The following is a 119,327-nucleotide window of genomic DNA, read 5'->3' as shown; positions in this document are numbered from 1 at the left end:
ACACACGCGTGTCCCCTTCACTGCAATGTCCTCATTCAAATTCACTCACTGAGCTGGAGCTTTTCTCCAAAACAGCTCACACCGATTTACCCATTTTACAGCAGGGTAGTTTTTACTCTATCAATACCTCGATCGAGGGGGGTGCGGTGGCGCAGTGGGTTGGACTGCAGTCCTACTCTCCGGTGGGTCTGGGGTTCGAGTCCCGCTTGGGGTGCCTTGTGATGGACTGGCGTCCCGTCCTGGGTGTGTCCCTTTCCCCCTCTGGCCTTACGCCCTGTGTTGCCGGGTAGGCTCCGGTTCCCCGTGACCCCCTAAGGGACAAGCGGTTCTGAAAATGTGTGTGTGTGTGTGTACCTCGATCGAGGGAACTGGAGTGAGATTCAAACCCAGGCATTTGCCACCACTACACCACCTGCACTGGACCACACCGCAGCACATGCCGCTTTTGGCTCGGCTCCGGGGCCCCGGCGGTGCTCCTGGGAATCCTGCCCTCGACCCGCCGGGGGTGGGGGGCATCGCCGCAGGGGACCCCGATGCAGAGCCACCTGGGAGGACGCTTGCGGGACCCGAGTGTTTTTAGCGGCGATTCAGAACTCGGGGTCTAATGAAGCGCAAAGGAACTTGGCTCGCTGAGTGAGACCAGTAAGCAGGGATCTCCGCAAACGCAGGGCAGCGATGGAGGGAGGGAGAGAGAGAGAGAGAGATAGAGAGAGAGAGAGAGAGAGAGAGACACAATCACCGCGGTACATTTTCGCCCTGATAGCAGCGATCTTTACAGAGATTTTCCCACAGAAGATATAGTTACATAATCCTGAAACAGAGCCTGCTGCTCGCATCACTAATACCTCCTTCTGTGGTCCACACCACAGCCGTGCGTGCGTGCGTGCGTGTGTCTGTGTGTTGTGTGATGCTCAGACACACAAACATTTTGCTGTAATTCCATCAACTATTGATACCTCAGAGTGCAGTATTGAAATCACAGACGAATGATGAGCTGCTGTGGCCAAGATCTCCGTACAGAGACTCAGAGACTCAGTGACTCGAAGATTCAGCGACTCCATCGTCCATCCAATAATCAAAGATCGATCACATCTGAACGGTAATAATTCATACAGCTTTTAGGGACCAGCTGTGACATCGCTGTGTGGGGATGGTAGTCGTGGAAATGGACATTAGGGTCAAGACCCCACGTGAGCTATGGTGAAACAGAAGGGACCACGGTTGAGCCCTAGAACAGGCTGGTCCCACACTCAGGGCCCCGACCAATGAGACCGCGCTCGGGGACCGGACCGCAGACTGTCCCGGACGCCACACGCTGGTCTTGATACCATTCCGGTCCAGACCCCAGAACCAATACGGAACCACATCTCCATACTGGTCCAGACCCGACGATGTTCTAGACCCTCTGTAACCGCAGTCCAACCAGCACAACATCCCATCTCCCGTCTCCACTGCAGTGACTGGCTTGTCTGTGTGCGTGTGTGTGTGTGCGTGGGTAGCTAAGATGGAAGTGTACCCTGTTAGTCGCTGGTGGTCCACTAATAGCTGTGATCACTGCCCCCCCCCCCCCCCCGACACACACACACACACATTTGTACACAATCCTTTTATACCCAGGAGCGACCTTGGGTGGTAATGTGTGCACAGTGGGGGTGGGGGACGAGGGTAGCCTCCGCTTGTCCTTCCTGCTCAGACCGGAGCTACTGGGAGACGCCTCCTCAAAGGGGACACAAACACACACACACACACACACACACACACACATACACACGGACACACACTGCCTCGGAGATGCTTGCACACGTACACAAAAACACACGTGGTCCTGCTCATATGCAGCCTTAAATACCGTGATACATACAAACAGAAAGTAAGACACACACACTGACAAACAAACACACACACACGCACACGCACACATTCATCATCACCTCCCACAACCCTGTTATTCATCTGAGGGAACAGGTAAAGGTCCTATTCACAGTTGCTACACAGGTATTATTAAATTGCAGAAGCACACACACAGACACACACACACACACACACACACAGACCTGCAGGCCCAGGGTGACCCGGCCGCTCGGCTCCGTCTCGTGGACCTACCTGGCAGGCAGGGCCCTGCTGATGCTGCTACAGCCGGTCCTGCTGCATCCTCCCGGCAGTGGCGGCGGCGGTGGCGGTGGAGGGAGACGCTGGTGGGCGGGACGGCGGTATGTGTGTGTGCGCGCGCGCTCTGCGACGGCCGCAGCCGGGCCTGCGAGCGGCTCACGGGTCGAGCGGCGACGAGCGAGCCCAGCCAGGCAGTGCGAGAGCAGCGAGAGAGAGAGAGAGGGGAGAGAGCTGAGCAGAGAGCGGTGCAGCGGCACACACACACACACACACACACACACACACACACACACACACGTTCACACACGCTGCCTCCCTCCCTCTCTCACTCCCTCTCTTGCTCTCGCTCTCGCACTCACACACACACACGCACAGCAGCAGAAGCACGGCTCTCTCCCTCTCCCGCACTCATATGGCTGCAAATGTTGTCGATTTGCCTGTTTTACCCTGATGCCCCCCCGCGCACACGCACACACACACACACACACACACACACACACACACACACACACACACACACCCCTGAGCTGTGACTGAAGCTGACAAGGTCAAATAAGGGGTCAGTTTTTTTTAACTACTGTGACTCCTCCCCATCACAGCCCTGCTCCCTCCTCGCGTCCCCTGCGTCGTTTCCCTTTGCGGGGTCTGAACTCCCGAAAAGCCACATAGGGACCCCCAGGGGACAGGAGGCGGCCGCCCCCCCTGCACGTCCCCGGCCAATCGGCAGGCCGGACGGTGGGGTGTCGCTGCGCACCGCCGTCCAATCGCGAGGGGAGATGAAGTGCAGAAGGGTATTAAGGAGATTACAGCGAGGGCCCTGCAGGAGGACGTCGCCGGGGCCCTTGGGTTCCGTACCGCTCCAAGCTCTGCCGTACCACGCTTTACCGCGGTCAGCGCCACTTTCGGCTGCACAGCCTGCTGCCGCTGCAAGGGAACTGCAGCCGCTCTCTCCTCGGCTCTGCTGCCTAGCAACCGCTGCGGCTCTTCCATCCAGCGGCGGCGCCCCCTCCCCTGGGATACTCTACCCGGTGACGCCGTTGAAAGAGTCGCCGCAGCGTCATCATCCAGCGGGGTCCAATCCGGGCCCTTCGCATCAACCGGAACTGGACGAGGCCCGAGATCTAACATTGGCCACACGGGTGGGCATTGGGTCCGACCCACTTGCCTTAGCCCACCGGACGAGTGCCGGCTGCCTTCCCGCGCTCTCTCGTAGTTTCATTGCGTTACAAAAATGATAATAATGAAAAACTCACGCGCGTCCGGTTCGCCGAGTTTCGACCTGTGGCTGTTAAGTGTCTGAAAGCGCAAAGTAAGTTCAGGCAATAAAAGTGTCTGGAGTTGCGGAAGCTTCCAGTCTGAATCCATCACTACCCGGCAACGGTTTGTTTACGTTTCTAGGCACTTTGCAGATTAGCCCGAGTCCATTTTTCAAACATGCATTTTTGTATCTCATAACAAACGTTCAAATCCTTAGACTGGAGTCATAGTTATTGTTCCCGTGGGTGTGTGTGTGCGTGATTGTGCGTGTGTGTGTCCTTAAACAATGTGTATTATTGGCTGCTCAGACCGAGTTTCTTCACGGGGGGTCGCGGGGATCAGAGCCGACCGGCCGCGCCAACCGGCACGGGACACGCGGGTGACGTCTGGGGGTCACTCGCGTGGCGCCGTTGTCCCCGGTCGGGTCCCACCTGTCGTGTCCTTGAGGAAAATGGCTTTAATTCAACGCGTATAATCTGTGCGAGTCACACTGGGTGTAAGAATCTAGCAAGGAGGTCAGAAAGCAAAGCCAGTAAACACTGATGCTCAGCAGCTGATCTGAAGTCTGTTGATGGGAACGCAGAAGGGCTTCTGGTCTCGACTCCCCTCCCCCACCCAGTGAAAGAAAGTGCAATGAAACATCTCCCGGTCATTCCAGTCGGGCCTTCCCATTGGTCCCAGCGCACTTGCCCAGCCTGACAGTCTTCATCCACCTTCCCCGCTGGACACCCCCCCTCCCAGCTCGCTTCTAACAGGCCCATCTGCCCAGTCCAACCATCGCAGCCTCCTCTCAGGAGCTACTAAAGTTCTTTTTGAGTGTCTGAGAACAGCTTCCTTGTCGTCTGACCTCTGACCTCTGGCCTCCTGCACCGCCCCTCCCCCGACACCCTGCGCACGCGTCGCAGCGCTCAGCCCCGGTCCGTTACATCATACTGCCGAGTCACAGCCGCATCTCCCCCCGCAGCAGCCGGGCTCACATGTCTGCGTCAGCAGCGCCACCCAGAGCCTGGAGCGCGCGATCGCCCACGAGGCGCGTTCCGCCGAGAGCCAGAGAGCGTTTCCGTGCGGCGTCAACACGTACCATGGAGCAAGGCGGGACCGCGAGCATGCTGAGCCGGCGCGCTTGGAGCCCGGTTGCCCGCGATCCGCTGCGGAGGCCTCGGCTCGTGAATATGCGTCGTCCGAGAGGTTACATAACGACGGGCATCGGATTAGACCGTGAGCTCGCGTACGGATGCAGCCGGCCTCGCAATCCAGGAGCATGAGCTTCCGAAAGTGTACGCCAAATAAAGAATCGTAAATACGGGATATAAGCCGGCAGCGGACAGCGTACTACGGTAAACACGGCGTGTTGTGCTGCATGTCTTCGGTCTCCGCAGGAAGTCCTCCCTGACTACCGGTTCATGGCTGAGAACAGCGGCGGTTCTTCACTCCCTTCAGGAGCCACTAGATGGAATCGATGTTCTGTCCTGCACGTTCTTTGGCCACCTGGGCCGGTCCATCACTTGGGGACGAGTCCTTGGGTTCTTCGCAGCGAGCAAAAGTTCCCTCCGACGCCCTCTTTATTATCATTACGTATTTAATTCGCCGCTGTCCTCTCCAAGTGTCCCCCAGCAATTTACCTATTTACACAGTAAAATCCTTTTTTACTGCACCAGTTCAGAGTAAGTCCTTTACTCAAGGCTAGTAAAAGAGCAGCAGGGCCAGAGTTCTAACCACTACGCCACCTGCTGCCTTAAAGTAGAATAAAATATTCACCAAACATTGAGCTATGTGTCCCTTATTTGGAGCGAAGTGTAGGGGATGTGAGAGTTCGCCGACGGGTCACGCTCATTACACCGACGTTCGCCGTACCACCAACGTACGGCTGTGCTTTGTCAATTTCCACATCTTTCTCTGAACGACTGAAGTGCTTCGTAAAAAATTCCAGCGTGTTTCTTTCCCGGTGTGCACAGCAATGCCATCATGAATTAAAAACAGCAAACACAAGGACGGCAGGGTTATTACTATGCTCTCAATATATTACTCCAACGTACCGTGTGGCCCGGTGCATTCGCAGCGTTCCTTCAAATCTTCATTCATATTCAACCTGTAATTACAGTCGGCAAAGTGTGGTGCATAACCTTCGGTAATTGTGAACGAAAGATGAAGGTGCCATGACTTTGTGGGGTTGAAATTTAATCCAATTCCATACGCACACAGAGAGATTCCAGAAGAAGACCCCTGGAATACCTCAGTGACCTTTCTCACCCACCTAGTCCACTGCCTCATCCACAGTTCACAGTCTCAAGGTCTCCCATCTCTTCTATCATTGTCGAGCTGGAGGAGACGCAAGTTTAAGGTGTGCAAACCGTGGCTGCAGCCCAACATTTCTGCCTACGGAGCTTTGAGACCCCCTGCGAGAAGACCCCGCCGACAGCCGTGCTCGCTTTGACACCTGTCCTCCTCCGCATTCCGTGCCCGCTGTATCACGATGAGACTTGCCTTCGTAACTGAAGTTCTATCAGCTTTCCTGCATTAAACTCCTTTCACCAGCAGCCTCTACCAGTTTCCCACCTAGTACCATGGTACATGATGTCCTGCGGTGCGGTCAACACAGCCTCGGGTGCTGAGCCGTGGCCAGGACTTAGTCGCATATGAACAATGAAGGCTGCAGCAGAGCGCACTGGAATTTGTCGTCATTTAGAAACTGATCGAAGAACAAGGAAACACCGGGTATCAAAAACATTTTGGCGGAACACAAAACCAAAAGAGCGGGAAGTGAGAACAGATCAGAAAAACCACAGAGAACTTGAGAGCAGATAGCAGGTTTCAGAGCGAACCCAAGCAAAGCTCGAGGGCCCTGCGGAGAGCAGCTGAGGAGCGACACCAACTGAGTCGTAGCCCGAGTCGTACACGGCGGGTCACTCCCCACCCACAGTCACTCGGTAGCTCTGCGCGGGAGTGCCGCAGGGCTCTCTGCTCGGACCCTTTTCGTTTTCATTTATACAACATTCCTGCTCTGTCTAGAGACATTTCAGGTTCTTGTATCACTTTCCTCCTACCACATGCTTACTGTGCCTACGTGCCCTGTCTTGCTAATGTCACGGTTCGAATTCTCTGCATTCCTCACAATCGGATCAAACAGACAGTACAATCCAAGTGCGTTTGGGGAGGACTAAAGCAGCACTGCGTTAAATTAATCTTGCTTCACTGCCTCGCATAACGTAACATTGAATTCTCCTTGTGCGTGATGAACGGCAGTTATTCCCACTGAATGGAGAACCTCTAAACATACAACTTTAAAGCAGGTTCTCTGAAAAGGGGCAGTAAATTGTGTGTCTGAAGCAAAGAACGGGAGCAGCAGAGATTTCTAGAAGAACATTTCCGAAACAATTTCCTAAGCCTCTCGGATAGACCTCAGGAACGGTGAGTGTTCCTTTCAATGGGATTAGGTGACAGACAGGCAACAGCTTGGAGGGGTATGGCACACATCAGGGCAGCAGGTGGCGTAGTGGTTAGAGCTGCTGTCTTCCGCGTGAAGGAGCAGGTTCAAATAACCACATCCTGCTCTTGAGCCCTTCGACAAAGACCTTACCCTGAGCAGACAGTAAAAATGACCCACCTCCACTGTAATCACGGTAAAAAGCTTTACACTGTAAGTCACCCGGGAAGAAAGCGAGAAGAATAAATATAAATGTCGAGTGATGCATTCATTGCTGAAGGCAGAACATACTGTTCACTTACAGAAAGTATTATTGTTACAAACATAAATGGAGAGACGCAGAGGTAGAAAACCAAACAAGGCGTAGAGTAACAGCTGGAATAAAAAGTAGATGCTTACTCTTGCGGGCATCCTTTCAACATCCTTCCACCTCCTAGCTGGCATCGACCCGTTGTCCGGACATCCACAGGTTTTTGGAGGTAGAACCACCATATGGAACCTCAGAGAGGCACCTTGGACCAGAAACAGGTACTCACAGTCTTTTTTCCCTCTTTTGGGCCTTTATCAGCAGAGAAAGTTTTATTTTAGATTTTCTTCCTTGTTTATTCCTGTGGCTTGTAGCTGACCCTGCCTCTTTACCATGGAGGCACTTTCCACAGAGGGTCTGCCGAGCGAAACAAATCGGGAGGCGCAAGCACGCGCTCAGGTGGCCGATGAGCCGTTCCAGCGTTGCGTAACCGTTGCTCAGCTGTTGTGCTGCTTTCCCCGCCAACCTGGAACAGGCTCCCGTGATTCCATGTGGGCCTCATCGGTGGCCAGTTATGTCACCGCAGCAAAGCAGAAACAGACCAGAAGAGGTAAAACATTTACATTTATTCGCTTAGCGGACACTTTTCTCCAAAGTGACTTACAACGCATGCTATGTAGCGTTATTAGCCCACACACCTTATTCACCAAGGTGACTTACACTACTAGGTATACCACTTACGATGGGTCACTCATCCATACACCAACGAAACACCCTCTCTCTGTGACACTCACACACTATGGGGGGAAACCTGAACAGCATGTCTTTGGACTGTGGGAGGAAACCAGAGCACCCAGAGGAAACCCACACAGACAGAACATGCAAACTCCACACAGACTGAGCAGGGATCGAACCCATGTTCTCACACACCACCCCAGCACTGTGAGACAGCAGCGCTACTCGCTGTGCCACCATGTCGCCCAAAACAGATGATGCAGAGTGATAGCAACACTGCCATTTTTAATGTTCAGTTATTAAATACCTCTAAGTACTCATTTCATGTTAATTTATTTTTATGTGACACCAAAGTGACTCTGAGTGCTGAAAAGTTCAGGATACAACACAAAAGACAACAAGGATAAAACACAGAATAGCAGCAGTTATAGTGACCTGTTAGGATAAACCAGTTGAGCTGGCAGTTGAGGAGAGGAAAACAAAAACTCCCACCACGAAGAAGCGGTGAAAAATAAACCTGTGGGGTCCAAGTACCAACTGCAGCCCACCCTCCCCTGGGCATTCTGCTGTGATGAGAGTGCTGTTATAGTCCAATCTTAGATGAAAAAGATCCCAGAAATTGTCTGAGAAGAGACAGAAGATATGTGTTTCTGTTCTGTAGGATCAGAGCTCGTGATAGGTCTGGGATTTCAGCATACCGCTAAATAGTGCAGCGTTAGACCGTGCTGTTGTCTCGAAAATGTCTCTGACAATGTGTGTTCTGTTGCTGGAGTGTGGCATCCCTTTAAGCCCCATTGAACAATCGTCAGAACTGAGCCAAATTTTAAGTGGCGGTGAGAGAACTCCTGGAGGTCCTTCGGGAGATGCGTGTGCAGTGGAGTTACAAGCATCTTCTGCTCTTCAGAAAATGTTCTTGGCATGAAATCTGATAGTGTTTGATACCAACCTCTGGCCTGACCAGGACACTCAATGGCCTTCAGCACGTTTTCCATTTTACCCTTTACCATTAATTGTGGTAAACAATGTTGGACACCCAAACACACAACGCTTGGAAGAGTTCATTCTCAGACCCGAAAGTCATGAGGAAAAAACAATGAATTGTCTACAAGAACCACGTCTGTCTCCAAGTCAGACAGAAGAGACTCAGACCCACTCCTTCAAACCTTCTCTAGTGACACCACCAAATGCTTTGTCACATGGGATGTTCTGCATGAATGTAAATCAATGTTCAGATACCAGTACACCTAATGGCATCAGGGTTAGGTAGATTTTTCTTTCTTTGTTCCAAATGGTAAGCTGTACACGGGAAGAGAGCGGAAAAACTCGTATAACTTACATTCCCTTTTGAGGACAGATGCCGCAGGTATAAGAGGGGAGGGGCATCCTTATGCAAATCAGCCCAGGCCACACCTCCAGGGAACCCAGCAGTTATGAACCTTCCTTCCTGCTATCAGTGAATCATTTATGATTTCATAAATTATTTATTGTACCATACTCACTACATGGTATCAGAAATCTCATTACATCACAAACTGAAAAGGTTTTTTTGATGGACTTTCCACTGGTTCATAGCTGTTTTTTGAGGTCAGACCTCAACCATGATGCGACGGGAGGCGTCGTCTTCTGGCCTTTTCTGAAGACACGACTTCAAAGACAGTCCCTTTGAGGTTATTGGTTTACGACGTCACGTTGTGTCTTTCAGGTCGAGAGAAACAAAACCCACATTGAATCATTTGGAGAAGCTGTAACCACAGCGGCAGATGTACTACAACCACTCCAAGCTGTTTCACACAGAGTCAGCGAGGTTTCAACAACCTGCCGGACTTCCTGGTCTATCAGGTGGCATGAGGATGACCGCTTGACACCAAAGAGATCCCAGAGAAGTGTTACTGACCGAAGTCTCTCCAAGCTTCCCTACAAGCTCACCTCCGTGTTGTCAGAATTTTCAGGCCCACTTGCGAAGCAACGACGCTACATAATCACAACCTTGGGACACCTCCCTGCGGAGGAGAGCAGAGACAGCTGCGCAGATGGGGGGTACGCGACCTCCGCCAGTTAAGCAAGTTTGCAGGGATGAAAACAAACAGCTGAGCTGAACGTCTGGCCGATGGCAGTCTTTGCCTAGAGGGCGCTCTTTAGCCAGTCAGCCAGTCAGCCAGCAGCAGAGGGAGTAGCGGGCGTGTCGGTGCTCTTCAGCACTGAACTGGGCGGCAGCAACGGGACGCGGGCAGTAAGAGGAGGAGGAGGACAAGTCCTTGCTAAACCTGAGCACTGCACACGCAAATTTGGCTGGAGAAGGAAAGAGACGTGTGGCGACGAGCACGGGCACATCGAGCGAGATAAGACAGCGATAGGCCAACGGCACAGTTTTGATCCCCAGGAACAGCTGTGGGCATTACCGCAGCTCAAGTAGAGTCGAACGCCGTGCTTCACAGCGCAATTACACTCGACAAACAGCGTTTGCCAACCTCCCGCCTTTTACACATAAAGGTAAAACTCATCTGAAGAAGACGCTGCCTGCGGGTTCACGCAGCACCGGCAGCAAAGTGCGCCAGTACAAAAACAACGCCTGGATGTGAGGTTGGCAACATCTTTGCACGTACAAACTACAAGAGAAGAACCACGGTATGCAAGTGGCAACTATTTTAGTGGGGAAGCGGCAGGTTCACGAGAGGGCCTTGCACCTCCTTCCCGTGTGTTGCAGCACGTATGCAAGTCCACACGCAGCAGCTCGGCAGCAGAGATCCCGCGTCTCGGTGACCCCGGCTTGCTGCAGTCGCAAGAACGAGAACGACGGGCCCTCGGTGGAACAGGCCACGGCTCTCCCGGGAAACACGACCACAAACTACATCATTTTTTAAATGTGGGGAAAGAAAATATAAACATTTAAAAATCAAGGGTATGATAGCGAACAATTTAGGCATTCAATTCTGTTTTTATTTCAGTTAAATTCAGTCAGCAGTCGCAGAGCGTAAACATGTAGAACAGTAAATATACAAAGTTAAAAAAAAAAAAAAAAAACAACTGGATTCAAGTGCTTCAAAACATGACATCATACTTTGCAGAGCTGTTCCATTCCACCGAAAGGAAAACGCATTTCAGCGGTTGACCCTTATGCAAGTAGGTGCTAACATTACTAATGATTTACATCAACTTAATAACAAAGCAGTAACATGGAAACAAAATCTATTTCAGACATGCACCCCTGTGTTCTCTGCCCGTGAACAGAGTAATACTTATTTTATCGACCCCAAAACAACCGTCCATATTGGAGGAAGTGTACATGGAGCCTTTGAGTGAAGGAGGACAAAAAGTGGCCTTCAGAGCTTCTCTAGGGACGTCTGTGACCGTGAGAAAAGTCACGGACCGCTGGCAGTCTCACGTGTGTGTAAAGGTGACACGCACCACTGAAATCATCGGGAGTGTGTTCAGCACGACCACTGAGGTGCCGACGATCATCCGCCACCTCGCAACAGTACTGGAATTTTACCTCACAGTAACATCTGGAGCCTGAAAAGACTTAAAAGGTTTAAACAGCCCCTCCAGTTAAAATCAAACTAAAATATATTCAAAAGAAAGTTTAATAAATGAACCTCGTGCACATTCCTACACTGCTTTCAGTGAGGTCACGTTACATCATCGTCTTACAATAAAGACCTTCGAAGAGTGTTAATAAAACTAAACTTGTTGACAGTGTTAGTAGCACAAGTCTAACTTAGTTGTGCTCAGTATCGACACTGGAAAAATATTACATCATTGCACATTTTTCGCAACTCTACAATGCTCTGTCAGTCAGCAGCAAATTCAGTCATCCTCACAGTTGTTTTTTTAAGGCTAAAGCTACATAATAGAGGCAGTACGACAAGCAAACGCTTCCCTGTGGTGCAAAAAAAGACAACAATAGTTGTCTAAAGAAAACAACTGAAACATTTAACACAATTGAATGTATGAATTTATAACATGTGGCTCCTCAGAGTAAGAGGTTAGAGCTGAAATGCAGGTGATGGACACTTGCGGAGTTGGTGTGTTAGGACACACCTGGGTCATCCTCACACTGTGCTCTTTAAAGGCTACGGGTAATGAGGTTGTTACTGTATCAGTTCGGGGCAAATATCTACAAGAAGAGGCTGTTTGCTAGTTTACCGCAGTCCTGATGCAGCAAGGCAGGAGGCTACTTTCCTAAGGAATTAAGCGGTTCATACATTTTGATCAATATCAGCACGGTTTTCAAAGACAGAGCCGCAGAGAACCAGATGGCGTGATAAGGCACTGGGGCGAGAAGTGAAGGGCCAGCGGGCCAACGCTGCAGCCGGTCGGTCTCCTTGCGGTCCCGCTGAGAAGGACGCCAAGGGTGGGAGGCAGTGTTGTCCAGGTCACGGAGGGGGGGTTGGGGGGTGTTGGCATTGCATCTCAGGCCCCCTGGGTTCCGGGATACCGGGAATAGAGTGCAGCGGTGGAAGCTCGAGGCTCCCGTTCCTTTGTGTTGTCTTTTTGTGCTACGAGCCGTAAACTGCTGCAAGCACGATGACTAAAATGATGACTGAAACTACCAGACATATAGCGAGAAAAATCTGTTTCTGTAAAACAGGAGGAGGAGAGAAGAAAGACGAGAAAGAAAGAAGAAATGAGGTCGGCTCCCGGGACCCTGTGCTGCACAGATGGGCAACTGAGAGGCAGCACTGAGGCTGATGTTGCCATGAGCCACCTTTCAACCTTTACTTCTTACTCAGTCACACTCCTTGGCTGCTACATCAACTTGGATAGCTTAGTAACTAAAGCAAAACTGGAATGCGTCTAAATAAGGGTGTACATGAGACATGGGACAGACATGCTTTATGTAAGAAAGCGTATTTAAAGTGGGTTCCAAACGGCTTGGCAGGATGAACGTGTGGAGTGTGAACTCTTTGGGGCGTGAGGTGTTAGTGACACAAATACAGGGCTGGTCGTCGCATCTTCTGCTTCTCCTTTTCAAACATAGGGCCAGAAAGTCAGCTCTGCGCAAGTACCTGCGAGCAACTTGCTGACCATTCCTTACAGACTTAAAACAAACTTCTTTGGGCAAAAGTTCACTGTGCATAAAGAGATGAGAGAATACACTGGCTCCTCATTCCGCAAACACAACTGGGGCCGGAAATCTGTCCTTAGTGATTTTTTTTTTTTAAACACTACTACTTTTAGTATTTTATTTTACCCCATAGTATTTTACTTGCTATCAATAAAAGCTCTATAGCACAGACGTCCTTGTTTATTCACAAATCTTGGATTTGGCGATAATGTATAGCTCTGGAGACTTTGAGCTAACCCTGAGTTACGTTTAAATGGGCGCAAATTTAAAATATCTGATGAGTCATCTCCGCAAACAAGGCGTCTCTACAAACCCCTATGCAACGCTAACCGTCGTATCATTTAATCCTATAAACACGTGCAATGCTCCTCATCTCGTTATTAATCAGAAACACAGAGGAATACCAGTCATGAACTGTAAACACTGCGGAAGCGATTTGAATTTCAGTGGCTCCTCGCTCCGATTCTGTTTTGCTGTTCTTTACTGCCACCTACTAGCTGGACAGGTAGACAAGGGTCACATTTACTACGCTAAGAGGGGAAATTTTAGGAAACAGTGAAGAAAAGCTCTTACAAATAAAATAGAAAATCTTTTAAAGTTCACTACACGACTGTTAGCAACTTGAGGAGCCAGTGTACACAACGAGAGTGACATAGAAAGCAGTGTATGATGGCGATGGTAGTTACCTAGCGCTGCAAGCGAGACGGGACTTAATAGAGGAGTCTATTTCAGTCCCACAGACAAACCGATGATTAGTGCAATGACAGCAAGCAGGACCAACACAGCGAGGGCAATTATTATGTATTTCTGCCAAAACACAAGACAGGCAACACTTACTGACATTTGTTAAAACATGTAAAACTTGTTAAAATTGTAAACTGCTAACAGTACACAGTTAAATGAGTTAAAAATCACTGGAATGTGGTTGGTAAGAGTTGTACACAGGCTCACAGTTAAGACTCCACTGTGGTGAAGTAACAGTTTCATTGCTTGATGAAGTAACAGGGTAATCAAGCAGCAAACGGGTGCGAAGCCAGCACACGCAAGCCTGGCTGAGCAGCTGCTCAAGTGTTGGGCTTTTGGCTCCGGGTCCGGCTGGGCCAGCTGGGGAATCTTACCCGGCGAGCCTTCTTCTGGTACCGTACGGCCTTCGTGGTCTGTTCTTTGGCCCGTTCCACGTAATCTACTGCGTTGGTCACGTTCTTTTCGATGTTGTTTATCATCTCGCCCTGGTCGGGGGTGCAGCAGGTTAGAAAAACAGAAGTGTAAATCCAGTGGTCTGACACTGGTATCCGCAGCCAAGTGCCGAAATGACTATCTCAGTAATCCTCGACCATGTTCCTGCGAGTGTCTGCTTCAGTTCACTGATCTGAAAGACCATGGCAGCTCTCAGTCCCTGGTGGAATTGATTTCAAGTCTAAACTGGTGCAGACACAAAAGTAATGGATGTTCCTCCGATTTACCGAGTCCATTAAAATGAGTCATCCGCTTCTAATTAATTAATCCAACTAAATTGCATTTATTTTATTATTCATCATAGGTTATTTTTCAGAGGAAAGAACAATTACAGGCAAACGACTCATCACTCTTCATTAAGCCAAACTCAGATTGTACCGTTTTGCTCGGCGTTATATTTTAACATTTTATGGGAATGAAGCCCTCGGTAGCACTTTTCTCAGAGTGCTTGTAGGCTGTCACAGTGAATACAAGCATCAACAGAGAAGCCCAATTGAGGGGAATTAACGTTTGCTGCGAGATGAGCAGGTGGTCACGGGAAGGCGAGAGCTGCGTGGAGAGCCAGGAGACCGGGTACCTGAGTCTCCACCAACATGGCCATGTCCGTGAACATCTCGTGCAGCTCCTTGATGCTGTTCTCCAGCCGGATGATGTCCTTGTGGCGCGACTCTATCTCGTTCAGGGCCTGCCTTGTGATCTGGGAGTCCGAGATGATCTGCAAAGGGGGAGGAGGGGCATCCGGGTGATGGGCTCCTAAACAACACTGACCACATTCACTTCCAAGTATTACAGGCCATCATATCACTGGCTGAACTTCTTTTACTAAATTAATTCTACTCCTACAGCAAGTAAAAGTATCAGACACTGACATGCTCATTCATCACCACCACCACCCTCATCATCACCATTTCTGTGGGCAGAACCTAATAGAGCGTTTCTAGATGGAGGCTGTCCCCACCAGATGCAGAGGACTTTTAAGAGAGTGGAGAGAATGAGGACAGATACAGTGATTCAGAGAATAATAATCCTGGAGTGAAGAAGCCTCAGAGAGGAGTGCGGGGACTCACATCTGACGTGAAGATGGATGGATTGCCGCTCTCCAGCATGTTCTCCAGCTCCTCGTTGGTGGTCACTCTCCCAGCTTCACAACAAAAAGAACAGGGCATTTCATTCAGGACCCGAGACCATACCAACAGTGCTGAATGATTCACATACAATAAATTTTAGAAAACTCAAAATGCACAATTGCACAGTTTGTTTCATTTGTCTGACACCTTTTCAACACTTTTACAGAATGACTGACACATTTGTACCACTGGATAATTCTTACTGTATCACTTCAGGGTAAGTACCCTGATACAGGGTACTACAGCAGGAGCAAGGGTTCAAACCCAGGTCCACAAATGGCAAGGAGATGACTCTCACCACTACGTTACCAGCTGCCCAGTCACAGCAGGTGGGAGGAAGGTAGCGCAACTTTAATCACACACTTGGCAATGATATCACAATGAGTAGAAAACCGACTGAAATCACTCATTTGAACTCTATCTGGCCCCACGAGCAAGTAAAAAAGCAACAATTTTCACTTTTAAGCTGACATTTCAATATCTGTGTGTGTGTGTGTGTGTGTGTGTGTGCGCGTGCGCAAGACAAGAGATTGCACATATCCATGGCTGTGATGAGTCAGCTAAGGACTTGAACAATGTCCCAGTTCCCAGGGGGTCTCCCACCCACACAATGGAATGTACCATCTCAACAAGGAAAGAGTGGATTTTCAAATTTCATTTCTGTACAACTAGATGTTGTTTGGTGTTTGGTCACCAGCAAATTTGCTGCACTGCATCCAGACTATACAGAGGACAGAAAACATCCAGTTTAGTAGTGTTTGTTACACAACATGTTTCTGTGCCTGTTATGTTAAAGTTAAATGCTACTGACTTTACTGGGGATTTATGACCTTCTTTATTCTGTACTGGAAATGACTCACAGTCATAATCCTCAATATTTCTGTGGATCTCAGTGTGAAAAGTGCATCTCGGCCTGTTAGACCCACGGAGGAGAAACAAGGCTGTTTACAGGTCCTGATTCTATAACTGCTGCCCACTGGGAGAAGCCCCTTCCTGTGCCTGGGGAAGGTGGATAATGGGATAACAAGCTAAACCCTCCCTACACAGTCTGAAAGTACCCAGAGCCCAGTGCAGAGAGAGACAGACAGATACAGACAGACAGGCACAGACACACACAGAAAAACCATATAGGGACTGATGGATGTGGGAAATGATAGCGGGGAAAAAAACAACAAAAAAACAAAAAACAAATCTCTGAGTTGTGGTAGGTAAGAGGAGAGGTGCTTTTCCATACTTTTTGCATGTCCATCTTGAGGTGAGCAGCATGGGCAATGTGCAATTTGGCATTTATAGCCTCTGCAACTGAGCACAGATCAGTTCAGTCCAGATTTGGACAAGGACAAAGACAGAGACAGTGACCTGGTCAGAACTGGTTAATGAAAGTAACCAGAACAAGCAATACTGCAACCCAGTGTCCACCCAATAGCAGTGACATTGCTGGGAGAACTGGGAGCCCCTGTAACTCGGCACTCCGAGGATGACTTCCTGCAAAAAGCAAGCTGCCACTTCCCGGTGGAATTTGTAGCCACATCATAACAAACTCAAAAACTGAAAGCAAAAAATTGTATACCTTACAAATTTACTTTAGTCGACTTCAGTTAGCATATAATGTAGTGGTTACAGCCAAGACCGTGAAAGGGAAAAGACCTACTATCAAATCTCCATTGTAATACTTTTCATTAAGGCACTAACCCTGAGTGGATACAGTAAAACTGACCCAAGTGTAAAACAAGCAAGTAACACTAAGTCACCTTGGAGAAGTGTCAGATGAATGAATAGAGTATGTTTTCTGCAAATGATAAATATCAGTTTGAATGTCGCAATCACACATTTAATAATGAGACATATATACTATTACAAAGCCGTGATGGACACCTCCTTCCAATCCCTCATAGAAACACTGAACGCTGTGCCTCTCCCACCGGTGTACGGCAACAGGAGACCAGAGTGACGGTCTCTGCCAGGAAGAGGCCGTGGGCAAACCCCTAGTCACATGACCACATCCTGCCGCTCCTGCATCATGGCAACACCGGCTCGCTTGACCACCGTTTCCTAGGAAACACTAACAAAGGCGACTCCTGTCTCTGCCTCAGGCTACTTTTCAGGTGTGTGCAGCATGCACGCCTACACAGACGCACACACTAACACACAAACGCACATTGCACCAAGACACGATGCCCAGGAGCAGCACCTGGCAGCCTTTTGCGCTCAAGGAAAACTCGAGTGACAGCGGATCTACATGTAAGCGCTTGTGCAACTTGCACCTGCCATCTGAGCTGCGAAACTTTCATCTGTGAAAAGTTCAGAAAAACACCAGTGAAATGATGCGGTTTGTGTCCAAGCAGACTGTCAGCAACACAAACTGTGAGGCACAGTGTCACTGAGAACATAAATTAACCAAGTGAAGTCAGGGGGACCAACTACGTGAAACATCCAATCAGTTGTAACAATATTTATCTGCAGGAGTCAGATCAGTCAATTGTTCAGCCTGCAAAACATTTATTGGTTACATCCTTTAGCAATATCTAATTTTTTGTTCACTAATTTCAATGAGTGTTGCAAAGCAGGAAAACCTGATGCTTCTGTGAGAAGTACTTTGCGGTTCCTCTTTTCCAGCAAAACTTCTCAGTTTTGTTGAGCATCAACAGCAGCAAGGTCAAGGCTGTAATACACCACATGGCAAGTGTCCACACATCTCAAGTTCAAGGTGCCTTGAAACAAGCTCCCTCCAAAAATCCCCCGACGCTAAGTTTAACACAAAACTGGCAAAGAGTCTCCCTGCTTACGTACATCCTGCATACAATCATCACCTTTGACTCCCAAAATAATCTTCTTGACCTGAACCAGGAAGCAGATTGGCTTCAGAGCAGGGAATTCCCCACGTTGAACTTCTTCTGTCTCGGACTCCATAGTGCCAAGTCAGAGCAGCATCTACTTCCTTAGTGCTCATCCTGTTCACTTACCCCACTTGTACCATTTCACATTTAACCACAGGAATGTACCACCTGAAATCAAGGACCTCACTTCAGGTGTCCCTCAGGGCCCTCTTCTGGGTCCTTAATATTTCTCTTCAGAGGGAGTACACTGCTTTCATCTCCATTCACACTCCATTTACTCCTTAATCTGATAACACTCCAACATTTCTGATAGGATAATTCCCCATCACGTAAGACTCAATATATCTAAGACAGAAAGGAAAACCTGAACTGGCACCAGAAGCAATTAAGAAACTTATCCGTAAGAGTTTGAAAAAGAAATAGCTGTATACAGAACGATTAAGACATGCAGATTGCCACTCGGGAATAAACAGAGCAACAGTAATACCTATGGTACTGAAATGTCTTTATTGTAATTTCAATGTAACCTGTTGCACTGTTAACAACTCTGAACCTCATTTGGGAACTCAGTAAAAGTCTGTGATCAGAGACTGACTTTAAGAACTGGAATCTTCAATATACTCACTTATCTCCAGCTGCCTCTGAATCCGTCCCTTACTCCTTTGGCGAAAGGATACTTGGGCCTCATTGTACTCTGTCATGACCTCCACGAACTTGCGGGACAAGACCGTATGCTGGGTGTACAGAAGACAGATCATATTTAGGATGGGAGAGAAAGAAAGAAAGAAAGAAAGAAAGAAAGAAAGAAAGAAAGAAAGAAAGAAAGAAAGAAAGAAAGAAAGAAAGGGCAAGGAGCCCATAACTGAAAGCCTGTTCATCCTGGACTTTGGCTTCTGTGTGGTGCAACAAACTCCTTCTGTAGTTCAGAACTGCTGAATCCCTCAAAAAATCCATCTCTTAGAGAACTACTTCTCTCCTGACAGCTCCATAAAGAGTCCAGCATCACCTGCTATGATTATCTATGTATTTGCTGTTTGAATGTCACTTCTGTAGGAGCTACTGGAGGGATGTGAACCAGCAACATGGTGGTGTCAAACATACAAGCTGTGTTCATAACCTTGTGTCTGTTTCTAAAGCTCTTTGTTTGCTGCTGATGCACTTTTGTGTATTCAGAGTTGTACATTAGTTCGGAAAAGTGCCTGGAAAATGCATAAACGTAAATACAATGGGGGGGGGGGCAAGGTATATTGAACAGGGACTCAAGAGCTCAGTGAACGAAGAAGATCAGTCTGTGTTCTCATACCTGCGTCTTCTGTATACGGTGGTCCACAGAGGTCCAGATGGCGTTCTCATCCTGTGGCAAGTTCTGCTGCATAGCTGGTGGGACACAGTAGGAGTAGTGTTACTGCTGGTAGAAGAGCTACCCTGGTACGACATATACAGGACACACACACACACACACACACACACACACAGAGAATCACACCACACACTCCCTGCTGGAGTGCTGACAACATGAGACCAAGTTGCTAACCAGAGAGACCAGTTACTCCAAGGTCAAAGCTGGAACATTTTGTATATTAAAATGTGCTGAATTTGCTGAGGCAAACCAAAATAAAAATACTGTTGTGTACATAAAACACATATGAACAACAATATGCAGTGAAATTTTTCTATTTCCCCCCCAAACATAACTCCTACAATTGCAAGCTGAAATACCATGATTTCATTAACATATGTGGGTTGAAGTGGTAATAGATCAGGACAAGCAAACTGCTTAAGACCCACAACACAGGCTGTACACAGGACACTATGTACACTGGAATTGAGGAGCTTGAAGAATTAAAACTGTTTAATGAAATGAATTAATAAATTTTACTAATAAACTGAAAGATTTCATGGAAGGGAAAGATTTAATTTCACATTTTACATTAATATTAACATTAGTGTAGTTCAGAGTGAATAAAAATAGTCTTACAAAGTATTTAACCTGATCACACCATTATCATAGGAGTAACAAGAGGGGTGGGTGGATGCCCCCCCCATTCATTGATATTGACACTGATTTATTTATTTATTTATTTATTGACACTGACTAACTTTTCTCTGAAGCGACTTACAATGTTACGAAACTTAGTTACTTACCCATTTATACAGCTTGGTAATTTTACTGGAACAATTCAGGGTAAATACCTTGTTCAAGGGTATTACAGCCCAAGGTGAGACTTGGAAACTGGAAATCTTCAGATTCATGAGCTGCAGCTCTAACCACGATGCTCTCAGCTGTCCCAAGACTAATTTGTTCCTTCAAAATCAATGTACTACTCATATATAACTTTTCTGATTCCCCTAACAACTGTCTGTGTTACTCCACTGTACCACACCCCAGTGTAAATTTAACGGCCATTCCGGTATAAGCTAGTGAAATACAAATGAAATCAATCAATTCAGCATGTGAATCTAGTCAGTGTTTGCCTACATACAATCAAGAAGTGTGTTTTGCATGCCCTTTCGCCGATTTGCAAGTGAAAGGAGCTATGGAGGGCGCCGAGGAGCCAAACCACTCCCTTTACCCCGTCAAACGGAGCAACTCTCTCTCTCACTCACTTTGGAGCTTGGCTCGCACTGCGTTGGCATTCTTCTTGATTTCGTTGGTTATTTGCTCAAGTTCCTCTTTTGTCTCTAGAAGAAAAAGCAGACGGAGGGTTGAACTGTCAAGGATGTGGTCAAAGTGCGTAAAATGCAAAACGACCAAGAAGCAGCCCATCCTTGAAATGAAAACACACACACACACACACACACACACACACACACACACACACACACACACTTAGCCCACCTAAACTTTGGTCTCCAAGAGCATCTCATTAAAGGAACGGACTACACCCCCGAAAAGCACTGGTGCACATTACAGCACGGCCCACTTGTGCAGTTTGTTAGCATGTGTTAAGAGTGCAAATTGTGAATGTGACAATCCAAACTGGCTATAAAATGTACGCAACTTAAAAGGTGACAGATGCAGGTGTCATCACAAAACTGACAGTTTGGCCTTTCTCTCCAAGAGGCAAAGCAACAACACTTCTCCACCCAGTAAAGAAGGACCGTTAGAACCACCATCCTCTACCGAACCAAATTTGTTCATAGTATTTATTAAGTAAAATGCTCTTTTATCATCATTATTTATCTGACTCCTTTCGGCAAAGTGGTGACTTACAACGTTGGGTTTGTTATAAAAAAAAAAAAAATGTTGCTGCAGTTATACAGCTGGGAAATTTTTACTATATCAGTTCAAGATAAATACCTTCATAAAGCGTAATAGTGTGAGACATAAACTGCTCCAGTAAAAATGACGCAGCTGTATAAATCAGTGTAGGTAGTTTAACACCGTAAGTCACTCTGGGGAAAGAGTCAGACACATGAGTAAATGTACCTGTATGAACAAAGTGGAACAAGCTAGAATGTACCATGTTTGAATGGTCCTTCCTTATTTGGACAGTCGCGACCCTGCACGCTTTCCTCAGGTAAACAACTCAGATGCGTATAGACCCTGAGTGCGAGTCTTTTCGGGACGTCTCTATTTCCGAGGTGGGGGGTGGTCTGGAGGGGTAACAACGCTGTTGACCTGCTCCTCTACATCAGCTGGTGCTGAATGGACCTAATCTGAGCAGGAGAAGCTGTGGCTATGTCACGGAGGCGAGAGAGAATCCCTTAGTGACTCACACACACAGTCATAGACAAAGGACAGACTTGCGCTCTCACGCAGATGTGCATCATAACCCCACCCAGACACCTGCAGATATGGCTGCTCCACAAAACACACCTACACATGCAATCTCAGGCAGCAACAAGAGCAATTCTCAGCTGCATTTCCTAATTGTGCCCTAGTATTTACCGTCTCCAGCACATCAGCGCATTTCCACTTCTCAAACAGGGCAGCCGCCATTCACACCGAACACGCAAAAAGACATTTACATATTTTTTCATTAAAAAAAAGGCAGCGGAAATTTACTGTGCTTGACTCCGAATATTTCAAAGCTTTCGTCTCTAGAGTGACTAAAAGAAAGAAAGAAAAAAAGCAAACAAAAAAAGGAAGTAAAGCATAAGCGTTACAATCAGCGAATGCTCCCAATACTTGTCCCAAAGAGGGTGGGCCGCAAGCCTCTCTTCCTCCCTGGTGCCCTGAGCTCCGCCCCAGGGTATCAGCTCAACGGAGGGGTGCCTGCACACGCTTCCTGCTTTCCATGTTTATTTGCATTATGACAGACGTGATGTTTCCTGATGCAGGACAATGCCGCAGAGGAAGCGGGGGCCGAGCGAACGGCTCCGGCTGTCTGCTCAAAGCCACGCTCAGTGACGCCACAGGCTATATTTAGTTCTTCTGCCAACTGGGAGGCTGACGAATGGCATGTGAAGAACACAACACCTGAGGCTTTGCATAGGCAGTCAAAGAGCTTTCAGCAGGCGGCGCTGAACTGGAAAACATACTCTGCTGGTGTGAGAGGAAACCTCAGGAGCCCTGGAGCTGTGGGCTGAACTATTGCTGTAAATCAGAAACATCACACTCATTTTTCCACAAATTAGAATCATGTCGTGGAACAGCAAGCAGGACGGGGTCTCCATTTAACCACATGCTGCTCTCAAAGTAACCGTTCACATTGCAGCCACTGAAAACGCAACCAGCTTGCCAAGGAAAGCCCCCCAGGACTCTGAGAGGACTTTTCCTGAAGGGGACCCCGCGGCAGTTCAGCGTCATCTACACGTGTCGGTGAAGAACGGGACTATCACCAATTCATTCAGGCAAGAGAGCAAGGCGCCTACTGCCTGGACCTCATGACTGCCAACACCCAAGACCAGGCTGCGGTCGGGAGTCTAAACTGTCCACCACTAACTGAAGGGTCACCAACAAGGGGCATGACCATTGGCTTCAGCGTCCTTGAACTGTAGCCCTCCCCTGACATACTGGTCTCTGTGTTAGACAAAGAAGACATGAGACACAGGAGGGGTGGGCAGTCACTGGCGCTTGGACCCCTCGACATTTATTTCATCTCCGTCTTCACAGCCGGGAGTTTTTTTGTTTTCCTCTCCTCTGTTGTCAGGTGCGTTATTCAGACAGTTTCCCACATCTGTCACCTTAGTAAACAGCGGCATGGCAGCACAGCGAGTAGCGCTGCTGTCTCACAGCGCCTGGGTGGTGCGAGAGGACGTGGGCTCGATCTCCACTCAGTCTGCGTGAAGTTTGCATGAGCTCCCCGTGTCTATGTGGGTTTCCGCCCACAGTCCAAATACATGAAGCTGAAGTGAACTGTGACACTAAATTGTCCGTAGCTTCAGCCGCTGGTTAGTCGGTCCTGGGTAAATGATCAGGAGGGGCACCTGACTGTGAAATCTGTGCTCCAACCACACCTCTAAATGCCACAGCACTTGGAAGTAAAACAGCCAAACCTGGCATCTCCTGATGAAACGTGCCGTAAAACTAAATAGTCGCGCTAGTTAGTGATTAGAAATGTGCAGTGAACCATTTCCCTTGTGTACCGAGCACTCCTTGGAACTTTGTTCGGCACTCTGCGTTACCCTGGTGAGAACTACTTTTTAAACTAGCGACAGCTGTTATTACATGACAAGACCATCCAGAGCGCTGGGAATCAGCTACGTCTAATTTATACAACGCGAAAGAGCTGCTGTGGAGCACGTTGTTTTCACACTGAAGTTAAACACTGAATACTTGAAACACGTTAAAAGAAGTCAGTAAACATAGCAACTTATGCATATGATTACCGACTTTGTACCAAATCTGTGTTACGTTATTATTATTTATCCATCAATCCCTTTTGTCCAACATGACTTACTGATTTCTACAGCAAGGTACTTACACTGATTTACCTATTTATAAAGCTGGGTAATTTTTATTTTATGAATTCAGGGTGACCACCTTAATCAAGGGTGCTGAAGTAGGAGCATTTGAACCCAGGGCCTTCGGATCACAAGACTGCATCACTAACCACTATGCTGCCTGCTGCCTCTCTGTCTACATCAAATTAACCGTTCTAGTTTGCAGTAATGAATGAAGCGACACCAGACTTAACTACTTTTCACGCAATTGTACCTACATGAATAAGGAGGTGGCTAAGACCGTAATGGATGACCGTTACATCGCCTTCATTTTCTTTACACATACTGTAAGGTACGCAGGAACGGACAAGAAGAGAGCCGTGTCTGTGTGTGCGGGTTCGAGGAGACATGGCGGGAGGGGGACACGGCAGGCTTACTCACTCTCCTCAGGATTGGGTGCTGACAGGATCATGCTGTGCTTCTTCTTGACCTCCTCCACCTGGGACGAGACCTTGTCGATGAGACCTCGGATCTCCTCCACCTGCACCACACCCCCCCCGGTCATGAGTCCGTCAGCGCGAGAAATTACACAGTGAAGCAGCACTAAACTGGGGAGCGACGCACAGCAGCACACGCACCTTGTGGAAGAACTCCTCCATATACGTGTCGCTCTCACACTGGACAGTGGCATTTTCTTCCACGTACGTGCTGCTCTGTAAAGACACACATGGCTCTGTAAGCAACAGGAAGCGCTGCACATGTACACCTGTCTAACTGACATTCGGGTTAAACCACTTCCATCACGTTCCCCCTACAAACATCAGTACTGATGGCACACAAATGGTCTCTATTAAAGACAGGACCGCTGCTTTAAACATGCAAACGTGTGCAAACACATCATTGTGAAAGATTCATTTAAGGAAGCGATTTAACAAGTCCTTTACTGTTACGAGCAACGGTGAAGAAAACCATCGGTTTCACATCGCTGTCGGTCAAGCACCTACATTGTGCAGCGAACTCCACCACCACGGAGACTTTGTTCTTTCTGTGTGCGTAGTGTGAAAAATTGTTTGTTTGACTGCAGTGTGAAAATATGTTCAAGTGAATAATATGTCCCAGTTCTTTTCTAGTACGTTTAGAAAATGTATGTTGTGTCTTGGCTTCATGCTCTGTGTGCCTGCATAATGCAATGGAAAAGGTTGGTAGGGAAATGAGACGCAAAGATAATTTTGTTGACCTTTAGGATGCGTCCCGACACACTTCTTAAACAGGGGGACAAATTCGGAGTATAGATCACGTTTGCGTTGGACGCAAGGGAAGTTTCCAAAGCCTTTCCACACCTTATGATGACCTGTGTATGAAGTTGCAAATAAGAGGAGGCAACGCAAACCGATCGGGGAGACACACAGCTGTCTGGGTCTCTTCCATCGGGCCGATGTTGTCGTGAAAAGTCTCTACGCGTCTGAGCGTTTTGTGCGGGTCGCCTGCGACTGATAGGTTCCGGAAAAGGAAAGAAAATTTCTTTCACGTATGACAGCGTCGAACAAACGTCGCTTCTCCCGAAGCACAAGAGTCTCGCTCCCCGTTTGCGCACATTTCCCCGAGAGGCTGCCGTCACCTCCCGATGGACGCTATAGTGCTGCCGAGCGCCGCCTCCGAGCGACCTGCCGCCCTGCGCTGGGCACGGCGATCGGCTCTTACCGGTGGTGCGAACCTGCGCTCGTGGATCTGTCGCGGTTAAAGTCACAGGCCCCTCAACTCCACACTGACGAGAGCGGGACAATGTGAAGCACACTCTGCTATACCGCCACCACCAAACATCGTTTACCTCACACTCGTCTCCAAGGTAACACGCTGGGTTTGTACACTAAGCTACTTACAGTGATTTACCCATGTATACAGCTGGGTCATTTTTTCAGGGTAAGTACATTGAACGGCAAGAGCAAGGACTCGAACCCAGATCCTTCAGGCGGAAGGTGACACCTTGAACAAATATTCACAATGCGTTACCCGCTGCCTGGTCCTTTAATCCATCTTCTGGGTACTTGGAAGCGGAAAAGACGACTCATAATCCTCACATTTTGATTCACACCAGTCCCAGGAAGGGTGTATTTTGCTGCTGTGTCAGGTCTAGTAATTAGTGGGGACAGCGGGTGACATTTTGGGTAAGGCTCTCGAAAACATAGTACCCTTTTACCATCACAATTACTTGGAACTGACCCAGAAACACTGCCCTGCTGTATAAGTGGGTAAATACTATACAGTATTTGATTATCCAACACCAGGCTGCCTTGGACTAAAGGTTCGTAATAATTGCGGCCATAAAGTTCATGTCAGTCGTCTCGGGTTACAGCAAAGTCTTTATTGTGTAAAATGTACTTGTGACCATCGGGCCACTTGTTCGAGTTGTCAGTTTCAACAATGGTCAAACTGGGCGTAAGGGAGTAGCGTGGGCTCTCGCTCTCGCTCTCTCTCTCTCTCTCTCTCTCTCACACACACACACACACACACACACACACACACACAGTGGCCAGAGGGTGTAAGCAACAGCTACACGTTGAGTTTCTACTTGCGCTGTGTGTGTGTGTGAAAAGAGCAGCATCCTCTTTTCACCTCTGGTGGGCACAAGGGGTCCAAAGTCAGAAGACCTTAATTTCTCCGTTTTGTCCCCAAAGTAGTGGAGTGGGCTCCCTGTTTTCCTCTCAATTGTTGCTGAATCCCCGAATCGCATCAGTCAACACGGGTCTCAAACCCATCTCTCCGAGAGCCACTTGTCTCCTGATCTCCTGACAGCTCCAATGAGTCCAACACCACCTGCTACGATGTTATGTATTTACTATTTCAATGTCACACCTACAGGAGCTACTGGAAGGATGTGAACCAGCAACATGGTGGTGTCAGACACACACACACACACACACACACACACACACACACACACTCGCTGAACCATCCGGAGTCGCCGGGAGACAAAGCCTAAGCTGGCAACACAGGGCATAAGGCTGGAGGGGAAGGGGACGCACCCAAGAAGGGACGTCAGTCTGTCGCAAGGCACTCCAAGCGGGACTCGAACCCCAGACCCAACGGAGAACAGGACCCGGCCCAACCCACTGCGCCCCCGCGCCCCCCTGCTGTGTCAGACAATTTGCGGCTACGTGTCCGGGTTGACTGGGGGGGGGGAGGCGTGAGCAACAGCCTCATCCGAAGTCATTTATGACAGAAGTGTTTAAAGCGGGTCTGAAGTGATTCCAAAGTTTTCTGTCGCAGTGTTTTCACAACATATATATTCCGTGACGTTACACTGAGTTCATATTCATTGTTGGAAAAGGGGGGAAAGGAGCAGCGCCGCGCGCGGATGGTGGATCATGATGATGCCGGTGATGAATTTAATTTACAGTACGCACACGCGCGCGCACACAAAGTAATAAATAACACACTTACGGCCGTGAGGTCTGCCAGCCGGTCCCTCATCTCTCCGCTGTGACTCCGAACAACTCCACTGGGCTTCGAACATGAGCCGAAGGTAGAAAAAAAAACCGGAGAAAAACCCTGACACAGGAAGCGGCGGCGCGAGCCGAGGGCGGCGGCGGCGGCAGCGGCAGCGGCAGCGGCAGCGGCAGCGGCAGCGGCAGCGGCAGCGGCAGCGGCAGCGGCAGCGGCAGCGGCAGCGGGGGGAGTCGGGGGGGGGGGGGGTCTCCGAACGGCGAACTTCCCCTCACTTCCCAACGAGCGAAAGCGCCCGAAAAGCCTCCCGTTACGCGTCAGGGATGAGAGCGCGAGGCTGACGGAGTCCGAGCTCGAGACGCCTCTTCCTGCTTCGAAACTCTCTTTCCTGCCGCAACTGAGGAAACGGATCCGTGAAGTTCGCGCAGGAGTCGCGCTGCTTCCAGGCGCCCCCTAGTGGCCGAGGCGGAGTATCGACAGAGAAGTATCGGGTGCGGTGCGGCGGAGCGCAGTACAAACAGTAGGAAAAAAAAAGAGTAAAAATCGCTATTATCTACACAGCAGCCAAACAGTGGAAAATACCAACAATCACTATTACTTACACAGTGTACTGGTGCTCTGTACAAAGTGGAAAAAGAAAACTATTATTTACTAAAAGAGTGACAATTAAAAAAAAAAAACGTTTACAGAACAGTCACATATAATATACTACTAGTAGTAGTAGTGCACTGGAGCTCAGCAACTGGCTCATGAACTGACAAACAAAGGTGGGAGGTCATTTCAATTTGTTTTGTTCATAACTCCAAAGTCACCAAGTCCCCTTGGATACGAGACGGGTTCTGCAAAATTCTTGGATACACACGTGTGTTGTAACAAACAAGAAGATTTCCACACTGAGATGCTCTGTCTTGAAAAATACTGCTGGTATTTCAATAACTTCAAGCAGCATTACACTTAAAGCTAGTTTAAAATTAGTCTTATTAAAGCCCAGTGAGGAACCGAGTTAGCCGTGTTTACAAGTACGACGGTTATTATTGTTACCGATCTCCAACACGCTGCAACACCAGTCACGAGCTGTAAACACACACAGTGGCGCTGAATTGACGAGGCAGAAGCACACCGACACTGCATGATGATATTCTCTCTTTACTGCCATTCATTGCTTCCGAGTAAGAAGTGCTCCCTCTGCAACTGGAAAAACGTAGAAAAGAGTAAACAAGTTTAAAAAACGTGTAGTAAGTTTTGTTGAAATATATAGTTTTGTTGAATCCTTAGAATTTTTTAAGAACTATGTGACCTTCTGTTCTGAGCTTGTGTGTACAAACGCATTAATACACCAAGAACAATTTAGAAAGCACTCCGTGCGGACCGGAGCTCAGTAAACTACTGTACTGGAAGTAAGGTCATAATTTGATTTATTCCTAACTCCAAAATCACAATCAAGGCAAATTTTGGATAATGGAAGTGTGAATAAAATACATTTCTGGGGGAAAAACACTTTACAGGAGAGAATCCGCGAAATAATGCAATGATGTCTCCAATCCTTGACAGTTATTTTGCATAAAAATGCCAAGATAAGGTTCGCTTCGTTTTGCATTTAAAAAGCAATTTTGTCTAAACTTTCGAGTTTCCAACAGAGTCTGTAACGCCTTGCCGCAGGTTGTTTTTCATACAAATACATTACAGTTATTTAAGTTATCTTATCGTCATTGATTTAGTAAGCATAGTAGTAGTTTGTATTTTAACGTTTCGTTTTGTCGCGGTTTCTGCAGAGGACAATAGGCCTATGTGATGTTGAGAAATTGGCGTTACATTCCACATCACAAACAACGCAGTTCGATTTGACTGGTTCAAAATCCAGATGTGACAAATTCAACCAATCATGTGTGATATTGATGCCTCTAAGTTGAGTTAAAAAACACGTTCCGGAGGCTCACGTTACAGTTCGTCCTGCCCTATCAGAAAGCTGAAAGGAGAGGCGTCCCCGTTATACACCGCGAGTTGCCGTGGCAACTGAAGCGGATGGGGAGCCCACGTGACGCCCGCGGGTGCGCGCTCGCACCGTTTGAAAAGCGTATCCGCCATTTTACTTTGGAACCTCGGAAGCAGTGGTGCATCGAAGCGCTGAGGTGAGTGATTGAGGGGGAAAAAGCCCATCCGTTCACGATTACAGACATGATTCCACTCCTTATTGTATTTTAGAGGAAAGCGACTGTTCTACCTAGACTTGGAGCTCCGGTTTCTGCCACTTTTACTCTCTTATTGGTGCCTGAGGCGCTGAATGGTCCCGTCGCGCGCGCTCTTGGCGCGCTTTTCGATGCGGCGATGAGACGGCAACTTTCACAATTCGTACCGCTTTTTTATCCAGCTGCTTTTCTACACTGGTAACCGCAGCATACAGCGCAGGGTCCATTTATTCTTTCCTCTGCGAGGCGGTGACGACGGTCGCCTGTCCGAGTCATAAATGTGCATGATTTTTGAGCGTTTCCTTGCTGCGTCTCTTTCTTTGTGCCCGTGGGAAGCGCGTGGCCGGCGCCCTTCCACCGCGTGGCGGTCGGGCCTCTAGTTCCGCTCTAGTTTTACAGTCTCTCGATCAATGAATAACGTTGGGACGAAAGTCACAGACAGTTCTGAGTTCTGCCCACACTCATTCATTGTCCTCAGCCCGGTAACGTGCTAGTTATCATCATGATCGAGCTGAGTGTTCCGAGACCGAGCGGTTATTAACGCGCGCGACACCACGTGACATGATTATTCACATTCATTGTCGCTCCGTACAGGAAACTTTGTCCAGGTGGTAAATCTGACTGTACTGTAGTACAGTCTACTTTTTCATTGTGAGTCACTCGACGGCCTCTTCACGCGCAGTGCCAGTCACTGGTTGTTGCGTTAATTGATTTCGCTGTTCGGGTTACGAACCCACAACCTACGGGTCGGCACGCGGTGGGGTGAGTGGAGTGGCGATAGTACCGTGTGTTATCCAACTCCAAGTAGCTCAGTGTCAGTGTTGCTCTATATAGTTAATAACAAAGATTTAAATACCTTATTTAATTCAGTGTCAGTGACTTGCTGGGGGTATTACAGCAGAAGCAGAGATTTATTTTGAACCCAGGACCCGATCTGGCGATTGCAAGCCAAGGTGCTGGTGTAACTACTACCCTCCCTAGTGGCCCGATATGACGTGCACGTTCACCTTGTGTTAATAAACTGTCTTGTGTTCGTCTTTTCTGCAGGTTACAGTGAATCATGGCAATGCAGGCAGAACCCCAGGTTCAGTTCAAAGTGAGTATTTCTTCCTTTGTGAGAGAACTTGTAAACTTCACTATCTGGTACACTTTATTTATTAGAAAAGTCCCTGACAACTTACATTTGCATTACATATATTCATTTAGCAGGCACTTTTCTCCAAAGCAACGTACATCTCGTAGGAAATATCAATATGTATGCACTACATTAGCAGAAAGACTTCAATGCAGATGCGCGATTCAAAGTAGTTACGTTTTCCACCATATGACCCAGTGTACATCACACGAGTGGCTGTATGAAACTATCCGAATATCAACGATTCCTTCCTAGTTTTTTAAATGTATATAAACATTTACATTACATTACACATTATCCGTAACTTGTTTCTCTGTTTCAGCTGGTTTTGGTGGGAGATGGTGGTACGGGTAAAACCACCTTTGTGAAGCGCCATTTGACTGGAGAATTTGAGAAGAAGTATGTAGGTAAGACAAGGAACCTCACATCTTTAACGTGATGTGCAGCTTAAACGAACGTGCATCAACAGTTTTTTTATTTTATTTATTTATTTATTTATTTATTTATTTATATATATGCAAAGACACAGGATTATGGAGACACAACCTGTCTGATACTTTGTTCAGATCTCAAGTAGTTGCCATAGGTTGACATTCAAATAGCAAATGCATAGATTATCATAGCACATGATTTTGGGCTTGTTTATGTAGCTGTCAAGATGTAGGTCTCAAAACATGGGTTTGAGACAGAGGGAGAGTGGAGTGCATGATCTCATATTAAACTCACAACTTGTATGTACACATGGCTTTCACAGTAGTAGTTTACCATGGTGGTGATACACAGTTGCATTGAAATAAAATAACTACCTGAAGTAGAGGTCATTAAATTGTTTTGGTCACACATGGTTCTGTTCCTGCAGCTACCCTGGGTGTCGAAGTCCACCCTCTTATGTTTCACACCAACAGAGGAGCGATCAAATTCAACGTGTGGGATACAGCTGGACAGGAGAAATTTGGTGGTCTCCGAGATGGGTATTACATACAAGGTACTGCTTACTGACCCGTTTCCGCATGTAACATCAAGGAAATAGACTCAAATAAGGCACCACTTTCACACTCATGTACTGTGGTATTGTGGATATGAAGCACTACTCAGATTGCATTTTTCGTAAAGGTAGATGTTTCTTGGATATTTATCTTGCTCTGGGCCTCCAGAAGGCCCATTTTTGATGGCTGTTTCAATACGGTAGCTGATCCTCCCTCATTTAATATCTGCGCTATACTTGCAAATTCCCCATTGCGCTGCTGAGTCTTTCCGAGTAACAGCAGTAATATTCCAGCTGCTTCAGTGACGCTGTCTGACTTAGGCTTGAAACACAAGAGTGAAGGTGAATAGTATTTTGTGGCCTGGAAATAAGTCAGATGTTCACTTGTTAATGAGGTCTTTCTGCAGTGAGGAAACTTGGCATGCAGAAAACTGCTCGTTTCAAATTTGAATATTTGTCTACATTTACAAGCCTGATCCCATTTGGGAAAGTGTTGTTCAGTTAATTTGTTTTTATTAGAATTTTTTTTTAAAACCTGCCTTTAGATATTTAAATTTTAAGCTGCAGAAGACACCTTTTGTACTTTGTGGCAGAGTTTGAGTAAACTTTAATTTCCTTGTCTGTGCTACTGCAAACTGTATGTAGATGTTGCCCCTGACCTTTGGCTTGTTTTTTTTCAGCCCAGTGTGCCATAATTATGTTTGACGTGACATCCAGGGTAACATACAAAAATGTTCCCAACTGGCACAGAGACTTGGTTCGAGTGTGTGAGAACATCCCCATAGTCCTGTGTGGTAACAAGGTAGACATCAAAGATAGGAAAGTCAAAGCAAAAGCCATCGTTTTCCACAGAAAGAAGAATCTTCAGGTATGCCGGCATTGCTATGTGTTAGCGGGACTGTGAAGGCATGTCACCATATACCCAGTATATCATTATCTCCATCTTCCCGCTCTCCTCCAGTCTCTTATTTGCATCATAATATGACATCTGTATTTGTTAGACCTTTTACACGTCTTAATGCATGTGTGTTATTTGGCAGTATGGTAATGGCCTTTCCGTGGGCGGCTCGGGTTATGTGACACTCATGAGCTCTACCCCATTGTGTCTTCCCTCAGTACTATGACATCTCTGCCAAGAGCAACTACAACTTTGAGAAGCCCTTCCTGTGGTTGGCAAGGAAGCTGATTGGTGACCCAAACCTCGAGTTTGTAGCCATGCCTGCCCTGGCTCCCCCAGAGGTAGTGATGGATCCCCAGCTGGCCAAGCAGTATGAGGAGGACCTGCAGGTAGGGCACTCATTTAGTTACACGGATTCACAGATTCCCAGTCGTTGCTACGCATGTGGTCAGTGGTTGCTATTCTGGGCCATCTCTCAGGGACCAGTGTCCCTGAAGTTTACTAACCTTGTTCTGAATATGAGTGAAAATTAAAACAAGTGTATGATGGGTGATCCTACTAGGGTGGAATGTGGTCTGTTAATCTTGGTTTGGGGTTGGCTTGTGTCATGTCTAGGTTTTTGGTGCACTATTGGTCTAGTGTTTTTTGGACAAAGTTGACAAATGCAACAAGGAAGGTACAAACATTATATATTCCATCTTATATGCAAATAAATCTGAAACTTTTGCTCCTGTACAAAATTGGTATCTCTAAAGTAAATGTGAAATGAAAATTTCGAAACATCCTGCTTTGGACCTGTGCACTTGGGATAGGCTACAGACCAAAGGGAGCGCTGTATTGGCGGGGGAAAAGGTTGAAAATGAATAGCAAAAATCTTTGGGTTATGTGGTTCGGCTTTGATAACCTTAATCCTTTCAAGAACTGTCAATATTTTGCAACGGAATAAGAATGCTATGCCGTGCTGGGCCATGTCTAGAATGACTGGGTTTTTTTAAAACTCTTCAGAAGTTCTCTCTCCTGTAAGATGAGTCCTTAACTGACTGCTGGTTGGTCTTTTTCACAACTTTGCTTCTGTGCCACAGTATTAAACTGATGGTCTGGCATCAAGTTTTAAGCTGCAGAAATTGACACAAGTTTTTCTATTTCATATCGACTGATTTGTGTGTTCTTCTGAGAAGGGTGTCAACATGGGTGTACCTGAGAATGCGTTCTCTGTTTTCTTAAACTTGCCTTGTTTGTGGCAGAATGCACTGCGGTGGAGATGGACGTCTTTTGTTCCTGAGGGGACACCACAATACAAATGGAGACTTTGGAAGTCTTACGCCTTGTCCTGCCGTTTCCCCTACAGGTGGCCCAGTCCACGGCCCTGCCAGACGACGAGGATGACCTGTGAGCTGGCAGCGGAGCGCCACGGGCCGCCTAGTTTTATAGGCAGCCGCGCGGGGGCCGTGGCCTAGTTCCAGCCCCCCTGGCAGGTTAGCGGAGCATTTTCGTGTGTTACACGAGATCCAGGACAGACAAACGGTGGGGGGAGGCGCTTTGCCAAGGCCTGCGCAGCTCAGAAACCCAATGTGTTCTGGGTTGCCTTACATACCTGGCTTTATTTGGTTTTTGTTTTTCAAACGTGACTGTCCATCCAGTATTTTCATTTAACCTTTCCCTCTGATTCTGATAATTTAAGCCTTCTGCCATAAACTGTACACAACTTGCTGTTGATTCCAATTTTATTTAGTCAATAAAGTTGTTTAAAACACTGGGCTCCTGCGCCTTCATTTATGATCTTGCATTTCTCCTGCAGTGAGTGAGCTCTCTAGTTGCTCTTGAATTTGGCAATGGCTGTAAAGAACCCAGTTCGTTCTACAAGACTGGGCCTCTGTGGAATATCTGCCTTTAAAGAAATCCGCAGTACCTCAGTATTGTATCTGTCTAAATGTGAAGTTCATTTCCAGAATCAGTAGTTTAAGTGCAGTTGGCAAAGATCTGGTTTGTCCCCAGCAGATACTGAGAAACCAACCTACCTTTTATATATTTATACACGGTAACACTATAACACAAGTAGCTGTCTGACAGTGGAAACTGAAAAAGAAATATCTACTGTAATCTTGATAACCAACAGCCCTCCTTATTAACTAGAGATCTTTGGGTCAAATGTCTCTGCTGCTCTGCCCTGTGTCTGTGTCTTTTGGTCTGGGGAGTCACCAGGGAGGAATGGAAGTGGTTGCATTTTCAGCTACTTTCATTTTTCCTTCCCCTTAAAAGCCAATTAACCAAACTGCCAAAATACAAAAAATTAAACAGCTTTTGAGGTTAAAAAGTAGAATGGGTGAAAGAAACAAAAGTCAACTCCACACTAGATTAACAGGAAACTGGTTGTAATCCGGGACTGGGCAACCTGCTTGGGGGTAGCTTCTATATGGAACATTTTATTTGCTATATAGTAAAATATCTATGTACTAATTTTGAAGTAATTTTACCTGCAGTGGTGCCATTAGTACACGCATAACAAAGCAATTTTTGGTGTTTACATTTTAGTGAGGCATAAAGTCCATTCACACTAAATATATCAGAATCATATATATATATATTATATGCTCCCACATGGGGTACCCTGGCCAAAAAGGTCAAGAAGCACAGCTACAAATCAACCACCATTTCAGGTATGTCACACACCTTTATTCTCCACATCTCTCTTCAAAAAGTCTCATCTGGCTGCACCTAGTGCTCATTTCATCCCAATGAGAGATGTCTAGGTGTGGGTCTCAGTGAAGGTGGGCAGTAGGCATGGCTAGGCTCCGCCCTGCCACAGCCAGAGGTCTGGAAGTGACCTGACTTCCTGAAGAACATCTCTTGCAAATATTCATCAGAGAGCTGCGGACATGGAGTCATGAAGCTGTTGCTAGAAGGCGGGCAATGCCTGCCGGGATGGTAGATCAAGAACCTGTTGGGTAAACAGCAACGGTGAAAAAACTACTGGGTTGAGAGAGGCCAACTGGACATTAGTATCGTGAGAGCTCAAGGTTTGGCAAAGAGGTACCAAGAGGACAAAAAAACTGGTTATAGAAGCAGAAGCCTGGATGTGGGAGGACTTTGGCTTTTGAGTGGAAAATGGCTTTTGGATGATCTCAGACAGGTTATGGAAAACTCTGGCGGCACAGGAAGGGAAAGCAGCCAATCACAGTCATCCATCAGTCTCAATCAAGTGATCATATACATACAGTCCTTCATGCCCCCCTGGACGTCTTCGTGATGTTCCCTCGGTAGGTAACGAAACGGTCAGAAGAAAATTGTCAGGCTTGTTGTTCTCTATGTCATCATCGCGCTAGGGCAGCAATCTCTGGATATTCGGAGGACCTCCTGGATCCTGCAGGCCCACCCTCCTTCCAGAAGGCAGCGCCACAAGCTTCTGAAGCATCGGGATCCGTGTCTCGAGTCAAGGTTCCTTCAGCAGCAGCTGGGACACGGGATGGATGAGGTTCCTCCAGAAACACCGGAAGTCCTGGGCATCGTTGGGTCTCGAGTTCTTCGACATCGTGTGGAGGGCTGGGACAGGAGCTCTGGACTGACTGGTGCTCCCACCCCGATGATGCGTCACCAGATGATGCGATCTAACTACCGAGGGGTTCCAGGGTCCTGGAGAGGAGGCAACGGCCAACCACGGAGCATCAGACTCAGGAGGGACAGCGTGGGTTTCGTTCTGGTCCAGGAACAGTGGACCAACTCACCGCTCTCACTGGAGGGTTGTGGGATTTGAAACACCTTGAGCTTTGTCCTCCTGGAGAACACTTACTGTCCCCGCAGTCCCCGAGCCGCAGGCCTGTGGCCGTTTTAATGCTTTCCGACAGGGAGAGACCCTCCACAAGGTGGCGCTCTGCCCCCGTTCGCACCGTAACGCGCCGAAAAGTGTGTAGAAGGACTAAGGGCTCCGTTCTGCTCTTCGACACATTTTGTTGTGAGAAAATGCTACGTGATTAATTAATCGAATAATTAATTCCAATATTTAATTTATAATGAATTAATTTCGATAATTAATTTCTATAGTTGAATAAATATATTAATGAAATATAAATATACAATGGGACATTTGGGCGGCACGGTGGTACACCGAGTAGCGTTGCTGAATCACAGCGCCTGGGTGGTGCGAGAGGATGTGGGTTCTATCCCCCCTCTGTCTGTGTGGAGTTCGCATGTTTCCTCCGGGTACTCCGGTTTCCTCCCACAGTCCAAACACGTGCTCTTCAGGTTCCCTCATAGTGTGTGAGTGACAGAGAGAGAGAGAGAGAGAGAGAGAGAGAGAGCGTGTGTGTGTTTCACTGATGTATGGATGAGTGACCCAGTGTAAGTAGTGTATCTAGCTAGCAGTGTAAGTTACCGCGGTGAATAAGGTGTGTGCGCTGATACATGTGTTACATCATACGTGTTATGAAGTGAGAGAAAAAAACTGTGTGAGTTAACTGGTTAATGGGCACAAAATTCTCAGTCTCTCCGTGAGATTTTGTGTTTTAAGTAGAAATTTAACAGGGCAAGACGAACGTTTCTCGTAAAGATACGTGATGTGAAGGTTGCTGGTTCAAACCCCGCTCTCACTGTAGTGCCCGTGATAAAGGTACTACCCTGGATTGCTCCAGATAAACTGTCTCCTTGTATGAATGGGCAAATCAGCGTGCTCAAAAGGTAAATGGATAAATGTGTAAAATGTACTCTTGGTCGAAGAGGAAATTGCCCTGGGTTAATACAGTAAAATTTACCCTGCTGCATTAATGACTAAAACACTGCAATGTGCCACATAAAAGCATCAACTTAGTTAAAATATAGTGAGCTTTATGTATTAACTTTGTATACTTTAATTATAATTTATAATTATGTATACAATTATGTATTATACATAATAATATACTGTAACAACCTTTAATAATAATAACAACAATAATAATAATACTATGATTGGAGCAGCAGGTGGCGTAGTAGTTAGAGGTGTCGCCTTGCAATGCTACGTCTTCGTTTCGAATCCCACCTTGTGCTGGTAGGTACCCTTGATCAAGGTACAGTACTTACCCTGAAACGGCACAGTGAAAGTGCCCCCGGTCGGCCGCTCTTTAAGTGCGTAAAGCGAAGTAACTTTGTTGCGAGTCCGTAAAGAAACAGCCGCAGTGGCACGTTGGTGTGTCACGCGCTGCTGTTACTTGTACACTAGTCGCGCGACGCGTCCAGCCCTTTGTTCTCGAACCCGCCACGGTGTGTGAGATCGTGTCCCTCAAAGCAGATGACATCATGATGTGAGTTCCCACACCCACCAGGACAGCGCGCGCGCCTCCCGCTCCTCCACACACAGCTCCTCAACTTCCTCCAGACCAGAGCGCATCCAGGAGCCCGGAGCTGTGGCCGCGAAGCACGGAGGCTCTCCGGGACCGGCTGCGGAGCAAGGGGTCGGGACCCGGCGGAGGACATGTGATGTGGCGCGGGGCGCCGCCGCAGCACCACGCGCTCGAAGCCCTTCGCCGCCACCGCCGCCGCCGCTCGTGAGCGCGTCACCGCGGGGGGTCCGCGAAGCGGGTGACCGGAGCGACTTGAAAGGGCAGCGCCGGCGTGGGACGGTCGGAGGGGGGAGTCGGCGCTCGCGATCTCCTCACACTGACTGGCATTGTCCAGACCAGAGATCGATCATATACTGTACTGTGTATTCCCCCACAACCGACCGGGGGGAGGGGGGCGAACATGGGCCGTGTGGACACCGCGCTCTGCTGCTTCTCCCTTTTAGCGGCTCTGCTCCAGGTATCCGTCTCTCGAACCCTGAACCGGTGTGCGCGGCGCCGAACGCAAACCCTCCAGGTGGGATTCGCACTCATTCCCGTGTTGTGTTGCAGGTCCGCGGCGCAGCGCTCCTTCCCTCGGAGCATCCAGGTGGGTGACCGCGGCGCTCCTGCTCTGTCTCCACAATATTCACATTCACATCCCTCCCGCAATCAGAACTTTCTCTATAATGACTGCTTTGTTTGAAGGACCCCCGACCCCCCACTCTGCTCCGTGTGCGTGTGTTCCTTCTCTTTACCGCACTATGAACACTTTTACTACAGTAAGGACATGGCTCCTCATTTCAGTGCAGACATTCAGCAAAATGCTGCGATGGCTGGAAGCGGATATTGGATATTACTAATATTGGATATTAATAATATTGGATGTTAATACCGCACAACTGTACTGTTTGTTTGCTCGCATAAAGGCTTTAGAATTTCCCCACGAAAGGGCTGGATTTCTGTGACCCACCCCCCCTTCGAACCCAGGAAATGTTGCTCTGAACTTTTGAGCCCGTGTCTTACTGTATACTGTCATTTACTGCAATATGTACTATGTTAAGGGGGGCTTTACCAACACACATTTGTGCTGTATTGTATAATAAGGTGTTGGGTTCGCTGACATGACACACGGAGAGTCGCTCATGTCGGCGTGTCGTCCCCAGGCCTCCAGGTGCTGTCCACAGCCTCGCACTACTGGCCCCTGGACGCCGTGGACGGGATCCACGGGCTCCTCGACGAGATCGGAAACAGAGCAGGTCATGTTAATGGAAGTAGTATAAGTATGTAAAGTGAGGAACGTTCTAGAACAGAAAAGTTACCCCTTCCTCCCTTGTCCCCACGTCCGTCCCAGCGCTCGCCTCGTACCCGGCGCAAAGGCCCGTCTGTTGTTCCGTATCAAACGTGTGTCTGTGTGTGTTACTCATAGTGCAGCAGCTTAGTGTTTCGCCCACTAGTGTATTTAGTCGCATCTCTCTTTTTCATTATTTAATTAATTAAGTGCTCCTGTTTATCGTTCACGTGGATCATGAGCCGAGTGTGAAATCACAGCTCCCGGCTGTCCCGCGTGGTCACGGCGCACTGCTCACGACTCTCTTGCGTTCGGGTTTCGACCACGCAAGGTGTTTCCTTCGCCACATCACGATCACTGGGCCGCGCATCTTGACCCCCCGGAGAGCCGTTCCTCCGATGCGACGCTCACTTTGGACTTTATTGAAAGGAAACGGAAGGAAGCGATAGCAGACAGCTGGGACTCGACGCAGCTGCAGCAGGCGATGTGTTGGGTTGCAGCCCGGATAAGCGGGGCAACTTCAGCCAAGTTCTCGACTCCCTTTATTCCCTTTAAAATCTTGAGTTTATAAAAAATGAATTTTAGTCTCGTGTATAAACGACAAATCAGTGCAGTGTTTATAGTGGCAGGAGCTTCTTCTTCACACTTTGTGTGCGTGACGTGAGACGCGTTAGCTGTGTGTTGGGAACGTTTGCACGTGTCTGAAAACATACATTCGTAACACTGGGCCGCGATACAGCAAAGTGAGACGCACCGGCTCCTCACTTTACAAACCCATAGTTGTGATTTTGTAAGAAACAAACATTTTCAGTTTTAATTGCACCGTCTTCGCTTACCTGCAGTAACTCGTGAAATGCCGTGTGGAGCGGAACGTGTGACCTGTATCTACGCTCCCGGCCGGGGGATCAACTCACCTCCGCAGTGTCGTCTACAGCTCGTATCTGGAGCTCCTGAGCGTCGGGGATCAGTAACAACACGAGGAACGTTACACACGTCCGTGGGACCAATTGGCCGGGAATAGCGGAGACGACGGGATTTTACTTGCAGTAGTCTTAATTTCGTTTTCCTTTCAATGTAGCTAAATGTTAAAAATTGACGTCCTTTTGTTTTTTAAGCTGTTTCTCTTTCTGAGAATTTTCCGAAATACGGGATGTCTGGTGAATTGAATTAATTGACCGTGACTCAGTGGTGACGGCGACTTCGAGGTTACGAACAACACGAATTGCGAACAGACTTCTACTCTGTGCTGTTTGTAAGTTGAGGAGCCAGCGGTACAAATGAGCTTTGCTGGAACGTGCGGTTCCCTCCGGACGAGCGCCGAGCCCATGACACCCCCCCCCCCCACCAACCCCCACTCTGTCCCCCGGCTGTCCGAGCAGCATGAGCGCTCGGTCCGGCCTCCGTGTCCGCCACCGTGTTGCCCTTCATTGTCATGTTTGTTCACGTGAATCACCTTCTCTCCCTGTTTGTCTCTTTGTTTTCCATGTGTCCATCCAGCGCTCAGAATCCACAACCACACTGTGCTTCCTCACTCCCATAACTCTTCCTCTGTGTATACCAATGACTCTGCCTACACTAACATTTCTGCAGCCGTAGGTGAGCAACGCCACCGGTCGAGTGCCCCGTTCGTCCCGTCCGCGGCTTCAAACACATTTGCTCGCATTGCCTGCTGCGCCGTGGGTGCGTTTTTGAGCCGTATCTTTACGCTTTCTTCAGGCCCCACTGTTCGCTGGCGCTGTGCTAAGTTAGTAGCCGTGAGGCGGCGTAGTCGTTAGAGCCGTTGCTGCTGTATTGAAAGCGCCCTGGTTTGAGTCCCCGCTCCTGCTGTGGCGCCCCTCATCAGCATATTTACCCTGAATCCATACGGTAGAAATGACCTTGCCGTGGAAAAGAGTAAATCAATGTAATTAGATTAGTGTACAAATGTAACGCTGTAAGTTTCTTTCGAGAAAGGTGTCAGATAAATGAGTTGTTATTATTAATATTAATAATAATAATAATAATACTACCAGGTTGGCACATTTCTCAGGGCTGTTTGGGCATGGTCCTCGATAGGGTTCAAACCCGTGACCTTTGAGCTGTCCGTCCGTTTCCGTCCAGCCTGGAGACGTCAACACGCCAAAGTGCCGTGACCCATAAACAGCAACGTTTGAGTTTCGCTCCCACTGAGCGACCTCGTCTGGGATCGAGATCCAGCTCGCGTTCTTGGCCAGAGAAGAAACCAAAGTCACGCCGCCGACAAACTGGCTCCCGGCTCTCGGCTCTCCGCTCGGAAGATTTGCCTCGAGCGCGACGTAATTAAAGTGCACTCGGTACTAATGGACGCTGTGTTGTGACGAGACAGCTTGTGTAAATACACACACGGAAAAATGTTCAACGAGGGGTCACCGCTCAGAACTAACTGCGCGCGTTGGGCCGATAAACTGGGGGCCGAGGTGCACGGCGATCAACGCCTAGAACGACGGTCAAATTTCAGGAAAGAACCTGTTTTCTCCCATCGAACCGGCATAGTTTCCGATAAACAAAGAGCTCGGTTGCCTAGCAACACAGTTACACCATTTACAAATAATGTTCCGGTAGTTCCGTAGTACCTGTTTTTGTAGAGGAACCGATGCGTTGCCACAGAGACGCCACGGTGTGACTCGGGAGCGTGTTTTGTGTCAGCGCCGGCTGGCCGGGTCCCCGAACGTTTGGTTCATGTGCGGTCCAGAGCGAAATAACTCACGAGAGCGGATCGGTGACCGCAACAGAGTGTCTTGGTTACGCTTTGCGAAAGCCTTTCATTTTAGACCCTCATTTAATTCGATCTCGGCCGGATCTGGACGGCTTTGCGTCGATTAGGCGAGCGCAGCGCTTGCCGGCCCGTGGCGTCACCGGGCGAAAAACTCAAACCAGGTGCGCCCTTGGGGTGGGGGGTTGGGGGGTTGGGGGGGGGGTCGCTGCGGTGCAGAGCTATGTACGCGTTCGCTCAGGCAAAGTAATATCCTTTGGCTTCTACCCCCGTCTGTAGACATTGTAGAAGGAATGGTCAACAAGGGGATCTATCTGAACGGAGACAACGGGGCCACGTTTCTCCACTTCGGGAACTACAGGAACTCGTGTATCAGCGACCCGACCCTCTGCGGCCCCGAAGGTGAGGCGCGTCGACGGGGGTCACGACCTCATCCGTTTCCATCTGTCCTCCGACTCATTATTATTATTGTTACTATTGTCTTCCGGCGCATAATCTGGGCCTCATCTGCCTCCTCTTTGCTACTTTGTTTGTGCAGTATGAGATTAATTATGAGGAAAGCATGTCTTTCTTCAGCGTGGAAATTCTCTCCAGCGGAAATGAATTTGATTTGCTCATATCCTCTGATTTCCCATCATTAGACGTGAGCCTCTCCTTGTGTGTGTGTGTCGCCACTGGAGCGAAGGCTTGTTTTCTCTCCTGTGTTTATGTCAATAACCGGCGTGGATTTGTCGCTGCAGAGCCGTGTGCGAGGACCTCGTGCTGCTTCTCATACTTACCGTGTGTGTTTACAGTTTCCTTCAGACACAAACACTCTTTATTTAATTTCATTTTAATTTCACGAGCGTATTTCTTGCTCGTGAAAATAATTTGCGTGTAAAATATGAAGTCGTTACTTTCGGCTGGGAACCAAATGGCTAGAAAAGCAAAACGTGACACTTTACTGCTTCGTTTAGTCCAAATCAAGTCTAAATGGACAGGCGGGAAAGGTGGGAAGTCGACGTCCCTTTAAAACGGACATTATCTAGGTGGGATCGAGTGTGCGGCGATCCATGAGCCCACTGGAATCTGCCACCCTGGGACAGTTAATATCCCGCGATGAGTGCCAGCTGATTCTCGGAAGACTTATTTGGGTCTCTCTCTTCTTCAACAGGAATCACCTTTTCCTTCTTCTGGAAGAACCAGGAGGCTCAGTCGCGATTCGCCATCTCCTCTGGCGGTAAAGTCATATCCAACGGCTTCTCGGTGTACGCCAACGCCTACGGCGGCTACGTCGAGTTCTACACCCGCGGAAACTCCCGGCGCTGGAAAGCAAACATCAAACTCCCAGGTATCCCCGCGCTGAGGTTCGGTAAGGACGGCACGGCGAAGTCCCGGCCTTCGCTCGGTCATTTCCATCTCCCCGCACGCGGAGGCACTTAACGCGCATTCCGGCATTCGGATATTTTCTAACATCACAGGCGAGCGAGAAATAGTTTGGCGCACATTCTCGGCTCGCGTCGTTACATTCCAAACCAAAAATATGCAATTATGCGCATAATTAATGAGCCGAATCCAGATCTTGGGAGGAAAGCCAGAGACGACGTGTCCCTCCAGGGCTTCGGGAGGGTTTGGACGCGGCACCGTCCCGCCATTCCTGAGCAGTCGGCCTCAGGGCTCTGTAGGGTGTCCTTGTTTCCCCCTGGGGGGTCCCACACCTCCCAGGTGACTCGCTTTTACCGCAGCGCTCTTTAACTCTCTGGGCCGTCTCCTTGGACACATTTATTGACAAGGGTCGTGGAGGGTTGCTGTTTAGAACCGGACGCATTTCACCTTTCGGTTGCAGCGTTGGCTTCACGCAGCCCCCAGTCGCCGGTTGATTTGCGGGCTGCTCAAAACGACCTGCGGGATTCTGGGATTTCGCACACGTCCGATGGGACTCCGGACAGGGCTATATGGACGGGCCGCTGCTCCTCCTAGCCTTTCGCTCTGTGTTTCTTCACGCCTGCGGCTCGTGCGTAGATGATGTTTATTGCGCCCAAGAGTTAAAGCTCAGACAAGCGTGGCGTGTTTCACCCGGACAGTGTGCAGAACGCTTCCACCCAGCCCTGAGTGCGGAAACCACAATCAAAGAGCACAATATTTGTGTGTGACTCACCACCTCCTCCCTAAAACATAGTGAAAACACTAAGAGGTATTGTTGTAATGTTGTTTGTGGAAGCCGGACGTTAGGCAGCGGGAGCGGCTGTGCCGTGGTTTGGTCGGGGAATACAGTTTTGGGTTTGCGCTGGCTCCGCCCACACAGTACACCTCTTCAGGTGTAAACATCTGGCTGCCTGCTTGGTGGTCCCACTCACAAGGGTCCAAAATCAGAATTCTCTTGATTCTCTGTGCTGTTCCGATGCGATGGAATGAGCTCCCTCTGTCCCTCAGAGCTGCTGAATCCCTTTCAACTTTCAAGGGTCTCCAACCCATCATTCTCAGAGCCGCTTCTCTCCTGATCTCCTGACAGCTCCATCAATGAGTCCAACACCATCTGCTGTGATTTTCTATGTATTTGCTATTTGAACGTCACTTCTGTAGGAGCTACTGGAGGGATGTGAACCAGCAACGTGGTGCTGTCACACACACAAGCTGTGCTTTAATAATCCCGCGTCTGTGTCGAAAGCTCTTTGTCTTGCTGATGCACTTTTGTTTACTTTGAGCTCTGTGTCATTTTGAGAAAAACGTCTGAAAGTCACCAAGAAATGTAACACAGACTACGAGACTCTGACGGTTCTCATTGGCCACAGAGTAGCCTTGGATGGTGCCTTGACCAGCGGTGACCTGTTTTCACGGTGTAGCGAAGGCGCAGTCGAGACGTTTCCCTCCCAGAGAGCGGAGGACAAACAGAGCGACCTGCGGGTTCACACTCTTGGGCTGCTTGCCTCAGTACATCACGGAACCCATGCTGAGGAGCCACCCGCTGAAGTCAGTCATGTTAGACGAGCCTCTCTGCTTTTATTGAAATGGAATGCGACGTGGAGCCAAACTCCACCACTGCAACTGGCATCTGTAAAGAATTAAAAACATACATTCGGCGAAGCTCCTCTGGCTTTAATGTAACCGGAGAAACTGTAGAAACATATTCGGCGAAGCTGCTCCGTGTCCTTCTTCTGCCGGAACCTTACCGGAGATGGCAGGCGGACCTACTCAAGCTTTTCCTTATTAGTGGTCTTGTAGGACCTCGTGGGATCTCACCGTAGATGTTCAAAGTCTTGCACTCAAGAAATTCCTCATCTCTCTTCTTGCAGGAGCTTCCTGCAGGTGTTCCGGCACTCGTTCCATCCGTACTTTAGCTCTCATCGCACGCTCTCTCAGCAGATGTACAAACACACTTTGTGTCAGAGACCAGGAAAGGTGGGCGGCCGCACAGATTGGGAGCCCAGAGCTTTATTTACCTTTCAGTGCCCTGGCCTGTCCTTCCGGCATCTTCCCTCTCACTTTGCTGACTAGAGCACCCTTTGAAAACTGTATTGAAATATGAAAAGATTCTTTATTCCTTTGTTGTGTCAATTCTGTGTCTGTTGCAATGCAATATGTCATCCGAGGCACCAGGTGATGGTCATCTTGTGACCTTGTAAGCACTTTGTCTTATTAATAATAATAATAATAATAATAATAATAATGAAATGTGGCTCTGCCATACTTCTTTGACGATAGGACCTTACTGGACCCACGTTCTCTTCACCTGGACCCTCCAGAATGGCCTCAACGTGTACATCAACGGGACATTCAACGTCAGCGATCCACAGGGTAGCGTCTCCAACAGCTATGGGGACACCTACACGGACCTGGTCGTCGGGACCGGGAACGACCACTCGTACAGACACTACGTGACGGGGGCTTTCGACGAGTTCGTCATCTGGGAAAGGGCCCTCTCCCCGGATGAAATCTGGCTGTACTACAAAGCTGCCACAGGTAGGGAGAACGACACGGCCAAAGTCGGACACGTCTCTACAGGCTTCTTCGGGGTCTTGGTCAATCCGCTTTTGATACCCTCCGATTTTTCGGCACATTTTTTGCGATGCTGTTCATTTCCGGTCCGGTGATATGCGCGTCTGCACCCCGGGGAGGGGAGGCTCGCACTGCAATTTCCTCCTGGCCCCGTGTCACATTCCATGCGTTGGTATCACATCTGACAATAAGACAATAAAATGCGTGGACCGACGCGCTGTCCGAACTCCGTAGCGCTCTGCGTTCAATAACGAAGACGCATCGCAGGAGGGACTTTCAGAACGCAACTTTGTGAGCTTCAGATGAGTTGACAGAGATGCTTCCAGAGATTCCACCCAATTGTGGTGGCTGGAACGGCTGGGGAAAAAAAAACAAACAAAAAAATCATCATAAAGAGCCTGTACATAAAGGGAAAACAGATTCCTCCTGTCTGTCATAATTCACGCTGAGCCACGGGGAGATGTTTTAATAGGCCCACTTGGCACTTGGCTTTGCGGTGCATCTGGATGAAACCATGTGATGCAGGAGAGCCTTTCCAATAAGGCCTGTAATTGCGAGGGGAAACGGCGGACCTCCCTCGTTCGCGCATGCCTCTTGGGCTCGTCGAGGCGCCGGTGGGGCAGTGGCAGGGGAGCGCCGTTCGGGAAGGAGACAGTGGGTCTCTCGTGCATACAGACCGAGTTTCTGCAATGTTTTTAATAACTTTTCAAGGCCTCTACATTCTTCAGTCCTTCATCCACCTCTTGGGCCTCACCGGACAAGAATGCGCCCATGAGCGCAAACCTAGGAGCATTTTCTGAAAGCAAAATAAACAAAAACTGTGAAATCTTTAGGGCCAGCAGATGGTTCAGACGTTAGAGCTGTCATCTTGCTAAGCCAAGGATGGAGGTTTGAATCCCACCTCCTACTGTAGTACCCTTGATCAAGGTCCTTACCCTGAACTGATAGAGTAAAAAAGACTGCAGTGAAATGGGAAAATTAGTGTAAGTAGCTTAGTGTACAAACTGAAGCTGCTTTGAACAAAAACTATAATGTAATCAATTTTTCATAAGAATAATAATGGTGGTGTACGAAAAGCATTAGAAAAGTAAATAATGGCTAAAAATCCCTCGTGGAGAATTTTCATTTAGTTCAAGAACCTCATTGAGGATTTCAGTATTCAGTTTCCCAGATGCACTGGTCTCCAGACACACTTCCCAAATGTCTCTTCTTCATGCTGAGGTTCATCATAGATGTTCAAAGTGTTTTTTTGTTTCAGCTCAGATTGACTGGTCTCACTTCATTTTTCCCTCCTGCTCTTCTTTGGGGGGATTAATTTTAACAAGATTGAGTCAAAACGAGAGTGTATGAGCTGCTTGGTCCTGAAGGGAGCCGAGCATCAACCAAGAGAAGGTCTCCAGCCTGCGATTGATGACAGTAACTGTCATCTCTTTTCCTTCTGACATTTAATCCACAGAGTTAAAAAAACATTTTTTTAAAAAATTTTTAGCAAACACGTGATGTTTTTGGATTAACATGTCTCTTAGTTTATTCCAAGAGACTTAAGTAATGGCACGTCATGTACACATAGTTTATACGTTTCTTCATCTGTAAACTTTTCCAAATGTTATGATTGCTTCTAAGATTTAAAGATTAGTCGTCTGATTTATTAATTTATTTTAAAGTGGTTACCGGTCACTTGTGCATTCTTTGTGTGGCTAAGCCCTTTAAGCCGACTTCTTTCCGACCGAATAAGGCAAGATGACCCGATGGCCGGGAGAGATTAAAAGGTCGTGTAATCCATACATGTGCAAATTGTTTGCAGAGTGTCCCGGCGGCCCTCGAGGGTCACGCGCAGACACATGGAGGAGGTAACGGATCCCATATTTCCACACGCCCTGTACGTCCCGGTAGCCCGATAGGGTGTTTAGTCAGGGAGAGGCTGTACGGCCCTGTTTCATCATACGTGTTGCACATCAATCATATTTCCTCTCAGGGATAAGCAATGTTCTCACACCGCAACCTGCCACTGCGCTGTTACTCGCCGGAGTATTTTACAGCGCTGTACTGTGTTATTCCTCGGCTGCCTGAAGGGGCCCGCAAACATCAAGAATGGATTTATCGTCATGATCACGATAAACAGGTTATCATAATACTGTATTTGTGAGGTTATTTCTAACAGTGAATAGGTTTTCTGCAGGCGCTAATGGGACAAATGACTGCGATAAAAACACGAGTTGCAATGAAATGATAAAGTACGATTTTAACTTTCGCCGGCGAAACCCATATATCGATACTTGTCGGCTGTAGAAAAGGTGGCGGACGAGGGAGAGTCTCGCGCTTTTTTCCTGCTCGGTCTGTTGAAAGTGCAGTCGTGGCGATTCGACGTCATTGCAATAACAGTGTCCGAGACGGGGGGTACATTGAGAAATGACCTAAATATAGGAAAGAGCCGCTCTGCTTCTTCTTATAAGGTCATTTGGCCTTTTGGTCCTGAGCGGTGCACCTTCTTATGAGGACGGCTCTCAGAAATTCACTTCGCTCATTAGGGAAACAGCGGAGTTAGGAGTTCGAACCCGCGATGTGATGATAGCGGGTTAATAAAGGCTCATGTCTTCATGCTTCCGGCTATGATACGGCAGCAGGAGAATTACTCCATTTTCGTAGTGGGCAGCAGGTGGCGTCATGGTTAGTGCCGTCAGTTTCCAGTCAGTCTATTGGCCAGCCCAGACTGTACCGCGGTGCAAAAGTGTGTAAACGTGAGGTTATCGCCATCCCTCTCTGTGCCCAGTGGAAGCCCTCGCTTTGGCACCTGCTGCCCTTTTTCCATGAAGCTGGTCATTTCGACCGAGTCGCCTCCAACGGTTACATAAGATCTTCCTTTGAAGGCCTGCGAAAAGAGACGTGACGAATTAGCTCTGAAACAACAAGCCTGACGGTCGCCGGAGAGCACAGCTCTGCCCGAAATGTGCCTTTCTCTATGGAATGATCACTTTGGGTGGAATCTTTTCATAATTAATCTTTGTTTTCTGTGTCTTATAGGTGACAAGGCGGCTTCGCTCACTACGCCCAGCGGCCTCGACTCCGCCACCTTTATCCTGGACTCCACGGTACATATCAGACCCCCGACGACGGGAGATTATAATCCCGGTCCTCTGAAGAAGTCACGTCTAGAGGGTGGTGCTGGGGTGTTCGGGGTAGGGGCCGAACGGCCCGCTGCACGTCCCCGTCCCCAGCAGTTAGACGATCCCCAGGGCTCTATGAGCGCACATCCCTAATGGAAACTCGTTGTCATCTGTCTGGTTAATTTGGCAGGCGAGCGCCGTCACTGACACTTTAGCGAGGCCTGTTGTTTCTTATTGTCCGGGACGGTCCAGAATGACGACGCCAGACACGTTGGGGTCCTAAGAGATACTGCAGATCTCCGAACGTGCTGGGAAAGCTCTGGTTTCAGCTCAGTGCCGCGCCTCCGCAACTGACCTTTGCAACTGACCCCAGATCAGTTTGACCCTTTAACTCTTCGTAGCCACATTTCCTCCCAGAGTTGAATAATCCCATTAATCTGTTGATTCCACACGGTGAGGTCACTGTACGTGGCACATAGGCAAGACTTCAAGGTACTTCTAGTAGGACGGACCGGCACATGTTGGGCACGTTTAGTCAAACGCTCAGTTGAGAAATCCCAGCCTGATTAATGCATCCAGGGAAAGTGGTTGAGGCTTAACTGTAAAATCCACCAGCTGGTGAAGTGATCCTCAGGGCCGTGGCCACGGTAAATACAAACAGGCCATTTTTGTGTTGGGAAGGCAGGCTACTGGTCACACACACACACACTCACACACAACACACACACCACGTCCACTCAAGCTCTGCTGGTCTTGGCAGACCTCCTGTAGCTTTTGTCCTTATGCGATGGGGCAGTTTTAATCGTTTTCAGCCTCTGTTTGTGTTGCCTCTCCAGGCTCCCACTGACGCCTACCACCCCATCATCACCAACATGACAGAGGAGATCAAGAACTTCCAGTACCCAGAGCCCATGCTGGGCTTGCTGGAGTCGCTGACCACCAGCCTGCCCAACAAGACCATCCCCCAGGAGACTGCCAGTAACCTCACCCAGGTAGAACACATACTGACGCTCCTGTGCTTTGCCGTCACTTTACTCCAGAAGAAAGTGTGCAGTTTTGCCCATTAACACGGTACACGCTGGCCTCATGTCTTCACGGTGGCTTTTTTGGGGTTTAATGAGTGTCTCGTGTCATCCCTGTGAAATAACTGGTCTTGTGTTCTCTGCTTTCCTTTCCAGGCCTTTCTGAAGAGCGTGGACGAAGTCCTGTCTTCACCAGGGTGGCCCGATGTGGTCGAGGTGGGCGGAGCCAAGGGCTGGCTGTGCATGTAGGAGGGGTTGGGCAGGTCACTGATTCAGGGATACTGGAGGACGGAGCCGTTAAAAAACACAAATATCCCATCTCAGCACGGAAAACGATGGGTGAATATGGTGGATGGGCACAGTAGCGGCAGGATGAGGAGGTGCCCTCCGGCTTAGTGATGCTCAGCCTTGGAGAAAATGTTTATAATAACTGACTTTGTTGATGCGCATCAGCAGGCCGTTGATGAACTTTGCTGATTTGGACAATCCGGCCGCCTGCCTTGTTTTCCTCCCCCTGCAGTCGACCACGATGGTCAGCGGCTTGATTGAGACGGTGGACAAAGTGATGGTTCATATGGCTTCCAACCTGGAGCCCAAATCAGACAGAGCCGTTGCTATCGACGGGAAATCGTCTGTAGCAGGTCAGCTGATCTTAACCCTTTCGCTGCACAAACGAGATCCGACTGTCAAGTTTTCGCTCTTCCACATCTGAATCATAGAGATTAATATATTGACGCGTAGAACGTGGCTCAAATTCATACGTTGAGCTCAGTGACCCATCAGGCGCCTTTGGCTTGTGGGGGCGGGGCTCAATCTGCTCCTCCAATCGGTGTTTCCCTCTCCTTGTTGGTGTCGCGTGATTGGCTGTGTCAGAAGGAGGGAAACTCGTTGAAGAGATTCAATATAACGTTTACAGCAGTGTATTGAGTCCTCCGTCCATGTGTGGACACTGTCCTCATAGCATTCGCCATCACCTACAAACAATGAGTCATAGAAAACATTATAATTTCTGCTCGCTCGTAATGTCAGTAACGGCCAAGGGCTCATGTGGGCGGTGGCGACTCGGCCCTGTTTTTATCTCTTCGTGGCGCTCGTTTCGAACGTTCCTCAGCAGTTCTGACGCTCACACATCTAACTGGGATTTGGTGGATTCTCCCCTTCAGAAGAAAGCGATAAAAAGTTAAAGGCAGTACAGACAAGGAATCTGAGTGGAAAACAAACTTCAGAGTGGTTTTTGCTGCTCCGACCAGCGACGAACAAACACGACTTTGAGCTCCTTCATCATTTCCTTTTCATTTCTTCTCATTTATCTGTGCTCTTCCGTGCCTTTTCCCCCCAGGGTCTTGGCAACGTCTGTGAGTCGCACTTTTCCGATGCTCGTGGCCCCCCGTGCTAACCTTCGTGTGCCTCCCCTCCCGTCCCCTCCCGTCCCCGCGCAGATTACTCCCTGATGAAGATCCCACAGAACGTGAACGTGGGCCACTACCGCTTCCCCACGCAGGGCAAGAACTACATCTCAGTGCCAGGGGAGGCCTTCTCCCACGAGGGTAAGGGCCTCCGTCCCACCACGCGCCCCGCACGCCCCTCGGAGCGCAGTGACGCTTCCTGTGACACTTCCTTTTCTATCTGCACATGTGGGGACCGAGGTCTTCGCTTCGCCCTCCTTCCATCCTGAGGTTTTGGGCCCCTCTTGGCAGAAAGCACTTCCTCACACTCACAGCACAGCAACCCATTAACCGAAATTTATTTACTTACCTGAAACTTCTCTCCAAAGCTACTTATAAAGCAGGGTAATTTTTACTGTACCCATTCAGGTGAAGTACGCTGATCAAGGGCACTGTAACAGGAGGTGGCATTCAAACCTGGGCCCTTTGAGTCCAAAGGAGACAGCACTTACCACAACACCCCCTGCTACCCCACATACTGGCCAGATGGTTCAGGGTGGGGGCCACGAAGTGGAGCGGATATTTCCTTTTTTGTGTGTCCCCCCCAGGTCTTTTTTACACCGGTTAACCACGGGGACCTCGGAGGACGAAGAGGCAGTGAAGCAATGAGGACAAAAACTCTGGAAACACAAAGTTGTGATGGAAAGTAACAGACGGAGAGAGTCAAATCTGCGGGTGGGGGTGGTGGGGTTGCCCAGCCCTGAGGAACGCTCTCAAACATGGAGGGGCCATTTATTTACCATTTATTTACCCTTCTCAGGAGCTCTCCTTGTTAAAGTTTGTTTTAAACGCAGAGCGCCAGTAATTACTGCTCTTCTTAAAACCGGCACCGTTCCCCCCCCCCCCCCCAGCGCTTGGGTCGGATCCCTTGGCCGCCACCCGGCCTGCAGAGTGGGCCTTTGTTGCGCCCACATTTGAATGGGCCGCTCTAATAACCCATTAAAAGGCCATTATCAGAGATGGAATATAAATGTTGCTGCTGCCAGAACGTGTCCAGTGTTAAACATGTCAGCGTGGGTGCGGGGAGCCGCTCATTACCGCGCCCTCACAACGTTTTCTAACACAATTACGTGCGCCAAGAACCCCGAGTTTGTTCTTTTTTTTTTTTTTTTTTTCTGGGTGCTTGAGTTGTACAGACGCAGAATGATTTATGGGACAGTTTCTTATAGCTGCGTGTTTTCAAAGGCAGAGGGTGTTTGATTCAGTATTGGCCCCTGGGAGGTCAAGGGATGGAAGTGTGTATCCACTGGTGTCTGCGTGTGTGTGAGTGTGTGTGTGTGTGTTTGTGTGTGTGTGTGTGTGTGTGTGTGTGTGTGTGTGTGTGTGTGTGTGAATTTTGGCGGTTGGAAATACAGTAGTTACTGCCAGTATCTTGCACTCGAAGGACCAGGGTTTGAATCCCAACTCCTGCTCTAATGCCCTTGATCAAGGGACTTTTCCTGAATTACTGCAGTAAAAATTACCCAGCTGTATAAACCGGTAAATCAGTGTAAGGATCTTAACACTGTAATTCATACTGGAGAAAAGAGTCAGCTAAAGGTACTGTCTGCCATGATGCCGGACGGTTCCGTTTCTGCGTGGTCGTGCTTCGTTACTTCAGGAAATGTCAGTTTGATGTCGGAAAGTCGTTTTCCTCCTACGGACGATTGTGCTGAAATGACAGGCTGATGTTAATCGCTACGTTTCTCAGTTTTAATGGACAATTATAATTTTCCTGTTTGATTCTGGGGACGTTTTGGAGACGAGTGGTGCTCGTATTTGGGGGCCTCCTTGCACCCGGGAGCGAGTAAACAGCTCGTCCATTAGTGTGTCTCTGGCAGCCCGGCGCAGCGGAGCAGTGCTAATGAAACTCGCATCTGACCCCACCCCCACCCCCACCCCCAGACCTGTGTTTGTTCATTCGTTGATGTCATGCCTCTGTCGCCCCCAGCAGCCCAGACCACCATCGTCGGCCTGTTCTACCACACGATGCACAACCACTACAAGGAGATCAGCCCGTTGAAGACCAGGTAAGCTGCTCCTAGTCTCAGAAACACCCTTGCATTCCCTGGGTTCACCCGAGTCTCCAGCCAGCTGACTTCTGGAGTCTCCAATCACCTGGACGATGCAAAATCCAGTTATATGAGATCTTTTCCTGGGCCAATATTTGCGTCAGGATGATCTTGAGATGATCATCTTTTCAAAGTGGACATGAAGGCGTCTCCTTGTCAGTGGCTCCCTTCGCCACATCTGTGCCCCAGGCCCCCGCGAAGCTCCAACTGGGCCGTCAGTCCCATTGTCCACGGGTACAGGATGTGCCCGAGGCTCTGCTATATCAGCCGGACTCTTATCTCCTCACATCCTGTCATTAGGCCTTTTCCCTCGGTGTGTGATGGAGTGATAGACGTGTCCGTAGGGGCCGTGCCTCATACACACCGACCCAGTGAATGGCTGTCCCACCGAGGAGCTCCTGGGAATTCCTGGAATGGAAGTCAACTGAATGGGGTTATTTGATTTTCAGCTCCACAGCTGTTTCTGAGGGTTTTCCTGCAGTTGTGCTGCTCTCCTTGGCTATTAATGTGTCCTGAGCTTTTTTAACAGCATTGACTTCGCACTAACCCGGTACTACTGCTCTGGTGTGAAGTCAGCCATTGAATACCTTTAAGTAAACCGAAGCTGTAAAGTAAGCTATTCAGTATCTTTCAGTGCCGGTAAGTGGGACAGCAGGTATTCTAGCAGTTCAGTTTTAATTCCCAGTCTGCAGTCCTGCTGTTGTACCCTTGGTCACATTCCTTACCCTAAACTACTCCAGTATAATACAGCTAACAGATGAAATACATTATGTCCTTTGAGTAAAAAAAAGAAATAATAATAATAATAATAATAATAACAACAGTCTTATACATGAAAAATCTGCATGTTCTGCGGCGTGGCAAGTAATGTATGTATGACATGTATATACTGTGTTTCTCTCCCCTGTAGTTTCCTGCACCAATGGTGTGCAGGCAGTGTCCTTCTCTGAAATTATGTTGTATGTTAAAAAATAAATCTAAATTTCTGTGTACGCTCAGGTCTGAGGTGTACAGCTGCATTCTGGGAGGGATTATGCCAGAGACCTATTTCACCTTCCATGAATTATAAATCTGCATGAAAGACATTTCGGACAGATCGTTTTTACTAGACTTACCCACATGGGTCCCCTGTGACCACATACAACCAGTGGTACTTGCGCCCCAGTCTTTTATTTTTCTCCTCTTCTTCACAGTGGGTTTTTTGTTTTCCTCACCTCAACTGCCCGCTGGATTATCCCAATAATGACCTGGAACTGCTGCTCTTCTGTGTTGTATATTGTCTTGTGTTTTCAGTTTTGTTCAGTAAGAAGAGTGCTCCACAGAAATAAATAGAATTGAACTGAAAATTGATCCTGGATTTGCACTACTCTCAGTTAAAGAGATGTCAGTTTGCTAGGGGATCTAGAGATGCCTACAATGCTCTTGAAGGTTCCTTGAGCCCGAAAGAAGGTGACAGTGTCTCAGAGCATCATCTCAGTGGCCTCAACACAGCCAGTTCCCATCATCAGCTACTCCTCTCTGCTGCTGGACAATGTGTGAGGTCTGGAGTAAAAATGTGACTCTAAGGTGTTCAAAGCAGCGCTGTAGAGTCGGAGTCGTGGAGTCGGAGTCATTAGTAATTATTGGGTTACTGGAGTTGGAGTCAGTAAAAATGTACCGACTCAGACTAAATGTGCTTTATATGCTAGTGTATAAGTCGATCCGGGGTATGCGTTGACCCCCAAGAATTAGACGTGTAGTATAGGTTTAGGCTTATATTCATCGGATAAGTCGGCCCCAAATATAGCGTGAACTTTTGGGCAGTGCTGTGGAGTCGGAATGGGAGTCGTGGAGTTGGAGTCGGAAGCAATTATTGGGTTACTGGAGTCGGAGTTGGAACGAAGGTTTGGTGTACCGTCCTCTTAAGTCTGGTGCTGATATGAGCGTTTTAATCCAGCGCCATTTTCCCAATGAGCCAAAGCAGCCAAAAAGCGCAGCACATTCTTCAGTGTGAGCCTAGATGATGGAGAGACCAACTTATCGCAGTCCCACTGCCACATGGTGACAGCAGGGTCACACAGGGGCCCAGCCCCCTGGGAATGGGTGTGGGGCGGGTATTGGTACACTGTCTGATCTCCTGCCATCCGCCTCCTCCCCAGGATCAACGAAGCAGCTGACTTTAAAGAGCACAAGATCCAGATCACCAGCTTCCTCATCTCGCTGAAGGTGGAACCGTTGCCAGCACTGTCCGTGAACCTCTCCGGGGCCCCCCTGATCAAGATCGTCCTCACGCACTTCCTGGTAAGACCCCTCCCAGGCACACCCTGCTGTGCGGGACCCTGCGTCCTGTGAAGTTATGCCAGCAGGACGTAGGATCCAGCCTCATTTGACCTTTGTGCTTTTTTCAGTGGCCATTTTCCTCCAGCGAAACTGGTCATATTTTTAACAAGGACCGAAGTCCTTATTTGTGCGCAGACGTTCTCTCTCATGGGCTCTTGCCAGCACAAAAAAGTCCTATTTTAAGACTAGATGGACATGCTTTTATAAAGCCTTAGCAAAACTTGTGGTTCACAGGAAAAGGAGCAATTGCAGCAGACTCTCAGTTCTTCACAGAGAAGGAATCGTTTCTTTGAATACATATTTTTCGACTTTGTCGTTGTGTCAGGGACTTGGCGAAGGTGCCTCGAGCTGCCAGTTTTCCATGAGAACGGCTATAAAATCCCAAAATAAAAGCGGATCGAGTTCGCTAATGAAGGAATATGGCGCTAGTTAGGCGTCTTGTTGAACGTTGCTCGAATAGCGACGAGTCACGACGATCCCTTCAATCGTCAATCAGTCCGTCACGCCCTTCGGTGTTAGAAGACTCGGTCGGCTTGATCTGATCCGCTCCGTTGTGGAGCCAGCCAGTTTGGCCTCCCCAGCATGTTTCTCAGCAGCATGGTTCACCTACCCCGCCGCAAACTGACCCCGCAGGGCACTCTGCTGCAAACCGCATCGGCTTTCAGATGATGCACGTCCTCTGGAAACATGCTGAAATCTGTATTTTTCTGCCACCTCCAGGATGGGTCAACATCAAAATGCTCCTTTTTCTCACATTTGCTAAAGACGTTTCTTGCTGGATGTGAGCAAAAACTGTGCCAGGCGCCCCGTATTGCATCGACAAATGTCACCCCCCAGACAGCGGGGTGTTTGCTTTGCAAGTATCTGGCTCGATTCCCGTCGAGTGATCGCTGTGTTTTCTCGGCGTCCCTCTGAGGCCAAGCCAGAGAATGTCTCTCATGTGTGGGGTGGCGGGGACCCGCTGTGTCTCTCTCTGCTCTGCTTCCATGGGACTGGACCTCTGGCCCCGAACCCTAACCCTCGAACCAAACAAAACGAAAAGGGAGATGCTCTGCACAGGAGTGTGAAAATCGAGGCCTTGTCCTTCTGCGAGGAGTCGCTGCAGTCAGTGGCGCCATGTTTCGGAAAGAGCGGTGGCTGCGGACGAGACCGACGTACTGCTGGCTTCGGCCCCGGCTCACGTGAATTTTTGAGGCGACGTTTCGGTGGCCGCGCCGAAGCCGTTGTTCGCTGTGAGTCGCGTTTGTCAAGGGTTGCACATTCGGGGCAGAAAGAGAAAGTCTCATGCTCGAGGGCTTTACATGGACGCCCATATGGCAGCTCGCCTGTGCGGCTGAGAAGAGCAACATAAAAAGAGGCTCCAGGGCTTTCGTGAGGGCGGAGAAGGGCAGAGCCGAGGTTTGCCGGAACACCGGCTATTTTCAGAAACCTGTGGGCCCAGAGGAGTATTTACTGCCTGGGAAGCAAAGTAACCTCCGGGGCCTTCGGGGGCCCTCTTACGGGCTTTTTGAGCTCCTCGTGACAGCTCGAGAAGCGGGTCCTTCTAACTTCACCACCCTCAGCACCCCTCTCCCCAGTCCAGGTTCACCGTGACTGGAATAGAGGTGATTTGTCGGTGGCTTCTTTGCTGCCTCAAAGGTCACGAGTCTGACGGCACAAATGAAGGCAGTACATTAAAGTTGAGGACGAAGCTGTGTGCTGCTGCAAGTCCAATTTGTCCCGCTGTCTCGTGCTCTCCCACCTTATCCATCCTGCCATGGTTACCGACAGTAAAATGGTCCCTTCCGTTAGGTATACCGCATCTTGGCATTGAGAGAGGATTGCGTGGTCTGTCTTCCTTAGACGAGGAAGAAGACGGACTGACTTCACAAGCTCTACTGATCGATATATCTTTGGTTTCCACCAAGCTCTGAAACTAAGCTTGAACCGTAAGAGTCGGTCCTCAGGTGAAGGTCCTTGTCTGTGGTCTATGTTGCTCCACGTCAAGGTTCGATCTCCTCGCTCTCTGTTCCGATCCATCCTGCCCCGTCAGTCTGACCCATCGCGGGTCTGCAAGGCTTCTTCTTGCGGCGCTACTCCTTGTTGCTGATCGGTCCCAGGCGCTCGCTGTGATTTATCGCTCCACGGGACAGGGTGGGGCCGGGGGCTTCGGCAAAGGCGACACGGCGACTCCCGGCTCCAAACACTGCGGCACGGGAGTAAAGTCGAGAAATGGAAAGAGTGATTTCACAGGGAAAGCCTGTGTTGCTTTGTGTCAAAAGAGAACAGATTAAAAAAAAGAGACAAGCTGGGAGTTACTTTATGGCCTAATAAAGCCTTCTGACAGTGCAGATTTCACAGCAGGGATGGATGGGAACACAGCTCCCTGGACCATCTCCTGAGGAATGGCATTTGCGCCACACAGTCCTCCCGACCCCTCACTGTACAAGTGCGGACGTGATGAAGGTTGCGGTTCTGCCGGCTTTTACACTCCCACACTCTTCTAATCCCACCACTATAAATCCTACATTAGTTGCCACCCCCATTTTTTCATTCCAAACGTGGCATCTGCGATTTTACCGCAATAATAACCTGCCTTTACTGTCAGGACTTTTTTTATAACTCCCAGAACACACCCAGATCCTGCGGGAGAAGCTCTGGCCCGTTCTGGGGAGCGAGCTGATCAATCGCAGATGGAAGTTTGGCTTTCGTTCCGCTCCCCTGGCCAGCCACCCCCCACTCCCACCCCGCTCCACCCACTAACACGTCTGCTATTATAAAGTCAACAATTAGCCACTCGAATATCACCCCTGTGCCACATTTGCCCTCAGGTCCCAGCCCTTTGCGCGCCGTTTGTGAACCCTGTGTCACATTGGAGAAGGGCGAGTGTGAAATTTCAACAGACCTCAGCCACAATTCCCTGCTATTCTTGGATGAGTGACAACCCACTTAATAAAAATATTGCGGAGATGCAGATGTTTGCTTTATGCAGAATGCGTGGAAGAAAAGACATTATTGGAGAATAAGAGACTTTGAAGAGGAGGATGAGGGAGAAGGTGTTAATTTTAGGTGACGCTTAGATACACGTCGTTCAACGAAGCTTCTCCTCACTGCACTGCAGGGCCATGATCAGCAAAGACCTGGAAGTCTCGAGTTGTTCTGGGCAACCAGGCAAGAGAAGTGATACTTTGGGCTCCTCTTGGTACAGTGTAGGGGAACAAAAAAGATCCTTGTGCAAAAATAAACTTTTAATGTCCCAAATGTTCTCACAATGTGAGACCCTTCTTCAGTATTGGAGGGATTCAGCACTTATGAGGGACACGGGGAGTTTGTTGCACCGTGTCAGGGACAGAACTGGGAACTGCTGGGCTTTTTAATATGGTCTCTGTTGAAAAAGTGTGATTTTGTACACGTAGGCAGTGTTGGTGTATATCAGCTCAGGTCCCTCTGGTGTTCAGACTCCAGGATCCTCCTTCTGCCCCAGAGATGACAAAACATTCATGGGGTGTGATTCGCTTTATTTTGCCCCTCATACCTCCCACACGTCCGGGCTGCAGGGGCGACTTTCGGGGGCCGGCCGGGGCTGCAGCTGCTCGGCTCGCCGTTCCTCGAACCCCATGACCTCACCGCAGGCCTATCAGCTGTGTCCAGATCAGCTCCGTCCCCTCCTCGTGCCTGGCTCCCTCTGAGTTGGATCTCAGCGGTGCTGGGCAGAGCCATTAGCTCATTATCTGGTGCTTCGGTGCAAGGGGTCTGCTCTGTTTTGGCCTGAACGTATCGCTCCGAAACCCGACTCCCTCCCTAAAAGGGGCCCCTGAAAGAGACGGGGGACGGTGCGGCTACAAGGAGGACCTGGGCGCTGCTCACTGAATGCATTACTGCACCTCCTCACTCCTGTCCCAGACACACGGCAATAAAACATTTCCTTTCGTAGCTAATTTTAACCACGGAGCAACTTCTTCTGGAGCGGTGCGTGTTTTCTCTCAGCCGCGAAGTGTTGCGTAACATTGCTGTTCTCGACTCACACCGGTCGACTCTCTCTGGGATAAACCGCGGTTCATTCACGAAAGCCGGTGCCATCGTTGGGTGGGCGTCGCCCCACTCCCGGACATCAGGAGCAGCGGAGAAGCCTCGTTGTACACCACGCGATGCACGGAATGCGAGCTGGGGCGATCTTCCAGCGAGGGGCCCGTGGGGGGGATCGGGGAGGTGCCCCACATCCAGCCGAGACAAAAATGAGCACTCTCCAAATTACAGCCTGTCCGCTGCGCATCTTTAATTACAGGACACCTCTCTCTGATGCGCAGGCTATTTTTACATCCCTCCGTTTCATGACATTGAGAAACTCGTTCCAAAGGCGTTGCAGATTGAGGCCGACCTCACTCTTTATTTACGTTGTGGGATTTTTAAGACATGGCTGACCGCAGCGTGGTGGCCGGGCCCTCCTTAGGCGACCGCAGGCACTGTCCCCGAGTCAGAAGGTGGGTAGTAGCACAGGGCAACATGGGAGTTTTCCCCATGGGGGGCAAATGTGTCTAGCCAGCATCCCACGTGTCTCTCTACCAGTCCTACTGGGGGTGGCGGGAAAGACAGCAGTGAAAACAAGCATCCGTTTTTTTGGTCGAGAAGAGCGGATTTGGTGGGGCCACGTGGCATGATCCTCCCCAAGGACTCCCCCTAACTGTGTGGGGACCCTGTATTTACACTCTTTTTATCAACTTAGCATCTTTTCTAAAAAGTAATAATAAACAGCTTAGTGAACAGAAGCACACTGACGTGCGTCAACAGATGAAAAGCCTTACACACAGAAACAGGATTATTGCCACATGTTGCCTGTCTAATACCACCATCTTGCTGGTTCACATCCCTCCAGTAGCTCCTGTAGGTGTGACATTCAAATAGCAAATACATAGATAACCATAGCAGATGGTGTTGGACTCATTTATGGGTTTGAAGGGATTCAGCAGCTATGAGGCACTGAGGGAGCTCATTCCACCACTTTGGGGCCTAAACTGAGATCTTGTTGACTTCCGATTTTGGACCCTTTGTGAGTGGGACTGCCAGGTGCCCAAAGGTAGGGGAGCACGGCTCTCTCGGTGGGCTGTAGGGAAGGATCAGGTCCTGGTAGGCCTGTTGCTTAACACCGTCTATCATGGGAGATCTTGGAGGGAAAGTGCTGGACAGGTGGGAGACCACTGAGAGCAGAGGAGAAACTTGAGCGGACGTACCGTGTTGGAGAACAGGGGTAGTGGAGAGACGGTTCGAGCCCTTCTCTTGACACCTGGTCCAGGGTGCGGGCTGTCGAGCGCACAGCGGTTCTCGGGGCCGTGCAGATGGACAAAGGCCTACTGGTGTTTTCCAGTCGGGTCCATTCCTGCGGCATGACGACAGATGGTGCGCGAAGCTGTGTGGCTAATCACCAGCACATGCCGCAAATTCCCCTGCCCGAGCCGGGCCGACGCAGCGGGCAGCTGCCGACCGCTCACGTGCGCCTGAAATCATTTCAGCTGCCGGTCGGACTGCAACGCCGGACATTAACTGCTGAGGTGCACAGGTCTGGGAAACCTCTATAGCTACACGTTGCTGCTGCATTTTACAAGGTTGAGTTGAACCTGGACACCTGGAAATGTCGCCTCTCAATGCAATGTGTTCGCTGAAGTTTGTGGGGTCGAGTCCCAGGAGCGGGTCTGATGTAGTACCCTGAGAGAAGCACTTGATGGTTTCAGTAATTCAGCTCTGGACATGAGTGAAATTATATCATTTTGATGAACTCTCAATAAAACAGTGATCATTTGTCATTTCAATTATAGCAAGAGAGCGGAACGCGAGGGAGCAGAGCCTTGGGCTTTAAATTGGTTGGATTGAAACACGTTAATAAACTTGTGATTCACCTTGAAGACACCACTCCTGTTAACAAGCTTCTCCATTGGTTTGATGACACGCTCCCCGTGGCTCCTCACCCTCTGCTGGACCACAACTGTACATTTCTCCAAGAGAACCTCTGAAGATGCTGCCGGAACCTCCTGTCCGATACGCGTGCGGCACTTGCCATCTCCAAGCGCTACCGCCGCGTAGAACGAGTCTCCGCCCTGCCCCTTCCAATCCGCCCCCATTAAACCTGCAACTGGGTGGCAGCAATGGAAAGCGGAGGTGTTGCCAAGTGCAGACGCATTGATTGCTCTTTCTTTCCCTCCGCCTGTGAAACTTTGTAGCTGCCTTGCCATCTGTTTTCATTTAGCTACGACAAGAAACCCCAAGTTATGAAACCCCCCGAGGCCCGTGTGATTCTGAACAGAGTCTCTCACACCTCCTTAAAGCTCAAAAGATGCATTTGTTAGGCGGATGGCGCGCACATGTGGCGTACGAGGCCCCGAGCCGAGCCCCCCTCCCCCCCACTCTCAATGAAGAGTCTCGGCGAGATTGGAGACATGTAACGCGGCGTATGAGCAAACAGGTACTACCCTACAGGTACTACAGTGTGTACATTTTCAGAGGAACGAGTGCAATCCCCCCCAAGGACTGCGAGACCCTCTGCCGTGGGACCCGCCCTATTCAGATTGCAGTCCGGCAGGAAGCTAACGGGAACTATCTGATGTGAACTTAATCCAATTTCCCAATTAAGGTTTTTTGACTCAAGGAATAATAGGGTGCTTTGTGTGCTCATTGTTCTCAAAATCCTGGTTTTGTTCAGAAATTGGACCACAGAGTCGTGAGATTGAACCCGAAACCTGTGCCAGACCCTAATTGCCCCATTCACAATTTTTTAGCCCTTAGCTCAGTGTCCCGAAGGACCCCAAATCAGATCAACGGAACGACATGGAAACAGTGAGTTCTTGTCAATGATGGACTTGAAGACAGCGGGGAGTCTTGCTACGGCACAAAATGTAACATTTGCCTTCTGAAAGTACACGACATGCTTTTTACAGGAGTCGTGGAAAAATGGGGGCTGCTTAAGATGTTTATTGGGCTCGCAGCAGTAATTGGCCAACACTGATTCACTAACATATGAAAAAGAAGTGCAAACGTTTCATCTTTCTTAAGGAACAAACTTTCATAACCATAGAATTACGGACAGCGAAGAAGGCAGAGCTGATATGTTTGGTGGAAACGGATGGATTTGGTTGGAACTCAGTCAACTTGGGTGGAGTTTTGTGAAGTTTGTGGTGGGATTGGCTGGATTTTGTCGGGGTTTTGAGGAACTGCGTGGAGTTGGGTGGAATGCGGTGGAGTTCTTTGGGCACATTGTGGTGCGACTGGGTGGATTTTGATAGAGCTGGATGGAACTATGTGGAGTTTTGAGTTGGATGGTTTTCGCTGTGGTTGGGTCGGTTGGACTGGGCAGATTGTGGTGGAATGTGATGAATTTTGGTAGGGTTGTCTGGAACTCTGGTGTTGGGTTGAGTTGAGCAACTTTTAGTGGGGTGTGGATTTTGGTAGTGATAGGTGGAGCTCTGTGGAGTTTCATTGAGATAGGTGGATTTGGGTGGAAATAAGTGGGGTCCATTTCAGTGGATTTGGGTTGAGTTTGGTAGAGTCGGGAGAAGTTTGGAGAAAAGTTTCGCGATTTGGTGGGTGGAATTTTTAAAGCGGACACCTCCTGAGCCGTGTAGCAATTTGAGGTTTCTCCACCGAGGGGATGTCTTGCAGTGATCGGAGTTCGGCTGAAGGCCCAGCTTGAAGCCCAGGAGACCCTCAGTGGAACTGACATGGCGGATGTGATGTAATTAAACCGAGTCCAACTCCCCGAGGCCGACTTCGCCTCCTTGACAGATCTGGGAAATTGGTTCTCTACTTAAAGCCCACCACGTGGCAGCAGGAAAAGCTGGCGCTCGCCCTCTGCCATCTCTCAATTGCTCGCAGTTGGGAAGCACTTTCCGCTCGGCTGAGCCCTGAGCTTCAGAAACAAAGGTGTTACTATCAGGCAGAGGAGGTCTTGGTTGCGCTACGCAGCTGGAGGAGGTGGCGTCCACGTCGCTGGCTCTGCTCGCTGCCTGGCCGCAAACTCTCAGGAGGGGCTTTTCATTCAGAATCTCTTCAAGGGGAAGATGCCGGTTCGCCTGGGGTCAAGGACGCTGTGGTGATGTTAAGATTTCAGCTTATTTCCATCTTATTTGTGTCAACTTTTTGTGTTCCACTACCCTATTATGGCCGTTAACAATACTGAATGTACATCTGAGCCTTTAGCACACGCTTTTCTCCAAAGTGTTGCACAACTGAGAGTAAACAAAAGAGCATCAGCAACAGGCAAAGTGCTTTGGAAACAGACACAGCATTAGGGACAGTTTGTGTGTCTGACACCACCGTGTTGCTGGTTTACATTCAAACAGCAAATACGTAGATAATTATAGCAGATGGTGTTGGACTCATTTTTAGACCTGTGAGGGGATCAGGAGAGAAATGCACGTGAAAGAGGCTGAATGTGGGAGGGATTCAGCAGCCCCGAGGGACAGAGGGATCTCATTGCATAACATTCTGACAGACCTTGGATATAGAGCCCCTTGGGAGTGGGAGCACTGTGTGTTCAGAAGTAGAGGAGGGCGCCACTCTTTCCGGGGTGTCGGGGGCGATCAGGTCCATGTACAGCAACTGTACAGTTTGGCAAGTAAGTTCAGTCATTATAAGCAGAGCTTTAAGCTGGAAGACTTTCACCTGTAATGACATGATTGACAAGACCGATACGTGTCTTTTCCAGACTGAAGAGCAGTACAGCCACGCCTTAAACAAGAGTAACAAAGTGTTCCTTTACTGCGCCTTTCTGGACTACAGGTATGTCACTGTACTTTCCGTTACGTTTTTCTTTCAAGATCTAATAGAAATGTTATATTTATTGTGTTAATGTAACAGTGTTACTGCATGGAATAAATCTGGTAGCCAGTTGCGGAAGATTTGAGGACGAGAGAAATTTGGAAAGTCGTTTGATTTTCACGTTGCAGCCAGGGAACAAATGAGAGGAAGAAAGCTGTTGGAGGAAACGTGGGCGCAGTCGCCAACGCTGTAAAAGCTGCATGCGGAAATAGTGGAGCACGTTTACTTGAGGGCAGGCGGTAACCTAACGGAGGTGATCGATGGTGTTTTGATGGCAATCATTGATGAAAAGTGTAGACTTCAGGACAAGGGTTTGGCTCCTTCCCCCCGACGCCAAGGTCACACACACAGCGCATGATTCTCACGAAATATTGCACATCTGGACACTGCTTTCCAGCAGAAAGTCTATGACAGCGGCTTCCAGTTTCCTGTTTCAGTCCAACAGCGTTTATTCCTGTAACTTCAGTTCTCTTAGTCGATTGTTTCCAGAAGGCACCATTACTTAGTTGTTATTTATAGCAATTATTATTATTTATTATAATAACATTTATTTATAGCAACACTTTTACCCCTCAAATAGCTATCACATTGATTTAGCCACATATTCAACATTGTAATTTTTACTATATCAGTTCAGGGTCAGTACCTTGATCAAGGGTACTACAGCAGGAGGTAGGATTCAAACCCATGACCTTCTGATTAAAAAGCTTCAACCATTACGCCACCTGCTGCCCCATAGTACTGGAGGCTCTCACTGCCAATGATGACTGACGTGTCACTCCTCCCCCACCCCGTTTACCTGGCAGTTGAACTAAAAGCCACCGGTTCACAGACCAGGATCATTAAGTTACAGAGGGGAAAGCGCTGTTTTGTCACCGTGTGGGCGGAGCTTGTCCACGGCCTGCTCCGTGTCCTCATCGCCAGCACGCTCTTGTCCCCTTCAGCACCAAGGAGGGTGTGTGGTCCAACCAGGGCTGTGTGCGAGCAGCTGGAAACCTCTCCTACTCCGTGTGCCTGTGCAACCACCTCACCAACTTCGCTATCCTCATGCAGGTCGTGCCCCTTGAGGTAAGAACCAGCCCTCGAATGCTGCGTTATGGGTTATGTTTTTACAAGTACTGTGACAAAACCCTGTGCATTGTTGGTACTCACCTCCCCATGTGACCTGTGGTATTTGTCATTTGGTACTGCGTTCTAACCCAGAACTGGCAGGTTCTTGATGATTCCTGTTCCGCATAAATTAACCCGCCATTGGTTTTAATAGGCAATTACACTGATCCAGAACCCGGGTTTGCATCAGACCTCCTGCTGCTGTGCCCTCAGTGAAGGTACTTAACCTGAACTGATACCGTAAAAGTCACCCCCTGTATACATGGGTAAATCAGTGTACGTAGTAAAACAGTCGGTAGCTTTGGAGAAACGTATCAGAGGGCAGTAGAGGGCGCCGTTGCCTGCAGATGCGAGTTCAACGTGCGCCGCGAGCACGAGCGGGTGCTTTGCTTTCAGCTGTGGTTTAATACTTAATGGCTGCGGTGAACCATAATAGAGTGTGTTTCCTGGGGTTCCTGTGGTCTCGGGTTAAACACAGCACTCTTGTTTTGTCCGAGGGAATCTGCTTCCTCCCTGCCGTCGCACTCATCCTGACTCTCGAGAAACAGGAAAATAAAAAACTCCTGTTGAACCTTCGCTGCTTTAGAGTCGGGCTGGTTGGAGAATGTGATGGGGAAAGCGTGGCAACCCCGTGTGGGAAAGCTGGCGAAAAGAGGAAGTGGGGTGTTGAGCTCTTCACAGCGGAGGAACTCGACCGTGTTGATTCGGGGCCTTTGGAATCAAGCAGATGTTCTCCATCATCGAACCCTCAGAGCACTCGGTACAGTTGACAGCTGCGGTTCTATGTGGATTAGCGATGGAATTCTTGAGCCGGCAGCAGAGCGGCCGAGGGCCCCCGCGTGGTGTCAGCGTGCCTCCCCGGCTCAGCTGGCTGGCCGAGACCCGGGTCAGCGGGACGTCTCCACGGAGCCCAGCGGTCCTGTCAGGATGTTCTTACCGATGGATGGGCTTTGATTTGAAACAATGTGCAGCAGGTGGCGCGGTGGCTAGAGCTGAAAGTACTCGTTGCCCGGTCAACGTCAGCGTTAGGAACCAGAACGCTGCACTTGAGCACTAAGGGTGTGGCTGGGGGACCCGCCCCCTCCTGAGGCCCTGTGACTGGTCCAGGGAAAGGAAATGGCAATATGCAGCTCCTTTAGTGTGAATTTGTCGAAATCAAACATTACGCATTACAAAGGAGCACCACCATTTCAAAAATGAATTAAATATTTGTGGCCACGCCCACCTCCGGGATTGTCAGCCGCACCCGAGTAAAGGAAGAGCTCCAGAAGGGGGACGTCGCACAGCGGAGCTCGCACTGCTCCATCGACCACGTTCGTTCTTTCTTATGTGTGTCACACTATTTCTTGTGTGTTTTAAAACAAATATTACTGGTAGTTTGTACAGGTTTGGTTGTCTCGCTGAGTTTTAGTGAAAAAGTACTTACTGATCATTTACTGTAAGTGGCAGGTTTCTGATCCCGCTGCCTTCTGTTTGTCAGCATGACACATGTTGCAGTATGTCTGCGAATGTGTATGCGAGTGTGTGTGCAGGCCGACAGCTGTTTGGGGGGCAGCGCTGTCCCCGGGGAGCAAAGAGCAAAGAGCTCAGCATCTGAAGCTCCCAGGAGAGGAAATCAGCACCATCAGATTATACAGCATTGTTTACGTGGGCGAGCATGATATGTGTGTGTGTGTGTGTGTGTGTGTCTGTGATGTATGAGTGTGAGGCACCAGATACTGCTATTCTGGAAAGCTGGATGTCTTTGGATAATGGATTTTGTAGCCGAGTGTGTATTGGAGCATCTTGTCTTTGTGAATCTGTGGATGTGAGATGGATGGATGGATAGATGCGTGTGTGTAGATAGATAGAGAGATAGACAGATAGATAGACAGGAGCTTTGTTAACTCAGAAGGAACCTGCACAATGTGTGTGTGGGTCAGCAGAATGTATGTTTTAGGGCTTTAGTTCTGTGTTTCTTTGTGTCTCTTCCTCTGTGTGTGTGTGTGTGTGTGTTTGTTGCTTTCAGTGGTTGCTCACTGCTGCATGTGGCTTCCAGTGGTCCATGTCTGCCAAGTGCAGCCCACCAGGGCTACACCCCCCGACGCCCCCACCCCCCACCGTGCTGCCAGCCGCTTGGTGGAGTGACGCTGCACTTTGACTCTCCTCAGTAGTGTGTGGCTCCGCCCCCTTCTGGAAAGACGGAGCCATAATGAGAAGGAGGCGCTGCTAAGTTTACTCAGAGCGTGTGTGACCAAAGGCTCGAGATAACCTCGCTTTGGAAAAGCGCGCCGTGGTTCAGGACACACAGGACACTTGCGCAAACCCGGCTCTCTCGGGCCCTCCGACAACACGGCGGGCCGCCGTCCTTCGGTTCAGAGCCACGGAACCCGGGTGCGAATGTTTGGGAGCCTAAGCGGCAGCTTTTCTTCACGTAGCTTTAGAAGTTCTCCCTAAAGGCGGAGGCAGAGAGCGTTGGAGGAGCACAACGTTCCTTCTCTTCGTGCCCAAACTAGCGTGAGAGGTGTTGTGAGGACCCAAGGCTTTTGTTGAAAGTATTTCCAATTTAAATCCTTACAACTTTGGGGAAATGTTTTTATAATCATTTCCAGATATGATAAAGCCACGACGGAGGTTTTAATGTAGTAAAGGAGTTAATTCACGAAACGTTGCAGCAGGTTTCAAAGCGCTCACATCTCTCTCTTCCTGCACTCCTTTCATTGCTGCCGGTTCAACGGCCAGAACCTCGGCCGTCCTGGAGCCCAGTTAATCTCTGTCCACCCCCCCCATGGTTATCTGCACTGCTCATTACACTCCTTATCCCACACTTGGGGAGAGCGCTGTCAGAGTGTCGAGTGTAAGTGAGCTCTTCTTCCAAAGAGGCAAAACACACATATCACACACACACACACACACACATTTTTAAACCTTGTGGGCTGGATAAGGGTCCTACGCAGGAGGTGGAGGTGATGGACGGGGGCTGTTTTATGGTTCCGGTGTGTGTGTGTGTGTGTGTGTGTGTGTGTGTGTGTGTGTGTTCCTGTGATTTCAGCACAGCATTCAGTGAGGGTTCCATTCTATTTTTTGCCTATAGGTGGCGCTGTGTGTCTACGAATACTGGGCTGTGTGCCTTTCTCTCAGTTTAAATCCCTCACAGCAGCCCAGCATATTTCGGAGAGATGAGCAGGAATTTCTAAATTACCAAACAAATAACTCGTGTTGCTGTGGGACTGGGCGGTAAGACGACGCCTCACCTCCAGAATTAACCGAACCCGATTTTTCTATAAAGGAAAAGTCGAGGAAGCGCAGAGGATGTCACTCTCACGGTTCATCCCAATATTGCTCCTGGTGGTGCGTGCAGAGATGTGCGTCTCCTTTGAAAAAAACGCCTGCTCACTCAATTAAGGTAAATATAGATGTTTCTTTCGGTAAATATGAGCGTACCGTGTCAGCGGCTGTGCTGTTTACCGCATCCGAGGAATCCAGGAAGCAGCATGAACCCAACTGGATTGGACAAATGGACATCAGAAGCCAAGTGGACATGAGAAATGCTGCATGATGATATATATGTGCACTGAGACAAACGGGCCCCTTCGTGGAGACCCCTTCAAGTGGACCGCGTCCTCTGTAACTATCATAACAGATAAGTGCTGCAAGTCCTTCTGGAGCTGTCATGGAGAGGACAAGTAGTGATGTCAGTGGTACGGCCATCCATCCATCCATCCATCCATCCATCCATCCATCCATCCATCCATCACCCAATGAATCAACGAATCAATCAATCAATCAAACATCAAAATGCTCATTGGTTCATTGCTTCCGATGACGTTCACAGAAGAACGGGCCAAAGTTCCAATTAGAAGTGGTGGACTAGTACCTTCCGAGAGCCAGCAAGCGGTGGAGCCGCAGCATGAGGCACCGTGTCTTTAAGAGATTCCTTCATCGTCATTGAGGATCCATCGACTGCTTGTCCAACATGTCTTTTATGCTCGTGCCAAATTGGGGCACATCAATTATGGTAAAAGCTGGTCACTCGCTCCTCACCCCGCAGTTCCAGGAAAGCGCTCTCCCGCTCAGAGCCGGGAAGAGACGCGGCCCTCTGGGGCATCAGAGGTGTTTCCAGCGCGCACGCACACACACGCACACACACGCACACACACGCACACACACGCACACACACACACACACACACACACACACCAGGGCTCTGGGTTACTGTGATCCAACAAGCTGGAGTGGAGGACAAGGTGCGGAGATCATACTGCATCTTCACCCAACAGTCTCTACGCTGATCCTAACCCCGTTAACGGCTCCTAATCTGTTCCCGAAAATGGGCCAATATCGAAAAACCGGAAGATGAGAGTAATTCTTCCGCTATATTTATGGGAAAAAACTGCACTTTGTCCCATCATTCCAAGTCCACTGAAGGCCGTTTTGCAGTCAAGATTTGGAATAGAGGTCAGAATATTGAATTTATTGGGGCCCTCGTCAGGAAAAGCAGAAGGAATCTGACTGACAGACAGTGTATCTTCTTTCCATTTTGTTATATTTTATGCTTCTTTTTCATCTTCAACTCTAAATTATAAATAAATATGGAAATTAAAGATTTATATTTAGTTCAAGTTCAAGTTTATTTGTCGCATACACAACTGCACTTAGTAGGACATGCAGTGACATACTTTTCCGAATCTCCATAATACAGACTGATAGAAGAGATCATATAAATAAGGCAATAAAAATAAAGTAGGAATTAGAAACATACTGCAGAAGTATGAAGAATATACAATGATTAAAGTAGGATAGAATAAATAATAAAATAAATAAAGATAAAAATATAGTGGCAAAAAAAAAATAAATAAAAGTATGTAGTGGTCTAAAAATGTGGAATAACAGAAATATAATAAAAACGTTTTATAAATATACAGCAAAATGTGGATGTGGAGTCCAATATTAAAGGTTAAGTAAAAAGTGAAACGTGTCAATGTTGTGTGGAAAAAATCAGTGCAATACTTTATACTTACTTTTTAAAGCATTACTGGCTCTACAGGGTAACAATGAGCTATTCTCGAAAATTTTGCAAAGGCTTTGGTGTGTATAAAATAAATTTATATTTTATACATTTAAAAAAATAATGATTTTGTGCTGTAAATAGCAAGAGTGCGCACGGAATGGCTAGAGGAAGACGAAGGCTGTATGTCACATTTGAACACAGGAAAAATAATAAAATTACAGCACAGTGTCGCTCAGTCTGTCACGCAGCCGCTTCGCCCAACAGTGGTCTCAGTTCATCGTGTGAGATCGGATATCATGATGATACATGGAAATCCAGATCAATTCATGAAAAGTGCTGTTAATAATTGGGGACCGGGTTTCGGAAAAACCGGACGTTAGGAGTCCAGACAACGGTGGATGAGCGTATTACAAATATTTATTACATCATGAGGAGAGTGAAGTCTGAGGATAAACCCCCACTGATGCCTGAGCTGCTGACTTCAGTGAGGCAAACCATTCTTAGACAGCATGGTAACATGGTAGCCACTGATTTACCCATTGTCACAGCAGGGTAATTTTTACAGTGCCAACTGAGAGGAAAGTACCTTGTTCAAGGGAATCACAACTGGAGGTGGGACTCAAACCAGTGACCTTCAGACTGCAAGGTGACAGCCCTAAACACTGCGCTGGCTGCTGCCCCAGTACTCGCATCACTCCGTGCCCATGTTTTACTACACTTCTTTATTTCCGCGTGAGTTCATCGGTGTGCGTCTTCTTCCCTCGTCCTGGGCAGCTCACCAAAGCCCACCAGGTGGCGCTGTCCTCCATCAGCTACATCGGTTGCTCCGTCTCCATCTTCTGCCTGGCCATCACGCTGGTGACCTTCGCCATCCTCTCGTAAGTGTCTCACACACCCTTTCCGTTGCGTGCGCCGTTATTAATGTTCCCCACCGGCTCTGACTGCTCGGTCGGATGTGACCGCAGGGGTCGACACAGCTGTGTTCACCAGCGGGAACGGACCTTGAGTTTTACAACCGTCAGCAGTATTTTAATGATATTCATATATTTTGTTCTGCTTTGATATGTTTCTTATTACACTTTTATGGTTATGGAGTTTTATTCCCCCAGCACAAAGGTTCTTAAACCTCTCCTTGGGAAACCCAAGCCGTGCTTGTATTTGTCCCATCCTTCCGTCTGCGTGGCGCTCTAGGGCCTCGTGGCTACTTGCTCACCTGCATCAGGTGTGCTGGGGCTGCAACGCTGGATGTGTGGAATAAGCAGGGGGTCTTCAAGGAGAGGTTCAGGAACCGCTGCCCTGCGCAGATGTCTTATTGGTTACTGCAGAGTTCTTGTTTCTCCCAAGTTCAGTGTGTTTCCCTTTGGACTGACACACGCTCACATTTGGGTTTTGTTGTAAATTCTGGAACTTTTTAGTAAAGCCTAAGTAAAGAAACTGGTAGGACTATGCCAGTCTCTGGGCTGCAAATTCACGGTATCTCTAAAGAGAAGCGGTGACCATGCGGTCACTCTGTGCCGCAAACACGGTGGGATCTCTGTCTCCCCTCTAGGTCCGTGAGCACCATACGGAACCAGCGCTACCACATTCACGCCAACCTTTCCTTCTCCATCCTGGTGGCGCAGATCCTGCTGCTGGTCAGCTTCCGCTTCGACCCCGGGACGGTGAGGACGCATCTGGGGTAAATGGGACGGAACGGTTAATCGACCCGATGGACGGCATCGCCGTTGCGGCAGTTTTGAATGGATAGAGGGAGGTCTCTCAGCTCCGTGTCCCGTCGGCAGGATGCTGAGGAATGCTGGAACTGGTGTATCGGTGCATAAAGACTGCAGAACACACACAAATTAACTGAAACCGTTTGCCCCGAGTGGGATGGCGGCGAGACGGTGCCTAACCCAGCAACACAGGGCACAACGCTGGAGGGGACACGCCCGGGATGGGATGCCAATCCGTCACAAGGCACCCCAACCGGGACTCGAACCCCAGACCCACCCGAGAGCAGGACCCGGCCAAACCCGCCGCGCCACCGCACCCCTGTACGGGCGCAGAACAACTCGTTGAAAAAGCTACAGGACCTGTACGGTGCTCTGTGACGCCATCTTCGTAGCAAACTCAGTTAGGAAATACAGCAATAATTTATATATTTGTAGCAATTAGTAATAAGTGGGATGTGCCCTAAGAGTAAATAAGAGTTACGTAAATGGCATCATTGCTACCTTCGCTCAGTTATCGGCACAATTTCTGTCCTCATCCATTTTAATGCCGTGTGTGACGATGACACATTCCTCCCTCGTAACGTAAGCGTGGGCTGCAACGTCAGACATCTTGGCTCGTGCGCTCGTGGACGTGTTGCGACCGCACGGCGGGGGGGTTGTCTCCGACTCCACAGGCGTGAACGTTATGCGACCGGACCTGTCTGAACGGCGGAAGGGGCTCGGGGTTCGGGGCCCGCTCCGCCTTACCCTGCCGCTCCCACGTTTCGGGAAGCAGGGAAGGTGTTGCATCACCCTGATGGTAAAGTGAACCCCGGAAACACGTAAACCAAAAGACACCCAGCAATGCTGTGACCAGAGGGTCATGGTGACAGCTTGGGTTTTTTTGTGTGCGGTGCATTGTGCATTGTGAGGCGAGGAGCCGTGGTACGCAACCAGGCGGCTACAGCAGACTCCACATCAGCCTGGGAAACAGCGGAAGCGCGGTCTCCGCTATGGCTTTGTGCGTTTCTTTGGATCCGGGTACCCTCAGCCCCGCCGAGGTGTCTGCCGGGGTGTCCGAACGGTGTGGCGCGGGGCTGATAGAAAGGAATAACAGGGGAGGAAGTGCTCCAAGCGATGAGGCGTGAATGCGCTAATGAGCTAACTAGCTGACATGCTAATGAGCTAACGTGCTAACGAGCATGGAAATGCCACCGTCCGCGGAGCAGTCGCCGCGGGGTGGGGGGTCGGCTCTGTCCTGCCGCTCGCTGGCCGGCCAGTTAAGGCCTCATTAGGAGAGGCAGCTGCTGGAGGCTTCGACCGCGGCGGACGAGTGCCGTCGCTCCCTAATTGCTCGGTCTGGGCTGCGATTGCACACTAATAGTAATAATAATAAACAGAAAGTGAACATTCCACCTCCGTCATCTCGCTTGACCTGTCGCGGTCTGATTGCGCAACGCCCCTTAATGCGGGACGACTGATGAGGATGGGCGACCCCCTCGTTTTTCCCGCAGCTCCCCTGCAAAGCGGTCGCCGTTCTGCTCCACTTCTTCTTCCTGAGCGCCTTCGCCTGGATGCTCGTGGAGGGTCTCCACCTCTACAGCATGGTCATCAAGGTGTTCGGCTCCGAGGGCGGCAAGCACTTCTACTACTACGGGATTGGCTGGGGTGAGTCCCGCCTCCATGGCAACCACGCCCAGGAGGAGTGGCCTCTGTCGTCACTGCCGAACTAAGGCACTTTGCGCTGAGATTCATATTTATATTCAAACAGTCATAACCATTGTTAATAAGAGCCTCATCCTGACAACCCACTTTATACGTTTAATTCCTACTTACCAGAAGAAAAGCGTTTTTCCCCATTTGCATGTATACACACACACACACACACACACACATTTTCAGAACCGCTCGTCCCATACGGGGTCACGGGGAACCGGAGCCTACCCGGCAACACAGGGCGTAAGGCCGGAGGGGGAAGGGGACACACCCAGGACGGGACGCCAGTCCGCCGCAAGGCACCCCAAGCGGGACTCGAACCCCAGACCCACTGGAGAGCAGGACTGTGGTCCAACCCACTGCGCCACCGCACCCCCCATGTATACACACATACGGTATATATACGTTGTTTTACAGCTGAAGCTTTTTCCAAAGCAGCTTGCACGATTAAGATACTTACGCTGATTCACCCGTTTATAGAGCACAGTAACTTTTACTGGAACAGTTCACGGTAAGTACCTTGATCAAGCGTAAATCAGCAAGAGGTGGAGTTCAAACCAGGGACCTTGCAGGGCCAGTTAGCGGCTCTGTCCACTGCGCCACTTATTTGATGTTAACTTCCTTGCTCAGGGGTCAGTAGGTGGTGTCTACCTGCGGCGCGTTTCCACGTAGTAGAACGTGTAGTTCCTCGTCCAGCTACCATCCTGCAGCGCCGACTCACGAACAGTGTTCTGTGACGTGTAAATCCGTATAGGGAGAGCTCATTGACACTCATTAACGATCGAGCTGGACAAAGGAGGAGAATCACATCCCTTCCAGCTACGGCCGTAGTCCTGGTGGGCGGAAAGGGGTGGACCACGGTCCTGTTTGAGGAGCCCTTTGTAATGCCAGTGGGGATGTGAGTTAACCCAGTGCGACGCTTCACGTGCGCTACAAAAGGAAGATGCCGAGCCGCTGACGTCAGTGTTAGATCCAGCAGTGGCAGACAAAAGGGACGATGCTCTGCGTGCTGTATGAAGGACCAAGATGAGAATAACTTCCTCTTTCTCCTGTCACGGTCTGTGGGCTTTCATCTGCCCCATCCTGGGAAAGCAACCGCTGTGTCCGTCATAACCGCGACTGAGACTGGATCTCCATGTTTACTGTAGCTGGGAAAGTGTCTTGCAAGGACTTTACATACAAAGTAAATCTGTTTACGTTCCTCAGTATCACCGCATTCATATTTAAAGGAGGTAGATGCCGTAAATCATGGCAAACCAATAGGAAGGCTGTCATTACCGCAACGTCTTTGTTCCGAGAGCAGCGAAATGCTGGTTCCCAGCTATTGCGCGGGAGGGTTGCGGATTAGCGGAGTTAATGGAGATAACAGCGCCGGCAGATGTGGAGGACCTGCTCTGCCAGTGGACATCTGGCCGGGAACCAAACGCGCGGCGTTCATCAGTTCCTCATAGCTTCGTGCAGATGGATGGCCATCCGCAGGGACGGACGGAAACACTCCAGTAAAAGGGCAGTTAAAACGAGATTAATAACCCGTGGAAGATCAGCGACGGAGCCCGTAATCCCGCAGATGTGGACCCCCCCCCCCCGCTACACTGCAGGAGGACATGTGTCACCTAGGAGAAACGCCATAAATCACCGCGAGGCCCGAAGTGTGGTATTAGTGTCAGTGCTGCTCAGCACAGGAGCGTCACTAATTCAATTAGCACCGAAGTTCCACGTTTCTGCATATTTAATCGGAATCAAGCTGTCTTTCGTCTTTGATACCTCTTTCATACAGAAAGCCCTTTGAAACATAGCAAAGTATGTATTAATTATATATGTATATATTTCATTCTTATTTATTCTTTTAGCTGACACCTTTCTCCAAAGCAACTGTCAGTGTTTGGTTTTTATACTGAGCTACCTGCGCTGATTTACCTATTTATGCAGCAGGGTAATTTTTACTCTTTCCATTCAGAGTAAGTACTTTGACCAAGGGTGCTATAGCAAGAGTGGGATCTGAACTCATCTTTTGTCAGGAAGGCTCAAAAATTTATACATATTTTAACATGCAAAAATACTCATTAATATATCGGTGGTAAATATTAGGTTTACCTTTTTGAAACTATCTTTATCTTGATTTCTATATAGACTGAGAGTTTGCAGAAGTTAATACTCGAACCTTTACCATCTACCCAAACCAACACAACAGGGTGTATTTGATTGGTCAGTCAGTTCACTATGTGAGTGACATGCAAATGGAATCAGCTGTCAATCACTAAAAATGTAGCCAATCATTTACATTAATTCATTTAGCTGACACTTTTCTCTAGAGAGACTTACAATGTTAAGGTTACAATTATTTACTCATTTATGTAGTTGGGTAATTTTACTGGAGCAACTGAGGATAAGTACCTTGCTTGGGGTTGCTACAGCTGGAGATCAAACCTCCTACCTTTGGATCCAAAGACAGTAGCTCTAAGCACTACGCTACCAACTGCCCCCGATCACTTTTAAATGGCGGTCAAGGATCTCTGTGAACCAGTAAGTGGCACTGATGGAGAGCTGTAGTGGGACGACCGACCGATGAGGTCACTTCAATACATCTATGGCTTCCTGCGTGACCAACCGATAGCTAGACGTTGGGGGTCTTCAGATTGCAGTTTTAAGCCAAAAACCAGGTTATTTTCAACCAGCCCGATTGTGCAAAATAGAATAATTATTATCAGCACTATTATTTGCCTAACGAATGATTGGAAGAGCCTCTTTTTTCTGATTTTTTGCCGAACCAGTGTCCAACAGCAGATAAAGAAACCTCTTGGCTGGCTGGGCTACTTTTGCAGGACCATGTGGACTGAGGGACTTACTGCCCCTCAAAGCCTCCCTCAGTCATTGTATCAGTGATGTCAGGGAACTTGAGATATGAGAACGTTTCTCTTAAAGACATTGTGTCTGAATGATTTGTTTCTTCATCGGAATCTTTAACCACTTCTCGTATTGGGGTCAAAGGAAGGAACTGGCCAAGGTCAAAGCTGATGCTGTTTGCAAGCGAAAGGACCTTATTGTACATCTTGAGCTGTGTAGATGGATAAATGGATGGATCGATGGAGAGATAGAGAGAAACTCTGAGCCCCAAAGAGACTGCATAATGAAAGGCTTAAGGGAATAATTATTCGTTGAGGAAAATCATGATGGATCTTCTGTTTTTTAAATGATGGTCTCAAACCATGATGTGATGTTTGTTAGAAGCAGCCTTTTTTCTGTGTTATATGAGCATGTTTCTTTTTCCTTCTCAGGTTCTCCTCTGGTGATCTGCGCCGTGTCGGTGACCTCGGCTCTGAGCAGCTACGGGGAAGTGGGCAAGTAAGTGTCCAGCCATGGAGCTCCAGACCTCGTTTTGACTGCAATTGTCCTCCTGTGTGTGCTGCTGTCAACCGGGCATCGACACCATGCTGAACATACGGACTTGAAGTGAAAAAGCACGCACGCGGCACGCGCGCACATTTTCAGAACCGCTTGTCCCATACGGGGTCACGGGGAACAGGAGCCTACCCGGCAACATAGGGCGTAAGGCTGGAGGGAGAGGGGACACACCCAGGACGGGACGCCAGTCCGTCGCAAGGCACCCCAAGCGGGACTCGAACCGCAGACCCACCGAAGAGCAGGACCCGGTCCAACCCACTGCGCCACCGCGCCCTCTGAAAAAGCTCACACCTGGTGATAAACACACAGCAGAGCTGGTGAAAATTTCACAGGAAGCTCGGATGCATCCAAGTAATGGACTTGGCTGTAGGTGTATCCCTGACATCCTCCTAACTACCTAAGAGAGCAGCAGCAGCTTTCTGAAGGAGCTGTGATGTTTGATGGAGACGTTGGTCTTCTGTGGTTCCTGTTTTATGAAGGGTTGGTCTCCATGCCCAGATCTACAAGGTTGGAAACCACTGTAGACCCTTGTGAGGAGCTACTCCGGTCTCCTCTGCTGTTGTTTATTGCCAGTTTATGTTTATCTGACGCCTTTTTTGTTTAATTCTTCTAATGTTTCTTACTTACAGTGATTTACACAGCTGGGTAATGTTTAGTGTATCACTCTGGGGTAGGTATCTTTACCAGGGGCAGTGCTGGATTTCCCATTTGGCAGTGTAGAAATAGTGCCTAGGGCCTAGAGAATTTTTTAGGAGGAGTAAAAATCTGAATAGCAGAAAAAAGCAAAAATAAGGACAAAAAAGCTTAATGTAAATAAACCTTCAAAATTACATACAGTATATTGCAAAACGTATATCTACATTTTCAGGCATTTGCTAAGAAAGTTTCTTTCTTTGGCTACTCTATCAACCATGCGCTTTAGCATTAGAATAGTTTGAAGTGCATCGTGTCAATGAAATAAGTCAGTAGGCCTTTTACCCCTTTTTTGCACATTTCGGAGTGAAAGTGCCCTGATCCTACCAACACCAGAACGTGACCCTGATCAAGAGCACGACAGCAGGAGCACGGATTCAAACCACGGACCTTCCCATTGCAAGGTGACGACTCTAATGACTGCGCCACCTACTGTCTCAACAAGGGAGCAGAACAAGTGGAAGAATGAGCACATTTGAGGACAGTTCAGGACAGATTTCCTCTCTTAGAAACAGAGTGAATGGGATGAATATCGCTACACCTCCTAGGACAGACAAACGACATGTGACATCCCAGAATTCCTTGCTCTTAGAAAAGTGTCCAGTGCTTAGAGTCGCAAGAGTGGCCACTCGGCAAAGTCAAATTCTGCTGGCAAAATATCTGCAGGCACCTTTGAGTACATCCACACAGGGCATTGATGTCGAGGTGGACCCCTGCCGTCCCCGGCCCACCTCTGCGGGTGACCGTGCACTTCCAGGGAACTCTTAATTAATGTTTTAAAACTTACCTTGGTGTTAAATACAGCCCTGAGGGCTTCGCATCTCCAACCCGAGGAACTCGCTGGTGTGTGGAGCTGAGAGGCGGCTCAATTAGCTCCGTCCCGCCGCGCTCTCGGCGGTGTCTCAGCAGAGTGTCGAGATCCAAAGACACAAAAGACACGGGCGCCGCGATATAGCAGAGATTAATTTTTTACGCACAGTCTTCTGTTTTCCAAAGCTTGTTTCTTACATTTTAAAAAGAAGCTGTCGAGTTTCTGAAATATATATGTGCTTTGTCAGTGCGCTTAGAGGGCGTTGCCGCAATCGGGACGCCGGTACAGGGGCGGGAGAAAAGGCCGCGACGTGGAATCGGATTGTGGGATAGTGGCGCCGTCATGGGTGGGTTAGCGACTAACTCGTTTTGGCTCCGAATACAGGTCCTTCAGAAGCCGAAGGGACACGGAAGAGCTGCAGAGCTGCACCTACAAAGCTTAACCTTGAAGAGTTCAAAGGGCAACTCATAGAATCAGTCTTGACAAGGTGTGGATCGATCCCATAGATCTCTTCCTCACCAGAGATCGTGGAATTTAGAGCTCCGAACAGGTGCTCTCGTGTCACATGTTCTATCCGTGTTCTATCTGAGCTCCTACACTGTGCATTCAAGCCTGGGACACTGGATGGAGAGCAAGAAAGTGGCAGGACCGTGAGCGTGTGGGTGGTGGAACACCTTCCGTCTCAACTCTCGTCTTCCTACCTTGAGGGACCGGGTGCCGCCGCCATGGACCCGCTGCTCACTCTGCTCCTTTCCCTTCCACAGCTGCTGGCTCTCGCTGGAGACCGGGGCCATCTGGGCCTTTGTGGCGCCTGCGCTCTTCGTCATCGCGGTAAGCGGACCCCGTCAGTCCTCTCTGTGCCTGTGTTTGGTCACGGTGGAGGAGATCCCAACTTGTTGCCCTCTGTTCCCCCCTCCGTTGCCTTACTGAGAGTCCAACGCTTTCCTCCCACTGATGTCTTCCACTTTGTTTCAGTGTTTATTTCACAATTTTGTTTTTTTGTGTTCTTTCATTTTGACTATATAATCCCCCGATGTCTTGTTCTGTTGTCTGTTCTATCTTCCATTTCCTGTCTCAATCTCCATTTCCTGTTTCCTCTCTGCCTTGGGCTGCCCTAACCCTGACCCATGCTCTGGTGAATGAAGCTCTGTAGTGGGGAACATGTGCATTTTGCCCTCTCTGGAGATCCAGTCCTGGGGTGCTGTGACTCTTCTACTTTATGTGTGTTTGTTTACGTGGCTAGAGGGGTGTGACATGAACACACACTGCCTTCTCAGGTCAATATCGGGATCTTGATCGCCGTCACCAGAATCATCTCCAGAATCAGCGCTGAGAACTACAAGGTGCACGGAGACGCAAATGCAGTCAAGTGAGTCCAACTGACCTGCCCCACGTCGACTTACTTCCCTCCACAACCACCCCGACTAGACCTAGTCCCCTGCCCCGACCTCTTTCAAAATTGTCACTCAAGTACGGCCCCTCCCAGTATATCAGTCAGAGGCAAACAGCCCAGATTAATCTTTATTTCCTGCTAAAATAATTACCTTAAGGACGTGTGAGTGTATCGCTGTACAGCAGACTCGGGGTTTACACTGGACTTGCTGATAGATGCACTCCGGTGTGCAGGTAATGACAAGTTACAAATACCGGACAAGTGTTTTACCCTCTTCTGTTTGATCGCGGGGGAAATGAGATGTGAGAGCAATGGCGATACGCTCAGCGCTCCGGTGTCTTGCCTTTGCTATTGGCAAAATGTCCAAAGGCTTTGACAGACGGCCTCCCGGGAGCTGAGCTCACATCACCGGAGGTAAAATTGAATGTTAAAATTACTCCGAGAGCGTGAAAGAGATTTATTTTTTGTATTTCTGGCCCGAGAACTGGATGCTGTCCAAATACATGATCTGCACGTTGCCATTGTGCAAAGTCCCAGGAGCTAGCAGTGCGGGTCACTTTTATTCAACAGTAATGTGAAAAGCAGTAGAAGGACACCTTTCTGCGGACTGTATGAACTGCGTAGCTGGAGTCAGTCGCCCAGCCAGCTGTTGAGAACATCTGCTGCACATTTATGAAATATCTAGACCGAAGATTGAGTAACACGAACAGTAACTGGGGGTGTGAAACTCACTCCGTGGTGCGTCGTTGTGAATGCTGGTTTTCCCTTAAAGCATTACATTTAGATTATTAAGGGGAACAGGAAGCATAGGGGTCAGAGACATGACCTTGTGATCAAAGAACCCCGGTGTAAATCCCAGCCCTGTGCTGCAGTATCCTTGGTCAAGGTACGTACCCTGAATTTGTACAGTAAAAATGACCCTGCTTTATAAATGAGAATAACAGCAGAAGTGTTATTATACAAACCTAACATTGTAAGTCACCCCGGAGAAAACAGTAAATTAGAGTAAGTTATAAAACTCATAAAAGTCATTTCCTTACTATTTCAGAATGATCGTATTTGTCATAAAGCAAAACCAGGGCAAAGACCTCAAAAACTAAGTTTCATACTCTTAACTCAGACAAAGTTATACTGAAATATAAATCAACAGCTTCGTCTGAGTTTCAAAAGACCTAGAAATCTCCATTGTGTCACATACCGTGGTATGTCCTCTGACGTACTCGCATGCTTTTCATAAATGTCCTGTCCATGCACTGAGGTTGATGAGTGACAGAAACTCGACATACCGTAGCAACGTGTGTAGCTGTTTGTTGTTGCCACCATCTCCAGTGTCCCTATGGAGACATTAGTAGTTGGCCTTCTTAGACTTGGACATTAAGGCCTGGGACATAAAGTTTGGTACAATGACGGTGGGCTTGTAAACATTTTGCTTGTTAAGGCTTAACACGCAAAGGCTGGGTTTGTTAAGGTTGGGCACATTAAGGTTTCCTTGTAAACGTTGGGTTTGTTAAGGCCTGACAAGTTATGGCTGGGCTTGTTGTGAGGCCCGGCTTGCTAATGTTGGGCTCCCTAATGTTGAGCTCGCTAATGTTGACCTCACTAATGTTGGGCTCGCTAATGTTGATCTCACTAATGTTGGGCTCCCTAATGTTGACGTCGCTAATGTTGGGCTCGGTAATGTTGACCTCACTAATGTTGGGCTCCCTAATGTTGGGCTCGCTAATGTTGACCTCGCTAATGTTGGGCTCCCTAATGTTGAGCTCACTAATGTTGACCTCACTAATGTCAGGCTCGCTAATGTTGATCTCACTAATGTTGGACTCACTAATGTTGACGTCGCTAATGTTGACCTTGCTAATGTTGGGCTCGCTAATGTTGACCTCACTAATGTTGGGCTCACTAATGTTGACGTCGCTAGTGTTGACCTTGCTAATGTTGGGCTCGCTAATGTTGGGCTCGCTAATGTTGACCTCACTAATGTTGGGCTCGCTAATGTTGACCTCACTAATGTTGGGCTCGCTAATGTTGACCTCACTAATGTTGGGCTCGCTAATGTTGATCTCACTAATGTTGATCTCACTAATGTTGACCGTGCTAATGTTGGGCTCGGTAATGTTGACCTCACTAATGTTGGGCTCCCTAATGTTGGGCTCGCTAATGTTGACCTCGCTAATGTTGACCTCGCTAATGTTGGGCTCCCTAATGTTGAGCTCACTAATGTTGACCTCACTAATGTCAGGCTCGCTAATGTTGATCTCACTAATGTTGGACTCACTAATGTTGACGTCGCTAATGTTGACCTTGCTAATGTTGGGCTCGCTAATGTTGACCTCACTAATGTTGGGCTCACTAATGTTGACGTCGCTAGTGTTGACCTTGCTAATGTTGGGCTCGCTAATGTTGGGCTCGCTAATGTTGACCTCACTAATGTTGGGCTCGCTAATGTTGACCTCACTAATGTTGGGCTCCCTAATGTTGAGCTCGCTAATGTTGACCTCACTAATGTTGGGCTCGCTAATGTTGATCTCACTAATGTTGATCTCACTAATGTTGACCGTGCTAATGTTGGGCTCGGTAATGTTGACCTCACTAATGTTGGGCTCCCTAATGTTGGGCTCGCTAATGTTGACCTCGCTAATGTTGACCTCGCTAATGTTGGGCTCCCTAATGTTGAGCTCACTAATGTTGACCTCACTAATGTCAGGCTCGCTAATGTTGATCTCACTAATGTTGGACTCACTAATGTTGACGTCGCTAGTGTTGACCTTGCTAATGTTGGGCTCGCTAATGTTGGGCTCGCTAATGTTGACCTCACTAATGTTGGGCTCGCTAATGTTGACCTCACTAATGTTGGGCTCCCTAATGTTGAGCTCGCTAATGTTGACCTCACTAATGTTGGGCTCGCTAATGTTGATCTCACTAATGTTGATCTCACTAATGTTGACCGTGCTAATGTTGGGCTCGGTAATGTTGACATCACTAATGTTGGGCTCCCTAATGTTGGGCTCGCTAATGTTGACCTCGCTAATGTTGGGCTCCCTAATGTTGAGCTCACTAATGTTGACCTCACTAATGTCAGGCTCGCTAATGTTGATCTCACTAATGTTGGACTCACTAATGTTGACGTCGCTAATGTTGACCTTGCTAATGTTGGGCTCGCTAATGTTGACCTCACTAATGTTGGGCTCACTAATGTTGACGTCTCTAGTGTTGACCTTGCTAATGTTGGGCTCGCTAATGTTGGGCTCGCTAATGTTGACCTCACTAATGTTGGGCTCGCTAATGTTGACCTCACTAATGTTGGGCTCCCTAATGTTGAGCTCGCTAATGTTGGGCTCGCTAATGTTGATCTCACTAATGTTGATCTCACTAATGTTGACCTTGCTAATGTTGGGCTCGCTAATGTTGACCTCACTAATGTTGGGCTCACTAATGTTGACCTCGCTAATGTTGGGCTCCCTAATGTTGACGTCGCTAATGTTGACCTCACTAATGTTGGGCTCTCTAATGTTGACCTCGCTAATGTTGGGCTCCCTAATGTTGGGCTCGCTGATGTTGAGCTCGCTAAATGTTGGGGTTGCTAAGGTTAACCATGCTCAGGTGGCCCTTTTTAAACACACTGCCTGAGGTGCTCTTACTGAGCTGGGATGAGTGGAGGTCACATGGGCTCTATCAGAAAAGGGCCTTTCGGGGTTCTTTTAAAAGACAGGGAACAGAAACGTGTAAATTTCCTGTACATGTTGGGTGCTTCAAGAAGAATGGTCACCAGCTCAGCGTCAAGGAAGTTCTACGAAAATGGTCCATGTTTGGGTGCAGGTCATCTGCAACTCACTGCACGCCTCCTGTCAGCACGATTCCTTCTGAGGTCTCCACGCCAATGTACTCCTCAGTCCCTAGAGTCATCGATGAGCACTGGAGTCATGTATTGCATGGTTTATCAGGCAGTGAGACACACACACACACACAAATACCAACATGCAGAGAAATTCCCTCTGCTTTCATTCATGTGTGGTTCATGAAACGGGGAGAAGATGGCGGTACGAGGGGAAGCAGAAGACCTTTGACAAAGTGCGGAAATCTCGCTGCTGCCTCACGCGCTGATCGTACATGTACCAAGGCAATGACTGGATTACTCCCCCCGACCTTTTCGTCCCCTGCGCACAGCTGGGGAGTCTCGCAGAGAGCAGGCAACACGGACCCAACCTCACACACACACACACACACACACACACACACACACACACACACACACACACACACACCAATTAAATGTGCCCCAAACACCGATGGCTGCCTGTCCAGCAAAGTTAATCAAGCAGGTAAACCTTCTAATATTAAGGTTCACATTTCTGTTCTCCGTTGCTAGGCAACATGGTTCTTGCCAGCGCTGTGGCGCTGGGACTCTGTCTCTTCTGCAAAGAAGATGTGGATGAGTCCAGCAAAGTAATTTTGTTCTTGCTCTGGATGTTTTCCCGCACAGAGACAGACTGTAGCGGGACAAGTTGACGTGGTGTTGCTGTCAATGTGGAATGTGACGCACTGAGTGCCGTGTGCGTATGCTGGTATCGGGAAGAGTCCAAAGTGACACTGGAGGACAGCCCTCGGACCCGCTGCCCCGACGGCGGAGATGGGAAGCTAATTGACTTGTTCTGGGAGATGCGGGACGCAGCAGGGGACTCGGGGGACTGTACAGCGGGAGAATCGTACTGCCAAGTAACCCCACGTCTTCCAACATGTCTCCGCCCACACGAAGGCTGCGTGCCGAGCGCCTGATACGGACATCCTGCGATTCATTGGCAAGCGGCACGCGTGCGCCACGTTCCCACGGGCGTTTCCTCTCTGCGAAACTCTCAGATCAGTTCGTGGCGTTTGCGTTCTGTCAGGGCCTCAGCGCCTTCTTGCTCCGGTCTCTGCTTGTACTCCTTGTCCAGCCTCCTGCTTACGTCACGTCCTGCGCAACACTTTTCTCCAGGGTGCGGGACACGTGGGCCCTTAACGTGTATTTTGCTTCAAAGCAAACAGATGCCGAAATGGGAAACATTTAAACTTTTCATGACTTTGTAGCCTTTTGAATTGGGGGCAGTAGGTGACGCAGTGATTAGAGCTGCTGCCTCCTGCTTAAAGGACTTGGGTTCAAATCCAAGTCCTGCTGTAGTACCCTTTGTCAAGGTACTTACCCTGACGTGATACAGTAAAAATTACCCTGCTATACAAATGAGTAAATCAGTGTAATACATAGAGCCTAAGTGCCCTTTTACCATGTTTTCTAGTTTTCACTGTACTGGGCACTGTTCCGCATGGCACGTGCGTGTTTGCTGGAGAAACCATGTTTGGGCTTGGCGCTTTTTTAAGACATTTTGGTTTGTTTTTCTCGATGACCTTTCTTTTGAGGACGGCATCAAAGTGACGAGAAAAGAATTTACCTGTATAAAAATGTCACTGAAGTAATTATCTCCACTTTGATTGAACCTCATGACATATTATGCACTTATTTCAAATTTCCCGACAACATCAAGTGGATTCAGATCCATCTCGTCTCGCCGCTCTGTTATTCTCTGCCTTTGTTTGTAAAAAAGGCGGTGATTTTGCGTTATTATGGTAGTCACAGCTTCCTTTGTGTCTCTTGACCCAAAAAAACATGGAAACGGATGACACGACAGGCTTTGAACACTTGCTCATGGGGTGGGAACGGCTCCTTGTCTCATTTTCACACATTTTCACTTTTGCGTCTTTCTGAAGGCAACGGTGTTACTTTGTATTTACAAAAAACATAAAAATGTCTGTAAACTACCTAGACGTGAGCCTTAAACTTTATTTTATCTGGCCTTTGATGGTGTTTCTTTCTTTATCCATTCAATGGATGCTTTTCTTTAAACCCATTATGACGTTAAGCTACTTTACCTTGATTCTCCCATTTATGAGCAGGGTACTTTTTTACTGTGTCACTTTATGGTAAGCACCTTGATCAAGCTCACTGCAGCAGGAGGTGGGATTCAAACCAGCTTCTGCTCTTTTTGAGTCTGAAGGCAGCGGCTGTAACCGCTGCGCCACCTGCTGGCCCGCTGTAGGAATTAGGCCGTTTGTAGCACACACATCTAATAGGGCGTCCAGTTCGCAGGGCTCTGTACCCACTTAGGGGCGATGATCCGGCGGGACCATATCTTTGATGCCACCGGCTTGGTGGGACTTCACACGTGGGCAAAGCTGTCATTTCACTTGCGTCTATGCAGGACACGCGATTCAGTGAGCAAAGAAAAGAAATCGATATGTGGAAGTGAGGTGAGCGAGACCACATGCCATCCTCCTTGTCCCGCCTCCTGTCAGCGCTATCTGTTCAGCCTCACGGTGAAGAGGAACATCCTGTCAGCCGCCGCTCTTCTCAAACCGAGTTTTCTGCCTGGGCAACTTGTTACGGCCCCGTTGTCTGAGCCGAAACGCTCCACCAACAGGACGGCGACCTTGAGGCCTCAGGGTAAAGTACAGAGACGAAAAAATTCACGAGAGTCACTTTATTAATTTTTTAAATGAGAGGAGAGCTGCTAGAGTGGTGGTTAGGGAGTTACTTGTGAGCCCAAAGGTCACAGGTTCGAATCCTGCCTCCTGCTGTCATAGCGTTGAGGAAGGTACTGACTGTAAAACTACTCCACTGAAATTACCCACCTGTATAAATGGGTCAATAATTCTAAGTAGCTCAGTGTTGTAAGTTACTGTGGAGAAAAGCATCGGCTAAAAGAATAAATAAATTACACGGTAAATGTGTTCATTATTTAAAGTTACTTTGTACTCATCATCCAAGTTAATTAATTTAGCGCAGCTGGGTACATAAACAGCTGGACTAATTTCGTTAACCCCCCATAAAGGAACCTGGTATGACTTGAACTTGTGTACCCAAAATTGTACATCTGCCAAGTGAACAAATTTCAAAGTAACTGAAGGATTTTTGGTTACAAATGTTGGAACCAAATTCTTGAACCAAATTCTGTAATCTGCACCACTAGGGTCCTGGGTTCGGGTCCTGGGTTCGGGTCCTGGGTTCAGCTCCCAGTCACGTGGGTCCACATATAAGCTTTCTAACAATATTTCCTCATAATGCAGTCACATTGCTGTGATAAACAACATAATTAGCCCCATTATTCTATACAATTAAAGAGGTATCACAGTGAATAATTTGAACAAAATAAACCTTGTCTCATGCGCTTTAGTGGAAACAAATAACGTGATGGTTAAGGAATGGATGTGAAGTGCCCCCGAGGCCCTGGAGTGCCCTGAATTATTTCAGTAAAAATATGTAGCTTTATGAATGCATATAAAGAGTGCAGCTGATGGCTGTGTTAGTCACTTTGGATAAAGCTAAGTGACCAAATGATATATTGTATCATTATACATCCCTCATGTCCAGAGGGCCACGTCCCCCAGGAGGTCTCATTCTCCATTATTGTCACGGCGCACATTGCTGTGCTGAAACCCTCCTCTCTTATGTGCGGTAGCTAAAGGGGAATGGAGGAATTAGATTCCTTGCCAAATGCGCTCATTTCAGTGTGTGTTTTATATTTACTGATGTGTCATTTGCATCTGTAACGCTAAACAAAATATTTCAAACCTCATGGGAAGTTAATGTGAGACTAATGCAGCTATTTATTTATTTATCTAGCTATCTTTTTATGCAAACTTACCTACAATGAACTGACTATATGGTGGTGGGAGAGTGATGCTGTGGGGCTACTTTGCTGCCTTAGTTGCTGGATGACTTGCCATAATTGAAGGCGCTATTGGAACCATCGGCTCTCTGTAAGGACATTCTTCAGGAGGATGTCCTTAAAACTGAAGCTCAAGAGTATCTATCTATCTATCTATCTATCTATCTATCTATCTATCTATCTATCCATCCTAAATAAAATGTAGCGATCGCTGTTCGGACGGTGATGTCTTTGAGGGTGGCGCCGCTGCTCGCTCTAATGTGTCTGGCCTGCATCTCATCAGGTGTAAAGCTTGAAAGGTGTCATTTACTTTGAGAAGCGACGCGTCGTCGTAGCGCAGCGATTCCTTATTTAAATTCTCGTCTTGGATGGAAGGAGGAAGCGTTCGTTTTTAATCAGACAAAACAGGTAGCGTAAGAGCTTATTAAAATAAAAAAGCACTGTTGATTGTTTTGTTGCAGACACAGAGAGCGCATAATGCATATTGCGTCTGTATAATTTCGGGGCAACTGAAATAACAGTGAATGTTTTCTTTCAGTGTGACAAGTACACAGATTTTTTTTTTTTTAGAGGAGCAGAAAAAAGACATACATTTGATTCCCTGGAGGTGCATCTGGATGCTGATGATAATTCAGCTTAAAATCTGCTTTTGCTTCATCTCACAGCGGTAGGATGTGAATGGCGCCGCGGCCGACGGCACCGGGGGAAGCTCTGCACTGTGGGTATTCTGTAAAAATAAAGCGCTGGAATTTGGGCGGAACGAGCGCCGGGCGGATGGGGCCGCTTGCTGCCAAGGTACCTGGTTACCAACGAGCGCAGCGGCGGCTGTCAAGGTCTTTCAGGCTGCAGTTGTGGAACCCGTCGCGCTAGCGCCGCGACCCGGACAGCCGAAACCCATCCTACGCCAGGCCTCCGAATGAGCCGTGGGCGTTAATGGGAATTTCAGTCCAGTTCGACGTCTTTGTCGCACTGCCCGTGTCACCCCTGCAAGGCCGCGGCACCAATTTAATTAACATACACACATACAGGTATATATTTTTTCCCCACAAACTCACCTCTGGTGTTTCATTAAAGGCACATTTTTGGCAGAGCGCTGATGGCGGGACCACAATCCCACTCAATACGACTTTGAGAACGTCGTGATTCAGACCGAGAGCTGAACCTCCAGAGGGTCCCGAAGGGGCCGTGGAAGGATTGAACCCCGATTGTTGTTTGCTTGTATAGAAATGAGTCAAACCTGAACATTAATCAGAAAAGCACTTCAGCCGGCAGTGTGTCACAGCTGTGAGAGAAAAGAGAACTTACACACACACACACACACACACACACACACACAGAGTTATTATTGCTTGCTATATCTTGTAATTTCATGAAGCACTATTTGTTTTTTATGTATGGATTAGAGCTTTGGGGCTTTTTGAAATGATCTGTGTGTTTATTTGTTTGTTTGTATGTGTGTGTGGCTGCGTGCCCCTGTCCTCTAGGCTAACTGCTAAGGCTGTGGCTGTTCTCCTCCCCATCCTGGGCATCTCGTGGATCTTCGGTGTGCTGGCCATCAACGGGCACTCCCTGCTCTTCCAGTACCTCTTTGCCGTGTTCAACTCCCTGCAGGTGAGAGAAGCTGGAAAGGAGACCTGGTGTTCAGGAACAGGGCGCAAAAGGAAGCATCGCTGCGGAGTCCAGCTTACAGCCAAATGGCACAGTTTGCCTGCTCCCGTTTAGTCTCTCCAGCAGTAAAATAAAGATGCAGATTTATTTTATTTATTCATTCAATTATTATTTTTTCCTTAAAGCCAGTAAACAAAAAGAAAAAACTTTTTTATTCACTGGAAGTGAAACTGATGTTATTTAATTGAAAAATAAGAAAAAAATCGGGTTGCGGGTATATCAGCATGGCGTATTCATCCTCCAGATGTCACAAACAGCAGATGGCACAGCGGTTAAGGAACTGAAGTGTTTTTCCTTATTGTACAGCAGTCACGTTAAGCAACATTACGGTGCTCATGTGTACAGGCGTGTACATCTTCTCCGGTTTTACTGGTCTCCAGTGATGCTAAAGATATCGTTTTAATAAGAGAGGCTCCGACGGGACTGTGGAGCAGATCTCTTTCAGGCCCTTCACTGCTTCCAGCCACAGCAGCTCCGTGGCGCTCAGCTCGGGTTCGCTTCACATGCTCTGTACGAATGTGAATTTCATAATTCATAGCCTTGTCAAGAGCCAGGTTCCCACTCGTGTTCTTTTTTTAACTTTTCGCAGCGTCGAAACTGCTGCATTAAAAAGTAAAAATGTCCGTGCCGGCGTTACGTTTTCATTTTGTTGGAAAAGGGCTCCTGTGGAACTATGGTGCAAGGCGAGAATCTGTTAGCGAGTGAAGCGAGTGCAACACAGTTATGGCTCATCGTCCGTAGGACCTCGGTGTTCTTCGGTGCTTGTGTGGTCCACCTCAGGACTGGCGCACAAGCTGTGTGGGTATCGATGAGCGTAGCGACAGCACACTCTTACCAGCGTGGCCTTTTCCGCAAGGCCGCATCGCAGCATCCCAACGAGTTATGACTCGAGAAGCGGACTCGTTAAAGGACTTCATTAGTTGTGTTCACTTTTGGTTTGCTTAATTTGCACATCCCCTGTTTAGATGGATGGATTCATGGATTGGGGCGGGGGGGGGCGGTGGCGCAGTGGGTTGGACCACGGTCCTGCTCTCCGGTGGGTCTGGGGTTCAAGTCCTGCTTGGGATGCCTTGCGACAGACTGGCGTCCCGTCCTGGGTGTGTCCCCTCCCCCTCCGGCCTTACGCCCTGTGTTACCGGGTAGGCTCCGGTTCCCCGTGGCCCCGTATGGGACAAGCGGTTCTGAAAATGTGTGTGTGTGTGTGTGTGTGTGTGTGTGTGTGTGTGTGTGTGTGTGTGTGTGTGATTCATGGATTGACTGAAGGATGGATTCGTTCATGGGTTCACTCATGAGTGATCGGATGTGGGGAAGGATGAGTGGATTGGGTGAGCGGATGGATGGATGGATGGATGGTGCTGATCTACACAACCTGAGTGGGTTGTCACATACCACAGGAATTAAGAGTTGGTAAGCATATTGTTAAGGAGAATAACTATATATATAATTTTTTTTACAGGGTTTCTTTATCTTCCTCTTCCATTGCCTTCTCAACTCCGAGGTAATGTAAATCCTTTTTTTTTACTTTGCAGTTATATTTAAATTAGCCCCCTAATGCACTGTAATAGGTGTAATAACATACAATTTGCTATGATACCTGTGGAACAGCAGATAAGCAGAGGTTGCCTAAATGCTTTACATCCTCATAATCTGTAAACAGCTGAATTATGGTTTGCACCGTTTTGCATGAAAAAAGAGAAGACGGGGTCTGCATTAGCATTTGTTAGACCCAGCATGCTTTTCTTTCCTAAATTTGGGCCTTTGAAATGCAGCACGGTCTTAGGGAGCCTCTGCAGCTCCGCGTGGGAGACGGGTTTGGTGAAACCGCGGTTTTCCACAGGTGTCCTGCTGATGCTCTCATGTGTCGACCTTGTCGTGGCAGGTGAGGGCCGCCTTCAAGCACAAAACCAAGGTCTGGTCTCTGACCAGCAGCTCCATCCGCAACGTCAACGTGAAGCCCTTCAACTCCGACATTGTGAGTAGCCGCGAGAAGCTGCTGCTTTTTGGAGGAACTTCGATTCGCGTTGTTTTCGGGGACGAACCCCTGAACTTCAGCGATGAGTCCAACTTCAGCTGCGTAACTACAAATGTGTGTGAAAATAATTGATACAAAGAAGACTTGCAAGTCACGGGCAGTCGCAGCGTGAGCTCAGCCTAATAATTTAATAATAACTAATACAGAGTGAGGGGGGGTGCGGTGGCGCAGTGGGTTGGACCGGGTCCTGCTCTCCAGCGGGTCTGGGGTTCGAGTCCCACTTGGGGTGCCTTACGACGGACTGGCGTCCCGTCCTGGGTGCGTCCCCTCCCCCTCCGGCCTTATGCCCTGTGTTGCCGGGTAGGCTCCGGTTCCCCTCGACCCCGTATGGGACGAGCGGTTCGGAAATAATGCAGAGCGTTGCTGTGAGACGCTGTGTGTAGTTCAGCCACATGAGTTCTGAGGCTTTCGGCCCAGAGACTAACAGGCGCTGACAGCATCGCTTCCCCAGAGGCTTCGGATTTAATAAACGGGCTTTATGTGATGTGACAGCACTCTGGTTCTGGGTGGCTGGATGCAGAAGTAAATGAAATGGATCCAGTTGTTGGCTAGATGTTGGCTATGTGTTTAGCATGAAGCAGCTTCGGTCAGCAGTGACCCGTCACCTCACCGAGTTGGTCTCCTTCTCCGTTCTCCGTGTTCCTCACCTGTACTTGAAGGGAACGCCGGCGCCAACTTAACTTCAGGCCGGTGGGCTTCTTTCCCTCTTTGTTCCAGCCGAATGATCGTTTTTTATTCTCGTTCTGGCTCCTTGTGTTATGAACATTTGAGTTACATAGAAATGTGTTCTAGCTGTATTCGAGACTTTTGCCTAACGTAAACTGATGGACGTCCATTTTTGAATTTTCAATGTGATGTAGGGGAAAGTGACTTTGGCTATACGACCAAATCATGTTATACATTTACATTACATTTTTCTGATGCCTTTCTTCAAAGCAACTTACAATCTTAAGCTACAGTACTTACGGTTATTTATGGATTTATACAGCTGGGTAATTATACTGGAATAATTTAAGGTAGGGGGGGTGCGGTGGCGCAGTGGGTTGGACCTGGTCCTGCTCTCCGGTGGGTCTGGGGTTCGAGTCCCGCTTGGGGTGCCTTGCGGCGGACTGGCGTCCCGTCCTGGGTGTGTCCCCTCCCCCTCTGGCCTTCTGCCCTGTGTTACCGGGTAGGCTCCGGTTCCCCGTGACCCTGTAAGGGACAAGCGGTTCTGAAAGTGTGTGTGTGTGTGTGTGTGTGTGTGTGTAATTTAAGGTAGGTTCCATGCTCAAGGGTACTAAAGCTGGAGGTGGGATTCGAACCTGCAACCACTACACTACTAGCTGCCCCCATAAGCAGTTATAAACAGATATTAGGTTGAGGATCCACTGCATGTCCCCCTCGTCTGCAGAGCTCTCGGTGGCAGTTCCGAGGTCTGTCCTGTGGCTGTCCTGTCCCCCGTGGGCGGAGTCTCCAGGCGGTGGCGCTAACACTCGCGCCCGGCCCTTATGTGGCCAGGAGCTCCGTGCTAGAAGGCTGAAGAGATACGAATACAATCAATGTGCGTCTCTGTCGTTTTACTGCAGCCGTTTGATTGGCTCTCGTCTCTCGTATTATTTTCACCTCTTATCGTTATTATCATTCTTGTTTATTTTGGTTATTATCGTTAGTGTTATTATCGTTGTCATTATCGTTACTCCTGCAGCTCCAGTGTACGGAAGCAGGTTCCTGTGGACTCGATGGGACGATTTTCCATTGTCCCTCTTGAGTTTGTTTTTCAGTGTCCTGAAAGAGTGCACTTTTCCTTTGACAGGCTGAGCTCCGCACACGTCTCCTGCCCCCCCCCCCAGGTTATTAATTACTCTCAGAACCTTTATTTCCACAGGCACTTTAATTATTATGGGTATGACATCAGTACTCTATATGAAAATATGCTTTTTGCTGAAATGACAGACCGTGATGCATTATCCCTTCTCTACACTGGAGGTATTTTTAATGACCAACTTCCTGCTCCAACTTGGCTGGTCTCTCGTTTCCAGAAACTTCCTTCCTTGTGGCCAGGGGCTTCTGGATATCTCCCCACCTACGTTCTCACCTGCCGACGTTCTGCCGTCATCCTTTAATGCTTGTCCCTTTCTCTCTGTAGCCACGTTGTCCGGTTTCGGTCTCGGCACGCGCTCCGGGCCGTCGCCATGGAGACTGGCTCGGCCACTTCTCCTTGCCGTTTTTCACACTATAAATGTAAAACTGAAATCTACTTTGTTTTGAATCAATGTTTTCTCACTGCCCACATTGCAGCCTGTTGTTGGTGCAATTCTGTTGTGGGACAGCGTGTCAGGTCAGCGTGTCTTCGGTGATGACCATCACCGGTTTTGGTCAAAGTGCATTCTGTAGATGGCAGTCAGAGTTTAAGATCGGTGTTTATGGCCTGCGTTTATTATTAGTTTTAAATGGTTATTAATTTTATACTTGGTAGTGTTCCGAGTCCATGTACCACCACATCAGCGTTTATGGTCATTTCCCTGTCAGTCATTATGGCCTTTGTCTGTGGTCGGTGTGAGAGTCATTTTGCTTTCAGCCATGGTCGGTATTTACACCCACAGTCAAAGATCAGTGTTCGTGGTCAATGTTTACAATCTGTTTGTTCCTGTTCATAGTCACTGTTTACAGTCTGTGCTTATTATTGTTTTTTATAGCCAGTATTTATAGTCACTGTTCCAGATCAGTGTTTATGGTCATTATGCTTTTCTTGATGGTCAGTGTTTGTGGTCAGTGTTTACAGCCGGTGCCTCCTCCCATTGTCAACCACAGATGAACGGGAACAAGGAGGGGGACGCGTCGCCCACGAAGATGAACACGTGGGACAAGAGCTCCAACTCAGCCAATCGCATCGACCTGTCGGCGGTGTAACTCCGCCCAAGGGCGGGTCTCTGTCGTCCGTGGCCGAGATCCGTTTGTGTAAATAAAGACTTTTATCACTGGCACGGTAAAACTGGTACGAACTGCCAGGACGCCCCTCCGCACCCCCTCACCCCTGCCGTAGTCCTCAGGCCGACTCCCAGTGCACAGAGCCCCTCCAGCTTCCTAGTGTAAATCCCTTCATTTACTCTCAGGTGGCATCAGGTGGGTCTTCCTTCACTGCCACTGTATCTGAGCAGCTTCTGCCTCTCGGCCAACAACAAGCCCTCGGCCCCCCTCTCCCAGCTCGGCCCCTTAAACAGCTGAACACCCCCCACTTTCGCCGCTCCGCGCTTTCCAGGAATGGCACTGTAGGACCCCGCCAACCCGGACGGCGGCTGTTCAGCTTCATAATACTCCCCACAATAATCCCAATTTTCCTGTGTTCGTGGAGGCTGACGGCACCCCCCTGTGCCGCTTGTGGGGTGTCAGGTAAACACTGAGCAGCGGTAAGCAGGAACGTTAAGTGTCAAACATTGGCAAACAAGCTTCAGCACAGCAGTGAGGCAGGGATCAACAAAGCGTCCGGGAATGAGCCTCGAACCATGGTGAGCGGGTGCAGGATGCACAAATCCACAGAACCTTCACACACAATTATTTCCGCCCCGGGGTACAATTTCACACTGAATTTATTTGCCGTTGGTTGTAGGAAAGTGATTCCACCCCTAGGGGCACCAGTGAGCACAACCTGCAGCCTGGAAAGTAGCTTTGAAAATCGATAGTTTACCTTTTTTCCTTTTTTCTCACACGTTTCTGTCCAATTTTCCCGAAAGTGGATCCAGGAACAAAGATGAGAAAACTGACACTGATGGCGCCGATGCTGCTGTCGCTACGTTGCGGGAATAAGACATTCTGTGTGACGCACTCCCGCCTGTAACCTCAAGGGGGCAGTAACATATCCAACTGTACCTGCCCTGTGCAGCGTGTTAATTTTTAGCAGTTGGGGACACTTGATGTCCTCTGAAGAGTGCACTTCAGCGACTTTAGTCAGGAAGAACATTTAATTTTGCATTTACACGTTAATGAAAAGCAATAATTTTCCTTCATTTGTTTAGTCCATCAAGCAGAGCTCATATAATCTTCATTAGTCTATGTTCTCAGCGGTGTTGCCTTACCTTCCACGCTCTCCATGGTTCGAGACCCTAGGACCCTGCGACCTGTCAGGATGACCTCCGAGGAGGCGCTCATCTCAGGAAAGATGGAAAGGGCTTATGACATCATCATGTAATATCGGTGCCTTTTCCGTACGTTTTTCTCTTCAGAATGCATCGCTTTGACCGAGCTGTCAGGGTCGGCGACAGTGGATGGAGAACAACCGCCCTGCTCATATAATTAAAAAAAAAAGAACGTATATGTAATAATTGCAGTTTGACTCCTTTGAATGTGTACCTAGGGCTGAAGTCGGTTATATTGGCAGACGAGGGGTGTCGACTGTGTGTCGGAGCTCAGCTACTCCATGATCATGTAAAACATGGTATTCCAGATGACCGGCTGCCAATCCAGAACTGTCCCTGGGGTGTGCGAAGCATGCTGGGATTTACTGGGAATTACTCTGCTCTGCGCACAACAGCGAGAGGTTCTGCTCACGAAGGCATCAGAACATGAAGAAAAGATGGTATAGAAATATTTTTTGGGGGTCATCTTTTCTGAGCTTATTGCTGGAGATCAAGGGGCCGCAAGTCACGCTACTCAAGGCACTTGTAGTATTTACACCCTGAAAACCACAAGCACGCCAGCACCGCCGAGGCGTCGTCACGGTTATAACCGCATCACCGCGATCTCGGGTCATGCTTGATGCGCGCAGTTTGGACGATTCCCACCGAAAGCCTGCGCACGCACCCATAGGCGGGCCACACGTGTGTTTCCATAGCAACGAACTCCTGTCTTATTTACTCACGGCAGCGAGTTCGGAGCGGGGTCTCGATTCAGGCCCCAACATGACCTCGCACATGGGGAAAGGTGTGTTTTCTCTTACACTTATTACCACATTACTGTGTTGACACTGTAGCAAATCCTCCTCCTTTATTTTTATTAAATTAGATTTACAGTATGGTATCATTTGTATGACTGATTTCATTCTTTTTCGTATTTAAAAAGTGAATGTGTCCTGTTGCTCAATAAGCTTATTAGTGGCGGTACTGTGTGTGTCTCTGTGTGTTTTTGCCTGTTGGTTGTGTGTTTTACTCCCTTCATTATCTGTTGCGTTAAGGACAAATTCCTGAAAGGAAATCTTAACTGTTAATTATTTGGCATTACCTTTAAGAACAAATAAAAGCGCTGAAAATGTCCATGAAGGTGTGTGTGTACGTGTGTGTGCGTATGGTATATTTTCACTCTTTGTGCCATCATTAGCTGGAAACTTGCAAAAGAGTTGCTGCGTGATTTAGGTTAATTAACTCAATTAGGCAAATGATTGTTTTGTGTCAGTGTAAAAAATACCACGTGGGTCCCACCACTCGCTCCCAGGCTCTTTTCCGCTCCATTACTGAGATTTTTAGCTACGTTGAGGGTCCGATTCAGGGTGTGTTCAGTGAGCGATCATTTTGCCGTTTCCCCAGTCTCCTTTTCATCAGTTTACTGTCACTTCTACTATGGTTAAAAAGTACTGAGGTGCCCTGGCAGAGGCTGGTTCTCTCCTTGCTGTAGTGGAGTAAATGTTGTTACCGTTGCTGTGTGGTTATGAAAACGACCCCAAGATCCGTTGCACTGGAGAACAGAACCGGTAATTTAATAACTAATTATTTGACATTTTGATATACAATTGTACAGCAGTACAGTAATAATAAGTTTGGTACAGTACTTTAATTTAGTGATCCAGAGTGTTTTAGCAATATTTTAAATGGAGAATATTTTAAATGTCCCTATGGAACCTTTGTCCGTCCGTCCGTCCGTCCATCCGTCCATCCATCCATCAATCCAACAGGTGTGTCCACGTGTCTTCTTCCCACTGGTTGTGCCATATTCTTTCAAAGAGGCTCAGGGTGGTGCGAAGGGGACGTGGGTTCGATCCCCGCTCATTCTGTGTGGAGTTTGCATGTTCTCCCCGTGTCTGTGTGGGTTTCCTGTAGGTGCTCTGGTTTCCTCCCACAGTCCAAAGACATGCTGTTCAGGTTCACCCATAGTGTGTGAGTGACAGAGAGAGAGTGTGTGTGTGTGTGTGTGTGTGTGTTCCACTGATGTATGGATGAGTGACCCATTGTAAGTAGTGTATCTAGCAGTGTAAGTCACCGCGGTGAATAAGGTGTGTGGGCTAGTAACACTACATAGTATCCATTGTAAGTTGATTTGGAGAAAAGCTTCTGCTAAGTGAATAAATGTAAATGTAAAATGTAATGTTTAGCAGATGTTCCACAGCAGATCTGCTCCATTTCTTCTTATCATCAGTGAAACAATTTGAGGGAAAAAGATCCCTTAGTGACCAACATTTCTTAATATCTGGGTTTCAGAATGAATTAAATCTCAGAAATTTCCAATTTTCAATATTCGAAATTATTTAAAATCAGCAATATTGAAAATTTCGTATACACACACACACACACACACACATACATATGTTCCCACCCAGCATGGTCTGGGGAGTTCTACCTCTATAATGCAGAGTCTAAGACAGCTGTGTGCTCAGCGACAGATGTTTGTATGTAACTCATCCCTGGGGTGTGACCCAATTCACACTGGTGTCAAACTGGTAGCAGACTGGGGTCGCACCCTGGTTGGATGACCACAGCCCAGGTGCTCCACACCTGCCGCAACCTCTCTGAAAAACTGACACTGTGTTGGCCAGCAGGTGGCCTAGCGGTTACAGCTGCCAGCCTCGGACTTGAACCTGCTGTAATTCCCTTGATCAAGGTACTTACCCTGTATTGACAGTAAAAATTGTCCTGCTATATAAATGGGTAAATCAGTGTAAGTAACTTAAACTGCTCTCTTTAAGTCACCTTGGGCACAAGGGTAGATTAATAAATAATTTCAATAAAAATTGCTTCTGGAGAAAATGACCAGATAAAAGAGCAAACGTGAATGTGTGTGGACACAGACTCCAGAAGTGGCTCGTGGTCAGATGGACCGTGATGAACAGGAAGCGATCGCCGCTCTCAGGGGGTGGGGCTGCTTCCTCTGGAGGGCCACGACACACGTGCGGGAAGCGTGTTTGAAGAGCGTCGCTGCCAACATGCCCGGCGTTCACGTGTCGGTGGTTTGCACGCGAGCCTCCGCCGGGGTCATCCTGCTCTCCCAGAGGGAGTCTGACATGTCAGATCATCTCAGAGAACCCGGGTTCGACCACAGCTAGAGCTCCTCTCCTGACGGAAACTGACATTTCTGCATCTTTTCCTTAATGGCGGTTTAGCCTTCGTGTCCCACGTGCCAGACGAGTTTGTTATCTGTTTCATACCATATCTATTTCATATTTCATATTTGCGTGTTTATGCTATTCTTACTGCGTTGGCTGTGTTCTCTTGGAAAAGAGATTGAATTCTCTACAGGAATCCATCAGCATGAATACAGGATGAAAAAAACAAATTAAAACGACCCCACTGGCATCCTTGTAAGTAACAATTCAGACGCCGATCACGAGATGATACATTTGGCAGATGGACCTTTTTTTTTCTTTTAGTTTTCCTCAAAGAGATATTTGTGTGGGGAAAGCCAGCCTCCAACAGGTGACAGTAGGTGGCGTAGTGGTCAGAGTTGTCGCTTTGCACTTGGAAGGTCTTGGGTCTGAAACCCACCTCCTGCTGTAGTAGCAGTGACCCTGAGCTGGTACAGTAAAAAAATTACCCACCTGCAATAATGGGCAAATTAGGGCAAATATCTTCTAAAAAGCTTCACACTGTAAGTTGTTGAGACAAAGACGGAAAGAGGTGTAATTTCTTGCTGACAGAGGCGGTGCGGGTGGGGTGCCTCACAGCTCCTACGTTATGGATTGCCCTGCAATTAATTGATGTCCCCTCTAGAATGGACTCTGTACCACCAGAACCCTGGACAAGTGATTATTGATAAGAGACAGAATGATTATTAGTGACTGATGAGATTTCTCTGCCCCAGTGCTGGACACCCATTTTGTTCTGAAATGGGGAACAAACTCATGATAAAGAGCCCCAGGATGGCTGGGTCTCGGGATCTTTCCGCGGCGTGCGCGCGGATCGTCCGGAGGCCTTCCGTACAGGCGGAGCGCGGTGCTTTCGGACCGCCGCGTTCATCCATTACGCTTTATCTCCCGGTCCTGTTGAACACGAACATGAGCAAAACAGCCTTTCTTATCTGGATCATGCTGTACTTTAAAAAAAGCAATGTTTGGCTCACCTCTCCACAGGCGGATTTTGTGCATGATGCTGCCGCCGCCACCGCCTGTGTTCCTGAACCCTCTCCACGTCTCCAGGCGGCTTTCATCGCGGAGATGTGAGGGCCAGAGATTAGAGCTCAAAACAAAACCACAAGAAAAGAAGGATACACTCCGCTGTGGTCGTTCTTATCTGCAGTGTAATTGATGGCAACATGGAAAACAGGCTTTATATAAATGTATAATTAAGCACATTACACAAAGGAATCATCGATTAAACGAGCCCCGGCTGCTTTATCGCAAACATTATTCATCCTTATTCCTTTAATTAATGGCGGCGAGTCAAGTGTTTAAGATAGTTATGGGTAATTATTGAGTTTATAAGCACCTGGTGTCTGTCGAAATACTCGCTGCAAAAACTTCCTGCAACTTTGCTCACAAGGTAATTTATGACTTTCACATTCGTTTAGAATTCTATACTGATTATTTATTATGCTGATTATTTTTGAGTTAGAAAAGCACGTTCAGATTCAGTGAAAGAATTATTTTCATTTGTACAGTAGGAATGTGTATCAGTAACATGTCTTTCTCGGCGTACGTGTACATTTCCTCGTGAGTGGCCGTGTGACAAATGATGACTTCGTTGGACCAACAAGTGAGAGCAGCACTGAAAAAGTAAGCGCACCGCAAAGGTAGCCTGAATAATACATGGGTTATTAATGCAGGTTTCCCTTGATTTACAGAATTAATTAGTTCCTGGAAATGGTGCAAATACCAAAATCTCAGGTACCCAAACCTTATTTCCTGTTATTTTAAATGGAGAAAATTATCATGGGTTGGCAGCCCATCTAAAAAATTCCAACAAATTTTCCCAGATTTCACTAGAACAGTTGAAAACCTTTCAATCTGTGCAGGATGAGGAAAAATCTAAGCAGGGTCGCACTGAACATGTCACGTGTATTGAGAACATCTTTGTAAAACTGCACTGTCGCTAAAATGTGCAAACATCTCCAGACAACTTTTCCTGCTATTTTCTCTGCTTTTCCACAATCGTTCTAATACATACCGCACACAATATTGCTCACGGAAACTCGTGCGGAATTCCACACACCTCCTAAAGCAACACTCTCACATTCCTAACAACAGGTGCAGAGACCTGTTTGCATATATGTCGACCACAGGACATGACTGCACTTCACGTCACTCGCGTCCCTACCTTGTCCCCAACCAACCAATGGCTGGACACGCAGAAATTCAGGTGAAATTTACTCCACAGCAAACAAATTTTTGACAATTGGCACATGAAGCAAATGCAATTAGAAAATAGAAAAGGTTGGTTAATTTTCTTACAGTTAAGTATTAATTTGACAGCTTTTTGCTGATGTTTAATTTTGCTGTTAGGAACACAAACAAACCTGTCTGCTCTTTGCTGGCCCACACCTGCTCTCCCCGGGACGGTTCATCCCCGCCGCGTGACGCTTCCCCACGCACACGTGCAGCCGTTCGTCACTCTTTTGTTTCGCTTTGGTGTTTGAAGCCGTCACACTAATTCGGTCTCGGACGCTCCTTGCAAAGGAAACCGAAGCTCTGTTTTCGGATGTCCTCCGTATCCCGACAGGACACGGCGCGCGGTCGTGGGAAACGAGTAAAATTGGCTTTCGGTCGTGAGAAATGCTACTCGCATCGGCACTTATGCAGGACAAATTGCGCATTTCCCACAAACTGTCACATTTCCTCGAAACGAGTCGCTCGGGTTCAGTCATCCGAAGCACATCTTCTACTCGCGGTGTCTCGTGCCGTGGTGTTTTTTATTACGAGGGCCCAGGAATTAAAAGTGCATTTTACGTGTCTGGCACGGTGAGCTCCTTGGAGTTTCCTCCCCAGCTGTGATCTTACGCAAAGTGTCCTTCAGGGAAGCCCGGGGACGACACCCGGCCAGAACCGAACTCCGCCGGGGCTCCCGGGCGCCAGCTGTGAGACTCAATTACAGTCAGCTAAACACGCGGAACAAAATGATGAATAGGAGGAGAGAACGAACGGGATGCGGAGAGGCGATGCTTCGTTTGGATGTGGATCGGGAGGAAGGCCGCGCAAGACGATGGGAATTTTAATTAGTTTGCTTGCAACTGAAGTCTTTGCCCAGGAACAGCTTCATATGTTGGCTGGCGAACTTGTATTTATTTAATGTGCCATCCTAGGAACATTTCTGAATAATTCTCCTTTCTCTACACGTTGTAACGTTTTTAATTTTGTATGCTGTAGATTATCGATCCTTGCTTTGCTCACTTTAGGTGATGACTGCATTGCCACGGTGGACGAAACCTCTTTATGTGAACCGGGCCATCAACTTATTAGCGTCTAGAGACGATGCTATAAATAGCTGCTTAAGTTGAAGTAAAACTCTGTTTTTATCTAGAATGCCAGAGGGGGTGGGCAGCCACTGGCAGGCACATAGAACCTCCCACCCCCCCGAGGTCTTTTTTTCCTCCCTTTCCTTTCGGCTGGCAGTTCTTCTCGCTCCTTTCCCTCTGTAGCCAACTGGCTTACTTACAGCTTCAATAATTAATATACTTATTGCAGTAAATTAATGTATCGCTAACCTCTTATTTGTATTATGTCTCTGATCCTTAGTTCTGCGCTCTGTGTCACTGTTTGAGAACAGCACTTTATAAAAATAACTTTAATTGAATTGCTTCACTATTACTTAAGTGAAAACTTTTTCTGAGATGCTTTACAATATTAGATTTTATAGGGCCTGGAGATACATAGCTACGTGTACCTAATAAAGTGGCCAGCAAGAGCACACCACTTTACTTACAATGATTTACCCATTTATACAGCTGGGTAATTTTTACTGCATTGACTGAGGGCACGTACTTTGATCAAGGGGGCTTCAACAGGAGACGCATTCAGGCCTGTGACCTTGCGAACGACCTTAACCGTTATGCCACCTGCAGCCTCATATGTGACCCCACGATTAGATTCCCTGGCACAGAGGTTGTTTTGTTAAACATTTTTTCCCGCACAATGTCGACATTCTCCGTATTTTGGGGGTGTGCAAAACGCGGAGGTGACAGCAGGTTTAAACACAGCCCCGCTATTGATTCCGCGTCGTGTTTTGTGAGTCGGCCAGCTGCAAGGCGCCGGCCCGCTCTCCGGCATGTCACTCGCGCTGATTAAAACAGCCAAAAACAAGGAAAATGCCGGAGAGTTGCTGAAAAATAATAAGCCGTGGCAGGCCGAGCGAAGCGGCTCTCTCTCCCCCTGTCTCCTTGCCGCTGCAGATTTCTCGGATACGCGACGGAGTCACTTGTCACGAGTGCGGCTGTTGGAAAGGGGGGGACGAAGGTGCGATGGGGGCTGCGGAAATCGGTTCCCCTCAAAATACAGTGACACCGCTAGGACCTGGAACATTTTCACGTATTTATTTATCTGACACTTTTTCCAAGGTCGCTCTTTTTACCACAGCGTTTAATGGGACTTTATTGGCCGCACCTGGTACTCATTTCCTTCAGCCAATTTTTTACATCGCATTTACATTTAGTTGACACTTTTCTCTAAAGCAGCTTTTACTGATTTACTCATTTACACTGCAGGGTGCTTTTTAGTGCATCAGTTCAGGGTAAGTGCCTTAATCAAGGGTACCACAGCAGGTTTTGAGATTTGAACCTGCAACCTTCATATTACAGTTCAGTTTCAACTGACCAAGTCACCGGCCGTAAATTGATCTCGTGCTACGTGTTAATAGTCAGGGATGTATGAACCTGAGATCAGTTTTTACTTCGTCTTTACCGTTCGTATTGCGTCGTCTTACATTATTTCCTATGTGATTGCTTTATCAGACACATACGTTTTTTCAAACATCCTGAGAATTTCCCATCGAACGAGCGGGGATCTGAGGAGCGGAACGGGCCCGTTCCACACGTGGTTTATCTCTCCCTTCGCACCCGTGGCCGCGCCGAGGAGCTCCAGCCGACACGCTAATCCTCCGTGGCAGTAATGTGGAAATGCTGATTAAACAAGCTGCTCTCGGGCGCCTGGGATGCCATGAAGGAGCATCTAGAACGCGGTGAAACAATCGGCGTTGAAGAGGTAATTGGCGGGGGATCCAACCCTCTGAAACAGTTTGCATGTTTGTGTCTTTCACAGGTGTCCATGTGTTTCCACCGATACCCAAATGACACGTAAGTGAGAACGTGTCAGTTTTTAATTGTGTTCATGAGCGAAACGGTACCCTGGATATGAAAGTACAGTTCAAGTTGGTGTATTTAATATTCTCTTACCATTTCCGCTGGTCCCTTTGCCAACTTTTCACACCCGGGACGCCCTGTGTCTACATCCATTTTAAATGTCACACCTGTGGGACTGTCCATGGCAGGTATGTGGGGAAGTTACCGTGTTATCGCTAGGAAAACATTTGTCTGCGGTTCAAAGAGAAATCTTTTGTATTTAAAGACACTGTATGTGTCTGTAAAATGCACACACTATATATGTGGCTGGTACATATTTCGCTGGGATGGGGGCCTCGAAGAGTCATTCCCGCCAGACTCATCGAAACCCCGAAGGACACGGAGCGTTAACCGCATCACTTCACTGTCTGCCTCAGATTCCCCTCTCCCTGGTGACATGTTGGCCAGCGGTTAAAGTCCCGTTCTTGTATCCATAAAGTTCGACAGCGGTGCAGATGATGCTGATGATGCCCATAATAATAAACATACTCATAACAATAAAACATTTTCCCAGCATTGCTCTTGACTCCCTCTCGTATTGCACAGCTCATAATGTGAGGCCACAAAATGTATCTTATTGCTTAAATATTATAAACATACTTAATGTTCTGGACTGCAAGGCACTCATGGTTCATTTGTTACTTTTTATTACCTCCTCCTCTTCATGTCTGGATTTACTCACATGGAATTTGCATATTTATCAGTTCTGAATCTGGGATGGAAACAAAGACACATTTATTTCCTCTGGCTTGACATGCAAACGCTTTCTAAATATTGTCTGTTTCTTTCTGTACACGGAACTGGAAACGTGCAGAGATTCCTGGTGCGAATCGCGAGGCACGTGTTTGGGATGACTAGGGATGGACGTTGATCAGCGGTACAAGAACACCGGGGTGATTCGAACCATGGGCCGCCAGACAGTTTCCCTTCCGTTTGTGTGAAGGATTGCATTCTCCGGATGTGCTTTTGTTTCCGAACGGTTCTTCACGATGTTTCACAAAGTCTCATAATGTTCCTCTGCTGACTGGCATCTCGTGTATTTACTGTACAGGCGAATGATTCATTTTTCAACGTTTGTGAATTTATCGAAACACGTGAATTCGTGGCAGCCGGGATTTCAAAAGGCTTTCAGTAAATTTCTACCTTTTCTAAGGCTCCTTTTACCCTTTTCATCTGCGGAGACATATGTATCATTTCCTGCATTTCAGTGACTTGGATTTATGGCATTAATCATAACCTTCGGTGGTTTTTAATATTGAAAACAAGGCCGTGAAACATTGCTGGGTCACAATAGGAAGGAAATTTACTTCACATTCCATCAAAGCAGAGACCTCATAATGAATGAAGGAAACTGACATTGTGGAAATGAAATAAAATACGACGTTCATTTTCTTAAGCTCTAAGTCCCTGCGATTGGTGGGCCCCGAGATTCCGTGTCAACGAGACGGGGTGGGGGTGGGGGGGGGGGGGTTCTGGAGCCGTCGCCCCCGCAGCCAAGTTCGCAGTTACTCGCGGTCCTCAGTCAATCCACCTGCCACACTGGGCCTTGGTCCGTTCGCTTTCCGCATCCAGCTACTGCAGCAGCGCGTGGATTTAAAAATGGAAAACAGCACATGGAAGGTGTGCATCTCACACGTCCCCTTTCGAAAGACGAAAGCGGCTGAAAAGTGACGCTTTGGCTTTCGCTTCACGGACTTCGGTGCAAAATCGAGGGAACTAAGCGCGCGACGGCACACGTGTGCAAGGCTGCGAATAAAGACGCGGAAAAGGAGACCTTTCATTTTTCCGTCAGCGTAAAGGGCCTCTTTTGCCCAAGTTACAGCAGCAGGGTCTTGAGAAAAGACACTTATTCAGACTGTAATGAATTAGGAAAGTGCAGTGACATCGAAAGAATTTCAGCCATTAATTTAGTTCACAAAGAATTCTTCTCAGTAATAATTAATGGTTTTTAATCTTCGAGGGAAAGATTATTATGTTTTCTCTTAATTAAAGTAAATTATTAAAATCACTTGATGCCATTCATTGATAATTAGATTTCTCTTCCTTAAGAGTCTCAGTTACTGCAGAGAATGAAACGCAGCATCACTGAACAAACACTTTAATTGCATGAACTGATTTCATGTGTCGCATTTACCAAATACGGGTGGAAATTTCAATAACTCAAATGAGCAGTATGATCCCAAGGGCTCCGCTTAAACATCAATTCCTTCGGAAATAATATGGAATAAAATGTTTCTTTTAGCTGGAGATCAGGCTGATGTTTTTAGAGCATAGAAGAGTTCAGCGCAAGGGCCTGGGACCTCACTGGCTGTACCATCTTATTGAACATGTTTTATTAAATATTAAAGTCAATATTCCAGCTGTTAACTGTAGGTCTGCAGGATTTTTAAGTAAAGATTCAGCTCCCCAATACCTTCAGGACCTGATCCACTGCTTGCCCCTTTGCGGTCTCGCTCCCAAGGGGACCAATATTGAAAGTGCATTGGAATGCGGTGGAATGAGCTCCGTGTCCCTCAGAGCTGCTGAATCCCTCCCACATTCAACAAGGGTCTCAAACCGATCTCTTTGAGAGCTGCTTCTCTCCTGATCTCCTGACAGCTCCGTCAATGAGTCCAACACCATCTGCTACGATTATCTATGTTGAATGTCACTTCCATAGGAGCTACTGGAGGGATGTGAACCAACAACCTGGTGGTGTCACACACACAAGCTGTGCGTCCATATGTGTCTGTGTCTAAAGGGATGCTGTTGATGCACTTTTATTCACTCTGAGTACGTCCATCCATCCATCCATCCATCTTCCTCCGCTTTATCCGGGGCCGGGTCGCGGGGGCAGCAGTCCGAGCAGAGTACTCCAGACTTCCCTCTCCCCGCACACCTCCTCCAGTTCCTCTGGGGGAACCCCAAGGCGTTCCCAGGCCAGCCGGGAGACATAGTCTCTCCAACGTGTCCTGGGTCTGCCCCGAGGCCTCCTCCCAGTGGGACAAGCCCGGAACACCTCCCCAGGGAGGCGTCCAGGAGGCATCCGGAACAGATGCCCGAGCCACCTCAACTGGCTCCTCTCGATGCGGAGGAGCAGCGGCTCTACTCCGAGCTCCTCCCGGGTGACTGAGCTCCTCACCCTATCCCTAAGGGTGCGCCCAGCCACTCTGCGGAGGAAACTCATTTCTGCCGCTTGTATCCGCGATCTCATTCTTTCGGTCATGATCCAGAGTTCATGACCATAGGTGAGGGTAGGAACGTAGATCGACCGGTAAATTGAAAGCTTCGCCTTACGACTCAGCTCCCTCTTCACCACAACAGACCGGTACAATGACCGCATTACTGCGGACGCCGCACCGATCCGCCTGTCAACCTGCCGCTCCATTTTTCCCTCACTCGTGAACGAGACCCCGAGATACTTAAACTCCTCCACTTGAGGGAGCAACTCCCCCCTAACCCGGAGGGAGCAATCCACCTTTTTCCGACTGAGAACCATGGCCTCGGATTTGGAGGTGCTGATTCTCATCCCCGCCGCTTCGCACTCGGCTGCAAACCTCCCCAGTGCACGCTGCAAGTCTTGATTCGATGAAGCCAACAGGACCACATCGTCCGCAAAAAGCAGAGACGAGATCTCGCGGCCACCAAAGCAGACACCCTCCGTTCCCTGACTGCACCTAGAAATTCTGTCCATAAAAATAATGAACAGAATCGGTGACAAAGGGCAGCCCTGGCGGAGTCCAACATGCACCGGGAACAGGTCTGACTTACTGCCGGCAATGCGAACCAAGCTCCTGCTCCGGTCATACAGGGAACGAACAGCCCGTAGCAACGAGCCCCGAACCCCATAATCCCGAAGTACCCCCCACAGGATGCCACGAGGGACACGGTCGAATGCCTTCTCCAGGTCCACAAAACACATATGGACTGGTTGGGCAAACTCCCACGAACCCTCCAGCACCCTAGTGAGGGTATAGAGCTGGTCCAGTGTTCCACGGCCAGGGCGAAAACCGCATTGCTCCTCCTGGATCCGAGGTTCGACTATCGGTCGGATTCTCCTTTCCAGTACCCTGGCATAGACTTTCCCAGGGAGGCTAAGGAGTGTGATCCACCTGTAGTTGGAACACAATCTCCGGTCCCCCTTCTTAAAAAGAGGGACCACCACCCCGGTCTGCCAGTCCAGAGGCACCGTTCCCGAACTCCACGCGATGCTGCAGAGGCGTGTCAGCCAAGACAGCCCCACAACATCCAGAGACTTGAGAAACTCGGGGCGGATCTCATCCACCCCCGGAGCCTTGCCACCGAGGAGTTTTTTGACTACCTCAGCAACTTCAGCCAGGGTAATGGACGAGTCCCCCTCCGAGTCCCCAGCCTCAGCTTCCTCTACGGAAGGCGTGTCGGAGGGATTGAGGAGATCCTCAAAGTACTCCTTCCACCGCCCGAGAACATCCTCAGCTGAGGTCAGCAGCGCACCACTTCCACTGTAAACAGTGTTCGTGGAACACCGCTTCCCCCCTCTGAGTCGCCGGACGGTTTGCCAGAATCTCTTTGAGGCCGACCGAAAGTCTTCCTCCATGGCCTCACCGAACTCCTCCCAAGCCCGAGTTTTTGCCGCGGCGACTGCCAGAGCCGCGCTCCGTTTGGCCCGTCGGTACCTGTCAGCTGTTTCAGGAGTCCCATGAGCCAACCAGGCCCGATAGAACTCCTTCTTCAGCTTGACGGCATCCCTTACTTCCGGTGTCCACCACCGTGTTCGGGGATTGCCGCCGCGACAGGCACCGGAGACCTTACTGGCCGCAGCTCCGAACCGCCGCACCGACAATGGAGGAGCGGAACATAGTCCATTCAGGACTCAATGTCCCCCACCTCTCCTCGGGACCTGGTTGAAGCTCTGTCGGAGGTGGGAGTTGAAGACCTCTCTGACAGGGGCCTCCGCCAAACGTTCCCAACAGACCCTCACTATGCGTTTGGGCCTGCCAGGTCTGTCCAGCTTTTTCCCCCGCCATCGAATCCAACTCACCACCAGGTGGTGATCAGTTGACAGCTCAGCCCCTCTCTTCACCCGAGTGTCCAAGACATATGGCCGAAGGTCAGAAGAAACGACTACAAAGTCGATCATCGACCTCCGACCTAGGGTGTCCTGGTGCCAAGTGCACTGGTGGACACCCTTATGCATGAACATGGTGTTCGTTATGGATAAACCGCAACTAGCACAGAAATCCAATAACAGCTCGCCGCTCAGGTTCAGATCAGGGAGGCCGTTCCTCCCAATCACGCCCCTCCAGGTGTCACTGTCGCTGCCCACGTGGGCATTAAAGTCCCCCAGTAGAACGACAGAGTCCCCAGTGGGAGCGCTTTCCAGCACGCCCCCCAGGGACTCTATAAAGGCCGGGTACTCTACACTGCCGCTAGGCGCATAAGCACAAACGACAGTGAGAGACCGTTCCCTGACCCGAAGGCGTAGGGAGACGACCCTCTCATTCACCGGGGTAGACTCCAACACATGGCGGCTGAACTGGGGGGCTATTAATAAGCCCACACCAGCCCGCCGCCTCTCACCTTGGGCAACGCCAGAATAGTGGAGAGTCCACCCTCGATCGAGGAGAGTGGTTCCAGAACCCAAGCTGTGAGTGGAAGTGAGCCCGACTATATCTAGACGGTATCTCTCAACTTCCCGCACCAGCTCAGGCTCCTTCCCTGCCAGTGAGGTGACATTCCAAGTCCCAAAAACCAGAGTTGGCGCCCGAGGTTTGGGTCGGCCGGGCACTCGGCCCCGACCACCGCCCAACTCACAATGCACCGGCCCCTTACGGTTTCTCCGGCAGGTGGTGAGCCCACCGAAGATCTGAGTACGTCACTTTACACAAATGTAAATCTGAATGAGACACACGTGAGTTCAAAAACAGATTATTGATTATTAATAGTATTATTAATACTGTGAACTGTATTATAATTACTATGAAATACTGCGCTAAATACCTGCTTGCTTTGTGTTACCAGTAACTGCCAAATTCATAATAAATGACTAACAGGAATAAAGAGCAAATGAGCTGTGGTGTTTTTTAGTATATCCGGTATAAAATATATCCCCTGAAATAATTCAGAGACACAGACTTCTGCACTTTCTGAGATTTAAATAATGGAAAATAGATGAGAACACAGACATTATTCCATCAAAGTGCCGTCACGCTGTCCTTAGATGTGCCCAGTATGTGTCAGTTCCCTTGACTTTTGACATTTTCTGACCCGCGGCTCATTGTCGACCGAAACGAGAAAAGCATAAGAAGGATAAGGAACAATTTCCCGTGGCCTCCCACCGACTCCCGGGCGGTTCCTCTCGTGTCGGATCTTGAGCGGTTTTGCTGGAAAGAGCCCTGCAGTAATTAGCCTTCCTTTGGCCTTGGAGAACCGCGCCGCCGCATCGCACGCTGACCGCCGCTGGGTCGCCGAGCAGACCCTTTCGTCCCAAACCACGTGCAGGTTCCCAGTTGCCTGCTTTCCACCCCGGTGTAGTTTTCGCTGAAGCTCCTTCGGCTAAGAACCTCTCGTCATTGCGCCGCAGCTCGGCCTCGGACTCAGACACGGGTTCGAGGCCCCCGTCTCCACTCTACGTTGCCTCGCCGAAGAGTCCCTACTGTGAAGCATCTTCATCGCACGCTGTGACTCGGCTGAGCTGTTGGACCTTTGAGTGTGCGAGTGTGTGTGAATGAGAGAAAGAGAGAGACCGTCGGGAGCCTGGCGCCTTTGCCGTGTCACGTCGGCGTCCCCTTGATAACTCCCACGCTACCTGCATCACCCAAAATGCCCGTGAACGGGGTCAGTTGTCCGGGAGGAGGGAAAGGACCAGCAGAGCAGTGCCGTCTTACTGGTGTCTCTCTCACACACACACACACACACACACACACACACACACATAAAGACTCCTCAACTCCAACCCCTGCTGCTCAGCGCTCTTCCTGCTTGTGTGTAAACACAATTCTGTCTGTGCTGTGGAAGTTTCTGTCACCAAGACAAATTCCTTTATGTGTAAACATATTTGGCAATAAAGCTCATTCATTCATTCATTCATTCATTCATTCATCTACACGATGTACTCATTCCGCGACTTATTTACTCCGTGTCTTCGGCGTCTCTTTGTGCGCATTTGTGATGCACGTTGCGTGGCGCTGCACCCAAAATGGATTTCCCTCCACAATGAATCCACTTTCATTCATTCATTCATTCATCAACATTCTCCCAACAATAGACATTGATGCTGTGCTGTCTGCGATATGAATTATTGCTCACACGTCGCTGGACCGTTTGCTCACGGGAGCTCGGCTCGCGCGCGGAAAGATCACGCTAAGCTTACATACCGTTACGTGTCACACGCGAGCGACCGCGCTCTCCTCGTAATTGGGCACCTGGAGAATTCCTCCGTGTTCCCCTCCTGTCCTCGGCGGAGCCTGGATGAGCTGCGACTCAGTGCGGACCGAGAGAGCGGGAGTAAAACAATGCCAAGAACGTGGTGCTGACTCTGCGTGTGTGTGTGCGTGTGCGTGTGTGTGTGTGTGTATCGATCTGCGTCGTTTGTTTGTTGAGATGATGCTTTTTCTATGGGATTTTACCACGTTTCCAGATTGATCCAGCAGAGTATATTTGGGTGCTAAATATTCAACGGGGGCCTCTGTGAACCAGCGGCCCCCCGGGGATTCACGCGCTTCCTTGAACCTCAGACAATCCTGCCCCTGCTGTTTCCCGCCGGCATCCCGGCATCCTCTCTGATGACGGCCGAGCCGCACGCGGTCGCCTCGTGCCGTTTTCCATCCCGAGCTGCGGCTCTACGTGCCGAGCGGGGATCCTCCGCACGCGTGTTCGCTCCTGCGTGCGTGGGCGTGTGCGTGAATGCGCTCCCAGGGGAAACAGCATTTACACAATGTGTATTTCAGATGTTCCCAAGGAAAATGTGTTTTTGCTACCACGCTGTTTATAAATAAGGTGTTTTTTTAAACAGAAAAGGCGACACACCCGGGGCCGGGCGCGCACACACAGCGACGGAATAGCTGCGCTGTGTGACGATGCCTGTGGGGGGCTGGTGTGATTCTCAGCACTCCCGCTCTCATCGCTGGCCACTCATTCTCACCTGTCCCGGGTGCACGGTGGGCGCAGAAGAACCCGACGCCTGTGGGCGGCGGCTGCCCAATCAGCCTGTGGAGTCTCATACCGGGATGAGGCCGGGCTCCGCTGCGGTCGCTCCCGGGCCCTGCAGGTCGCGTATCGGAGGTGGCAGAAACACACGGCGTACTCATCATTTCAAGAAAATACGTGCGTGTGCATGTGTGTGTGTGTGTCGCCAGCTAGGTGCAAATTAGTGCTCTTCACCCCTGTGGCTGTGCACCCACTCCAGGTGGCTTTAGTGCAGATGTGCGTGTGCGTAACACCGTTCGTCAATAGAAATCTATTAAACTTTGACACCTTCATGCTTGCATCTTTACAATTAGACACTTTCCTACAATGTGATGTGAACAACAGACAAATGGTTTTAAAGACAGACACAGGATTACGGACTCAGCTTGTGCATCTGACACCACCGTGTTGCTGGTTCACATCCCTCCAGTAGCTCTTGTAAAAGTGACATTCAAACAACAAATACGTCGATAATCATAGCAGGTGGTTTTGGACTCAGGAGATCAGGAGGGAAGTGGGTTCGAGACCCTTCTCGAACGCTGGGATTCAGGGTTCAGTAGCTCTGAGGGACAGAGGGAACTTGTTGAAAAAAGACGAAGACATTATCATTCCAGGACACGGCCTTTCCATGCAGGACTCCTGGCAGGTTCAAACTGAACCCATATCTGGAATGACAGAGCAGGATGTGACCGTCATCCACAGGGAGGGTGTCAGTAAGTTCTGCACTCTGACAAGAGTACTTTGTGAGCAGTTCCTTCCCTGCTCTCCTCACACGGTGTGTAATTCTGACACTGGCGGCACTCTGATATTTTCTGCAGAGAGCCACAATTACGACCGCGGCCTTGTGTGATGGAGCAGTTTGTATAATTTCAGCGCAGAAAGCAGTTTTTATCCCAGAACAGCTCGTAGAAAAGGCCCAAATGATGGTGTAAAAGTGGAGGTACGGAGCACGACCAGCTATAGCTTCATGGTGTCAAGCAGCAGGGTTAGGGTTTTCTGGCCCTTTTTTTACCAGGACCATTTTGTAAAGACCCTTTAGTGTGACTGGATAGATAGATAGATAGATAGATAGTTTTTTTTTCTGCATAAAAAGTATGAGAATAGTATTAATGATCCCCCTCGATCATCACAACAGGATGGTAAACGGAACTGAAATATAATTGATTTAGCAATTGGAGACATTACTGTACAAACAGAATATGCAGAAAACACATCTGAAAAAAACTAACAGAAGGACGGTGTGTGTTCTGTGTCAGGAGCTCTATGATTGACATTGTTATTTTCCCCTCTAGGGATATTAATATAATCAGAGCGCTGCTCATTTTCATTTATGATTCTTTATGAAAGGAAAATGTCACTGTGAAGCTCTGTGGATGAGTCGCCATGTCTGAGGTGTGTATCCTCTTGGGGGGGGGGGGGGGGGCGGTGCTGCTTCGGTCAGTTCACCCGGGTTTTTTAGCCTGAGAGACAACCTCTGGGTTTATTTCACAGTATTGTTTACAGTGCTTTGTTTTGGAGGCTTTTATTTCCCAAACTCCGTGGGGGGGGGGTTTAATGTGTGAGCCCAAGGAATGCCTACAATAGTAGAATTCTGTGTGTGTGCGGGTGTGTGAGTGCAGTGGTGATGTACTGCACTGATTGATCTGTCGAGCGAGGGCCACCGGCCCGGAATGGGACGCCTCGTGGGGGAGGGCAGGGACGGCCCGCCGATTACTGTCATCGCCGTCAATGCTGGAAATACGCGAAAAGTAAAAATGACTCCGCAATTCTCGAGACGATGAGATGCTAAACGGAGCCGCCGACGCCCTTCCTGAAAATCGCTGCGCTGCGAAATAACATCCCTGTGGCTGGGCCCGCCTCGTGCAATTTCTTTGCCGAGCGAAACCTACTGCTCTCAGATCCTCAAAAGTCCCTCTAAACACCACTCCTTAGGCTTATTGGTGTTCTTATTGCAGTTCTCATCCAGCTAAATGAATAAATGTAAATGTAATTGTGACAATTATTAAAGCCACTGTTACACTGCTACATACAGTATTTACACACCTACTGAGTCAATTTTCTAGCTTATTTTAGCTGTGATTTCTTTATCATTCACAGCATTTTCTTCTTTTCTTTTCTTTTTTCTGACATTTCTGTTTGTACCGGAGTGAATGTGACCTGAGAGGGGGTGCGGTGGCGCAGTGGGTTGGACCACGGTCCTGCTGTCCGGTGGGTCTGGGGTTCGAGTCCCGCTTGGGGTGCCTTGCGATGGACTGGCGTCCCGTCCTGGGTGTGTCCCCTCCCCCTCCGGCCTTACGCCCTGTGTTGCCGGGTAGGCTCCGTGACCCCGTATGGGACAAGCGGTTCAGAAAATGTGTGTGTGTGTGTGTGTGTGAATGTGACCTGTGTTTACCCTCCAAACCAATAGATGGCAGTAAAGAGCACCTAAATGGAATAGATGTGTGGGACCACCTCAGTTAAATTCACTTCCGCAGTGCTTACCGCTGCTGCTGTCTGGTGTCCCTGAGTGTCAGTGATCGCAATTCACATGCTTACGAAATGAAACGATCAGCAATGAATTCCAAAGAAACTGTATTTTGATTTTAAGTAACTTTACATTTGTTTTCAAAGTCTATTTAAAAAAATCATAGTAGAAAATCTTATTTTATTGTCATTTTACAGCTAATATGATTTTTTAAAGGGCCTGACCAGAGAATAAATTCAGTGAGGCCTGTGTTATTTACCTTGTATCGGCTGTAACTTGGTGAACAAAGTGACTTTGGAGTTACGAACAAATCAATTTATGAACGACTTCAACATTTCCAGTCCCACCTGTGATGTTAAGCCGAGGCTCCAGAGTATATTATGATGAAATGAAAACCGCGCTGCAACAACTGCGGCTACACGTAACTGTGCTATAGCAGAGGATCTCATCGGAGCACTTTACCATTCGCTGGAGACAGAGCGGTAGTGCGAGATGTAGGAGAACGGCGAGGATGGAGCGTGGCCGCTATCCGGAGCGCTGCGTCCGGATGCTCTTCACATGAAGGCACTTTGGAGAAGAGTCTCAGCTTTTGAATAGACGAAACCGGCAATCAAACCGGAGGAGTCATGTCGTCGGAAAAGTGAGAATCGCTCGGGGGTCCTTCGTGGTTCGGGCCCTCGTTATGGAAGCGGTGCACATTCCCGTGTCGAACATGTAAAACAAGCCGCGTGGCTCCAGTCCTCCTCTTTAACATGACCGCGTCGTGTTCCCTCGGGGCGGAACGCCAAGAACAAAGTGAGGACCGGGACTCCGGAGTGCGCTGATCTACTCATTCCTCAAGGGTATGTGTCAGTCGGTGCTGCTGCTCTCTGCCAATACATGAAAGCGGGAGCGGAATGAAAGAGGCCGGGCATCGGCGCTCAGCCCATTAGTGTGTACATAATGTAATAAAGAGAGGAACCCCCCCACCCGCCGACCCGCAGGAAACAAACTGAAATGAAGAGAAATCGAGCAGGTCGGAGACGCAGCGAAGAACTTCTGTGATCCACTCTTGTGAGCAAATGCATGATATTTGCATGTAAAAACATAGGATTACTGAAGGAGAGCAGTGAAGTCATCGCCATCGGTAACTTTTAATATCTGATAGCTGGTCAGTCGCCTCTGTGGATCATCGCCAGCAAGAAGATGTGCAGCGTAAAAATACCTTCGTTGCGTTGAATATTCGGAGCTTGGGAACATTTTGTAGGCAGAATTCACTCCTGGGAGGCAACGTTTTAAGGAGCTGCAGTTTTTCAAGGTCATCGTTTCAGATTTACTGATTGTACCAAATGAGCTTATGCTAATTAACTTGTGTATTGGCTATTTCAGCAGCGATCGCTGCTGCAAATTAACAAGGATTAATGGGACGCTTACTGCAGGCTTTCACTCATCCAGACTTTCTCGGCTCTTAGGTACAAGAAGATGTCAAAGTCAAAGTGAACTGAGTTAAGTGCAAAATCGCGATCGTTTCGGCGGAAAGTTGGGGCTGTTGGTTTGGAACGACGGTGTTGAAAGGAACCCCTAAACCGAAAGGGCCGACGATGAAAAATGCCAACGGTTTTTACTGGGCTTCCTCAGCAGTTGATATTTCAAACATGTGTAAGGCCAGCAAGGTGACACCATTTGAAAAAATGTCACCGTCCAGGCCTCGGACTGTCCCGCCGTTATTATGATCGACAAAAGCATAAACTCCGCTTTCCGCTCGTGGCCAAGCTCTGCAAGCATTAATTTTATTGCGTCCGCATTTTCTGGATGGATGGCACCGCCGCTGATGGAGCAATGCTGCAGCCTGTGACCTTTTCTCCTGTGCAAGAAGAGTTTACTTTCAGGGTAATGCAATTAATCGTTGAGATCTTTTAAACCACATTGCCGTAAAAAGAGATGACCTTTTTTATTCCAATTTCAATATTTATGAATTTTGAAAGTGTGTTCATTGCTTCATGTGGTGTAATGCATTGATGTGAGTCAGCCCATCGACACTATTATATGTTGCTAAGCAACAAGTCTCAACTGTTTATTAATTAGGTAAAATTGTATTTACGCAGCGTTCACTCTCAAGGCCATGGATGTGGACTCTTGAGCTATGTGTTAATACAATACAGCAGGTGCAAACAGCACAGTGACAGCAGTACTGAACCACTGTCAAAATGGTTATGGATTCATATTCACAAGGCATACAGTGCAGCTCGTACCCCAAAGCGGGGGATCATTTAATACGATAGTTTTGTTTTTATTTAAATACTCTATCTGTTATACAAGACTATTAAATTTCCTCCTCTATGAGAAGTTCTCAGCCTCATTCAGCAGGATGTCAACCTGGAACGAATTATAGCAAGTCCACGAACGATGTAAAGCTAGAGTGATGGCTAGGAGTCTAGTGGTTAGAGCTGCTGCCTTTGGACCCCCTGATGACAGGTTTGAATCCCACCTCTAGGTGTAGTACCCTTGAGCAACATACGTGGTCTAAATCCATCAATCATCATCAACCGCCAACAAGGGCTCTCCAGGCGTTGCTGTAGCTGGCAAGGTTTTTACGCTGTGGGGTAGTTAGCCCAATCCTCCTCCTCTGTCAGCCGGGCTTGGGACCGTCCGTGGCAGAAGTTTTACTCTAAATTGCTCCGGTAAAATCATCCAGCTGTATAGATGGGCAAGAAAAAATTGTAAGGTGCTTTGAAGAAAAAGCCTCAACTAAACATGTAAATGGCTTCTACACAGTATTGGAACAAGTTACTCAGTTTTGAATGTCTTTTTACAAGTACATGTGTTGAGTGTGTCATATGAGGATGCTGATGTCCTGGTCTCTCCCACTTCTGCTCCATATTCCACACAGCAGCCATGCTGAAAAGTTCTGAACAGCCAGGGTAGGACGTCGATCTCCATGACACCTGATGCTTCGCCTGATGTTCTTAACCATACCTGCCCGTTGTTCAGTGATGACTCTTGTTGTCCATGTATGTATACAGAGTCTTTCTTGGAAGTTCTGTCTTCCACTTGTGTCCACTGTCACCGTAGTTGTGTCCATCCGTCTGGTTGCTGCTCGTCCTCTTCTTCTGTTTCCTGCACCCAGTCCCATCATCACCGTCTTTTCTAGAGAATCCGACCTTCTCACGATGTATCTAAAGTACAACAACCTAAGTCCCATCTTCTGTGCTTCCAGTGAAAGTTCTGCTTTGATTTGACCCAACATCCATCTCTATTTTCCTGCCTGTCCATGGTGTCCTTAAAAGTGTCCTCCAGCACCGCAGGTCCATGTTTTTCCTCTTGTTAGTGCAGCTTTCACATCCATGCTGTGTTGCTGAGAACTGTGTGAACTTTGTGGTCTTTGCTCTTGTTTACAGGCTCAAGTGAGAGTCTCGCACCCTGGAGGACACCCTGCCTTCTCAATAATTTTGTTGTGTTTCATCAAAAGTTACAAGCAGACATTTTTTTTCTTCTGGATTCTGTAGCTAAAGCTTTTTGTCTGTTGTTTGTTTACCCTGAGTTGCACATGACGAAAAGCTTGTGCTAAACAAATGCAAATGGTCCCGGCGGATGTTACACTGTAACAATTATCATAACTGGAACTTATGAACGATGGTGCGAGACGTCCCAGTGACTCGGTGTCCGGGCCCTGCGTGTGTCTGTCCACGTTCTGTGTGACGTTGCACTAATGAGCGGAGGAGGCTGCCGAGCGACAGCAGCGCCGTTTTCCTCCACGTCTCCAGTCTCCCGTTGGCCCGGAGAAGAAAGAAAGAACTTTCTTTCCCGAGCAGTTTCATCTGCCAACAAGCAGCAAACCTGACGGCTTCGTCCTCCTCTTGTGCTCCACTGTTTTTCTCGCTCTGTTTTTTTTCTATTCTTCTCGTCCCTCTTTCATGAGGCCTTTGATGCCCGTTTCGAGGGCGGACGGTCTGAGCGCTCAGATGATCCAATTCTGATGTAAGAGCGACTCGCAGCTCTTGTCCAAAGTGAAAAACTCCGCTTTCTATTTCTTATCACGTTATTTATCTGTGGTGACGCCTGCATTACTCTGCCAGCAACATATTTTATATAAGAAGAGTCCTGTGCTTGGAACGGGATTCACTGATGTTTCATGAAAGTTGTCCATCTTTTCTCCTCTGCTGAACAGCATTGGACACTCCAGTCACTCATGATAACAGAATCCGATTTTTTCCCTTGCAGACTCATCAGATTCTCCCGAAAGTGGGTTTCACCAACCGCATCCAACGTAGTCGATACTCTCACCTCGACAAGCTCTACTTTTGTAAGCTCGGTCGTTTTATATTGTAACGGCGCTGAGGGGAGCCCATACAGTTCAGTGTAAATAGTTGGTATTAGTGTTTATTCATGTATGTAGTCTTGTGCCCTGTTCTGATTGGGTGTTGTGTTGTTTATGCTCAGTTTGCCACGGGGGGAATTCTGGGGAATCCTAGGCGTGACCTAACCGTTGTGCGGGGAAGGAGGGCTTGGAGTGACCTGGGGAAACTCTTGACTGTCTGAGGACTGTTCAGTACTGTCAGGAGTGTCTT

At 48.5% G+C, this 119,327-nt stretch overlaps 3 protein-coding genes across 11 annotated transcripts; 2 read left to right on the top strand and 1 right to left on the bottom strand.

Annotated features, from left to right (window-relative positions):
- Positions 1-12,260: 12,260 nt before the first annotated feature.
- On the bottom strand, positions 12,261-27,436 carry stx2b (syntaxin 2b). 2 transcript variants are annotated; one of them, XM_018731760.2, is made up of 11 exons: positions 27,308-27,436; positions 24,505-24,579; positions 24,308-24,407; positions 20,645-20,719; positions 19,341-19,414; positions 18,663-18,771; positions 15,141-15,214; positions 14,651-14,788; positions 13,956-14,066; positions 13,524-13,644; positions 12,275-12,349 (listed from the first exon to the last, which is right to left on the bottom strand). In XM_018731760.2, the coding sequence occupies exons 1-10, from the start codon at positions 27,335-27,337 to the stop codon at positions 13,561-13,563; spliced, it is 870 nt and encodes a 289-aa protein (XP_018587276.1). In that variant the 5' UTR covers positions 27,338-27,436; the 3' UTR covers positions 12,275-12,349; positions 13,524-13,560. The 2 variants fall into 2 exon arrangements, with proteins under 2 accessions (XP_018587277.1, XP_018587276.1); XM_018731761.2 differs by lacking the exon at positions 13,524-13,644 and having other exon boundaries at positions 12,261-12,349.
- A 1,927-nt stretch (positions 27,437-29,363) lies between these two features.
- On the top strand, positions 29,364-34,272 carry LOC108921800 (GTP-binding nuclear protein Ran). The gene is made up of 7 exons (XM_018731512.1): positions 29,364-29,439; positions 30,544-30,592; positions 30,954-31,038; positions 31,491-31,616; positions 32,297-32,484; positions 32,733-32,903; positions 33,863-34,272. The coding sequence occupies exons 2-7, from the start codon at positions 30,557-30,559 to the stop codon at positions 33,905-33,907; spliced, it is 651 nt and encodes a 216-aa protein (XP_018587028.1). The 5' UTR covers positions 29,364-29,439; positions 30,544-30,556; the 3' UTR covers positions 33,908-34,272.
- A 3,884-nt stretch (positions 34,273-38,156) lies between these two features.
- adgrd1 (adhesion G protein-coupled receptor D1) lies at positions 38,157-96,938 on the top strand. Of its 8 annotated transcripts, none has more exons than XM_018731694.2 (26): positions 38,157-38,283; positions 38,376-38,412; positions 38,969-39,085; positions 40,591-40,689; positions 42,104-42,226; positions 42,978-43,175; positions 45,506-45,763; positions 48,821-48,888; positions 49,740-49,895; positions 50,082-50,141; positions 50,446-50,566; positions 51,365-51,472; positions 53,301-53,379; positions 55,560-55,701; positions 64,412-64,485; positions 65,469-65,592; positions 71,399-71,502; positions 72,174-72,285; positions 73,830-73,983; positions 77,307-77,373; positions 79,702-79,768; positions 80,215-80,306; positions 89,512-89,638; positions 91,152-91,193; positions 91,575-91,667; positions 94,518-96,938. In XM_018731694.2, exons 1-26 carry the CDS (start codon positions 38,227-38,229, stop codon positions 94,614-94,616), a joined length of 2,778 nt encoding a protein of 925 aa, XP_018587210.1. In that variant the 5' UTR covers positions 38,157-38,226; the 3' UTR covers positions 94,617-96,938. The 8 variants fall into 8 exon arrangements, with proteins under 8 accessions (XP_018587210.1, XP_018587212.1, XP_018587213.1 ...); XM_018731696.2 differs by having other exon boundaries at positions 38,159-38,283; positions 42,978-43,154; XM_018731695.2 differs by having other exon boundaries at positions 38,160-38,283; positions 53,304-53,379.
- The last annotated feature ends 22,389 nt before the right edge of the window (positions 96,939-119,327 follow it).

The sequence above is a fragment of the Scleropages formosus genome, chromosome 17 (assembly GCF_900964775.1).
Source record: "Scleropages formosus chromosome 17, fSclFor1.1, whole genome shotgun sequence".
NCBI classification, from domain to species: domain Eukaryota; kingdom Metazoa; phylum Chordata; class Actinopteri; order Osteoglossiformes; family Osteoglossidae; genus Scleropages; species Scleropages formosus.
This window is presented reverse-complemented; position numbering and strand designations above follow the sequence as displayed.

Coding starts and splice junctions, on each gene's coding strand:
- stx2b (XM_018731760.2), bottom strand. CDS start 27,337: ATGAGGGACCGGCTGGCAGACCTCACGGCC. Junction 20,720..24,307: donor AGCACCCAATCCTGAGGAGA/GTGAGTAAGCCT, acceptor TTTTTCTTCTAG/AGACAAAAGAGGAACTTGAG. Junction 15,215..18,662: donor TCAGAGGCAGCTGGAGATAA/GTGAGTATATTG, acceptor TTTGTTGTGAAG/CTGGGAGAGTGACCACCAAC.
- LOC108921800 (XM_018731512.1), top strand. CDS start 30,557: ATGGCAATGCAGGCAGAACCCCAGGTTCAGTTCAAA. Junction 30,593..30,953: donor AACCCCAGGTTCAGTTCAAA/GTGAGTATTTCT, acceptor TCTCTGTTTCAG/CTGGTTTTGGTGGGAGATGG. Junction 32,904..33,862: donor AGTATGAGGAGGACCTGCAG/GTAGGGCACTCA, acceptor TTTCCCCTACAG/GTGGCCCAGTCCACGGCCCT.
- adgrd1 (XM_018731694.2), top strand. CDS start 38,227: ATGGGCCGTGTGGACACCGCGCTCTGCTGCTTCTCCCTTTTAGCGGCT. Junction 73,984..77,306: donor CTACTACGGGATTGGCTGGG/GTGAGTCCCGCC, acceptor TTTCCTTCTCAG/GTTCTCCTCTGGTGATCTGC. Junction 91,668..94,517: donor AGCCCTTCAACTCCGACATT/GTGAGTAGCCGC, acceptor TGTCAACCACAG/ATGAACGGGAACAAGGAGGG.